The 121,028-nt window shown below is 35.7% G+C and overlaps 3 protein-coding genes across 6 annotated transcripts; 1 reads left to right on the plus strand and 2 right to left on the minus strand.

Annotated features, from left to right (window-relative positions):
• Window positions 1–832: 832 nt before the first annotated feature.
• Window positions 833–81,332, minus strand: LOC117420142 (scm-like with four MBT domains protein 2). 4 transcript variants are annotated; one of them, XM_034033696.3, is made up of 22 exons: window positions 81,227–81,332; window positions 73,466–73,623; window positions 70,214–70,308; window positions 65,809–66,049; window positions 64,163–64,183; window positions 50,161–50,249; window positions 49,700–49,943; window positions 45,926–46,023; window positions 38,649–38,750; window positions 37,902–38,049; window positions 34,667–34,749; window positions 33,055–33,181; window positions 28,608–28,721; window positions 19,710–19,752; window positions 19,016–19,083; window positions 17,558–17,697; window positions 11,717–11,826; window positions 10,015–10,190; window positions 6,913–7,082; window positions 5,465–5,728; window positions 4,822–4,950; window positions 833–3,160 (listed from the first exon to the last, which is right to left on the minus strand). In XM_034033696.3, the coding sequence occupies exons 2-22, from the start codon at window positions 73,584–73,586 to the stop codon at window positions 3,020–3,022; spliced, it is 2,724 nt and encodes a 907-aa protein (XP_033889587.2). In that variant the 5' UTR covers window positions 73,587–73,623; window positions 81,227–81,332; the 3' UTR covers window positions 833–3,019. The 4 variants fall into 4 exon arrangements, with proteins under 4 accessions (XP_033889587.2, XP_058841938.1, XP_058841936.1 ...); XM_058985955.1 differs by lacking the exon at window positions 81,227–81,332 and adding an exon at window positions 79,826–79,951; XM_058985953.1 differs by lacking the exon at window positions 81,227–81,332 and adding an exon at window positions 77,986–78,065.
• Window positions 81,333–87,930: 6,598 nt separating this feature from the next.
• On the plus strand, window positions 87,931–104,675 carry LOC117419513 (store-operated calcium entry regulator STIMATE-like). The gene is made up of 8 exons (XM_034032305.3): window positions 87,931–88,439; window positions 93,039–93,087; window positions 93,627–93,722; window positions 94,759–94,880; window positions 96,605–96,717; window positions 98,607–98,690; window positions 99,365–99,490; window positions 103,377–104,675. The coding sequence occupies exons 1-8, from the start codon at window positions 88,253–88,255 to the stop codon at window positions 103,491–103,493; spliced, it is 894 nt and encodes a 297-aa protein (XP_033888196.1). The 5' UTR covers window positions 87,931–88,252; the 3' UTR covers window positions 103,494–104,675.
• A 485-nt stretch (window positions 104,676–105,160) lies between these two features.
• On the minus strand, window positions 105,161–118,954 carry LOC117419788 (inter-alpha-trypsin inhibitor heavy chain H5-like). The gene is made up of 14 exons (XM_034032900.3): window positions 118,690–118,954; window positions 118,510–118,545; window positions 117,773–117,936; window positions 117,530–117,640; window positions 116,331–116,590; window positions 115,726–115,895; window positions 114,558–114,674; window positions 112,271–112,442; window positions 111,004–111,313; window positions 110,230–110,783; window positions 108,995–109,045; window positions 107,592–107,708; window positions 106,947–107,324; window positions 105,161–106,015 (listed from the first exon to the last, which is right to left on the minus strand). The coding sequence occupies exons 1-14, from the start codon at window positions 118,828–118,830 to the stop codon at window positions 105,717–105,719; spliced, it is 2,880 nt and encodes a 959-aa protein (XP_033888791.3). The 5' UTR covers window positions 118,831–118,954; the 3' UTR covers window positions 105,161–105,716.
• Between the last annotated feature and the right edge of the window lie 2,074 nt (window positions 118,955–121,028).

Consider the following 121,028-nt stretch of genomic DNA (forward strand, 5'->3'; position numbering starts at 1 on the left):
AGAGCTCATAAAAGTGCTAAGCTCAACCTGCACACATCTCAGTATTTTTCCATTTGGCACAATCCTGATGTTCTGATAGCAGGTCAACCATTTGAGTTTATCTCCTGGAGGCAAAAGGGTATTTCTCATCTAAACCACATTTTTGAGGTTTCTATCTTTGGAGAGGCTGCAGACAAGATTTGACCTTCATAAAAACATACTGTACTTTCAATATCTTCAAGTGAGGCAGACGTTAAAAGCTAAACTATCCACCAAACAATTGTGGCTTTTAAAATACAGGAGGGTTGAATGAATGTTTCTAACAATTTCTTTATTCAATGAAGGGGAGTTTGTTGCCCCCATTAATAAGAGAGATCTTAAATTGCCATATTATTCTATTTTTTGTTGTAAAATATGCAGGAATACTTTGTCAGTTTTGAGGAATCTTAAACTTATCCAATATAAGGTTGTTCATAGAGCACACCTTTCCAGCAGTACTGTACAGGAGATGCGGTTGAGATGAGATAGATAGTCCACATACTATGGTTCTGACCATTAATGAACACGTTTTGGAAGAAGGTATTAAGCACTCTGTCTTGTATCCTTGGCCGTAACATCCCTGCCTCACCTGCACTGTGTCTATATGGTGACCTTTCAAACGACCACAATTATTATTGCTATCCCGTACAATTGCTAAACAACTTTTTACTTAACTGCTCAAATAGATCTAACACATCAATTCCCCAATGGTTAAATATTATGTCAGAGCATGCATCTATGTTATAAAATTCATCATGGAATTCAACATAGTAAAAACAGTAATAACAAAAATCGAATTATTCATTTTATAGTCTTTATTTTCTCAATATGCCTTGCTTCCAACATGTACAAATGAGCATCATTTAAATTTAGCAAACATTTAAAATATAACTCTGAATATAGATTTTCATTTATTTACATGAAAACATATATACAGAAGGATGCCTTGAAAACAACGTAAATATTATTCAAATGTTCAACACTAGATAATGTATTAAGCCAAACATATAATACAAAACATAGGATAAAAGCAAAGCAAGGCAGAATAACATTTGTGGGTGACAGCAAATAACTTTAATTTAGCTTCTAATTCAAGCTATTAAACATATAGCTATTAAACGTAGTCCCTATATAAAATGATAGGTCTTTCTAAGGTCTGTCACACTTTGCTGTCATTCATTTATTTCCAGTCACCCATATGAACAATATGATCAGAGAGCAACACAGTTCACATGTAAATCTTATTTTTTTAAACAAAACATTTTTATACAATAATACAAAGCTGAATATTAAAGGTTTGGTCAAACTGAATGTAGGCAAACAATTAAACCATGCATGTGTACTTGTTAAAGATTGTTTTTCTCATCTAAAAGAATACATTTTTTGATGTTGTATGTCAAAGAAGTTCAATGTACCAATTACACAATGTATAAATACTGAAAGTATATATATATATAAAAAATGGAATGTGCAATTTGTATTCTACGTGTATACAAAACTATACATAAGCATTCAAAACGCTCAATCACAAATTTTTGTCAGCTTAATGAATGTTGCTTGAGAAAAAAAATCAACAAAAACCTTAAAAAATGTAAAAAATGGGACCTATTCATCAAAATTGAACTAACATTTTAAAAGGGCAACTTCAAGCCTAATTTGATAAATTAAATAGGCCTTGGTATTCATAAAACTTGTTCAGTTTTTTTTTATTTTTTATCTTGCTTTAAAATACAGCACTTCATAACTTTACATAATGTTTGCAAATACTCGTCTTGAACACCACTTTCAGTTTTTGCGACATTATAATACATATATCAACACACAATTAAAAGAAAGTGCACTCTCCTTTATCATTGAAATAAAACAAAAACTGGAGAAAAAAAACTATTGAAATGGAAAGAAACTAATTTCTGAAGTTCATTCATATATTTAGATTTTTTTTTCTTAAAATGAATATACATTTAGTTTTAAAAGGGTTTTCAATAATTTAAATACAAAAATGTACCAAGAGTAATCAACAATATCTGTTTATTTGACATAGCCTTAAATATAAGTGCAAAAGTAACATTTCAATTAAAAAAATGGAGTGGTTATTGTTTTTAAAAGGCCTAATTTTAACTCATTGAATAAAAATATTTAGACCATATGCCCAATTGTACTGTATGTTGGAAATGGTTTAAATCGTTCCAGTAAATCTAGGTGAATTCTTCTTATAGTGCGATTAAGACAGTAAACATACACAAATTGAGTGCAATTTCATAAAATTGCAGACTATACAACAAATTTATATTAAAACAAAATATTTGAAAAAAAAAAATGGTATAAAGTTCTATTATAAATAATCTTGGATAGTATTTACTTCATACAAAAATTAATCAAGCACTACCAAAACAAATTCTATTCTTAATAATGAATGGAATACACATCTATGGTATTTGGATTTTTGGGGAATTCCAAAATGTACTTTTTTAATAAAAGAACAAGACGTGGATCCACAAAAATCAGTAATTTACTAATCTTCACTGCTACAGTAGATGAATTTGAAAACAAAATGCAAAGGGAGTGGAGGTGTTCTGTGTTGTACGGCGTATGGCTTTTTTTATGTTGCTTCACACTGCACCATTCCCAACTGCATTAAAAATAAAAACCACATGTGCACTGAACTGATAGTGCAGCTAAACCACAGCCTAACTACGTTCTGCTAGTCTATGTAGTCATTCATTAGTTTCCCTGTAGTTCACCTGTAGTTGTATTTCAAATGGGATTAAAAGGACAAACAATGGTTTACAGCATTAGCAATAATCCTTCAAGCCCATCCATTTAACTGACAATCAGCAAAACTCCATAGTATAAAATGTCTAACAGAATGTGATCACTGTATCTGGCCTTATTTTTCACACACTTAGCAGCAACTTCAACGCAGTACGTACATATAGTCACTGCAAGCCATAAGATAAGTTCTATATACTTATTATCACCAGCAAAGGTCAAAGGTACAGAGTCAGTTAGCATATTGTGCATAGAACGCAACCTTCACTCTTTCAATCTGGTGACACAGCTTGATGGCTGGTCCGAGTTTAAGTTCCATGCATTCTTGCACTGTTGGAAGTGTCAGAAGGAGTAATGCCTGGCCATCAATATCCTGAAAAGAAAAAACAAAACAAAAACAAATTTAGTGCGAATCTGAAACTATTAGGTATAGCATATGATGAATGTTATTCATCATATGTTACAACAGAGAAATGTGAGGCAATATTGTCACATGACCCAAAACACTGGTGGAAACATGAGGATAGAATATATTTTTAGAAACTGTTGAATTATCATTGTGATTTGGTGGGTCGGTGCTACTGCTGTCTTGTAAGAGCTACCCTGGAGATTAGATATATATCTCAGTAGGATCTTATCTCGGTTAAAAAAATAAAGAATTGTTTATCTCTGGATCTTTGGCAGGAAACACCCTTGAAATGTTTCAATAGCAAATGTAGGGGGCTCTATCTATAACAGACTTAAAATATTATTATTATTATTATTATTATTTATTTCTTAGCAGACGCCCTTATCCAGGGCGACTTACAATCGCAAGCAAATACATTTCAAGTGTTACAATACAAGTAATACAATAAGAGCAAGAAATACAATAACTTTTTTCAAGTGTGACAAACCACAATTCAATAATACAGCAGATAATAGTGAAAGTTACATCAGGATATGATTAAATAGTGATATAAAATATGGATGTATCTTTTTGCATTTAATGCATTGTACTGCACTGACTTATGTATAACACTGCTCTATATAAAACATCCCGGGACACCTATGTTGAAATGATGATTAGCACTAATCTTCAACTACTATACTTAAAATAACATTAGGTAGTCCAGGATTAGTGCTAATTGGAGTCCAACCGAAAACTATATTGGTTAAATATGAGCTAGTGCTACAACTCCAATTACAACTAATGACTTCATACCAGACAAGAAATAACAAATGGCTACATTACAGAAATGTCTTGGAAACAGCCTACTCTCAAAAGCAAACTACAGTACCAATTCATTCTAAATGAACACATATTGCATTTATTTGTATTCCATAAAAAGGAACAATTTGTGAGTAAGTAGTCCAGCAAATGCCACAAATAAAATAGCAAAGCAGCACGCTTCATAAAGATAAGCAATTTACTGCAATTCTCACCACATTTCTTGGCATAGCAGCAGGAGTCAAGCAATTTATTGCAGTTCTTGACTGTTTCCTGAGTAGAAAATGAAGCTCCCAACACGAACAATAAGCAAGTTATTGCTTTTTCCCCCCTTTAGAACAACAAAAGGGTAGCAGCTACTTCTATAAAAGGTTATTGGCCAATAACATCAGTCGCCAAACTTGTCTGCTTGTATATATACAGAGCTGTGCTTGTAGTGGGTGCTTTGTGATATATGCCTATGGCATTCAGATTATTTTGGATGTCAAGAATGTTTTTTAAATGAATGGTATACCATATTAAGCAGAGCAAAGTAATGTTTTAAGAATCTCAATTAAGCAGCTAGGGGCAAGTTTCACAAATATTTTTTGACACCAAGCTGGGTGTTATCTAGCAAAAGTAGTACTTGTTCTACTTGTTTCAAAAACAATATTTTTAAGACCGAACAAAACAGTTTTGCAGAAATCAACTCAGCTAGCCTAAATCACATTTTCTTTTCTTTAAAATTGTTGTAGAACTGGTCCCTGGTTAGCAATTATAAACTGCTTTCTTGTGTCAAAACATGCTAATAAGACTATACAGTACATGGTAGTTTTTGCTAGTACCTGTTCTTCAAATATTTTGGTGAGGGGTGCACAATCGGTAGACTTAATAAACCTGACAACATCAGCTACAGTCCACTCCAGTGGGTTGCTGTTCAGAACCAGTTTGTCTTCATCTTCACGGTTTTCAACCTGTAAAACCAACACTTAAATTAATATCAAAACCAGATTTTAGCAATGTATTTAGCATAAGCATTATTTCTGCACAATAGAGAAGAATCAAATTAAATATAACATAGGCCCAAAGAGAAGTACCATAATACTGTGTTTCTAATAAATTGACATATAACTAAAAAAAAACAAAAAAACATTAACCAGTCTGTTTTTTTAACTGTGAAAATCTCTTTTGAATGTCAGCATTTATATTGGTTTCACAACTCTTGAAAAAAAAGACAGATTGAAAAGATTTAACCTTTGAGGCATACTGTAGACCTTTTATAAATGTGTGCTCAGGCACATTTCTTTCCCCCCATTAGCTGAGAATAAGCAGCGGAAACTGTAAGATTACTTTCTGACAATATACAGGACAGAAATGCACTGTTCAGTCCAAAAGTAACAACAAGTATGAGTTCTAGTATAGTACTCCAAAAGACATTTGCACTCCCCACACTACTGGTTTATCAGTGCATTGTGTATTTCCATTTACCTTTGCTGCAGAGCGCTTGGCAGGGTGGTATTTTATATCCTCAGTGTAGGACAGTGACCGGGTGGTTCTCTTACGCCGGGACCTCTCAATGCTTGTGGGTCTCGCAGTGTCTGTGTTCCTTCTTAAAGCTGCTGCTCTTCTGGGTCTTGTGGTCAGGACTTCCACTGAGGACGTGTCAGTCTGGTCTTCCCGCTGCTCTGAGCTAGTCTCCTCGCTCCCCGTGTCATCTTCAGGCCCATCCTGATCCTCGTCCTCCTCGCTGTCCTGTAACAGCAAGAAAAGAAAATCCTGCTGTTTAATAAACCCACTCAACAGGTGTATATACAGGGTACCTAACCGGAAACCTCTCAACTGACCTTGAAGAGTTCGTGGTCCACCCTCTACCTGGCCAATCCCTAATCTCCTATGTAACAGGGCCACAGTGTGATGGCTATTGGGAACTAAACAAGGAACCTTGAAGCACGATTTGGGACTCTTCTGTTTTGTCTTTATTTTTGTTGTTAGTTTCTAACCCAAGGGGTGTGAAGCTTTTATTTATTTTAGTTTGTAGTTACAATGATGAAAGCAGTAGCTGAAACACTGTCTACTTCACTTGTCCAGACACCTTGCTATGAGCTAGTTTTCTCAATCACCTATATAAAAGCATCTCTGCAATTCCAATTTTCTTTCTACTGTTCTCTAATATGGGCTGTTTTACATTCTTCTCACACTTCACACCTGTTTTCTAATATGTGTTATTTTATCGACGCTGTCTTGCAGCTGTGCTATTTTTGCTTGCCCTAATCTCACTCTAAAATAAAACACAATTTCCCCTCCACCTCTTCATTGTTTTTTTAATATGCCATCCTTTACATTTCTGCGGTTTTATATAATTTTTCACTTCTACCTACAACACCCCCCCAACTCCTCCACACACACTCACTTTCTGCTGATCTGTTATTTTATACGTCTCAGTGTTTCTCTTGCTGCAGTTAGCTTAACAAGAGAGTCAGATTGGATTTAGTTACACATTTCATAATTACTCACTGACTGAATTGAATTTATTAGGTTAAATACATCACTAATGAGACTGCAGTAGCTTTGATAGGAAAAGTGCTGATTGATGCATTAACTGGACTGCAGGATAAGTCAGTACTTGTGCAAATTAAGGAGTTAACACTTTGATTTCCATGCCCACAATCTAAGTAATATAAAATCTGACAGCTAGTTATATTTTGTATTACTAAAGATGCAAAGCTCAACAGAGTAAATGTCATCTGTAATAAAGTAATTGATGTGGCCAGTAAAAGGCCTGACTGATGGCCATATTTTCTACTGCTGTCTACTGCTCATAGTAACAGTGGTGAAACTAGTAAAGATACTGAAACTTGGTAACTTGCATCTAACAATTAACAGCAATAACACCACATCTTGTATTAAAATTGTACAGCAACAATTCTGTGCTTTACCTGTGGGGATGCAGCTGGCGTGTAGTCTACTGCCGAGGATCGTCTTTTCTTCTGGACAAAGATGGATTTGCGCTTCTTTCTACGCCTGGCAGGCTTTGTTAGGCTACTCTCTACACAGCTGTCACCAATTGTTGGTTTGATGACCTTTTTCTTCTTCCCATAGTAATATGCTAATAATATTGAGAAAATTAATCAAATATTAATCTACTGCATTCCATGAAGGCGTAATGTAAGGCCTAAAAACTAAAAACTCTGTGGCCTAGAGTATTTAATTGAGCTGGACATGGTTAAGCATGGTAAATGATGGCCATATCAGGGTTGACATTAGCTTGGTTTACATGCAATTTAGAAACTCCAAATTCTCTTTCCAGTGTCATGAGAATATGACATAGCACGCACATACCATGCACTTTCCTCACGCTATCGGAAATGCACAGTCACAACAGGGCAGGTAAATCGCCTTCAGCTGTGAAGATCTCGTTTGTGATGTAACCTTGCACAACCTTCCACTAAAATGCTGTACCAAGCAATTCTTCATTAACTGAGATCTGCCGACAGTAGCACTGGCAAGCTTCTTTGACCAAATAAGACTAAATGAGCACAGGATGGGAGCTTGAGGTTTAAGAGACCTCTTCATTCAGCATGTTTTTTTATTCATGATACCATTTATATAACATTTAAAATTATTGCCATTTGCAGATGACTCCTAAAATGATGGTGTTTTATAATTTAGTTGTTTTATAAACAAGGGTTTAAAAAATACTGCAGCTGCTACAAAAACACCACACAGCTAAAAAAAAATGCAGCCCTTTGGAATACAGACAGGTTTTTTTTATTTTTTATATAGTTTTATTTTATAGGTTTGGTGATCAGATAGCTAATTGCTTTAAGGTTGATATTTTTCAGTCCCTTAGATGTTCCACTTGTCTTCAGTAGCATCTATCATGTTTACCAAGAACAATAAAAAGTCATATTTGTATCCCAACATAAATATATTAAATTAACTTAGCTATATTAACTTAACTATATTATTGCTGCAGGCTACCGACCACAGCACCAGGCTAGAGCGGACTGTGTATAGAGTTGAAGTGAAAACTCTTGGAACTTAATTCATAAGGCAAAATCTCTTTTACAAGAAAAGCTTTGTGAAAAGAGAAAAAAAAAACCTTTTGGTTTTGTTGAATTTTTTCAAAGAGACAAATCTGGGGCTTAATATCAGCTTTGTACAAGACTTACAAAACGAACTTCCAGAAAGTTACAGAAATATCCAGGGTATCTAATGAGGAATCTGTGGAACTATAATACCGTTATACCCCAATAAAAAAAATACATAACAACATTCAACTGCAGAGAGCCTTGCACAGGTCCTGTGGAATTTGGATTCCGGTACTATTATTCTTATTATTATGATGAAGAATATAAATATATAAGTAGTTAAAAATGCTTAGTAAAAAATGCATGCGTAGTTCACAGCTCACAGGATGGCGAATAGCCGAGTGTGTTATTATTGTTTGTGATTTAAAATGTATTGTTTATTATTTAAAGAAAATGTTTATTTATTTTAGAACGGGTACCCCCGCCCCTGTGTAATTTGTATATTTTATAGGATGGAAAAGCCATATGTTTGTTATTATTTTGCAGCGTGGATGAGAAGCCCCATCCACATTAAAAACCTTGTGCAGAAGGTGACCATCTCCCGAGTTAATTAATTGTTGCTAATCGGGAGATGGTCACCTGTATAAAAACCCTGCAGTTTTCCCTGCTCGGGGTGGAGAGTAGGTGGGTGTTGAGAAGAGAAACGACAGCGAGTGGAGGAGAAATGAAAAAGAAAAGAAACAAAACTGAAAGTAAACTATTGGGTCACTGCAGGCGATTGCCCAGCCTGACCTAGGGTTTAGTCTTGTGATTTTGTTTGGTTAAAACTTTTGTTTTGTCAGTGGTTTTTTTGTTCAAACCTTTTATTTTTTGTCTTTCACCGGAGTACTTTGTCTGTGTATCTCAGTTCCTGCTTCTAGCCTGACGTCACCACATCAGGCAACCCTGTCACATCCACCTTAAATATATTTGTGTTTTGGTTTTGAAACTCACATTGCAAGCTGTAAACCCTATGAATATATACATGTACTCTTGAAGGTTGTTTTTGCTTCTCTCGCTTTTTTTAAAATACTAAATTATGCAGACTGCAGTTGCATTGCAGTGCTTCAACACAATCTGAAATCTTCTTGTAAACCCAGTTCAAGGAAGGTGAACGATATCAGTTGCGGTGCAAGGCCAAATTGGAACACTGACAGGAATATTTAAATAAACCCTCCCATATATTAATATTCATTAGACCGTTTGCATTTTGAAGGATAATTTCTCACCCTAAAAGAAAACTACATGTAAACCCAAATTGCTGAAAAGAGGTACTACCAAAACACATGGCAACAAAGTTAGCCTTATTCTTATTTGTGCATGTAAACCAAGCTACTGTTAAAACGTTATGATTACTTCTAAATATTTATTTATGGTTTCGTAACACATGATTAAATTGCATTCTAGATCACTGACATTACAACGGTAAAGTGTTTTTTGCAGCTTTATTCTTTTTTTAATAACGCTACACTTTAATGGCTTTCTGTGTAATTTATAACTCAAGGCAGTAAATTACATAGCCCCCCAATGTACATCATCTGAGTTTGGTACACTTAAATGTAAAACACCATAATTTAAGGAACATCATACACCATTTTAGAAGAATATCTGCTTGTTATAAATGAGGTGGACAGAATGAACAGGAAATACGATTCTATTTTGATAGGGTGTCTGCTGTATAGGAAGTGCATGTTATACAAGGTATATAACTTAAGGCAACTCAAGTCATTATACAAAGACTGTGCATCTAATTTAAAGAATTATTGTAAGCTCTGCCAAAAGCCAATCAGTTATTAACTTATATCCAATTAATCTATGCTGATTAAACATAGGTTTCAACTTGTAGGAAAAAAAACACACAAAAACTCAAACTGGAAAATAATTACTAAAACCAGAGCAGCATTCTAATCAAATGATGTAACCAACTGGCACAAACAGAGATGTGAAAAACGCTGTTTTAATACTTACTGTATTTGGTTTTGGTGTGAATGGAGCAGTTCTCGGGGCACTTGTCTGTGACCAAGGCAGGGCTAAACAAATTAGGACAGCACTGAAGCTTGAGGCAAACTTTCCTGCAGAATTCTGACACCTGGTCAGAGGTTCTCACAATCTTGATCGTTGATCTGTAAGTTTTCCCTTTGTATCTGATTTATTTAAAAACAGGAGTATCAATTACTGTATTGATCAACAGGTTTTTGAGCAATGTCTTAAGCATCCTGTTGGAGCAGTTCCGGAAAAAACAACAACAATGCATCCTCTTGTGTCAAAACAAAAGTGCATTCACTCACTGTGCCACGTCGTAGGACAGAAAGTACTGGGCTGTATTCAAATGTTTAACTCTCAAAAACAATGGATTAATGTTAGTCTATTTTAATGAACAGAATAACAGTTGATATTCACGTAGTTGACCAACTGTGTAGATTTATATGTTGTGGTAATGTAAGAAACAATTACACAAATAAATGCGGGCAAACACGGTATTAAAATCATCCGACTTTTTAGCTAACTGATATCGTTCACCTTTCTTTAACTGAGTTTACAAGAAGATTTCAGATTATGTTAAAGCACTGCTATGCAACTGCATTCTGCCTAATTTGGCCATCAAAAAAAAAAAAACTTCAATAGTACATGTATAAATTCATGGGGTTTACAGATTGCAATGTTTCAAAAAACTCAGACAGCGCTTTAGACAAATATATTTAAGGTGGATAAAACATTCACTGATACTACAATGTTTAGTTTGCTAAAAGTCAGATGATTGTAATACTGTATAGTTCATATAATGTAGCACACTACAGTTGTACATAGATGGTACTACAGCTTCCCACAATATACTGCTATTTGTTAAATGATAATACAGATTCACAGTTTTAATCTTACTAGATGTGACGATGGACAAGAAAACCTATGAAGAATGGCTGACATCTTGTACCAGAGGACTGCATGTAAAGTCGCTTTACAGTTTGTAATATTCACTTTACATATTCACATTATCCTGCTGTATTGCATCCAGTGCAGTCCAGGCATAACAGTAAACTAATACAAATAAGAAAAATCAGATGCTCTTGACATTTTTAGTAGGTGAGAAAAAATAATCCTCTAGAAGGGGATTATAGAAACCGAATACTAGTGTTTCCAAAGAGATTCCTAAATGCTGTCTTTTAATTCTGTGCATCCAAAGACATGTTTGTAATTAAGTTTTAAGAATGAAGCCTGCTGTTTGGTATTCTGTTTTAAACCAGCAGTTTCCCAAACTGTTGTGAAAAATTAGATATTAAATAAACAGGGGGGGAAAAAAATCATATTATTCTGCCTTTTATTGCTACTGTGGTATCATTCGGTGAGCGAGAATTGTAAAGGGTACTTTAGCTGAAACCTCCAGACAGAAGGGGTACATTTTCAAAAAAAGGTTGAAAACCCCTGGTTTAGATCATTAGAATAGAGGCATCGGATGACAGAATTTTGTTTCCGGACTGGTTGCATACTGCATTAGGTACTAAATAGAGATCTTTGTACTCCATTCTGGAAAATGTGGGTATCCAAACTGTAGTAACCTGTATTTAACTATACACAGATGGGCCAACTAGTCACATAATACCTTTAGTTACAATTAGTACCACTAATACATTTAGCTATTCAGATTTAACTTCAAAAGGTTGTAAAAACTCACTTGGCTTTTAATGTTTCTTCTTGAAAGTTCCCCTGTGGGTCTTCTACAAGTTGTAGTTCTCTCAGTACACGGCCTGGTTTATATGCAGCATTGATCAACATGCCGAGAACCTGGGAAATAAATAATACGATGAGTCCCTAAAACAAAACACCTGATATTATAGTATAGCGGTCTCTACCAACAAGCCCTTTCAATGTGAAAAGATAGTACCAGTACAAATAATGTAATGTCTGGTGTAATTCATATGCTGAATACAGACTTCGGAAATAAAAAACACCTTCAATTCTAACTGCATACAGTAATCCTGATGCTTACCTGCAGGTACACAAAACAGATTAAGTGAACCCAATTTAAAAATGTAAAAGCTGAAATTTCATGACAGCTCAGTATAATGAACGAGTGGATGCAATTTAACATACCTTTCAGAAAACAGACTGAAAATAAAAATAAATTAACAATTGTTTATTGCATTTGACAGAAGGCCATGCCCATAATGAAATGTAATACACTTTGGCCCAATAGAGCTCGATAGACGCCCCATGTGCTGCTGGCTGAGCTGTGATGTAATGACTATTGATTGATGACAGCTGTAGCCAGCGGGCTGGACAAGTGGCACTCTGGGCCACCTTCCCCCTGGACAAGGCGCTGGAAGGTGGAGGCAGGGGAGGAGGAGGACCGAACAAAGAGATGACAAGGAGGCGTAGGAGATAGGGCTATTTATAGAAAGTTTGATTACTTATGTGATTAGAGGGAGGATCCTACTTTCAGAAACACAACACAGTTTCCAATTAAACAACTGAGGCTATGAGTAATAGAGAATATAACATAAAAAACAAGACATATGGTATTGATGTCATGGGCGGGCGTGGCGATAGCAAACATATCTAGTTCATGCCACGAATGTTTACATTTACCATAAATAATATATTAATAAGATTTCTGCAGCAACCCTAACTCGTGTGATGGTACTTTGCGGTAACCTATTGTTTTATATGAAAACAGCATGCTTAGGAATAGAATGTAACTGCTGTGCAGTATGTCACAATGAAAAAAAAAAAGATCTGTTCACTAACTGTTCATGACCTAATGTAAGAATAGCTCATGGAAACTTAGCCACATGAGTGGTAGAATATATAATGTGAAAGATTTCACTAATTTTAAGGTTCGTAGCCCCTTAAAATCAGACCCAGACACAAGAATTTGAAGTTTTTAATGGCACTTCTATGCCATTTTATTGATTACAGAAATAAAAGACAATTGCAACAAAACAAAACAAAACCTAACTCTTTAGAGCGCTAACTAAACTTTTCGGGTAAATCCCTAACTATAAAACCGGACTGCTATACCGTTTACCGGAGTGAGGCTGTCACCACTATGACAGCCTCACTCCACAGACAGACTGGAGACTGCCCGAACAAACATTTCTCTTGGTTTAAATTGCAGGCAGGTGATAATTATTACCGATTGGAGCCAGGAGACTCTCATCCTGGCTCCCTCATGTTGCATTCTAGGGGATGTAGTCTTTTGTAACTCCTCCTGGACTATATTTTTTTCCTCCTCCTCCCCCCAGTCTGTCACTATATATATATATATATATATATATATATATATACACACACACACATTTTTGGCATATGCGCTATGCTTATGCCGATGCAATCCATCCTTTTTTAGAGCTTATAATACAATTAAAATTTAATATTGCTCTGGGGATCCTGATATTCCATAATAAAAAATGAACACACAGTGGGCATCTTAATATTCTCAGATTATATATAAGTGGTTTCAATTTAAGTATTTGCCTTGGGCTGATTCACTCCAGCAACTACACATCAAACCTAATGAACTTACAGTTATACAGTACAAAGTACATCATTCTGAATACTATAAAAAAAATGTTACGAATGAACTCCCTCAGAGCTACGCAGCAGTGATACCAAGAAACAAACAAACAAACAAAAAGAAAAAAAAAAAAACATTTTTATGTTTATATTTGAGTATTAGTTGTACAGTTAATTCGCAATTCAACCATATAAAAAAAAATAAAAAAAATAATCAAAGTTGTGATTGTAAAATGGCTACAGTTTTTCTAACATCAGCTGTCTGTAGCCCAGCAACTAAGTTTGGAAGGATTCGCTGTTTTTGAGACATGGTGTTATATAAATATAAAACATCTGGTTACCAGAACACAGTAACAATCGGACAGTTTTTATCAACGCCTTTACACCAAAATTTACAAAAAATGTTCACCATATTTATTTGTGAAAAGAAAATAATGACAGTAAATGTAGCACAACTAGTTAAATGCAACGTAGAAGGTCAATTTTATGACTGAGAGGTGTGGAACAGTTGTTGTTACCAGTTTTGTAAGACTAAGGGCTGGTTCATACTCCTGTCGCAGATGAATGCGATATGTCAGGCGTAGACAGCTATAAAAGCTCTGCAGCTTCACTATTTGCAGCTGTCGTTCATCCTTTAAATACAGACTGTATTCGCGTAATTTGAAAAATTGACATTTTAAGAGATGTGGTATTTTGTACCTCTTATACAAAAGGTTTTAAAAAAATCAAAAGCGACGTTGTTGGTACATCGTCTTCTCAACCAACTGAGGGAGAATTGTATGCATTAATTAGAGAGATGCGGGTATGTGAGAGATATTTTAGGTATGAAAGGCGAAAGGTTTGATGATCTGTTAAACAAATTGGGACCATTACTTCAATGCAAAAATACACATGCGATGCCAGTGACACCTGCAGAAAGACTTGCAGTTACACTGCACATAGCAACTGGCAATTCCCAGCAAAGTGTGGCCACAGGCTCTACATTCTCTCCAGGCCTTTTCTATTTTTTTTTCTTCTGAATAATACACACCAACGCTGTTTTTATTATTGTGGCATTTCTATATTCTTTAAGTGAGGGGTTATATAAATGTGGATGTTTATGAACTTCTTCTATTAAAAGTTCCTCGAAGTCTTGCACTATGATGGTTACCGGCGTACAACCATGCAGCAAATGTTGAGATTTTTCAACATCTTCCGACCCCATGCGATTTCAGGTCGCAGACACATGAAAAAAGGCTGTACGACTTTCAGAGATGAAAGTGAGAAGTAAAAAAAGTTGAAAAGTGGCAGGAATCTGGGATCCACTGCCGCGTTGGATTTTTTGCTCAGGAACACAAATTGAATGAAGTTAAGATTCAGATTACACCTGAAATTAGAATGTTTACCAAATAATAAGTGAACTTTAACTGCTGGCTTCACAAACCTAGAGATGCCAATACTTGAGAGTGAACAAAACAGCACCTGCCAAGCAAAATTAGGTAAATGTGTTTAAATTATTTTTTTTGACAAGTCAGGATGGTAAAATAGGGTCTGTGAAACTTGATGCAAGTATCCAGTCAAATAAAGTTGAGGTAAAATATATATTTAGTTTCAAGTGAAATCTATTTTTTTTTTACCTGTGCACAAGGGCTGAAATAAATGTTGTACAGCATGTCTTTTCTTTTAATGTTCTTGTTCCTTTGGATCGCAAATGCACCTTGTTTACATCAGAAAGTCACTCACTTTTAATTATTAAAGGTCAAAAAAGAAGCACCGTAAAACTTCAATTAAACGCCTCTGGCATTTATTTACAATATTTGCCAGCAGACCTGGCGCATATTGGAAACCATCGATTATTTAAGACCGGCGTTTATATTAGATCATTAGCTTCACATGCTTCATGCGGTCATTGAGAAGCCGCTAACACACAACATTGTAACTCAATTTAAACATTCCAGCAACTTGTTAAAAGGTTGTGTGTCAGTGGGAACTTGTACACCCTCAAGTATAAAGCGAAAGCATTATTAGTCTTTTTATATGCACTGGTTAACAAGGATACGGTATGCAAAACGTTGGAAAATAAAGAAAATGTATGAATTTGTATTTAAAAACGGAATTAGATCTACCATTGTTATTAATAATAATAATAATAATAATAATAATAATAATAATAATAATAATAATAATAATAATAATAACAGTTAAATCCACTAAGACAGCCCTGTAGATATCAGAACAATAATAATAATAATAATAATAATAATAATAATAATAATAATAATAACACAAACTTCTAAAATGTTTTTAAAAATGAACAATAAAAGCAATAAGTATCATTATCAAAAATAATTAATAATGATTTATTGTTTAATCTCAAACTTGTGCATTGTTAATAAACAAAACACGTGCGAATAAAAACAAACACTAATTGATTGTCATGTAAGTTTAATAAAAAAAAAATGTTTACACATTAAAAAGGGTCTGTGTACAACTTAAAAAAACCAAAAAAACCCTTAACATTCTGCAAAGTAGCAAAGTAATAGTCGTTTTCTAACACTAAAACCATTAGCTTACTAGAGGGAGTGACGACCAAAAAAAACACCTAAATCTACAAGCTAAACATGCAGATTGTCGTGGCTTAAATTATGTAAATCATAAAAAGCCGATTTCAAGAACAGATCTGAAGAGACTGTATACATCTAGAACTTATTGTGTAAGAGACATCATCTAGCGCAGTTTGTGCAGCCAGAACCGCTCAAGATGACATCTCTTATACAATAAGAGACACCATTCACACAACGTATTAACTTATACAGAGAATGTCTTTCCAACGCCTTGGAACCTCTTGATCCATAATCAGGGGTTCACATAACTGGTATGCAGGTACTCATGCGGACCAATAAAAAAATGCAGACTTAATTATTGTTGTATAAGACACAAGCGTACCGTCAGTATATTTTTAACAGGAAAGCATTAATAATGAAGGCAGAGACGGTGCTCATGGTTTGAAGGTGAGCTATATGTATATGCATGTATGCTGTTTTTTGTATATGCATGTGTGCTGTTTTTTGTATATGTATATCTATGTCCTATACAGCGCTCTGAAACCACTTGTGGTCTGTTGCGCTCTACAAAAAAATGTAAATAAAACAGAGAGTGGGGGTCTACAGGCTTTGTGATCAACCCCCCCCGTCACTGAACAGAAAAGAAATATAAATATATCTTAATTTTTCGCCAGCACCTTCCTTTCGTTACATTCTTTTCGCCATTTTCTGCAATGTGAACTGTAGAACTGCACCATAACTGTTTAATTCACAGTACTTTTTTGTGGACCAATGAAATAGCAACTTGCCAAGACAGCCGTCTGCAAGCAGCAATGGGGTACGTAATGTAAAAACAACCGCCTTAACTGTGCCTTAGTTTTTCCGGGTTTTTTTTGTTTTATGTATAAAAAAAGAAAATAAATATGAACCTCAACAACTGCCACAAATGTGTTAATAGCTTAAAGAAATGAAAGATTAAAAAAAAACAAAAAAAAACATCGGGTACATTTCTTTTCCCCCCGGATCTGCACTGATCACATCAATAGACCCGGGGGACTGAGTAAAAGCAGAAGAACGCCAATCAGCAGAGATTCTTCATTTCTGGACTTTCCCAAAACGACGCACGTTGCAAGAGTGTGGATGACATAATTCCGACCTGTTGCACAAGGTCGGAGACCCTTGACTCCGACCAGAAATGATGTCGGAATCCAAAGTATGAACCAGCCTTAATAATTAAAAAACCAAAAATTTGCAAAATGCATTGATAAATGTGGCCTAATGGGTGCTGTGCTTACTGTTTACAACATAAAATAAAATTCACAGAGCATAACATAATTCATATATTACAAAAACATATTTTACATACATTGAAGACAAATATGTATAATTTGAAAGTTTCCATTAAGACACCCTTTACTTTGAATTAATTTCACGTCATTCCTTAAATTCTAACTGCATATAGTCATCCTAATGCTTACCTCTTTGAGGACAAGAGTACATTTGCCCGGGCCTACTGACTGAGGCAGTTCTGCTATCCTCCCTTTGTTTAAATAGGGACCTGAGAAACATCGATGGTTGACAAAGATTTGGGAGCAGCAGTACTTCCCATTAGTGGTACCTGGGAAAATAAATGACCTATTAATGTTAACATTTGTGAAATTGGGGGGCGTGAACCAGGGCTTTGCTCCTTCCTAATTTCACCTCTCTATCACCATTAACTTCCTATTTAAATCCAGTCACAGCTCAACTCTTTCTCTTGTGTTTTGCTTTTTTCCTCCTCCTCACTTTTTCATATGCCGTGCCTCTGTGTCGGTCCACTCTGGGGGGATAGTGATTCTCACTTCCCCAACCTAGAGTTCCCATAACTCCACAGGTTCTTCGTGCGGTCAGAAGGGACCACCGGCCACACTTCTTTCACAGCTCATGCGCTATATATCATGCCTCATGAAAGAAGGCTCTGTCTTACTTCATCCTTTATCCTCCTGGGACATGGCCCTCTTAGTGCTCTTAGTGCTCGAGTCCCATAACTAACAATTATTTGTGTTCTTTCAGATTCTCTTTTCCTCCTTACGTCAAGGCTTCGTATAAGCCGTTCCGTCCTCTGAGGGTCGAACCCGGTCGCTAACTGGGACCCAGTCGCGAGGTCGAGCCTATAACAACTCTCTGAGAAGTCAGAGGACTCTGTTTTCAGGGGCCTGGAGGCCAATAGGGCCACTCGACTCCATAGGGAAGGTCTCTTGATTGGAGTCTGGCCCATCCTTTTCTCTCTCTCTCCCCTGCTCTAGAGTCTGAGCCTCGAATCCTAAGTTGCAAAACACTCCCTTCCTCTCGCAGCCCTGGTTCACGCCCCGTGAACTGACAACATTAAAGAAGAACAAAAATATGGCGTGTCTTAAGCATTAAAGGATTAAGGGTCTGTTTGCAGTAAGGCAACTGCAACAAACAGAAATTCGTTTAGCACCAAAACAGTATATAGCTAAATATATTCCTGAGAGTTAAAAAAATAATAATAATAGAATAATGATATGTATTGTCTAACACATAAATAGTTATTTTTCCCCACCCACATTGTACAGGCAAATAATAATCATTATTTCCCTGCAAGTGCATGTGTAATACTAAACATTTCGCTGTTCATGAGTCACACAATAAACCTGTTTCATTATTTTTTAAATAAGAATAGGTATAATTTATTACCTACAGTATAGGTTTTGAACACCAAGCAGCCCAAGTTATATGAATTCTGACAAATGTAACCTAGTATTTTTTTTTTTTTTTACATGCCACTTAATAGCCTAGCAGTTTGAGGACTGTACTGTTGTAAGTCCTTGTTCACTTCACTGAGAATTAATTGCATTTTCTGTCACTGAACACGTTATGTTTGTCCATATTTTATATATTAATAATTGCACACTTAAGTATACAGTTAAACTTACCAGTATCCAGTGGAGCATTGGGACAGATATTATGAGGTACATTCTCCACAGGCACGGAGATAAGCAATCTGTTGGAAGCAAAATATTTGAGATTCAGTTTGCTGTGGATTTTAACACAATAAAAGATAGAATAGATAGCTCAAACTTTATTGGGCTGAGAACAATGACAGTTGCTCTAATGGTCAGCTACAATCATTATTACAATACCAAAAGTAAACTCAGGACTTAACTTTTATTTACTGAAGCTTAGTTATCTATTGTAGGGATTACTCTATATGTCTGACACATTTTGTGGATAAAATATTTAGAATGGTTGTAATAGTGGGTAGGACCATGTATCTCCAGAGTGAAAGGTATGTTGAAGGTTTCTGTGATTTGGGCCACTGCAGGACTGCCATGTCACAGAACTACATACATTTGCATACATTGTAGAGCAGAGGCTTTACAGTTCCACTAACATTCTCTATTGTGTTGGCCAGTCAGTGTATTTCTACTTATAGTGTCTTTTCAAGAGTGCCTGGTTTATTTTTTATATAGTGCACTGTGAATAGAATGCTTCAGCGAAATGGAGTAGCATTATTTCATTGCTTTTTTGAAAGTGTAGTTTCTCAGGGAACAGTTTTTTTCTTCTACTGGTTTTCTTTTTTATTAAGTGGGCAGAAAATGGAAACATCAGATTAAACAATAAACGTACTGTTTTTCTGGCTGTACTACAGCAATCTTCTTCTGTGTCTGACCTGCAAAGCAAACGCAAAGATATGAATGCCTTCTATTACGTTGTTACCAAGGTAATAGAACACTGTTTTGCAAGAAATATATCCTTGTATTCTTCATGTTCATGCCAATATATTAGCAAAAATACATTCCTGTAATACACCTTCCTATCATAATGTTGTACTTTCTGAAGCTTTTATAAAAAATAAAAAATGAATTCGCTCGTTGAAGGCACAGTACTAAGGGAAAATGAAAATTCAAACAATGAGTGATGCAAACTCCAAAACAAGACTCATACCTATAGCACTTGATTTAAAAAAAATAAATAATAAAAAACAAACTTTATAACTAAACATATATGGCAATCCTTTAACAATAACTCCCCTCCAAAAACTTGCTCTGGAGAAATACGAGCCTCAAGCCCTGAATGGCGTTCTGTTGTTGAATAGCCCCAAGGTGACAACAGCATGCAAATGCTGTCCCCTCTGGTTAATACGGTGTCCTCCACGGGACAATATTGCCTTCAGCCTTCGGATTCCTTCTCAGAGACAATAGTTTTCCACTTTTTACTTCCTTTCATTTCCTTCATTAATGACGATGTTTATTACAAATGCTAGGAATAGGGTATTGGTTGCAAGAAGGAGCAGTTAAATTATTGTTCTGAGTTGTCTGCTGTTAGTTTTATATTTAGAATGATTTTATTTCTCTGAAGATTTTTCCTTTGCACTTCAAAATAGGGCCTCACATGGTTGAACTTTGGAAAAGGTGATACAGCTTCTGGTACAGCAAGGATTTCACAGATTCAGACTGATTCTGTCTGGATCAAGTCCAGCATTTAAAGCAAAACTCTCAGTTGATTTTCTCCAGTTTAGTCACCCCTACTAAACAACTTTACAATCTGCTTGAGGAGCGTTCTTGTTTGGCTAAATTCCTGCAGCAAATATAAAAGACTAGTGAATTTAAAAAAAAAAAAAACTTTAAGTTTTATTGTACCCTAGACATATAAGCAAAGTTGGCAAAACACTAAAGCCTTGCTTTGCTGCCAAGAAAAAAAAAAAAAAAAAGTCCTCCAGTAGTCTTGGGCAAAGATGTTGCTACATAACCAGAAATACCTATAATCTCTAAAATAATTGAAAAGGCACAGGCTTATTAGCCTAACCGTTGAATACATTTGAATTATTTTAAAAGCACTTCAGTAAATCTCCTGTACTTTATGAATTTATATAATCATAGCTGTTGGCTTATTAAGATACTGCCAAATGCTTATCTCTGCTGACTGAATTTATATTTATTATTTATGCTTACAACATAGCAGTAATACAAATGTGGCTATTATTAACAATATAAATACCATTATTACAATTACTGCTCTGAATAAACAGTTTTGGTGTATTTTATATCTGTTTCTCTCTAGTGTTTTACAATGTCACCAAGGCTGATGAATTACACCCTTATTATGAACAGCTTTAAATTTGTTAGAACAAAAACCGGGAAACGTAAGAGTAGTGTGTTTAGTTTGTCAGAAAACATTTCTTAAAGTATTTTTCCTTTCATAAGTCGAGTGGACCAACGGTTTTCAAAACATTTGTAGTTAGGACCCTCTTAAAGTGACTGTAGTGAAAAATGTAAAGAAAGAAAATTTAAATCTATATATTTTGTTTATTGTAAAACAGGAAATATATAAATAATAAAGCAAAAAGCCAGATTTTTCACAATGCAGCAACTCTCTGTCGTCATTACGTATTAGTTGGCCTGCTTGTGTTGCGGTCATTTCACAACTCTCCTGAAACTTGGAACTTCCTCTATCAGAATGAGTTGAAGAGAGCAAGTTTTTATAGCAGGGTTCTCCCAAGGCCTTTTCAGCTGTCGCCGCCCGGCTGAAAAAACCTGATCCGCCCGTCTTGCAGATTCTACTGTGCCTTTAACAATAAAGATTGATTGCGCTTCTAGCAGACTAGATCTGTTGCACGTTGCTGGGTGAAAAAAGAATCTTTGAACCACGTGACAGCTGTGTTATGTCTTGACACAACATTTAACCAATCAGAGAGTTGAAGGGGCGGGTTTTCTGTGTTAAGCACTTGAGAGGTTAAAACATTAAAATGACTGCTAAAAAATAACCAATTATTTTCAAAGCAAAAATAGTGACAATGAATGCAGGGAGTCAAAATAAGCCGGCTATAGGCGCAATCTACCCCAATACTATATTTGCACCGGTTACTTAATTAAAAAACTATTACGATTATTTTCGGGTATTATCATTCAGTCCATTTTTTGTCGTATTATTGTACTGTAAGATGATATATAGTACATAGGCACCAAAAAAAAAAACCTGTATTCTTTTTTTGTGATATCGTAACAATATGTACCCAGGTGCTTGTGAGAGATATTGGGGGTTCATATATAGAGGCTGTACGCCTTTAAGAAGAAAGGTGTGATGGGATATCAGCTGAACACTTGTCAACTGACATACAAATGCTTAAGTGCAGAGGTGCTGGATTATTACACTGCGGTTTCATGCAACAGTTATGATGGTGACCAAACGTGTGAGTACTGTTGTGTTAAAAAAATGTTAAAATGAACAGTTGAATTAAAAAAATGTAGAACAGCGAAAAACAAAAATAGACGTGCAGTATCAAAATGCCCTGAAACATAAAGAAAACAACTTAAATGAAGCAATAAGCTCAATAATTAAGATAAAAAGGAAGTGAAAAGGTTACCTTTTTTTTGTGAACTCCAATAACCCTACGTTATTTACCATAATAAAAAACAGTAATGAAAAAGAAAATGTAGAACATAAAAAAGCTCAACCAGATATAGTCAACGAAAAACAACACATTATTCAAATTCTTTGTCGTATTATATATTTAAGATAAGGCAAGTTTATTTTTCTGTTAAAAGTGCTTCCGGCTATAATGTTCTGCCGCCCCGGCTGTACATAATTCCTGGGGAGAACCCTGTATAGGATTGCGGTTTTCATAGGATTAACACCTATTAACACTTGAACACCAAGCAATATGTCCTCCAGCATCAGTGCTTTGCTATTGCTGGTGTTCACCAGCATTCAGTGCTGCACTCCTTCCACAGTGTATACACATACTGTAATAAGCTTTAAATAAAACCATTCACATTTTCAACTCTTTACAACTATGCAGTATGTAAAGAATGACTATCGCTACTTGTGTGAGAAATAGCTTAATTCAGATACTTTCATTTAAAAAAAAGGTGCTTTAATTATGCTGCATCTGGCAGTTCAGCTGGCTAATCAAAATCTAGCTTTGTCAAGATCGCAATCCTGTTATCGCAGTCATCCACTGATGGAAACAAACAGGACTGACTTCATATTGCTTTCAACAGTCCCAGTGGCAGATTGAATCATGGCATTAGTCCTTTGGTCAGATCACTGAACTAGACTGCTGTCCTCATGCTTAGATGAATTCAGTGTCATGGCTGAGCACACTCAGATCTGAGGATGCCAGAATAACTCATGAAATGGACAATTTAGCAAAAAAAAAGCAACAAAATATATCCAACCATTCTAAGATTAATACCTCCCATTGGAGCACGTTTTATCTTTGGAACATTCCCATTGGTATTTCCTGCCAGGATCTGATTATGAGTGATGGCAGTCAGTCTTCTTCTCATTAAATGACTAACATGCTGAAAGATAACCTCAGTGGTAAAAAACAAAAAAAACAAAACTGTAGACTGTAACCGCTACATACTTATTTTTAAAGCCCTCTAAAAAGAGAAATATAATTAAGGATACCTTCCTCATTAAGAAGATCATTTCACCGTGTAACAATTTTTTTTTGGTTCCTGGGTAGTGTTATTTCCTAATTGCTTATGCCTCAAAAGTATAGAAAATGGCTATTATTCCCCACAAACTTTGCTTTTGTGACCAGGACAGTGATATTTTGAAATTTACCTATTTTCCAGAACATTCCAGATAGATTCAGTGCTGAGTAAACTTGGAGTAACTTCTAGAACTTTCCAGTAATATAAATAGCAGTATAAATACAGAGGCCTTAAGCCCACCAGTTCAGTTTAGTTCCAGCTGGTTAAGTTGATACATATCTGCATTTTTCTGAGATGGCATCAAGAGGCTGCAAGCATCCGGCAGATGCATTTTGCTATGTCTGCGGCCAATTTATCAAGACAAGAGCGAAAAAGTACTCAGTGGAAGCATCTGCTAAGATGTGTGAGGCCTACAAGCCATATTTTGGCATGCCTGTCAGGGATCAAGACAAACCCTGGGCACCTCATTTCACCTGCGAGCACTGCAGAAAAACTCTGGAAGGTAAGATGGACAATTGTTGCTCAGAATTTTATGTTATAAAATTTGTTAAAATTTTTAAAATTGTAAAAGTTTTTAATTTTAAAATGTTTTACAATTTTCAATGTTATTGAAAAAATATATCATATATGAAAAATGTTGCGAGAATCTCTTACACATTAGTCATGGGTGAAATAAATGTATTTTTGTAGGATGGTACAGAGGGGAAAAGAGAGCCATGAAGTTCGCTATCCCAAGAATTTGGCGGGAACCCACTGACCACTCAAGCAACTGCTACTTCTGCATGGTGGACCCTTCCAAGCGGACCGAGTTCTCTGTGGGGAGGAACAACGTCAAGTGGGAGTCGGCAGCCTTCAAGTACCTTCAAGACTTCTTCCCTAAGCTTTCTGAGGCAAAGGTCAAAGCCGGTGTCTTCGTCGGACCACAGATAAAGAAGATCCTGGAGTGCAATGAATTCCCCAAGAAGCTCACTAGTAAGGAGAAAGCGACTTGGAACAGCTTTGTCGCAGTGGTTCGGGGCTTCCTGGGCAATCACAAGGCCGAAAACTATGTGGAACTGGTTGAGACTCTGGTGAAGAACTACGGCACAATGGGCTGTAGGATGTCCCTCAAAGTCCATATCCTTGATGCTCATCTTGATAAATTCAAGGAGAACATGGGAGCGTACTTGGAGGAGCAAGGCGAGCGCTTCCACCAGGATATACTGGACTTTGAACGCCGCTACCAAGGACAGTATAACGAGAACATGATGGGAGACTACATTTGGGGGCTGATTCGTGAAAGTGATTTACAGTATAATCGTAAATCTCGAAAAACTACTCACTTCTAAATCTTTTGTAGTCATTTTTGTATTACTTTAGTATAAATACATGTTAATTTGGATTCATATGTTGTTTTTTTCTGACTTTACGTGAACGAAAAGACACAAATTCGCCTGTTTTCTCATTGGAAATAGGTACATTTCAAAATATCACTGTCCTGGTCACAAAAGCAAAGTTTGTGGGGAATAATAGCCATTTTCTATACTTTTGAGGCATAAGCAATTAGGAAATAACACTTACTACCCAGGAACAAAAATTGTGTTACATAGTGTTTTCAATTAAGGGCTTTTATTTTTAACAAGATTCATATTTTTCTTCTTCTTGCATTAAAAATAGTGCTGGAATGAACACAGGATTTTCACGTTTGGATATTCGCTCATAATTTAAATATTCATTCGGATATTCGCTCATTTTCAAAAAGTAATAAAAGCCATTATATTGCTCAGAACGCAGGCAGAGACCGCATAGCAGCAGGGGCAGAGGGGCATGGCCTGTATGTGTGCCTGTGTTTTACAGCAAGACGTTACAGTAACACATCAAAGTAGAAATATATTTCACAGGCGAGAATATGTTGTGTAGGCCTTACTTTACCCCAGTGAATTAACTACAAAACAATGGATGCCAAATAGCAGTTCAAGTTAAACATTGTTTTGTTTATTCCTTAAATAAATAGTACTCAGTATCCCATATAGCACTGCACATGTCCCTGATATTAGAGCGACTCTGTATCAGAGCATCTTACCTGTTGACACTCAGCCAAGAATTTGGACAAGTAAACACATGCTCAAAAATCATGGTTTTAAGACCATGGATGAGGCCTGCAGGGTTTTTTATTGAGAACTATTCCGACATCTTTCCTGCTTTTGCAAAACTTGCAGCAATTGCAATTACAATACCTGTATCTTGTGTACCAGCAGAACAGGGTTTTAGCTGTCAGAACAGAGTGCAGACCAGCAAATGCTCTCGTTTATGAGGATCATCTAAAGCATGACAATTTCAATGGAACCTCCTGAGAATTATTAAGACTTTGATTTGGAAAGAGCAGAAGTCATTTTTTGACTTGGGTGCTAAAAGGAAAATTAAATAACTTTTAAACAGCAAAACTGTAAATAGTTATGATGTTGACAGCTACCCGCAGACACACTGGTATATGTTCAACAAAACTGATTTTTATGTCGGGATTGGAGGATTTTCAAAAGAAAACGTTTCATGGTAAGCTTGTCTTTATGTCTATTTCTACTACCATTATTTATACTGTGTACTGCTTTGCATGTTAACTTTGTTAATCTGAAATAGTTACATTGGAAAATAATATAACTATGTTGATGCAATATGCAGATGTTATGGTTGAAAACACAGATTTTGAAATGGTATGCTTTTTACAAATGCACATTTTTGAAGGCTAGCGTGAACTCTGACACATTTTACTTTTTTTTTTTTTTTAATCCTTGCCATTGCCATTTCTTCACAGTAAACAGTGGCCATAGACACATTTTCATAAAGTAGTAACATGAGGTGTATGTGTGCCTTATTGTAGCTGAACAAAACCAAACAAAAACTGAAATTCGACTTTAAACACTTCAAATAAAACAAAAAATGTGGAAATGGCATTGTAAAATGAAGGGGGAAAAGACTCGCCGTTTTGGTTCTCATTTATTACTTTCCACATAACAAAGTCGCAACAAAAAATATATACAATCTATATAAAAATCACTACACAGCATTAACAGCAAGTTGGGCACTGTTTAAGCGAGACATTTCAGAATGATGTCACGTTTTTCTGTCATGAGATTCTCATTCAACGCTTTTTTGACCCAGACAGCTTTCCATAGAGAGTACAATGCTTGCACACGCATAATCTGGTTTGTTTACTTTTTGCTGTCTAAAACTTTTAAATAGGGGCTCAAGAGCTGCTGTGTTGATCCTGTGTTGTTTTATATATATTAATCTCAAATATCACACAAAGCTCTTTTTCATTTGCCATTTTTGAAATTGTAGCGCGACTTTTGGCGAGGCGGTAAATAAGTGCAAGGTATTTCTGTAATTTCTAGTGAATACAAACATCTGAACTTTGTATCCGAATACACGTCAAAAAATATCTGTTTGAATATTCTGATATTTGTCCCAGCACTAATTTAAAATAAATATTATTAACTTTTATTTAAAAAAGGTGCTTTATTAATGCTGGCAGTTCAGCTGGCCAAACAGATTTCAGAAATTTGTGATAGATTGCAAAGTGTTTTAATGTATGAAGTTGTCCATATCTGGAGCACATACACCATTCATACAGATTTTTTTTATTTGATTTATTTGGTAATACAATGAAACCCAACAATAAGATTTATTATGGGTAGAAGTAAAAGGCATAGTATTTTGCCAAAAATAGCAGTAAATGGGTTTCCTAAAATGTTGAAATTACAGCTCTGGCAAAAAGTTTTGCAGCACCTACAATTTTAGGATTGAGACATAATTAAAAACAAACAAACAAACAAACAAACTATATGAACATAATTTAGATATTTTATTTAACATCAGGTAATAAAATAAACTGCAACACAATATCGCAAAAGTCTACCGGAAGCCATAACAGAAGTGTCAGTTTTTCATTAAGTATCTGGAAAACCACATAGTGGTATGTAATTCAATATGTTAATGTAACATTATTGAGCAGGTTTCATTGGACTTTATGAAGCAAAATGAGTTCATTCTATAGGGTGCTGCAAACCTTTTGGCCATAGCTGTACTTACTTAAGGCCTTCCTCCTCTCTGCTGAAGCACAGCATCCCCGTTTGTTTTTTCTTGTTGCAGCAGGCATCTGTTTTATATTAACGCAGACTCATTACAGATGTGTTCTGCAGATTTCAGCATGACACGTCCCATACTCATTATGTATGTGAAGCTGCTGTATCACCCTAACATGCTGACTGGAGGCTGATATTAGGAGTGGTATTTAAAGTAATATTAAGCCAGTGTACACAGATAAGTGTCAAATGTATACCATATCAAATAGGATAGCAGCATCAGCAGCAATTATTTTAAAGCAACAGCTTGCAATCATAGCTGCATAATTTGCACAAGTAATAATAATATTTTAAAAATGTTCCACAGTACATAACCTCCTGTTTCCTATATGTTTTAATAATCTTTTTTGGCTGTTTTGGAAATCAATTATACAATAAAAGAGCAAATATGCAGATTATGTATTTTCTAATCAAACATATATTTGTTCCATATGTGCTCAATTTTTACATAAAATGTGTTCATTCTTAAAATCAACATGTTGAACCAATAAATATATTAAACCTATGCCTTAAAAGATATACAATACCTTTGAGAACTGTTCAATACCTATTTTAAGGTCAGTGTCTGGTTGGGATGACAGGAAATGTACATGGGTATCTTTAAGGAAACAGCATCTTGTTTGCTCCTGTTTCTTTCACTTATTTGTGCACTGTGATGTGTGATGGGGATTAAGAAATTTTGCTACACTTTTTTCTAAAACATAACATTTTACTTAGAAAAAAAATGGAGAAAAGTTTGCACTGGGGCAAAAGCTCAGTAAATCTGACCTAGCGTTTACTTAATCAAACTGGGCCAGAAAATCATACAGACATATTCTGTTAAATATATTATTCTACTCTAGTGTTTGCAATGTTACACTATTCTACCATAACCGCAACTACTTTTTTGTAAGAAGCACAATAAAAAGCGTACTGTAAAATACATATTTTTTAAAATATGATTGTGGTGTCTCAGTACTTACAGACAACTCTGTGTGGGGGAGTAAGGTGATATCCATTCGCTTCACACCAGCCTACTGGGAAAATGTCCATGGACTCCACATCAACTATATACTCTGGAAATGGCTTCTTCAAACCTAGAGGTGAACACAAATATAACATTGCTGTTATTATTTATTTATTTGGCAGACACCTTTACCCAAGGCGGACATGTATCAATATGTAATTAGAATAACATTTCTGCAGGCATTTTATACACTTTTTCTTGAAATTCCAAGCACTGATCTAATTTTATGTTCTGACCCTCTTTAGAGGCTGCAAGTCTAACATCCTGGATTATACCCAGGGCTGTTTATAATCAAGCCTATAGTGCTAGCACTGTATTCTTAAAAGACATTTAATCAAGAACAATTGAAAAGGTTTTATTGTGAATTATGCCACTTATGTCCTTAAATCATATAAATAACATTAAATCTAAATGGAAAACAGATTTAACAAGATATGTCACATACCTATAATACATATCCTGTGTGGTCTACCGTAGTAATACAAACAGAAATTAAGAAAGGTTTAGACTTACAACGACGCTTAAATAAACTACAGCAGCTATTTAATGCTGCGAGGATCTCATGTCACATCACATGCTTAACCTAATTGGCATCTCTAATTGAGAGTGATGCCAAAACCAATGGGGTAGTCCTAATAAAGTGGCCAGACAGTGAATGGGTGAATGATCAGTGCTCAGATCTAAAGATTAATTTGTGTGTGCGTGTAACAATATGACAGTTAAAGTGATTTTTCAAACATGATAAGCAGTCTGGAAATCTCATGCTGTCATTTTTAGTTGTAGTATATTAATTCAAATAACACACATCACCAAAAAAAAAACAAAAAAAAAAAAACACTTTTCTAATGACAAATAGGGCTGTCAGGAGTTTCTCACAGCTGAACTGAAAATGTAAACATACCTCTCAGCAGCATTCTTTGGATAAACATAAATCTTTTGATTAAGTTGTGTATAACAAATCTAAACAATTCTGTGCATATTACAATGTTTCAGTTCAGGAGAGCAAATGAGTACATTTATTCAAGTTGTAGTCTTTATGACTTTAGGACATTTGGAACAGTATACATCTTACTGGAGGATCAATACATTGAGTATACAAGTATTTCCTATTATCATCATAATAAAACACATTGAAATGAATGTAAAAATCATATTAACCTCCAATACAATGACAACAGTGTTTGCTCAGTTCTAAATGGAGTTCTAAATAGAAGTGCCACTGGCAGTTAAAAAAAGGATTCTTCAAAGCTGTTAAAAAAGTGAGGAACATGTTTGTCATTTTATTGTCTGACTAGTTTGTAAATATGTGTAAAATCTTGCAAGCTGCAAGTTGAATGATGAGTCACTGTTACCAGAATTGTATTTGATTCAGGCTTTTAACAGTTCTCTCACCATACATACTTTTTCAGATTCAGTATAATGGGGATCTACAGTACAACATGAATACTGCCTTCTGATTGGTTGGATTATCAACAGAATTTGATGCAATTTTGCATAGCTATTTCTTTAAATCACCATGTCGATTATCAACAAGGAGTGTTTCTGTTTTGTTTGACGGCTATTGCAAGTATGACGGTATTAAAGTTTTTAAAGTTGCTCTGAATGTAAAGAGTGAATGTGTAGTTGAACAAAAGTTGAGGGTTTTGTAAGCTCCCTGTATACCTGTCAACTACAACAGTATTTCTCTTCTGACCACAAACTTCCTTCCTATGATTCACTTTGAAGTATGATTGGTATTCGAGTAGCAAGGGTATACTTTTGTGTGTCAAAGAATCAAAGGCAAAAGAAGAAACAACCTTAAAGGGCTTTAATATCTTTAAAAGGTATCTTAACCTTTTGCTGCTGAAGCGCTTTAAAATCGATTTTATATGATCAATGACCTTTCATGTCATATCTCGGCTGTCCATTCACCAATCTTGTTTCTTTTTTTTTGCATGGGTCATAACCATGACTACAGGCCATGTCTCTCTATAATTGGTTTGCGGCTAGGATGGGTGGGACGTATAATATTATAATTACAAGGATGTGTCACAGATGCCGCCATTTCAGCTGAGTTCACTGCTGATTCATATAGTTTTTCGTAAAATACCATGCATCGTAAAACCTTGTGTAGCTCTGCAACTCTACAAGAGATTTCATTTTTGGTTTCTAATTTGAAATCCTTGGAAAATTGCACAGCTCCTATATTCTCTAGATTTTTTTCTATATAACTTAGAAAGAGGTTGAAATAGGCAGTTTTTAAAAATGTTAGTTATTATTATACATGTTTCTATATTTTTTTGGGAGGCGTGGCTTATATGAAAAAAATATAATACGTTCCACAACAAAATACATTATATTATTGGAAACAGCTACTTAATGCCTTTATGTAGGTATATTGGGCTTTCGTTTCTGATTTAAGTTTGCCAAACTACAAGCGCTAAAACACAAAGTGATCATATTCATGCCCATATATGGACATTCTGCTAAGGCAGCAAAGGGTTAAACAACATATATGATGCTACATAAAGTACTTTGAAAATGAATCAATACATTGAACAGAAACATTGAACAATAAACTGAACATAAAACAGTACAGTGCTAATTTGTTATTTATCTCTATAACTTCCATATCAAGATGTGTGTACATTTGTGAATTACAATGTGGCATTGCATTTGTTTTGCAGTTAGGGGTTAAGAACCCAGTAAATAGGGATGGGGTGAGAGGATAGAAACATGTCTGCTTCCCTTCTTCTCCTGTTGTCTTCTGTGCCAAGAATGAGAATAATTAAAGTAAGATTTCCCAGTGCTGTTGATAACAAACTTACATAGACCAGCACCATAACTAAAATAGGAAATGTCACTTACTAGAAAGTCAGATGTTAAATAAAGTCAGATGACACTGCGTTGCCTTTAATGCCACAATGTCATGCATGATACGAGGTGTCATTCAGAAAATCATTGTAAGGAAGAACTACATTAGACTTGCTACTGACATTAAAACAGCCTTTACATTTAAAATAATGTTGTTGAAGCTGACACCCTGGGATCCTTCAAGAAGCTGCTTGATGAGATTCTGGGATCAATAAGCTACTAACAACCAAACGAGCAAGATGGGACGAATGGCCTCCTCTTGTTTGTAAACTTTCTTAAGTTCTCAAAATCCTGAATTCGCATTGTATCCAAGATGAATTCTAAATTAACTTGTTTCTTTCAATAAATGTTTTAAAATACTCAAGAATCTCAGCTGGGTATTGCTTAGGTATTGTTCTCAAGTCTTCACCATTTTTCCTTCTCATAATCACTCTTCAATAACTCCTGTACATGCACCTGGGACCTTGAACCCTATTTAGCGTAATTTACAAGCACAAAGGCACATTTTCTAATAGGAATAAAAACACTTTAATGTTTTTAAACTACTCTGAGAAATGATTTGTTGTTTGTATACTGTTAAAAGTGTTTGTTTTTTTTTCCTTTAAGAAAATGTGTCCTTGCCCCTTTGGTATTTCTAGAGGACTGAGATTTTCTGTAGAATCTCTTATTTTTGCGAGGTGCTGGTGGGGGATTTTTTTTTTTTTCAGTTAACCAAAAAATAGATGTTTAATTAATTTTAACAGCTACAAAATGATAATGACGTACCAAAAAGCCTGGTGCATAAAAAAGTTGCAGATTTGTGATGTAATGTTCCACAGAGCAGTTGCTGTGACCTCAACCTTATTCTCTTTAGGTTGAAAACAGGACATGGGCGGCTATGATTGATGACATAGCAAATCCCCACCCACTGTGAAGGAGGATTGCTGCAATGTGGTGACCAGGAGGTGGAGGTTAGCTAGCAGTAGGTGAGGGATATAGAGATGCACAGACTGGGGTTCAGACCAGCCTTATCAGCAATAATGTCTGATACAGGCTTATCAATAGCAGTATGTAAAACAATGAGGAGAATGGAACTTTCTGCACAGATTAGTATGATATCAATACTGTTTTAATTGCTTTGTCTCTTTCTGAGGTATTTTGTGTGCTCATGCCGATGGGGACAGTAACTACTGCGCACGGAGTTAGACTAGACCCACTCCTGGGTTTCTTGCCTCATCAATGAGACTTTCTCAGGAGGCAATATCTTATCCATCACTGTGAAAAGCCTCCAAAGAATTGTCTTTTTAGGGCTGCCTCCTTATGTTTTTTTTTTTTTTATAGCTTATAACGTATAAAACAACAACAACAATAAAAAAATCTTATTTGTATCACTAAACTCATGTCTAGTTTTAACGCAGGTACTATGAATGGGGATGGCCCCGGGCCAAGAAAGTTGGTAAATAAATGAAACGTTGTTGCTGTCTTCAAGGGACCGCTTCAGGAATATAAGACTAAAATGGCACTTTAATGTATGTATTTACTCTTTCCAGTGGATGACTGAGACTAGTTACCTTCTAGATGGAGCCACATCAACCTTCCTTTCACTTTAATGATCGTCGCCACACATATTTCTGCTGGATTCATTGGGTTGACAGCCTCCAGCTTCATGTTTTTGGAAAACCCCCGACTCAGTGATGTCTGCAAAAGCAAAATGCAGACTGAGTACCTACGTCCTACAAAGGAACAGTACTGAAGAAATCAGGGCATAACCTACAGCTAAACTCATATAAAGATTTAGATTTTTAATGTCCTGGTACTATAAGAAATTACTTCCATGATATGTTGCTCTGTCACAATCTAGAATTTGAAACAAGCATGGCATATACACTGCAATAAAGGTAAGATTTACTAAATGAATGTATGCCACTAGATTTTTAATCCGAGCAAACACATAATTCAATGGTTCAATATTAACTTCTTTTAATCCCGTTTTTTTTGTCACTCTGCCATCCCATACAAGTTATACCATGTTTTAGATTTTTATATACATTCAATACTCGTCTAGACAGATTTGGACCTTCCACTGATCCCCCTGTGACACAATAACAAAGTAATTGCTAATGCCTGGCTAAATGATTAAAGCCAGCATGTTAACAGGTGTTGTGATCTTAAGTATTTCTTATTAGAACAGAACATATTTCAAAGCTATTCCTGTTATTTCAGTGCACTATATTTTGCAACTCCTCTAAATATCAATGATTACAGGAAAAAAAAGGTAATTTCATTCAATTAAGATATAGGAGATATACTTTAGTCCATGTAACTACTGTTTAAGAAATTCAAACCTAATCTACCTATTAGACTATAATGAAAATATAATATGCTTTTCAGAAACCACAAGCTAAATTACAATATAATGCCTTACATCTTCCAGTACAATTAACATCTACAATTAAAACTATTACTGATGTGCGTGTTAATGCCTGCTGCATTCCAACTTGATAATATAGGCATCTTTTAATAGAATAGTCGATTAAGTAGGCAAACCATAAAAGCTGTTACACTAGCTCTTTCTATCTCCTATACCACTGCTATATGCTCTTTCCCAGATAACAATAGCAGATTTAATGCACTTGTATTTTTCCATTGTGAAAATAAAAAGTCTAAAACAATCATTATTCAAAAACGAAATCTCAACAGCCAAAAAGCCCTATGAAAGCACTGAGCTGCACTACTTCTTTCACACAGAGGGGATCTCTTCCAAATGCAGCTTGCTGCCTTGGCCATTAATGACTTTTTGTGTCTTGCCTGAGGGTGATCTATAAAAGAGCAATTCTCAGACAGAAAGTCAGTGCTTCTCCTTAATCTACTTTATAAAATCAATCCTCTTTCTAGCTGAGATTGGTAAGAACAAATCCTGTAGGACACCAGGAGAAAAGTATCAAATTCCTTGGTGTTTTGTAAAGGTATAATATAAATTAATACGTCAAGCGTATGGTGTCTTATTAGTATCTTGTGTAGTTCTGGCTGCTCAAACTGTGCAAAATAATGTCTACTATATTATAATAAGACACACCCTACACATGACATATTAACTTATATAAATCGCGAAAATAAATACTGTACTCATGAATTTCAATTAAAAATAAAAGGGAAACAATTATTCATATCAATGTATCTTACATTTCTAAAGCAAAGATGAGGTGCTGCCTCTGTCCCACATTGCTTCAGGTAGTCTGCCCAATCAAAATCCTGGCTGAGGTAACCTGCAAAATATAAAACAGGCATGATTTTAGGAAATTAACTGGGTACTAATGAGGGTAAGTCCTTTCTGTATTCACAAGCCAGGTATGGTACAGGTAGCTGCAGTTTCAGTTTATCAATATGAGCAAACTGGTAAAGTGATATTGTGGACACCAATTATTTACAGATGGAATCAAACCTGATGGCCTAGATGAAAGCCCTGCAAATCCGCAGATGTCTGCTTTATATCTGCAGATGCGCATGCAGGTGTATTGTTTTACATCTTTGCGGATCGGATGCAGATATAATTATTAACATTCGGCTGATATAAGTTCAGCTTGTGTTTATCTTGCCTTGTCAAGCCATCAGTTTCCTTTCCCACTGCAAGCCCAGAGCACAAACAGTGAGTATAAACATGAGACAACATTGTCAGCTGATACGGTCACCTGTTTGCACTTTCCTTAGTTACCTGTTGCTTCTGCATGAAAACATTTTCAATTCAAACTCTGTTTTTGAATATGTAGAACCAAATGTACAAGAAATTAGACAAGGATGAATACAGCATAAAGGAAAATGAGAAAGGTAAGTCATCAATCTGGAAAACATTGCCAATGAAAACAGACACACTGTGTCTCATGCAAGAAAGTCTGTGCTTTCAGTAGCCATAAAACAGGTACATCAAACTTATTAAAACATAAATGTGAAACAGAATTGGGATCACGGTAGGCATAGGCTATAGGCGGCTGTCTTTTGTTGCTGTAGCTCAGCTTTGTGACTACCGAAAGTATTATTGACTTGAGAGGCTTATTTTTTTGTAACGTAAAATGTTATTTGTTCTGATGAATGTCACTGTTCTTTATTGCGCTGTTGTCTAAAATGGTCAGGTTAAAAAAAGGGACCTCAGATGTCTTCCTGATATAAATGGAAGTTAATTACCTGTGTTCGTAAATTATGTTAAAATTATTAATAATCTATAGTTACTAATATAGTGAAATAACTGCAATAAAACACGTACAAAATTGCAGCTAGGCTATCCAAATTTACCTTTTTTTTTGTTTTTTGCATACACACGCAGGCAAACTGGCCACACACTCATAAAAGAGAGAAAGAAAGAACAAAGTGACAGACCCAATCATCCACGTGTGCTCCGTGACAGCAGGCAGCTCAATGCGCACGCTGCTGAACAGACAACACACACACACTCCCAATATTCCCCTCAATCCCAAAATCTGCAGGCTGTTCATAAAGACTTTCCAATAAAATGAAAGGAACATTCCTGAGTGTGTGACTGTTCTTCAAATTGAATTATATATATTAACACGGTATTCACCTCAAATAGATGGAAAATTGAGTGCGTGAGTCTTCTTAAAGACTATCCGCACACACACAGAGACACACCTCCTGAGAGGCACACTGATAGGGGCAGTGGCTGCTGCTGCTGCTGACTAACAGCAGAGGTGGAGATAGCTCACTCCTTTTTGTGTTCATTGTTCCTCATTCAAACATATGTGCGGATCGGATAAAGTTAAAGTCTCGTGGATGCGAATCTGACACGCATACAATTCTTTGTATCCACGCAGGGCTTTAACTAGATGATCACTGCCAGTCAACTGAAGCAGTAATTATTTAGGCAACAAATGAACATGTTAGCGCTCGACACGGGTAGAAAGTCCGGAGCCGGGTACCCGTCATGAAAAATACCCAGGTACCCGGATCTTTTTCAGGTAATGATTAAAAAAAATAAAAAATCATATTTATTAATGTTTTAAGTGCATGATACATATTTAAATACTATATAGTACACATACATTTAGTCCCTTCAGATGTGTAGACTTGTGTAACCTTTTTCAGTACTGGAAACATCGAAATAATAATAATAATAATAATAATAATAATAATAATAATAATAATAATAATGATAATAATAATAAACATCATTTAAATACAGTTATTAATGTTAAATGCACTTCATGCCGCAGGATTCTTTGTGACATATATTGCCCATATTCCACTGTTGTTGTTGCTGTTGTTGTTAACATGGCTGTTATGTTCAGTTTTAAAACTAATGCAGTAGTACAGCACCGCTATTACTTAATGGACTGTCGCAACAGCTACCGTAAATTGAGCCAGCGGGGTTTTGACGGCAGTCGCAAAAGAGTTAGTGGGACATGTGCGTCTGTTTGGTTATAACAAGAAAGTGCCGTTCCTGATCACTAAATTCTGTCTTGTGAATACATAACAATGGCATCCAAGCAAAGCATTGCATGGAATTTTTTTTTTACCAAGCAGGAGAAAATGGAATTTGCAAACTCTGCCAAGGAAATGTTTAATTCAAAGGAGGAAGCACACTTACTTAATTATTTACAATTATTTTATTTACATTGCATTTCTTTGCGTATTTATTTTTAAATAAAGGCTACGTATTTTATCTTTTTGGTAAGAAACTGTATCTGCACAATAACTGTAGATAAAGCATTCCGTATTGGAAGCCACATGGTTATTATTAATGGATCACAGAGTTATCACTGACATAAACTAACACAATGTTGTTATGTTGTTTTCTTTCCAATTTAGTTCCTGAGAATAATAGTCACTGCAGTTATTATTATTGAGGTGTACTTGCAGCTCGCTGTGTTATTGTTTTCTGTAAAACATTGATATCCTGTCAGTTAAGAAAATGCTTAATGCAAAGCTTGTTTTAATGCTGTCTTTATTACGCCCATGTCAACTTTTTTGCTTTTTGTTAAGTATATGGAAAACTACAAAGTGGTATGTAATTCAATATGTTAATGTAACATTATTCAGCAGGTTTCATTTGACTTCATGAAGCAAAATTAGTTAATTCTAGGTCATGCAAAACTTTTGGTCATAGCTATATACTGTTGATATTTTTTTTAATAAAAAAATATTTTTTTGACTTTATTTCCCCAGATCAGATTAAAATGTTTCACATTACATAAAACAATTCTAGCTAAAATCTGGTTTTCAATGCCTACACTGGAATAAAAGTTTATTATAGATGAATAATGTATCTCACTCTAGCTGCTCTAAATCTTACAGGAAGCAAACTCTTATTTAAGATTTTTATCTTTGCTTGCAAAAGCATGAAAGTCAATGCTGTATGATACTTCAGCTATAAAGTAGTTTAGTGAGGGCTGCTTTCTCTGTGACAAACCTTTGGGGCGTGTGAGGTTAACCCCGTTTTTAAGGCACCACTCTACAGGAAGGATCCCGGGGGATTCAGCATGGCAGAGCAGTGAACTGGGTGTAGGATCTCCTGCCAGATCATCGATGGTCACATGGAAATATTGATCATTATAAACCTAGAACGAGAGGTCATTCTCATATATATAAATGCATTCACTTCCAAAGAGCTAATATCAGGGGTATGCATGAAATACGTATGCATATGTTTGGGTAACATTTAGTAGATTTTTGTATTTTTTTTTTTTCAATTTTAAAAGGACAAGAATCAGCATAGGTTAAGACTATTTAGTTTGTTTTCTTGATCTAAACTGCAATCACTGTACTTACATACTCTCAACTTCAAATGTAAACCTAAAAAAAGCAATTTGTAACACATTTTTCACCATGTTTCATACTAGTGAACAAGTTAATTGAATTGGGCCTTGTGTTGCAAATGGAAAGAAATATGTGCTTCACAAAAGGCATAACAGCTTTTAGTAGGGCTTTGTCAATTCCTGGGATTAAATGTACTGTACTGTAATATCATAACATGTCAGTTTTCTGTTCAACAAAATAAGCACTCTGTCATCCAAACATGGTGGATGTTGTGGCTATCTTCCTATAACGTCCTGGTATTTGTATTCCATATTTTATTAATTTGTAAACAAAGATGATCCTGTTAATGAGACGCACAGTACATCTCAGGGTTGGAAAACTTAACAGCTGTAATACTTGCCTTGGTCACTGTCGCTGGGCTGATACAAAAGGGCCCCTGAGAGTCCAACATCTCTAACTTCAACCCAACCGAGAACAAATGGTTTTGCAGGTCTGCGTGGTCCTGGGTAACAAGACATTAGAAAAACTGTAATGAACCAGAACCAGATAAGCAGAAGGATAAGCACATAAGTAAAACACACGAAGGCCAATCAAGATCTATAAAGATTCACTGAACTTAAAACACTGAAAAAAGTATTTAGTATTAATGTCTGATGCAGTTGCCAGTTACAGCAAGATGCCCGAGTGCAATTAGGTGTTCCAGGTCAATAGCTTTTAAAACAAACACAAGGGCCAGGATTCAATCAAAATTATGGCAGCACCATATCTAGCATAAAGTATAGATTTAAGAAGCCATAAACTTTGATATATTCCATCGCAGGGTCAGTTATCTGCAGAGAATGACCGTTTCAGGGGCTATAAATGCTGTTATAAACTGAAAAAAAAAAAAATGTCAAAAACTGTTTTAAGGTTATATTTTGAACTGGATTTCTTCAGGCTGCTTGAGATTTTGCTTGAGGGCTCTACAGTCTAGAACAGTTTAACAAATATCAAAGCTTATTTCATTCAGAAAAAGCAGACTATATTCATTGAAAAAGTCACAAGTGAAATCTTTACATGCAGACCAACTACTGTATTCACAAATATAGAAAATAGGCGAGCCAAAGTTGCATAGTATAAAAATTAGCAACCTTTTGTTATGAATTTTACAATTTGCGAATAACATTTTTCTTAAAAACAATCTTTAAATCACCTATTACAAGTAAGGTTACGATTTTGGCACAGTCATTTTTTTTTTTTTTTTCTTTTTTTTTTTTTTAAATTTAGTCGTTGCCAATTAGTTTTTATTATTTTCTCCCCAATTTGAAATGCCCAATTATTTTTAGGCTCAGCTCACTGCTACCACCCCTGCGCTGACTCGAGAGGGGCGAAGATGAACACACGCTGTCCTCTGAAGCGTGTGCCGTCAGCCGCCCGCTTCTTTACACTCTGCAGACTCACCGTGCAGCCGCCTCAGAGCTACAGCGTCGGAGGACAACGCAACTCTGGGCAGCTTACAGGCAAGCCCGCAGGCGCCCGGCCAGTCTACAGGGGTCGCTGGTGCGCGGTGAGCCGAGGACACCCTGGCCGACCTAACCCTCCCTCCCCCCAGACGACGCTCAGCCAATTGAGCGCTGCCCCCTGGGAGCTCCCGTCCACGGTCGGCTGTGGAATAGCCTGGACTCGAACCGGCGAGTCCTGCATCCTGCACTCTAGCGAGTGCTTTTACTGGATGCGCCACTCGGGAGCCCCCACACGGTCATTTTTAGTACATTTCATAGGTGATTTGCTGAAAAAAAAAAAAATAATTCATGGAAAGGTCACCAAATAATGTAGTTTTAGCTACATCAACATACACAAGAGCTTTTAAATAGTACATCAAAAACAATAATAGAAAGACTATTGCTTTTCACTACTGACAAGTTTAAATGTTACTTTAGAGTACAAAACCTAGTTAATACTGTACTATGGCTTTCCAACCGGCCGCGTAGTGAAACAGACTGCGTCTGAAATGAACTGTGTTCCTATTTCTCTGTGCGTGTCCAGTGTAAATGTACTTATTTAACCTATATATATATTAAAAAAATGTGAACAACAATATATAAACATCAGCATGTCAGATTATTGTTTTTATTACCGTGTTCAAAATTAAACTGTATATATTTTTTTCTTCAATAAGAACGAGATGTTTAAATTGGTTGTTTAAATTGGTACCCTACAGAGCACTGCCCACGTTACATATGTTACACATATATATATATATATATATATAAAGAATTGCAAGATCAAAGCACACAGACAGACACCATGTCTAAGAAACAGGGCCAGTGGATCAGAAAAAAAAGACTAAAAAACAGATTAACATTATCTACAGTTTGCAGGAAATAAGAAAAGATGTTCTACAGCAAAATGTAAGAATTAATATTTTTTGAAGATGCAAGCCCACTTTGTTTCAAAAATTAAATTAACAAGCGCTGTATGTATGTGAAGATCACAACCAAGAGTTTACAGAAACATCCGATCTGTGTTCATTTACATGCTTGCTCGCTCAGCTGTAAAATAGAAATCTCATTTGCTGACCTATACATAGCTACACGTAAATGCTGCGTGCATACACAACCACACAATTTACAGATACTCGCAGATTTGTATTTTCAGTGCATGACATACTGCATTTTTAAAGGAAATAAAGGAAGTGCCTAACCAAATGTGTTTTTACATCCATTCCCAAGATTTCACGGACTTCTGTTCAAATTCACGATTTTCACGATTTCCATGACCTCCGTGACAAAATCGTAGCCTTAATTATAAGCAATGCTTTGTTCTGTTTAAGTACAGTATTATGTTTTACTGTGTAACAGGATTAATATCTTTAACATATTTCAATTGAATGCCCCAATTAATTTGCATAATTGGTAAGAATGGGTTCAACTGAAGTGTAAAGGCAGCTTTTAATTAGTATTAGCCCTGGACTGACATGATTGTGATCAGCCATCTAATTGCTTTATTTACACCATTTTGCTACATTACTGTGTTGTTTTTTTGATGAATTGCAGGGTCTGCTCAATAACCCTTCAGATGTGGTGTCATATCACATACATTATGTTGTGCAGTATCATGAAATCCATACCCGTCTTTGTTGTAAATTGTCTTCGGTGTCACAAAGTTTGTGGTGATTTTATTCCACACTACCTAGCCTAGTGTTCATGCAAAAAAATATTAATAATATTAACAACAATTCTAAAACCTAGGAACTTTTATATTTCCTTTGTGTTGGCTCAAAGCTTTCATTATGTGACTGACATTTATAAATGGCAGAACAAAAATGTAGTTTAAAAATTCCCAAATAGTTTTATGCACTGTGGACTAAGTCCTAGCTCACTGGTTATTCATTTTAAGGTCTGCCTGCTTCTAACAACATTTATGTTTCTTCTTTATACTTTAAACATGTTACTTACTTCTGTTATTAAATGTTTGTAGCAACTAGAACTAAATAGGTATTTAAAGCCAACAGTATTAGCCCCTTATCCTTTCAAGTTCAAACCTTTGTCCAAATGTACATTAGATCAGTATATTAAGAAAAGGCTTCTGAGGAGGGGGCCTTGGGTTTTACTTTTTAATGCTGCCGCTTCCAAAGGAGAAAAAAAAAAAACTGTTATTCTCACTACTCTATTTTACAATAGCCTGGATACATATTTGAGAATATCTGTGAAAGTAACAACAGCCTTGAGTTATTTTCTGCACTACACATTTGTTTTCCATGAGTAGGCACCAACATCAGCTGTACCATACCCTGTTATGCATGGATAGATCAGTCACTGACAGATGTGATGACACTATGCACCTACATTACTGTGATTTTCTATTACCATTACCACATGATTTTTTTTTTTATTGGACAGCAACAAAAAGAGTCATAGAAAACAGATACCAAATGTGATTGGCACTATCTGAAAGCATGCATTGATATGGATATTGGCCAGTGCTTTAAACAATGTTGGACAGTGCTTGAAACAATATGACAAGTTGGGGGGGTCGACTAATACACGAGCAAACATATGAACCGATCTATAATTATAGTAAAAGCCTATATTTACTGATTGTGATGACCGGCGGTAGCATGAACTCTATGGAGGAGCATAATAATAATAATAATAATAATAACAACAACAACGTTACCTTTTCTATTGTGTGACCCCCGCAGCATAGTGCTTCTGTGGGAAACAGCAGCACCTCCATTGTTGTGGGCAAATCCTTGTTGCCCTCTTTGCCAGAGCAAACGCTGCTAATTTCTCTCAAATCAAAATACAAGCATCTCAAGATTTGGTGAAAACGATTCTGTGACATTGTCTGTATATATAAAAAAAATAATCCCAGGCTTGTTTACACCCAGGAGCTGTCACGTAAAACACAGACACAGTTTCACTGAATTACAGCCAGACCACACCACTCTCCACATTCCATTGAAATGCACACTTCCATGGTAGAAGTGCTTATAAAATTGTTATTTTTGCAAATCTGCCACTCAAATGGGGGGGGGGGGGGGACGACGACGACGGACTTCTACAATGGAGTGGTTTAAAAACAAGAACCTGAATGTCTTAGAATGGCCCAGTCAAAGCCCAGACCTCAATCCGATTGAGAATCTGTGGCAAGACTTGAAAATTGCTGTTCACCAACGGTCCCCATCCAACTTGACAGAGCTTGAGCAATTTTGCCAAGAAAAACAGGCAAAAATTGCAGGATCCAGATGTGCAAAGCTGGTAGAGACTTACCCAAAAAGACTCACAGCTGTAATTGCTGCCAAAGGTGCTTCTACCAAGTATTGACTCAGGGGGGTGAATACTTATGCAACCAACAAATGTCTTTTTTTTTTGTTTAATTAACTTTTGTGTCACAATAAAAAATATTTTGCACCTTCAAAGTGTTAAGTATGTTGTGTAAATCAAATGGTAAAAATCCCAATTAAATCCATTTTAATTCCAGGTTGTAACACTACAAAATATGGAAAAGTCCAAGAGGGGTGAATACTTATGCAAGGCACTGTAGTTGATGTAGCTGTTACAGTGTATAAATACAATTATATTTATCACTGTCAGATTGCCAAGACCATAAATATCCTCTGTCAAAACAGGGTCCTTTATAACCGTTAAATATTCAGCAAACATCACACATGCAATTGCAGTGTAAACAGAAAAAAAGCAAACAGTAGTAGGCACAGCATAAAGCAGGGCTGTATAACTTATTAACTGCTCTAAATAATTCCCTGACATCACTCATTCTGAGAATCATACAGCAGCAGAGCGGAGGAAGATTGAATTCTGCATATACTGCAGAATCCACCTAAGTGATGAGTTTATAGAACGTGTATAGAGAATTTATTTTAATCAATCAATTTAATTTTAAACATGTAGTATAGAATATATTTACTTTATGGATGTTATCTAATCACAATTGGTACAATATAAATACACTGCTATCTGACTACTGGTTGACTGTACAATTAAGGGCAGCAGTGTGGAGTAGTGGTTAGAGCTCTGGACTCTTGACCGGAGGGTCGTGGGTTCAATCCCAGGTGGGGGACACTGCTGCTGTACCCTTGAGCAAGGTACTTTACCTAGATTGCTCCAGTAAAAACCCAACTGTATAAATGGGTAATTGTGTGAAAAAAATGATGTAATTGTGTGTAAATATAATGTGATATCTTGTAACAATTGTAAGTCGCCCTGGATAAGGGCGTCTGCTACGAAATAAATAATAATAAAAAATAATAATAATAATATCTGTAGAGCTGGGAAGGTGTTCAAGGAAGTAAACACCTGCTAAGAGGATAAAGACCTGTGTTGTTGTTCTTCTGAATTATACTAAACCAGCCCAAAAGATATAGCAATTATGTTTCTTATCATACCTTTAAAAGGTAGTTTTTGTTTCACAGAGGAGAAGGAGGGGATATATTTATTTGAAACAAATACATCTGAATAGTTGCTAAATCCAGGTATGTTAAAATGTCCTAAATGTTTTCCAAGTTTGTTTCCCTGCATTAACATGAGTTGTTCAGTACACTTTGGCACTCCAATAATATTATTAGAATGTCAGCACTTTCTTCACCCTTTCTTCACTTAAAAGATGGGTGGTCAGAAAGCACTCTGGCAGCAATAGAAAATAACACTTATCATCCTTTTTGGCATAAGATAAGGCAAGGCACTAAACCTGTCAAGTGTTTTATTGCTATTGCAGACCTTTGTTAGGCTCTGTAAAAAATAGGAATACAAGAATACAGCCCTACCACTGGGCAAGTGGCAAGTGATGTTAAAAAATATCTTAGAAAACAGCAGTCACAGATACTGTAATCTGACTGGTCAATCGCACGCGCTAAATGACTCACTTTTTTCAAAAACACAAACCGTGGAGCCTCATCGCCATAAATCATCCCGTCTCTCTCTCACACACTATGCTCTCCGCACACACAAACTAAACATCTTACTCAAGAAGTATCAATGTTGAAAGCAGGTTTATAAAAGCATTATTGTGCTCCAGGGTGGTGTGATGGGCTGAGCTATCACAAGGCTAGGGGTACCACAATACCCCCAGCCATTGTGATATCTCAGCATATCACACCCCTATGTTGTACCACAATGCTTAATTGTCAAATTATGTATTACTACAGAGAAACCCAATAAAGTTTATTATGCACAATGTAGTAGATCTATTTTACAGAGCTAAATATAAGCAGTCAGTAGAATATGATCTAGAAAATCACATATTTACAGGTGAACCAAAGCATGCTGAATTGTTAAATTGTTTGTGTTCTTTGAATGCTTTCAGAAATTTTGTAAATTTGTTGCTCATTTGAAATGTATCAACACCAATTTCATCGTGTCTCAGGTGCAATTTGCCTGCAATATCAAGTTAACGCATGTAAGAGTATTTGACACAGGCGACACATGAATCAGTTGTGTTTAAAGGCGTTAAGATCTTCTCATGGTGGTAATCATTAATCCCAGTCTGACTGAGTTTATTACATTGTAGAACTGGCACGATAGACTCAAAATATATGGAATAGGTTTTTGTAATATAGCATATTAATATGAAATTAATATGGTTATTAAAGAGATCCACAAACAGGTACTGTGTATCAGATTTTTGCAACACTAAAACTTCACTTGGGTTGACATTTTTTATACACCTTCATAATGATGGGGGAATGAAAATGAACACAATTACAGATTTGTTGTAATAAAACATTTCTTCAAAACCTACCCACTAGCTGGCGAAGATACATTGTATTCAACATTTATTACACATTATTAGCTTTAATACTATTATTTGCATTCACCCTGAGAATCTTTGCTTCACTCTTTTAGGATATATGCAAACATAGCAAATATAATCCTATTGATAAATTGCTACAACCTGGTATCTTTGCAATAGGTTTCTTGGTCTGCTTGGAGGTAGGCCATTGGAGCAAGTTTAAGTGACGCTACCTCTTTTATTGAGCAGGGCCACCAACTGACTGAAAATTAACTGTTTGTGTGTATGACTCGGCTGACTGACTTTTACCCAAGCACCATTGCTAGTAAAATCAATCAAAATTCAAAAAGACATACTGACAAAAACAGAACGGCTAACCAAAAGGGGTAGACTTCAAAATAAATAGCCTTTACTCAGCGAAACACAGAAAAAAACTTGAGCTCCAACCTTGAACACCTCCAGTGGGAGAGGATTCTTTGCTGCTTCAGTGAGTGCTCTCTCCAGGGTATCTTTCCAGTCGGTAGCTGCTCTTAAACCCCGGATCTCTGAGGTAAATAGAAAATATACATCAGAATAAAAATGTGGAAATGAATGCAGATATATAATTACACTCCATTCACACTATTTAAAAAATGCAGTGTAAGGGCGCTTTACAGTATTTCAATTATATATACTTTCCATTCCATGAGTTAAGTTCCCAGGTATGTGTTGTCAAGTGTATTTCACCCTAGGCATTAAGTTAACCATAATACGTCATAATGACTATATTAAAATAAAAAGTAAGTCTTGTTAGTCATCCCCAACACAGTACAGTCCTCTGTAGACACAGACAGCGGTACAGCAGTTCTGAGTTTCTGATATAAACAGAGGAAAAGAAACACAACAAAAAATAATTGAGGTCCTAGTGTACACTGTAAAGACAACTATTTGACCTGTGCCCCAAAAATTTCGAATAGATTTTTTTCCTATTCAGAAATGTTTCATAGATAACATCATCATGTCAGTATGAGTTCATTTCTCTGGTGAATGAATAGATTCCATTCCAAAACCACCACCAGTATTCCAAATAGTGGGTAGTAAGTTGCATTATTTCAGCAGATGGATTTATAAATCTTAAACTATATAGAAAATGCTGCCAGCAAGATAGTAAATGCTCTTATTCCATTTTTTTTTAGAAAAACAAATAAGCAAGGTGTCACATTTCTCAGCCCAAAAGCCACAGCCTCTATTTTCAATACATTCTTCTGCATTACAACTTTTCACAAATGCATTTCATTGCCCTTTTTAATCTTAATATTACCCAGCTGACTGCTTCCCCATCATACTGCGGATTACAGATGCTCAGACAAACACACACACACACACACACACACACACACACACACACTGTACTACCACTTCTCATTTGGGGATAGGAAGTTTGCTGGAGGCTATACAATATAATTCCATGAAAAACAACAACTCTCCTATTGAACAAAACATCTGTAAAACTGCTGAAGATACAAAAACAAAACTTGTCCTGTAGTCATTGTTAGCATGGCAGTCATTCACTTAGCTAAACCCATTGTACTGATGCACAAAACACCCAAAACACTTGGAATACATCACTCCCACCCGCCAATATAAACTGAACAAACTGAAACAATAACACCAGTCTCAATCAGACTTTTTTTTTTGTTTTCATTCCATGTTTGGTAGGTCAGACTTACGTTAAGAGAAAAACTGTACTGTAAATGATGCAGGTATCTGTAGATTGCTTGTACACAGTACTTAGCAGTCAGCCACGTCAACCTTATAATATGCATAGTAATCCGACAGTACTTCACACACTTCAATTGTACCTTCTTTCCTTTGCTGTCTTCTACAACTAAATCCTTATGGTCATGGGCATATTCTTTTGGGGGTTTTGTGTGTTAAAACATTTTTTATATATTTCAACACAATTTGCAATTCTTTTTTTTATTATTAAAATTTAGTCGTTGCCAATTATTTTTTATTATTTTCTCCCCAATTTGGAATGGCCAATTGTTTTTAGGCTCAGCTCACCGCTACCACCCCTGCACTGACTCGGGAGGGCGAAGACGAACACACGCTGTCCTCCGAAGCGTGTGCCATCAGCCGACTGCTTTTTTTCACACTGCGGACTCACCATGCAGCCACCCAAGAGCTACAGCGTCGGAGGACAACGCAGCTCTCGGGCAGCTTAAAGGCAAGCCCACAGGCGCCCGGCCAGACTACAGGGGTCGCTGGTGCGCGGTGAGCCGAGGACACCCTGGCCGACCTAACCCTCCCTCCCCCCGGGCGGCACTCGGCCAATTGAGCGCCACCCCCTGGAAGCTCTCGTCCTCGGTCAGCAAAGGAATAGCCTGGACTCGAACTCGCGACGTCCAGACTATAGGGCACATCCTGCACTCCACGTGGAGCGCCTTTACTGGATGCGCCACTCGGGAGCCCCACAATTTGCAATTTTGTTTTAAATTCCACGAGCATGTAAATATATCCTATGGAACTGTAATATAGCTTTAAATCTTGTAAGCATGTTACAATCCTCAAATAGAAATGCAGAAAATTGCTGCCACGCAGTAGTTGGGTGGATTTAAAGAATTTAGAACGAATCAATACGAGATACAAGTCAGGAAAGGGGTCAAGTCAACGTGAACTGAGTAACCATTTCCAGTGTTCTTCCGGTGTTTATTGGATATGCACAGATTTAATTTTATTTGTATCGGTGGTGTTTTATAGTTTTTTATCGGTTAAAAATGAAAATCAGAAGCCCTACTTATAAAGGTCTGATTACACTGGTAGCAGAAAGCAGTAAACCGTGCGGCAAAAAAAATAGAATCTATAGTTTTGAATGGGTGCAATTACACTGAGTGCGGAACGGAAAAGTGGCACGGCAGAAAACCGCGAGGGATAGAAACCAGAGCGATTGAAAATACCGCTCGGCAAATCTCCATCTAGACCAATCAACTGAAGTGTTGTTGTGTGACGTTATCTGCACTATGTACAGTGAGAGACGGCGAACAAAGACTGATTTTCGAGGTGCAAAAATGCCCTCAACTGTATGATACGTCCCGTCCAGAATATAAGGATATGCTAAAGAAGCAAGACACCTGGTACACCATAGCGGCCAAACTGGCTATTTGAATTTGCATTTGAAGAGCAACAGAAAACACACACTCTAGTGTACTGTAAGCCCATAGACCTCCAAGAAAAACACTTCAAAGTTTAAAAACAACAAAAAAAAAATGATGGGATTCTTAATGTTTATTATTATTATTATTATTATTATTATTTATTTCTTAGCAGACGCCCTTATCCAGGGCGACTTACAATTGTTAGAAGATATCACATTATACATTATTTTACATTATACAGATATCACATTATTTTTACATACAATTACCCATTTATACAGTTGGGTTTTTACTGGAGCAATCTAGGTAAAGTACCTTGCTCAAGGGTACAACAGCAGTGTCCCCCACTGGGGATTGAACCCACAACCCTCCAGTCAAGAGTCCAGAGCCCTAACCACTACTCCACACTGCTGCCCCATAAAAAAAAATGATGGGATTCTTAATGTTTATTAATATTATTATTATTATTTATTCCCCATAATATAAATATAAAGGTCACTGGAGAATGCTACACTGGTGAAACTGCAGGTTTTTTTTTTTTTTTGTTTTTTTTAAATAAAGACACATACGCAAATATATTTAATCATTATTTCTTGACATCCTTCATCAATTATTCATTTTTTCTCAACATTAACATGTGATAATAAATTGACATATACTGCAAGGTCTCCCGTTGCCAGTGTAATATGAAAAAGCGCACCGTTTACCGCTTACCGCTCCCAGTGTAATCAGACCTTAATTAATTGTTACGTGATATTTCTTTTTTCCTTAATTTTCAATTCAAAGGTTCCCATACATACTTTAGCCCTTGCTAAATGCTGTGCTCGTGAAATTACATCTCATTCAAGATGCTGACACACTGAATTAGTTTTTAAACAACGTGAGAAGCATCAAGCAGGGTCACAGTTGCAAGCACGCTGCATACCAGCAAGAATTCCTCTTACACACCTGCATTATCTTATTTTAACAAGTGGGGACGAGTTCATGTAAAAAAGTCTGTTCTGACTAATACGCTGCTTAAAATGTATGATGTTTAACATAAATAACTCTTTAAGATAAACATAACACCAGTCTAGAACTTTACCTGTAGGAGGTTCCATGCTGTATCTGTTCTCCAGACACCAACCCACAGGACGAAGCCTGAAGTCCAGGTAAAACAGCCACTTGTCGTGTGTGTCACAGTCCAGTCCAAAGTAGCGGAGCCGCAGTCTACCGCCAATATTTTCTATCACCCTGACTATCCAGTACTGGAAGGGATTCTGGGAATCCTGTAGTTCTACCAATGAATCAAGCATGATGAGATCAACAGTGTTCTTTCCTCGAAGAGGCTAGGAGGAGACAACAGAATGCAATTATTTAAGTGTTTTCTTTCAGTTGTACGCACTTTTTTGAAGATGCAACTGTTACTGTACAGGAAAATGTAAATTTACACTAGAATGTCTATTCAAATATAGAATTACAGAATGCCCTGGTATCTGGTCATTTATTCTAAGTTTTTAAATGCTGACAAGTTAGAACCCCCCTAAAATACAAACTATTACTCACCCCTTCCAGCAAATTTGCAGGTGCTGTTCGGGAACCAGTCAGCTCTTGAATAAGAAACTCTGTCCAGTCTGTGTATTTCTCTTTTATTGCTTTAAAAAAAAGAGCAAAACATGAATAAAACTGCAATGCAATGTTGTTTTTTACTATGGGGCAATGCTAACACAAAGAAGCTATAATGGCTACGTGTCACTGGTAGCACAATGGTAAAATGTTCAGCTTATTTTGACATACCCATTGTATTTCAATGGATTGAACCAATACACACTGGTAATCAACTTTATTACCATGATACAGTATTAGTACTATTGTTCCAATTGTTTTTCTGTTACCATTGCAGTGGTCTGATGGTTCTGTTTGGGTAGCCTAGTGCTAATACAGTACACCCTGGAATTATAATGGTAATTACCTTACTGAGCCCATTACGGTTTACCAAAGGGGCCAGCAGTCTCAAACAATGGGAGAAGAAAACAAGCATGTCAGGGACATTCATCCCCACCCCGCTATCAGTACCATGAAAAGGTAGATCATCTAGAGCATATGCACATGCAAAAATTTAAGTTAAACATACAGACAGGCAGATGCCTTGTATTATTATGTTTGCAGATGGTACTACGTTATATAGAACAACTATCAATCCAGTAACAGATACATGATATTAATCTTGTTTATGACTGGTTTGGAATGAATTATTTGAAACCGATCATTTCCAAAACTCTCTCGATAGGGGACCCCCATTTGAGAGAGTTGCTCCTCGGAGTTTGGGTATCTGATGGCGTGCTCTGGACACACCATGTTGATTATGTCTGTTGGAAAGCCCGGAGAGTAATGGGGTTTATTTTTTGTTCCTTTAGAGAGGCCCCTTCAAATGTTGTTTTACATCTTTACAAGAGGTTAGTAAGACCTATTTTAGTAGAACTCTTTTGTCTCGGACACATTCCAAAAATACAATACTAAGAAGCTTGAGTCTGTGCAAAAATATGCTAGGGTTGCATTGAATGACTGAAATTAGGATTCCTACTTACAAAAGCCACTAAGTGGCTGGAGGTCCTATTTTACTCTTGCTCACTTCTGAAAGATTTTGCATTCACTGTGTTCCACCTTTGTGTCAATCTGTGCTCCTAAAAGATCTGGGTTGAGAGGTCTCTACAGTGATGCTCTGACAATCTTCGGTTGTGTTGCTATTCTTTCTTTGGCACAGCCTTGCGGTTATGGAATGTCTTTCCCAATTTCAGTGTCATTTCCAAGCCTTTCTGGGTTTAAATTTGCTGTTTAGCATCATCTGTGCTTGAGATTAACTTGGTGTAATGAAAGTAATTGTTTGGAATTATTTTATTGCTCTTATATTTTATTGAGTATTTAGGTCTCTCTTTGTGTAGTATTGCTCACACTATTGAGATGTACCTGTGCTGCCCCTGTGAATAAACTAAACTAAACTAGACAGCTGTAAAATGTATTGTGACAACGGGACAGAGACAAACATACAGGAGGCATCCAAACGCCCCCCAGGTTTTGATACTCTTAATAACTGGATAAGCATTGTCTACTAAATGACAGACTGTGTATAAGCAGAGATTGTGAAACACTCAATAGCTTGCTAGTCTCAGTTTTCACTAGGACAAGTAGAACTCTAAAGTGTGAGATAATACAACAGGCAAAACATACTATTAAAATAATATTATTAAAGAAATAATATGATATGCTCTATTTAAAATAACTTCATCTTTTTGTTTCTAACTGAAAGATCCTGGTTGCAGTGCTGACAAATAATAAGAGCAGGCATGCCGCTGTGTTTTCAGTTCAAGTAGTTATGTTCTAAGTTGTTGGGTTTCAATTCACTCTTCTGGGACCTCTTCAGTAACATGCTTATATTACACAGAAAGCCTATGTATAACCTTAATATTGTAGCTTTATTGCTAGTTTCATACAGTTAAATCGATTTGACTCTGATTTGAAAATTTGCCTCTGTACTAGCTTCAAAATAGGGTTTGAAAACTAGAATTTAAACTATTTAAACTTACAAAATATAATTTTGGCAATTAACTACAGTATATCTACATTTAAGTATATATATATATATATATATATATATATATATATATATATATATATATATATATATATAAAAGAAATACAACCTGTGTACTGTATCTTAACATCAGTTCCTGTGGTACAGTCACTACTATGTTGTTGTTACTATGTTATTAATATGCATTACATATATATATATATATATATATATATATATATATATATATATATATATATATACACAATGGGGATTGATTTTATTCTTATTACAGGGGCGGTAAAACCTGACTGACATGTATCTGGGTAACGGATATCCGAGTGCTGACTGAATTCAGGGCACATTTGGGACTAGTGCTCAGAAAAAAAAAGTAAATACAAATAAAAAAAAATATATTAAATGAAGCAGAAAAAGTCAACTGCCCTGATATTGTTAACTAGCTACTCAAAAGTCAACTGAAAGGCACATTTACACAACACTATGACTGAACTGAAAAGCAAATAAAAAATCTAATCCAGCAGGTTAATGTGTCATCGTACAAACCATTAAAAACCCTTGTTTCTCATTTGAGTTCTATACTGATCATTTATTTAATCTCCTCCCAAAACACTGTCCTGGCTTCTTAATCACGTAATATTATAGTGATTTATAATTCATTGTACATGAGGAATCTTGATTTGATTTGATTCACTGCAGATAACCTACTGAGAACAACAGGATAATGAAATATTCACACAGGAAAAAATGATTTACTCCCTACTGTTACGAAACACATACATAACGCTGCCAACAGACTGTAGCATTCCAGTAAAATAGCAGGTAAACTGTATAGAAACCACTATACATCATTATTGAGCAGGACTAGTACCTTTTGAAACTTGCTAGTCCTTATGTGAAGTGCCTAAATTGGAATCAACAACAACAGTTGGGGTCCCTAAAAATAGGCTTAGATTTTATTTTGCTAAAAAATAAACACTGTTATGAATTTAGATTTAGATTTTTTTTTATTTTTTAACAAAGCACCTTTGTAAACGCTCATACAGACCGATCAATCACCTGTTTGCACCTCGTTACTGAGCGACTACTGTACTGTCTGCTGAGAAACTGACACTGACAGCACCAGACGGGATGACAGAGAAAATATTATCTCAGCTGTGTCACCTTGCCGACCATAAAGCTCCACCAGAAACTGACACCGATGACACAAGTAAAATGTTTATTTTATTGTACATTACATGTGATGCTATTTACAAAAATGGTGGCTGGCTATGAATTACTATCTACAATAATTAATGTACTCACGTACACATGCAGCCTTCATTAAAGTCCCAATTTAAAGACAGTACGTTTCACTGTAGCCCTCGGGATGAAATTGTTAGGTACCCTTTTTTTTTCTTTTTTTTTAATTAGCCGTGGGAGAAAAATGCTTCAGCAAGTACAGTAGAATCTGCCAGAACTGACGGACGCTGAATCTACTACAGATACTAATGAGAGCATAACAAATACAAAAGAAAAACGAGGGAAACGTAGATCTTTTCAAGAAAGCTGGGAGACTTTGTATAAATGGATTTTATATTTTTAAACGCTGCAATAACAGTTGTGCTTGTGAAGCATCCACTCTATATATTGACAGAACAGGTGATTTATTTGCACTGTGCGGGACCTTATTTTCCCCCATTGGTGCTTGAGCCCCGGAGCGCTCAGAATCACCGTCTGTGCACCTGTTATCAGTGATTAAAGCCTGGTTTTCAAACTACCCAGTACTGTATTGGTATAATAAAAGTGTGTTTTAAAAAAGTAATTTCAGCTTCCAATCACTTAAAATATGCTGACGATAATGTAAACAACACCAAGCTACAGACAGCGAGTCCCAAGCTTTAAACGTGTTACTGTTTACAGATAAGAACTCAAGTTTATTATGAATATATTGTGTTATTATGTTTTAAGCAACATTCTATGATAATGTTCATTATGGTAATTGTTTATTTATTAGTTTTAAAATGCTTAGTAAAACATGGCCTATTGTTTGATCTCGTTAGTATAACCGGCCCCCTTTGCTAATGACATCTTCAATCAGGGTCGTAACCCAGTATAAATCAACACATTTTTGTAAAATGACTTTACACTTACTTCAAAAGATGCAACATGTTTCAGTAAATTCAAACGATAAACTTCACATCCAGCGCATGAAGCAGAACACAAACGTAAAACGTCATTAAGTGGGGTTGGAATAGCAGGGGAGATGAAGGGAGAACTAACTAACTAACAGATAGATAGACAAATCTATGGTCACCTAAATGACTACCGGAAAACTTCAAATAGTTGCCTGCCTGTCTTCAATACATGCTGGGTCTGCTTGTAAATAAACACCAAGTCTATTAAACACTGTGTCTGTCATTGCCATTGAAGCTGAGGAAGATGAGGAGGAGCTTGAGCATAGTGAATAATAAGCGCTAATAAGTGAAAGTGATGGAAGTGACAAATAATAAATAATACTAGAACACGTAATTTAAGGTAGGCCTACATGTAATGCATATTTGTTTAATGCAGTTATTACGTTATTAAAAGTTTTGATAATTTTAAGCATGCTGAAAGTAGGCCAGATACAAACCTCTTGGTGTATTTTAATGTGTTTTGTTGTATAAACAACTTTAGAGATTAAACAACAAATAATTTTTGATATGTAACACAATTTTTGTTCCTTGGTAGTAAGTGTTATTTCCTAATTGCTTATGCCTCAAAAGTATAGAAAATGGCTATTATTCCCCACAAACTTTGCTTTTGTGACCAGGACAGTGATATTTTATATCCGATTTTCTCTGTTGGGGTTTGGTTTCCTTCACCAGCCTGCCTTGCTCCCTCGTATTACCTGAACTACAGAAGCAACTAAGGCTGGAACTTGGAACAAACACATTTGCGTTTTGAAGCAGTACTGTACAAGGCTACATCAAAACACACGCAACTGGCTTGCTATCTCTTTGGCAAAAACAGTGCACAACATAAAGCTGCTTACGACTTTCCATATTAAATAATTCAACTTTTCATATTTTTTTCCAATAAACTGCTGCCAACATAAACAAATGAGTCCATTATAGTGTGATAATCTATTTACGAGCCACTGCTCCAGATCCAATGTGTCTTGATTAATTGAGTGAGTCCTAACATGGTTATCCTAATCATCCAGAACATCCATATTACGGTGGGTATGTCACATTAACCCTGCTAACTGGAAAATGTCCTTCTCTAAAAACAATTGCTGAAAGAAAACAATACAATAATTACTTATCAGATCACTTGTTAAAATAGTCAGCATTGACTCAATATATGTATACCTTTTTTGTTGTTGTACAGTCAGCATTATAAACAGGAGGGACAGTCTGGTTTGAGGTAAAGTCAAGTAGACAAACTCCATGAAGGGCCGGTACTGAGCTGGCACACCAACTTATCTAAATAAACCCAATGGGATTTTTTGTAACAAATGGATATTTACAGAGCAAGTACCAAAACTTTTTAAGTAAATAACAGATTTTGTTAAGGTTTAATAGATTTGCTTGAATGATTAGTTGCGATATGTCAGCTTAATAATATTCCTGAGGAATTATCTTACTTAAATACCAAAGTGTCTGTCAGGGCTTGATGTTACAGGTAGCCTACCGGTACACAAAAGACGATTCTGTTTATCTATAATGAAAACACACAGGCCAACGGATTCTAGAATAATTATCATTATGCAAAAAAATTATTAAAATAATACAGGCGTTATAAAATGCAATTTTAAAAAATATACATATATATTCTAGAATATATCCATTGTATTTGTATTTGCTCATTATTAAATACAAAAAATATTTTTTACAAAGAAATGGAATACAATAATTACTGTAATGATTAATTATAATTTCTGATTATTAGTGCCAATGATAACATTAGTCTCTTCATTCAGCCCCTATACATATGTATTAATTGTAGCCCATGGCCTCCAACGGGTTTGATTGGTTGCAACTCACTTCCTAATAGCTTGTAGCCACTTAAAAAACTAAACTGACATAAAAGGACAATACAATCGACTGTTTAGAAGTCCGAAATATATGCCTTTCTAGCCAAACTATTTGGGATTTAAGTACATCTGGCAAATCTATAAACCCTGCGGATTCTTACAAACATTTCTTTTACAGGCAATTGTTAATTAAAAGATGCCTTTTCCTCATATAACATCAGACTTCTAAGAATAGTTTCATAATTATGCGAATAAGCACTTAATTAGATCCATTTGGTCTACTCGTTATACAGTTCAAAATTTCATTAAAATGCAATTTTGTTAGTGATAAATTAAATTTTTTATTTTTTTTACTTCTGAATACCCACAACAACCTACTGAAATTACTAAATCAGGTAAACCCATACGTTTGCAATCAAGATACATGAGGTGCGTGCTTGCGTTGGGTCCCTGGCATGTTGTGAAGATGGGCTCTCACACTGCAGGTGCAAAATTTTTCTTTTGTTTCTAAAACCTGTGTGGATGTTTGCACTGTGATCAAAACACTTTGTTTCATTGAATGGAGTTCCCTTCTCATAAATTCAGCCAGTTTTAAGCCCAGATTTAGATTACTAAAATGTTTCCATAGTGTCTATATGGGGATGCAATGCTTTCCCTATGGACGTGCCGCTGTTTTCATATCTCACCACTGCTGGGGCTTGTTTTGTCTGGTTTGATTTCCCTGTTTCGCAAACAGCTGGTGGTTGGTCACGGTTTGGGGTACTGATTGCATTATGCACCTATTTACAGGTGCAAAGCCATTTTACAGTAGCATCCGTAAGTAGAGGCACAAGGCTTTTACACATGGCAGCTACATGGACTCATTAGTTAATACAGAACATATATCATATGAATCAGTACTGGCAGATAGTTAAAACTGTCTACCAGATACCCCAGGGCTTTGTTGTTTTGGTCCTTTTTCCATTTTTCACAATGCAGTTTGCAAATGCATGCGGTTTGTTTCTAGTCTGTGAACCGGATGCTTACAATATCTTGGTATCTTGAAAGATGGCCTCTATTAATGTATTGCTCCGGTTTTTAATAGCATGTTTTAGATTCTTATATATTGCCGTGGAAGAAAGCATGGGAACTGGGGGAGCATGTATTTAATTAATACATTTGTTGAATGCTTACTGTAGGAGAATAGTGCAGTATTCAGTTACGAGTTCAGTCCAGTTTGGCTTGGATTTAGGTGACCAGATTTCTATCAGAGCGTCAGTTTCTCGCACTGTCCATGTAGTTTAGGGTTACTAGTTTTCCAAGTGAAACTCTGAAGCTGTTAAAATAATAGTATATAATAACAAATATAAATTAAACATTGGGTGTATTTATTGAAGAGCATAACAATATTTTCTTTCTACTGTCATCTAGTCAAAACATGTTAAATGTACAACAAGACAGATTAATAAAATAGAACAGCGATTACAATTTAAACATAATAGACACATAATAAGAATGATTAAACAAATAATCCATAAGATTGTATATTTTATTTTTGAATGTTGCTAACACAGCCTAATAAATTACTCTGTTATTAACTTACTGAGCACACTGATGCAGTTTTGTACTTATAAAAAAAAAAAAAATGGATACAATTGCAAAACCGGCACGGTTTAACAATTTTACTGTTTTCAACCAAACAAAAAAAGAAGGCTGAAAACTGTGACAATCCCAGTTTTCCCGGGATGTCTGGTAACCCTGATGTAACCCGAACGGTACAGAGTGCGAACCAAGGCTTTTTGGTTTAAACAAAAACTCATATTGTTAAAAGCACTACTCTATGTCCAAACTCTACGTTAAAGAGGTTCTTTGATTTTCTGTAAGACAAGCTTACAAGAAGCCTTTATTTCTGCCTAAGCTAATGTTTATTAATAATTGCTGTAGACATTGCAAATGGCAACTTGATACTGTTTATGTGCTGTATGTGTATTATTTATTTTCTTCAATGTACTACACGTGTTACAATTTTGCACATAGTTTCCAAGGCTCCAGTTTAGAAAATGCTTTATAAGTAGATCTACAAATGTTTGTTGTATCATAAATCCTCTCCCTCTCATTACAGGAGATCATGCGTGACCTAAGCTATTAAACCTCACTCTAACCTCAAAAGTCTCCTATGAACCACGACTTGTACTCTATCCAATTAACTTCCACATTGATTCTGAGTTAAGAGCCAATGCCTCAAACTGAATTTGCATCAGTGTTGCATACTTGAATATGTGTTTTTCTTCACATTAATTTAATCTTCCCATGGCTACAATCCAAGGTAGTGTGAATAGGGTGTAATTAACATGTTTTAACAGGTTTCATTATTTTTTAATTAATACCGAGCAGCTTAAAACAAGTTAAACAGAATTACCCAGCAAACCAGAGAATCAACATACCCAACCTAAACGCATGGAGACAAAACCTTTGGACACTAAGAGGAAGTTTAACAGGAAAACAAAGCTGTGTATTTCTGTTTCATCTTTGAATTTTAATAGATTAAAAAAAATATATATATACTGTATATTGTTTGATAATTTGCTATGAAGGGAGTGATTCTGTTCCAATATTTCAATATGACAGACAATCTGTCATGACACTAGGTGTTTTCATTTGTTCAAGTTACTGTAATATTTGCCAGTCTACCTAAAAAAAAATCAATCAAGGCTTACAACAAAATATCAGAAGCTTAAAGGTTTGCAAATGATGGCTCAGCATCCAGTGTGGGCTAATCTGCAAAGCCCACAATTCCTCTAATTAATTCCCTCGATGTTAAACATTTGCAGCAGGTGTGTTAATTGAACCAAGCTGTTCCCAATTTAAATAATGGTATTTAAGAACGGATGGTGCAGAACAAACAGGACCATGTTTTATTTTTCCCCCCTTCACAATATTCTTAATGTGTTCTTACAAAAGGATTTCAAGGAAACCCCTTTTTGAAGACAAGAAAATGAGAGCCTTATGTTGTAAATGCATGATTTATTAAGAGAAACAACACCTGAACGATTCCATAGCTGAGACATTACAACAGTCCGCATTATAACATGCAAACCATTTACCGTAACCATTTTTCAAGGTCTTTTGTTATGTTTTGTAAATCTGTTATTGTAGATTTTTTCACGTTGTGTCATTGTGTCATTTTCAGTAAGTATTCATGGATGAGAATCTTCCCTTTTTATATCCCTGTGTATGTAATATCAATGTCTAAATTAGTTCAGTTTGAGTCTATCCCTCAAACAAGTACAGAATAATGAATAGCATTGTTTAAATGGTCTTGTACACGCATCCCCGAAAGAACGCAGACAGCAGCTTTAAAAAGACCTTTCAAATTCAGCATTGTAATTCATGGGATTTGGGGTTTTTGTTGCAAACATAAACGTTCATGATGCACTATGGTTTTATACAAATGTTTTCTACAGTGGACTGAATTATAACAACATGAATTCTGAGAAATTACTGCATTCTTTTCAATCATCTACACATAAGAACTCAGTTGGCTAACCATAACTTTTTTTTTTTTTATTCAAGTGGCTTTCAAAGAACTTCTTTATGTTTTAGTATAAAATTGAACATGACGGTGGCATACTGCTGCTTTAATCTCCAAGAATGAGTATGTTTCCATTTCATGAAGCAGTACTCAGAACTGATGACTAATAACCCAGTGCTGAGCACAGAAGGTCAACGAATGACAATCAAATGCAGCATACAGCTGGCTGGATTTTGTTTAGCTGTCAGACCCAGCAGGTTATTAAGATGATGTTGTATTTAGTTTTTACATTTCAGTTAATCTCTTCTGGTACAGTATTGGTGATTTCAGTACAATTCATACCCTTCCTCCATCAGCGCAACTGTCCTATTTTAATGAGAAAAAAAAATATGTATACAGCATGTGTTTGTGTGTGTTTACAGATTCGAGAATAAATTGCTGCCCTCTTGCCTTCGAAAGACAATACAGAAATAAATAATTTTAAGATTTTGGAATATATACATAATGAGTTGCAACTTTCTTAAAAACACAGCAAAAACTATCAGGTCATATATAGTATGTTTACAGGTGTGGGAGATGGCCTCTTATGGTCTAATTCTGCTTGCATCACGACCAGGAGAAGAAGTGTAGTGGAATGATCATAGAATGCAAGACAGACACAAGAGAGACTGTCCTACTACAGTACATGTATAAACAGAATCACACCTTTTAAACAAACAAAAACCTAAAAATAAGTTATCATTATAATTGTATGCATAAACCAGTATGTACAATATGTTCCCTTATAGATGACCAGTGTCTTTTTACAAAACCAGCACTGTAATAGCATAAGTTGACATTAACCAATCTGAAGCACACTGTAATTAAGCAGCTATGTTTATTTCCACGGCTGTCAGACTAAGGCATTGTGATAGCCATCCAGTTTTACCAAATTAAAAGACTGAAAGCACATGCATGTGAAAGTGTTACAGAACCTGTGTGAAAAGGGGAAAGGCTGTAAGAGTTACAACTGGATAAGACAATATGAAAAGAAAAATCTGACATCTGAATGAGATTGAAATTAATTTATTTCCTTACATGACAAAACTAGGTGTAAATGTTAGGTTTAAAAAAAAAAATGTGTGAAAATCTAAAAATCAATAACATAATAAACAAAAAACGTGTATCACTATATCTTGTTTAACAGATGGTGGATTAATATTTAAGCTTAAAATAAAAGCTATTTCAGTATTTTTATGTGCAGCGTAACATTTCCCTCTACAGTAAATAAGCATGCAAATATTACATGGTGTGTCAGATATTTACTGGATGGAACATTGCTTTACAAATGTCACAAACAAGATGTTCCAGTAAAGGACTGCAAAGTGTTCTGCAGGCAAACGTGTAATTCTAATGTATTATTCATCATCTGAATATTAAAGAATGTGTCTTTATGTTGTAGTGCAAAAAGTGTGCTCTTCACAATTAGCCATATAGGTAGCAATCAGTTATTATTAGTTTATTGTACCAGTGAAATTCACTGTAAACAGTTGGTATAATGTCAATCTATTTGGCCTCTGCAAACAATTGTTGTAGTAGACCTTTAGTTTGGTTACAAAATGTTGCTTAATTTGGCATATTGTTGGTTGGGAAGAAAAAAATAATTACCAATCAGGTTATGCCATGAAAAGCTGACACAAATTGTGTAATATGTTCATGTATTTTCTATTTACTGGAAAGCATTTTATTTTGTCATTGATATATCATCAAGCACAAACAAATATAAAAACTAAAGTCAAACATTATACTCACTTAAGGCTTAAAGGCTTAAAGTACTTTTATGTTGACAACTGTAAATCACCCATATCTCAAATTACTTATCTTCAAATTATTACTCATCTTCAGCAAACTGTCTTCAGCTATTAACTTTTGTGCTATGGTCTAAATTGACAGACATACTGTCAATGCTCCATTATAAACATAAACAGTAGTGGAATTTAGCACAGAAACATTATTGCTTAACTTCTGAATGTATGATTGGCCTTTGCAGTTGCTTAGCACCGACTGCTGCTTTTGAAAAAATAATTAGAAAAGCACAGATCAGAGGAATTCATTTGGGCTAGAGAGATGATTTTATCTATTTAAAAAGCTCTGAACAGTATCTTGAGAGATGTTATGTATGAAGCTTACTCTCAAGGACAAGCAGAGTTCGACAGTCATCCATTCAATATGACTAAACAATCATAAAGCCATTTATGAAAAAGAAGGAGCAGCTTTATTACTGTTTAATAGATATCAGCCAACGGTATTCTGTATTTGGACTTTTTTTTTTATTGCAGACCACAAGTTGACATTTCACACTGCCACCCTTTGACTTTCTTTTTCCTATTTTTCTCCAGTTTTTAACTTGTTTTGTCAGATGTGAGTCACCCATTTGATCTTTGTGAAGAATATACTGGCACCAAGGTGGGGTTTTCACACTTTGTTCTTATACAGTATTATCCACAACTTCATACGCTCATTTACAAGATAAAAGAAACTTGAACATAATGCAAATGTTAGTGTGGTTTTTGGTGTATTTACTGCATGTATTGTTAAAAAAAATTGATTTGCATTTTAAATAATTTCTTGATATGTTTAATGGACACTGTGTTACAGAAATCTGACAGATGTAAAAAATATCAATCATTAAAGAACAAACTCTGCTGGTCTGATGTTAGGATCTGGGGCGAGAAACAAAGAAAGAAAACTAACGGTGAATTAAAGAGCACAACTGTTTCTTTCACACATTATCCAAAAGGTACAGCAGCTCAAGCACAACGCTAAATGATACATCAAAAGGATCCACTAAACAAGACCCCTTTATAACACAACACTGCCGCATTTCTACACTGAAATATACAACAGAGAAGTAAGAAGCCATGATAAACATAATGCAAAGTGTAAACTTTCACCTGTGTTATATTTTGAATAGACATATGAGAGGCAACAGGATCATCATAAAAGGCTTCTATGGTTTGTGCCTGAAATGGTTTTGTGCGTTTACCTGCTTAATATAAGCTCATCATCAAGATAACATGAAAAACAGCAGGATGCAGCATTGTCACAGGACATCTCCAGTTAGCATCCTTCAAATCATTTAGAATGTTTTGTTATGAAACTTGATGAACTTGATCAATGATTTGATATGTGTTAATGCTGTTTCGACAGTGCTTCGTGTGGGCGGCTTGATATTGTTATTTATAACGTTCTAAGACACGTGTGTATTCACCGACTCTTTTTCATATGCTATCATGAAGGTGTGTTGCATTGAGATCTTCAGTCATAAAAGTAGGCTAAGTAGATTTGTTTAATAATACTTCATGTCAATAAAAGTCTGGTAATATGCTGGTATTTGCTGATTTTGCTAAACCTAACCTTCCCAGCTTGCATAACAAACAGTATGATTTGGGGCACAACTCTATGAAATATACGGGTAACTGCTCACTCAGTATTATGTATGCAGTTAAACTTGTATCCTCCACCTGTATAGAAGGATCACCTTTCTATACAATCCCTGTTTATATTATTCCCTATGTTAGTCACCTGTATACAAATACCACTTGTTTGTAAAGACTATGATTCAATGGTCTCTTGAGCAGTCATTATAAGCATATGTTTTAATACATTTCATATTATACATTCAACATTTTCAGAATATTTTTTCTTACATTTCTAAATATCATATTATGTGTGTTCTATATCATTCTCTACTGATTTTTTCAGCAATCATTATTTACCAGGCATACTAACTAATGTTCTTTTTCAAACAGTGTTTCTGAAAATGTATTTTCTTAAGACAGTCTAAGAAGAGATCACTTGAGCTGTACAAAAGTAATTTTAGCACCTCTGCAACTGTGATTTTCCATTTACTAACTCACAGTGGGACAGAAAATACTTCACTGAATTTTTGTCCAATTATTATTTTCCCCCTGACTTTCTCCCGATCTGGAATGCCTAATCACTTTTCCCCTCCCTTTGTAGTCCCCAGCCCTACTTCGTACAGCCAGGATACGAACCTGCGCTGTACGACTCACCCTGCGCATCATGCAGCTGCGCTGCTACCAGCTGAACCACTCGGGGACCCTCACTTTTGCAACAAAAAACAACAACATACATAATTGGTTATTAAGCAGGTAAAATATAGATGGTATTGATTGCTACAAAACCAGTAACAAACAACAGAACGGAGTACAGCCCTATTACCTTCCAAGTTGCTTGTTACAGCATCATTTCTGGTTCTCCAAAAAAAGGTGCAAAATGAAAAGTTAAAGACCTTGATAAATTTGCCTAGCTGCTGAAAACCCAACTCGAAATTCGGTGCATATTCTTTCATCAAGCAACAGTTTTGTGAGGGGAAATGGATCCAATGAAGCAAAAAAGCATTTTTTTTTTAACAAAGCAGACATGACATAAATAGTTTAAAAAAGAGACTGATTTTACTGCTTACCTTTTCTCAGGTAACAGTTCTCTGAGAAATAAAAAGAAACAGAAATCACTGTAATAAATGCAAGCTGGGATGGTTGTTTATTTAAACGTATACAGTGTGTGTATATATGTATACCTTTTCAATGGCAGGTGTACCTGCCATTGAAAGATCATGTCAGTTGGAATGCTGAGGGTTAATATTTCAAAGAAGTTTAAAAAGTAGAGCCCTGTTATTGTATAACTTGAGTAAATACAGTTTGCTAAATTTTATTCAGAAATAAAGTTTGGACTTACTGCAGCCAAGTCATAAATAATACAATCTTAACTATCTTAACACTGAAAATATCATTTGAGCTAAACTGAAAATGCTAATTTTAATAATGCTTGGCCACTCACGATTTATTTCTGTCTATTTATATAATGCACAAAGAAACATCTGCTTAAACCACCTGCTTAATGACAAACACTGTCAGTGATCTACAGAATAGGTAGAACCTACGGAGCACTGCAGATAGCTTAAACTGCCAGTGTATTTGACACTCTAGTCCCACTTACATCACTTCATTTGCAGGCGTTAAGTAAAAGTGCTTGAGTCTCTTTTTTAGACAGGAACAACTAATTTCATATCACACATACTGTAAATCAACAAACCCTGACTTAATGATAACATTACAGCACAGCTTGTTTAAACCTGGATAGCAATTTTGAAGAAACTCCCTAAAAAAAAAAAAAAAAGTTCAGTAGATTCTCGCTAATCCAAACTACTTAAGACCAGACCATGTTCACAACAATGGTTTGTTCAGAGTACAGTAGAGTGTTTAGTATCCAGAACAGAAATTACTGTGTTCCCAATAAGCACGTTTCATAACTGACAGCAGTGTGCTTTTAAAGCAGTCAAAGCTAGGTGCTTTCAGTAGTTTTTTGGTCTTGAAATGTGTCCTTCCTACTTTCAGGGTCAGTTATTGAGAAAATCAGCGAACAAGACTGCTTACACATACAGCCCATTAGTCCAGTTACTTGACTTTGTACTACTGCTCATAATCTGTTAAAAAGGCCTTACATAGGCTTTGTTTTTTTTTGTTTTTTTGATGCTCTCACAATTTATATTTTATCACAAAACAAACCTTAAGAAAAATGTATAAAAAGAAAATCTTCAAATACTGTGGTTTAGTTCATAGGTCTGTTTGGAATGTCCGGGTTCAAATTAGCAACAGTCTGCTGTCGAGTAAACCTGTGTAGAAGCCTATCAAAACCCATAAATCCTATACAAAACTCAATACCCTGTACTCTGTAAAGCATCTGCAATAAGTGACATAAAAATATTTTTTTGGAAAACGTGAAATATTATAACCCTAACAAACTCTTATTTATTTTCTGGGAATATTTTACACTATATATCCAAGAAGTCACTGCCAAGATTTCCTCATTAGAACATTTAACAACATTTACCCCTGTTGCTTAATTGTGACCCCTTGGCCAATTATTTTGACTAATAAAAAAAAATACCCTTCTCAAAGTTGAACAGCAAGCCCCGGACAGCCAACTATAGACCTGTGTACCCAGAAATCAGTCTGCCCCAGCATGCGATGAAAGCAGCAGATTAGTCTATCCTTGCTAACTTGGTTTGTTAGTTAGTTTTCACTTCTAGGTCTGTAGCTAGTGCCTTACCTTCAGGTGGCATCAGGACCTTGTTATTCTGTGCGCACCAGCCCACCGGGTGCAGATCTGCCGTCATGACATCGCACCAGAAGTCTGCTTTGCGATCCTCCCCATAGCCGCTGAAGCGCAGGAGCAGCAGCTGTCTACAAGTGGTTATGATAGTCGCTACCCAGTAAGTGTCAGGGTTGCTTTTATTAGCCACCTCCAGCTTCATCCCAGGCTGGAAACTGCTCTGGAGGCTGATTTCAACCTGAAAGGAAACAGAATAAAATGAATAAACTCATACAGAACCATGCTTTTTAGTCTAAATTGTTTTACCCCAGTCATCAAATGAAATTATCAGAAAACACTTTTTTTTCCAATAGACCAAAAGGTGTTATATTCCTTATTAAAGCATAGAAAAGTGTATTAAAAGCAAATCATAGCAAAGCACAGGCAAGCATAGTAAATCACAGATAAGTATGGTTAATTACTGTAATAAAAACATGGCAGAGCACGGTAAACACATGGTGAGATATAAGCATGGCAAAAGCGTTGTAAACTGCAATATCACTGTGTAAAAATAAAGTGTTATACTTTTATAAGGGATCAGATTCAAAGTAATGAAGCTTCCACTGTGCATGTCACATTTCAACACTATAACGCAAATCATTCATAAAGATTTAAGGCCACTTATTTTAACATAGTGCCTTTCTTTAACTTCTATCTGGCAAAAATGAAACAACAGCAAAGGCAGCACTTGTGGGCCAAGACGCTGCTGTGCTCAGGGTTATTCATTAAATACACACTTTCAATAACAAAACAAACAAAACAGCACGAGGGCCAAAATAAACAAACGCTAGAAACACAACATAAAACAAATACTGTGCTAGTACAGCGATCCGGTAGGTAGCAGTTACTTTCTGTATTTCAGGCATATATCTCTCAAAACACTGCCTCCGTTTCTCTCTCCTGTTCCTTCTCCCTGAACACACTCTCCACCCTGAACAACAAAAGCTGCAGGTTTTTATCCCTGTGACCGTCTCCGAATTAACACTAAATTATTCAATTCTGAGATGGTCACGTTCTACATGAGTTTACCGGGAAGGGGCTTTTACCAAACAATAACAAAGAAAAACGTTGTATTTTTACAACAATATGGTTTCAATAATAATACAACACAAATACAAAATAATACATACACACACGGGTGGGGTATACCCTGGCCATGCTTGTAGTGGCAATGCTGACAGCGGCCATGCTGGCTCCTCTAGCAAAGGCAAGTCTGTCAGCTGAAAAGTTGTAGTAGTTTTTTTAAATATATATCTAGGCTTGCTACTAGGGGTGAGACCGAATAGTCGAACATTCGACTATTCGATAACGATGGCACCTATCGACAAGTGAATCCAACATTCGAAAGCTAAAAAAAAAAAAAAAAAAATGCATATATTGATTTTATTTTAAAGGCTGTACTGCTGATTGGCTCTCTATGTAGCGGTAATGAAGATTGACTGGAGGGTGGGATTTGTTATTTCTTGTCTGTGATTGGCTAAACTAGAACGTACCTCGGCTAACGATGGCTTACTCACAGAAAAGTTCGGCATGGAAATACTCTGACAAAGTAAATGAAAACACTGTTAAGTGTAAAATATGTGCAGTGCAATTAAACTACCACAAATCTACAACTGGTATGTTAACCCACCTAAAAGACAAACACCGTTCTGTGACGCTAGCAACGACAGAAAAGAAAAGAGGACCGCAACAAACCGCCATTGCATCCTTTGCGGTGAGGCCTCGTCAGTGTGACAACGTCGTACGTGCTGAAAAACATCAGCCCTTATTGCTAATATGGTGGTAAAGGACATGCTTCCCATACGTTTTGTTGAAGGTGAGGGAGTTGATGAAATTTGTGGAACCTGAATACACAATCCATGCACGAAAAATCCTGCACTAAAACAATTACCACTCGACTCGAAAAAAATGGATGCCGATTCCGCAGCGTCTGTCCGCAGAAACTTGTCAAAGGCTGAGGAGGTGGTGATTACTACAGATGCGTGGACTGCACCGAATACCGAGTCGTACGTCATAATAACCTGTCATTTCATTGAGGATTGGGAAATGAAAAACGTAGTTCTACAGACTCGCGCCACGCCAGAGAGGCATACAGCAGAGAATCTCGCAAATGTGTTAAACACCGCTGTAGACCATTCGGGTTTAACTAGGGGGGAAATCACTGCCTGTGTTCACGACAATGCCAGCAACATCACCTTCGGAGTTTGTTGAATGGGACTCGAATTTGTGCTTTGCACACACTCTGCAGCTCGCCATCAACGATGGATTTAAACTTGGTGCCATACATAATGTAGTCGGTGCGGCCAGCCGTCTTGTGTCGCATTTTCATCACAGTGCAATAGCTACTGAGGCTCTGAAGTTGAAACAAAAACAAACAACTCTGCCTGAGCACCGTCTGCTGCAGTATTGCCGGACCTGATGGACATGCTGATTTTTTTAAACAAGAATAAGTGAACATGATGATAATAATGGACATTGCTAGCCTAACTATTCCTAAAGTTTTAGTTAGGATTTTTTTTGCTTCCATGGAAGGCTAGTGCGTTAATGCCACTCAGGCCTTTTTGTTCATTCATTTATTTATTAATATTATTAAGCTAGCTACATACATAGCAAGCTGTTGCCTATACAGGCTATTTATTTTTTATTCACTGGAACTCGAACGCACAGGTATGTTTCCGATTTGATTTAACGTAGACCGGTAGTCTGCATGCTGTGTGTGGTTTGAAAACGTAGGAAAAGTAAATCGTTTAGTTAAGTGGATTGTATAAATTAGCTAGCTAGATAGTCTAATGCATTTTGTATTTCGCTGTTATGACCGGAAAACATTATTGCCACAAGGATGCTAATGTTAAGGCGTTTGCCTCGCAGCTCACATTGCTAAACTATTATTGAATGAAAATTAAATTAATAATTGAATAAAAATTATACTTTTTTTTTTTTAATTGTCACAACCTTTATAGTTCATTTGAAATTGTAATTAACGGAAAAGCTTGTGACAATATCGGTAAAAAAAATAACACTTGCTTGCAAAATACGAGAGTCTCACACGAGAGTTGACGGTATGCTTATGTTATTGCTGCTGTTATGGCATTTCTGTATGTTTCCTAATAGGAAGGTATTTTTTACATAGCCTAATGTTTATTTAACAAAGTTAGCTAAGTATTTTAAAATAAAGTTCAGAATTTATTGCAATTGTAATAATTGTCACTTTGCATTATTTCGCATTTAATGTACGTCTCATTTTGAATGGGAGGCGGGGGGGGGGGGCGACTATTCGATTAGTCGACCTCAACAGCTGTGGAATTATCGATAGTCAAAATATTTGTCGTGCACATCCCTACTTGCTACTTTTCGATATTAATCGGTAAAGCTCGTTAAACGTCAAATTCCCCAAAAATATGAGTTAGACTGAAATAAATTTATATAGGATAAACATCGGTAAAACCACTCGCTATGTTTTTTTATTTTCTTACAAAAAATATTCATTTAGAAATCATCTCTAGTTTGTGTAGTTTTTATACTTGCTGTCTGTCCTGTCTCTGTTCCGCTCTGAATAGCTAGGGGTCGCTGTCAGTCATCTCAGTGGTCTGTTAGTACTGTAGTTTCACTGTTGCTTTCACCCTGTTCTGACATCGCTGACTGAAGCAGCGCTAGAATGCTCTCATTTGTTTAAGACTGTCAATCATAAAGACCTGCACCGACTGTGCACTTTCATTTGCCAGCTACAGCACCTGTTATTCAAAGCGCCTACTTTGAAATTAGTGGGTTAAGGTGTAGGTAAGTTTTTGTTATAGGTATACGATGACAGTTACCAGTTTGATTTGAAAATGGTGCGCAAGAGGAAAACACTTAATGAATATTGTGCACAATACCGACTGACAGCTGAAGTCTCCGCGGTAGGACTAAGCGGGCCTGTCTGCCTTGGCTCAAGTGACTCTGATTCCAGCTGTGCTGAAGCAAGTGCAAGTTAGTTCTGTTTAACTATCTAATGTTTTGTTCTGTGCATATTTTTACTTATAAATCTATGCTATAAAAGTCTGTGTATGCTGCGTTTTCTACGGTTTATTTGAGAACATTTTTAAATTTGTGTAGGATCTTTATCTTTACAAGGTATATAAAGATCGAAAAAAAAAAAAATTCGATTAGTAGCAAGCCTGTATATAACATAACTATTGGAGAGCTTCTCGTGATTGGTTACAAACATTCTAAATAGTTCATATTAAGCATGTAAATGGAACATTATTAAAATTTAAGAAATTAAGCAAATCTAACACACCTAGTTTACTTGCCATTGACATTTATTAATTGTCTCAGGTCACTGGTCCTTGTCAGTATCAGATGTCAAATTAGGAACTGCACTCACATGTTTAAATGATGTGTGGGGAGCAGCACTGCCACTGGTTTCTTCTAAATATTCATCCCAATTAAAATCAATATCCTCTTCTACCGAATCTCCATCTGTGAAATATTAAAGATAGATATCACAATAATAATTACAGATAAAAAGGGCAAGCTTCAACAGCTTAGCACATTCTATTTTTTAAAGAAAGGTTGAATATTGGTATACATTCACATTTTTTCCCATACTTTTCCTGTAGTGGAATGGTATGTCATGCTGTATTTGAAGTAATATGGTAAAACTAAGAGAAGAACATATAAAGTGTCAATCAAAGCAGAAATGAACAAATCAGAGCTAACAGATTGCGCTACGATTATTATTTTTTTATTGGGGGGGGGGGGGGGGGGATGTTGCAAGCCAACTGAATGTGATTTTGCAAGTTGTATTTGGTTGTACAGAATAGTGGTGAAAAAAGTAACTTCTGCAAGGCTCTCGTTTCCCTCTGTATTGTGCACATTCTTTTTTTGTGCATGACAGTTCAGTGTGAGAGGTAATGGCTGGACGTTTTAGTTACACAGTGTTCAGAAATTAGGATTCAAGAGTTATGTTTTTGTGCACGTTGTACTGGTTTTACTCAAAAGTGATTCCTGTTCAGGTGTTTATGAATGGGAATAATAAGACATGCACTTCTTTCTTGTTTGATGACCAAGAAAAATAACTAAATTTCTAAAATGTTCAATTATATAAAGGTACCTAATTCAAAGGTTTGATAAAAACGTCTGTTTAGTTTTGGCAATTTATTTTATTTACTAAAATTAAAGTGTTTAAAAAAAAATTATTTTCACTCCGTGCTTATTCTATGTGATTTCCATCTTTCACAATATTTATTAAAATGAATAATGGACAGTTTAGATAAGGTTTATTTATAGTGTTACAGGTTTAAACATATAACATGTTTTTAATTTGACATTTTCCCAAGGAGTGCTAGTGGGCCGCAGTGCCTCATGCAGCTGAACAGGTGGGCCTCGGGTAAAAAAGTTTGGGAACCCCTGCTTTAATTGTTGCAGAAAACCCTCTCATATATTTATTCTGCAGTGAAAAGGAATAATAAACCTCAATTAAAATCAGAACTCCTTAAACTTCCCCTATTATTACCATATAGTGGATATTGCTCTTAATTTAAACAACAGTAAAAAAAAAAAAAAAATTTGTGTTCATCTCCAGTGACGAGGCTGTACTTGGAAATAACATATCTCACCATAATCAAGACATTAAAGGCAGTCTTTGTTGTCTAGTATGTAGACATGTAAACGAGTCACCAAGTATTTTTATGTTTTGAAGAAAACAAACACCATGTTAACATAAGTTAAAGTTAATATAGTAGCATGCTGTTTGTTTAAATTAACTGAAAAGCGCATGTGCTTCTAATTAGACAAAAATCATTTTCTGCTTGTACTGTATATATTTAGAGAAATATGGTCCAGTTATCATCCTTGCTGTGACTGCTGTGAATAGAGTGTCTATTAAAATAACACGTTCAGAAAACAAAGATTATTTTTCTGCATTTCCAGGGATTTCTTTTTATAAGAAACCTCTCTTGGAGTCCATCCCAGTGTGAATAATCACCTAATGGGTCACTGTTACTGAGGCTGAAAGCACAAACTGGGAAAGAAGAACTGAAACTGTAAATCTGCGTGCATCATTGGCTTTTGATATCAGGTTTTCCTCAGAGAATGATCAGGGCTTTTACATGAGCTTCACATCACATTTAGCAATTTGTAAAATGATTCATGCAACTTGAGTGGGACAAAACGAAAGCACAATTTTATAGCTGATTGGGCCTGTATCATAAATAAGCAAATTGCTTTGAGCCAAGGTTTACACAGCAAGTCATCGGCTATCATGGGATTTTCGCCTGTGAATTCTATTCTTTTAGCTCCAACCACTAAGCTACACTGCATTGCACTTCTGCATATAAGGAGGCTCAGCTCATTCTCAAAAGATCACAGCCAATATCAGCACAGGTTACTTTTTTAAAATAGTCTGAGCTAGTTACTTGGGAAAAAAGGAAAAAAATATTTGAAACCTCACTGACTGGAACGTGGTGTCCTGTTTGTTCACAAAGCTATTTTATGTCTTTTGTGATATAGTAAATTAACTGATGAGGGTCTCCTTAACCACACTCAAGAACAGTTTCATGCATACAAAATATTTACTACTTAATCAAAAAGCTTTGGATATTTGTGAATGGGGACTGATATCCCCGATTACTGCATTTATGATTGGTTTAACAGAATGCTAATCTTGGACTACCTTGCCTCACATTAGGAAGTCCAAAAACACTGCAAATCGGGTCTGTGAAGTCTGAACCCGTAACGGCAGTGTATCACACAACACTGCCTGTTACACTCTTCCCTCCTTTAACATGGCCGCAGCCAATCTACTAGATCACAATCATGGCACCAATGTAACAGGGCAGAAGGTGGCCGCGAACCGGCGACCCCACACACCGCAAGCGAGTGTCATAAACACAATGCAAAAGAGCCAGGCTCATCTGCATTTACGGTTCTAGAGCTTTTAACCTACTCATCTCACCGATAGGGGACAGAATCCATACAGGCAGTGTACCACAAAACACTGCCTGTTACACATGTTTGTAAAAAGCAGCAGATACAGTATTAACGTGTTTGTAAATAACACTAGTTTTGTCAAAACTTCCATAAATTAACTTATAATGACAGTGTGACATAATGCATTATGTAAATAAAAGGTTTTCAGTAAGAAAATATTATGCAAAAAAAAACAAAAAAAACATCAATCCTAAACATGTCATGATGTGAACAGCTGCACTTTTCTAGCAGGGCCTCTGGCTACAGTATTGATCACTTTTCTGACTATAACTAGAACCTGTGAACTAATGAACTAACCTGTGAATAACAATGTAATAATTATCTAATATTGACAACACAGTGGACAGTACAATTTTAGTACAAGAGTAGAAGTTTAGCTTTTACTGTAGTTATACATACATTTCTTATGTTAGAAAAATACAGCTTTCTCAGTTTACAAAGATCTAATCTGTAAGAAAGATGTACCTGACCTTACTGATCTCTAGTATAACACAGCATGGGATTAAACTGGTGGTTAAAAAAGTACCAAATAACAAAAAACTGTGATCAAGCACAACCCACACGGATATGTGCAAAGAAGGGAACTTGCCATATCAGGGCATCACAGAGTAGATGTAAGTACAGAATACAGAACGAGGGCTCCCACCTGAGTCAATCTGTTCTCCACCTCCATTTGCTGGAATGCAAGACCACTCTACTGATGGCATTGCACGTTCCTGCATGTTCTCTGCAATCATGGGTAAAACTTCTGACGAGACCTCTCCCATTTTCTTTCAGTTCATGACTTTCTTTCCCCTTGGTTATCTAAAACAAAATTATGAAAACAGTTACTGAATTGTGCTGTTCCGAAACAGAAGTGGAATGAAATCCAAACAAAAGTGCAGAATATTGAACCAATAGCTTTCACTTCCAAGTTCAAAGGTCATTTTGAGACAGCAAACTTCATTCTGTTCTTGTTTGTCACATGGCAACAGTGAGCTAGTAAATGGAAAATCTGTATCACAGTTTTCAGAGGACAGAATCAGCTTCACACCCACATGGGTCACTTTACCAACCACCTTACTTGGGCTAGTAGTCAGCATCACAAAACAACCACATAATTCAGCAAACTAAGGTCAACAATTGTATGGGCAAGGAGACTGTACAGCACTGTAGCTGTGCTTCCTCATCCCTAAGAAGATGGTTCCTCCAGGGCAGACATACTGTAGGGCATGACTGGTAAGCAGTGTGGGCATGTTCTGCTCTGTGGAAAGTCTCCTGTATTGCCAAGCCAGCACCTCATATTCAAACTAAGCCTGAACAGTCAGCTTCATATCATCCACTACCACTAATAAAAGGGAATGGATTGCAGTAAGTGTCTTTAGGGCTTATTTGCTTATTTAATCTCTAGAAACATTTTGTTAAAGGTGTTCAAGAAAATAGAAAAAATAATAACAATCAACATTAATATTTTTTTTCCCACATATTTAAATAAGAAAGTAAAAACAAAATGGTCAGTCTAAAAGAAAATTATACCAGAGAGATTGTGAAAGTAAAGTTCTTTACATAGATGATTTTTTTTGTTTGTTTTTGCTAGCATCATTTTATGATCTATATCTTTGTTTTTATTAATAAATCAAATTGTACATTTAAGCCTAACTAGTGGGTTTAATTAAATCTAAATTATGTGCATCCCCTTAACTAAGGCAGCATAAATGTTAACATTAAAACAGAAATTTACAATGCCGCCCAATTGCTTGGTATTAAAACAAAAATTCACGGCACCGCCCAAAGGGAATTTTGCGGCTTCTCTAATGCAGCTTTATTGGGGGGGGGGTCTGTATCGGTATAATTTTGGGGTCCCAACCCAATCCTTAATGAAAATAATGGTGTGATACCCTCTACAATCCGAAAGCTGACGATTTAAGGAATCCAGCATGATTTGTAAGTCTTGTCTGTCTAAAACCAATGTAAACCTTATTGTGCAGTCTGGCATCTAGTCCCATGATTTTTTTTTTCTAAGTTTATAATCAAGTACATTGTAGGGATGTGCTTTTAGTAAATTTTTATTAATGTTTAAATGCTAAGCAGGTGTCAGCATTTAAACCATATCTACATACACACTCACTCTTCATATTACATTCTGATGTATACTGCCAGCCCTGGTTAGTATTTTCTAAGCAAAGAAACCCTAAATAAGCAAATAACGTTTTAACACTGCAGACTCAACTACAAAGTAAAAAAAAAAAAAAAAAAAAAAAAAACAGGTACACACCTGAAATTAGGGTTGTCACTCGATTCAATTTGTTTTATTTTTAATAAAGGTAATGATCTTATAGCGGCTGTAATACTAAAAAATCAATAGAATCTAAAAAAAAAATAAACCCAATGGGTATCTATCTGGTCTTTTTAAAAGCATTTGCATTATTATGTTTATCATAGTAAATGTCTCTCTTTGTATTTGTACTGTACTGTTGAGAAGTACCTCTGCTGGTCCTGTGGGCACAAAGTGAATAAACTAAACCAAACTAAACCTTTTTTTTGGGAGATTATATTCAAAGAACAAAACAAAAACAACAATAATAATAATAAAAAAAACACATCTTACATATGTTACAGAATCAGAATGCACAGATTCCAGTACATTGTTATAGTAACTCTGTTCAGGGATCGGTGCCACAAATGGGAAATCCTTTTAAATATCCCCTTCTGTTGACAAATTACATAGATATCAAGGATATTTTTGTTGTTTTTTAAACAAATGATTTGCGTAAAAGTATACTGGTAAATTAAAGCCTATACATGTTATTAACACTTATGCGTTCTCTGAATTAATATTGAAAATACTGAATCCTGTCATACGTATTCACAGGGATGCAAGGGCTAAATAAATGTTTATTATGGATGTTTGCATCCACAGTAATTTCTGAATGTTTTCATTTCAAATGGTGAAGCATTGAACTCCTGTTTTTGTGGTACGGCAAATTTGTTTTGGCATAATTATTTACATACCACGGTTTTCTCGTCCAGTTCCTCAAAATAATTCCAAATGTGGCTTTACCTCATTCATTTGTTTAAAGATGCCATTTTTAAAATTTAAAATATATAAGAAACTTCAGAAAAAAACGCTTGTCATTAACTTTATTAACCTGTGGCCTTGATACCATGCCACACCCACTACAGCACGAACAGAGTGCACCAATGAAGCTCCAGATCGACTGAGAATAAAACCCGCCCCAGTGTCAATCTTTCTGTTGTACCAATTAGAAAAACTACTTGGAGGCAATTGTCAAACCCCTTCCTTTTTATAATATCTGCACTTACTGTGGCATCACAGCAGTCGGATACGTGATGGACTACTCTATATGATGACACATTACTAAAATGAATACATTAAAAATATGCGTTTGGTGAAATTTGTCATGTGACCTGTTATACATCTAGCATATTATTCTAGGGGGAGCAGTGTGGAGTAGTGGTTAGGGCTCTGGACTCTTGACCGGAGGGTTGAGGGTTCAATCCCCGGTCTGGGACACTGCTGTTGTACCCTTTTGAGCAAGGTTTACCTAGATTGCTCCAGTAAAAACCCAACTGTATAAATGGGTAATTGTATGTAAAAAAAAAATAAATAATGTGATATCTTGTAACAATTGTAAGTCGCCCTGGATAAGGGCGTCTGCTAAGAAAATAAATAATAATAATAATAATAATAAATAAATAATAATTATTCAGTGTTTAACCACTTCTTTAGAGTTTATACGTTTAAAATCCCCATCCCTAGTACATTGCATAAATACACACATGCCCCGTGGGAATGATGCATCTTACTATTTTGTATTATTATTTATGGCTGTAGCCAACATGTAGAATAAAACACACACTTAATGCATTCAAAGATTTGTTTTTAATTCAATGTTCAGTCATATTATTGTATAAGTAAAAAATTCAAATAAATAAATACAAGTGTTATAGTACTTCAAAAGACAAAAAATAAAAATAAAAAATGTGAATTAAACCATTTGTAACCATTTAAACCTCAATAGTCATCAAAACTCCAAGCACATCTCTGCATATGCATTTTAATAAAACGTGTCAAGCCACTAGCTAACCTGTCAAAAACAGCTAAGGGTGATTGTAGTTAATTTCCTGATATATGTGAAAATAGCAATCCATAACATATAACTTTTTATCTGCGTTTCTTTGTAGTACAGTATAATCATCGGCCTACAAGTTAAACTACGATGAGATAAAGACGTTTTCTTTTTAAGTTGCTACAACTTGAACTCCTCTCATTATTGACCGTCATTACATTTCACGATGCCAACGTGATCTAAGGGATATGCATTACTTATTACTAACGCCGACTTTCCAAGCAAAATAAAAAACTCAATTTAATTAAACCTGAAGTGGAACCAATAACGTATTGTGCAGACAATGTGGAGGAGACATTTCCCAGTGGCTCCAATTTGCAGTGGTAGAGGGAATCACCTTGGTTGCCGTCGCGTGCAAGTTCTTTCCGTACCGCTTCTAATTTGTTTGATTTTTGTTTTTTTATTACGATTTCTTCCCAGTATGCAGCTCGATTGTCTCTCTGAAAATAGTCTCAATTCCATTTTCTGACTATGTCCCGTCTATACACCGGGAATTAATATAATATGATGAGAAAGCAAAATATGAGTAAATACTTTCGGTTGAAAAACTAAAAAGAATATTGCTGGACTCACTCAGCCAGCAATATACTGCACATGATGAACCCGTCCAGTGTGGATACTGCCAACATGCTTGGTTTTTATTATTTTTGTTTACAGTTTCGAAATTAACCTACAGTCATAAATACAACTTTTAAACTCGCTGGTTCATTGAGCCTGTGGAACCGCACTTTGCATAAAACTGTTTTTTGGAAGAGGTGCATTTGCAAAACTGAAGAAAACAGACTGATTATTCACAAAAAATAAATAAATAACTACGCTGTATGTGTTTGTTTTGTTGTTTGTCATTCAATATAAACTGTATATTTGTACTTTAAATTGCTAATATGAGTATTTCCCGCCTAATTTATATTGATTTCTTCCTAGTTCTAAAATTCAAAACATTGTAATTTATTAAATACGTTTTATTGTTATAAATTATATATATATAGAAACGCCCCGTATTCAATGTACCTGAATTCATTAATGTAAAACTTACCGTAATACATGAATGCCTGTCTCAATCTAGGGACCTAATGATCCAGACTTGTCCGTGACTCACGATGACACGCATTCCAGCCAATGTCTATGCGTACGATTGGTGACGACATTACTTGAACGACCCTTGTAATGCATTGCGGCTGTTCATAATTCCACTATCCAACGCAAACTGAGAATCCAACCCTGTTTAAGGTTCAGGTAAATCATAAGAGAAATGTACAGAGAACCTGGGTCGACCTGTTTTATAATTATTATTTGGTTCAGGAAGTTATACTAATAGAAAAGAAAATGAAAAACTAATACAAAATAGTAGTTTATGTGTCACTTAAAATGTGTTTAATCACAACCTAATTTAACGTTTTTATGATCATTTGATAATCCTGTTTCTAAATCCAGGGTGTGAAGTGTACGAACAATATTTGAAAAAAAAAAGTCAAGACAACCACATTAAAGGCTATTTTGGAAGATTTAAATATGCTGAATTGGTTCTTTTGGTTATACCAATTATCTTTCCGATATCTATCTATCTATCTATCTATCTATCTATCTATATATATGAGAAGATACAGAATACTACTAAACACGTCACCTGTCACCTCTGTTAAATACATCAAATATATAAATTGCATGTCGTCATTTGCTTCTACTTCTGAGTGGAGTGCACTTCTCCAGCTGTAGAGAATCCCTTAACTTAAGTTCATTTCTCACCGGTCACTTTTTAATGAGGTTTTAAAAACTCGGGTCAAGGTTACAATCCCCGCTGTAAACAAAACTCATGAATGTGCAAATGACAGCCGAAGATACAACATGAATAAATCAGATTAGGCCTACAGCCTTCCATCGATTTTTTTTATTTTTATTTTTTTTACCTCAGCTATGAGCTTCCTTCAGCCAGAAATATACCCAGTCTCAAAGGCTTCCAGCTGTTTCTCAATAGCTCATTAAACAAACTGACGTGAATTTGGGATAGGTTCACGTTCATAAGGCTGTATTTTTACAATAAAACAATCAGTGTTTTAATGTAGTTATTTGAAACTGTAAAGTAAACTGTAAATCGATATAGACTATTTAATATTCATTAAATATTATACAAACTATAAACAGATGACAATATGCTTGAGGGAAGTCCTGTTCACGATACAAATTAGACCCAACCATCAAAAAAATAAATAAATAAAATGCTCTTAGTGTTGATTCTTAAAAGAAAAAAAAAACAAAAAACTTTAAAATAACGCATCTTGTCCATAAAACCACAAACATTTTCCCAGGAATGTTGTAAAATAAAGCAGTCGTATTCCCCATGATACTGAAATGTACTGTCATGTACACTAAGAAAAAAACGAATTATACTCACCAACATCCTTCTGACTGCTATGGAACGAAACTCCATATACCATCACCCTCTATTAATATAGAGCTTCAGCCCAACCCCCCCCCCCCCCCCCCCCCCCGTCAGTTTTACAGCTCTTCACTTCCTTATTTTGTGAATACTGTAATCGGAATTGCTTATTGCTTAGCACGTATCTCACATTCAAAAGCAAATACATCATAATGCATTCATGAGATATAATAATAATAATAATAATACTGATATCAATAATAATCTGTGCGCTATTTTTAAACGCGTTATCATTTGATTGAAATATCTTACAGCCGTTAAATATTCTCATTGTTTACTGCGTAAAACACACTCGGGCATTTGCAGATCCAAATGTACTGTTTTAACTACAATGCTTTAATTTGACGTGAAACCGACAAGCTGTTACAATGCTAAACTGTACATCATGATTATTCGTTTCCCTTTCGCTGCGTTTCCCTTTCTCCTCGCCTTAACTTACCTTTGTTTGTGCAGCGATCTAGAGCTGTACTATTTCTAAAATGTCCGAGAAGTATCGCTAAAGTAATATTTGTTATCACCTTCTATTTAAAAGTCAGGACATCATCTGCAAACGGACACCGAGAATATGTCTAGTTTTATCACTGAACTGTCACCCAGTGTGCAGGTTGCGCTTCTGAGTGCAGGCTACAGACCATAAGCCCTTTGCCGCCCACAAATATTACATGCTGAATTGAAATTCATCCAATTTCTCATCAAGACGATTATGTCAACCGATTCTGTAAGCCAACGTATACCAAACGTAGTAGAGTTATATCTGAAATATTATAATAATGCATCATAAACATGTTATATGCATATATATATATAGAATGTAATGGAAACTACAAAATCAACAGATAACTGGCCGTTTGCAATGAGAAGAGGATGCAAATTAAACATAGCCATCAACCGCCCCCCCCCCCCCTCAGCTATAAAGTTGTTCATCATCATCGTGTATTTACTTTATGTGCTTTGTTACAAATACACTGCTTGCACTTGCCTCTTGTATATCTCAACATATTCAACGCCCATTTATTGTAAATGACAATAAAATCTATCAGACACATGTGTTTTGGTACTCTGCCAAAGTACTTAACAGACTTAAAAGTCTTACAGTGGAAAAAACTCGGACAAGATTGCAACACTTTCATTTTGCATTTAATTCAATAGAGCTGCTCCGGTTATAACAAAAGAAGTCTTAATCGAACAGGTAAGTCTCACGATTTTATTTTTTCCCTATTCAAAGAATATATTTTCAGTTTAAAAACATCTTAACCCGCCATGTTGAAAAATACAAGGTAGCCAATATTCTCTGTGCAGTTACGAATACAAAAAAAAAAAAAGCATTTCTTTTTTATTGAATAAGATCCTTAAAATAAGATTTGACCGAAGCTTTAAAATAAACACCAGTGCAAATATAGACTAGGACTAAACACGAAATGAGGTCACGCGAGCTTGCCAGCGAAAGGGACATAAATAACAGGCTATCACTTTCAAAATGATAGAATCTGCGTTTAATTGAAAAGAAAAAAAAAAAGATTTCATCAAAATGTGCATATAAGCGTTAAAATTATTTAAAAAGATGATTTAACCAATTTTCTAAATCGAACACAATTAAAGTTAAAGGCATCGTCCAAAGATTTCATGTATAAACGCGAAAGCGATAAATACACATAGGAAAACACTTTGCACAACTTGCCTCTTGTTATTTCTGCTTTTAGAAGAAAAACAGCTTCAGATCTGCTTAACATTTTAACCAGGAAAAAGCTTTCCTAATGGTAGAATCAATGAGAAAACGACAAGTCTGATTACATCTGGGCTCCGGCTACCAAAAGAAATAGTCACTGGTCACCTGCCTTACCTGTATGAAGTTTTTTTCAGCGTCTTAAATTGCAACCCCCCTTGATCTGTCGAAGAAGGCAAGCGAGCGGTGTCTCTTCTCAGCGAGACTCGTTCCAATATGGCATCCTCCCACTGCGCATGTCTGAAAATCTTCAGATTATTTTCCAGCCAACTCCTTCATTGACCTTTACAGCAGTTGCAAAATTTTCTTAGCCAATTATAAATAGAATGACGAATCCTCCACCCCCATTTTGGAAAACAATTCTGAATAAAAGAAAATGTTTTCGTCGCAATCAATTATTTCACCAGACACATTTCATTAGCTGCGTGAACGTTTATGCCCAAAGCGAGTTCAGTGGTTTTAGAAGCCCTATAGACCTAATTTGTGTACTTTTAGCAAACAGTCATGGTTACTGCATCTTTTGACGAAATCTATAGCTTACCTTAACTTAATTTTTCTGTTTGCTTATTTTAAAATAATAGTTTATATTAACATTTATTCTCAGATTTTCGACACATTTAGCATTTAAAATGTCAAAGGGTCATCATGAACAGACTGTCAGGTCTGAATCTCCACGATGGAAAAATAAACACTACACCCAACAATTATCATGTGCTTCTAGTGTCATTATATGTTAAAGGTTGATAATAATAATAATAATAATAATAATAATAATAATAATAATAATAATAATAACACATTTGCTTGGTTTTAGATTCATATCTAGAGTTCGCAAAATGGTAGCTTCTGTGGTTTGCTTCAGAATACAGTAAATGTATTAATAGTGAAAGTTCCTAAACGGTTCTGCAGACGATCCATTTGTAAGTTACTGAGCGTGTGAATGTATTGCTTCCAAAACGAATGATTTATGAATGTATTTATTTTTTTATTTCAATATGAATATTAATTTTCTTTACGTTTATGGTAAATATAATTATTCTTAATTTAGCTCTATATTATACTCCATAGTATACTTTAACCTGAACATGAACCAAAGAAAGAGCATGTCATTTATTAATGTAGGCTATAAACTCCCATAACCATGACACATTTATTTTAGCCTATAATACACATGCTCATCATAATCCAAAGTCATTATGTTTGCACGTAGTCATGGCATTTCTAATTTTGTTATCAGTGTATTTAATGTGTAAAAACGTTATAAATAAAAAGTATGAGGTATGACAGAATGGTGAATCTTGCTCGTTTTGATTATACATGCTAAAATTAAATGCTTATTTTTGCATATTATGAAATCATTTTCACATTTAATGCTTGTAATGGTGCTTGTAAATGTTTATTTTTGTATATAATTACATATAATTCAAGGTATATATTTCATCTTCGACACATACGTAGGTTATATTGGCTAACGGAATAATACAGAACATAGTGTACGTTTAACAAGTTAACCGCGTTAATCTCAATGAAGTAGTATTAATTAAACTGTGGATCTATGGGACAAGCTCTCATCTCTAATGCAATACTGACATCTAATGGTAGCTAATATGTAAAACATTTGGCTTGTTGATGTAATCAAATTAATTACGGTATAGTGGACACCTACGTTTTCAGATGGTATTCATTTTAATAACCGTTTTGATACAGGGATTGTTGTTTCAGGCACATGTATCTGATTTCATAACATAGTCTATGCTAAAAATAGAGCTGTGATATCCAGCAAAAGTGACTTCAAAGTTGCATTGCCCCACAATCATGTTCAAGTTTATAGTAAAATTGCTTTTTCACTCTGCTCATGCTACATTTATTTAAAAGCTAGTATCCTTAATTAACATGCAGTGGAACAGTGGGAGGGGGGGGGGGGGGGGTTACAACACTTTAAAGTAGCCCTCACCTCCTTTCTTTGCAGGAGGAGTCCCAGTTATTGAGTTACTGATCCACTTAACAAAAGCTCTTAATGAAACTTTGGGACAGGTGACTGACAACAAATCTTTAACAGAGAGCAATCACCCTGGGACTTGAATCCCTGCAGGCCTACACAGAGGAGAGCTAGCATTGTGCAAAGCTTAGAAACTTAGAAACATATTAGAAATGAAAAGATGAGCTCAAGCATGCTAACTGGTACTAGCACTAATTAAGAGTAGACAATGGATTTCAAAACCTTTGTAATTTCACCTTTAAATGAAAGCATGACAAACACATCAGTGTCTCCACAACCAGGTCCCCTGTCTCCTGGCATCTTCATACGCAACAGTGTTTGTTGTTCTCTGATTAAAATTACATTTAAAATAAACCGTGCTGCCGATTATTAACCTACTTGTTGTTTTTTGTTTGTTTGTTTGTTTGTTTTTTTGCTCCTTTTGAAAATCATTAAATTATGTGGATATCTATGATAACAACTTGTAATGTGTTGCAAATAATACATATATTAAAAATAGTAAGAAGCTGCAAGTAACACTTAAATTTATTGTTTACATTTCCCTCACTATGTTATTATTTTATGGTAGTTGGAATCGCTGTGGTGGTTCTGGGTTCTGTTTTTTTTTTTTCCAATACAGAGTTATCATTGTCTCTACATCTCAGTTGTCTCTACATCTCGTAAACTGGCTTTGCTTTGCAAAGCAAATTATTCCAATCAAATCATGTGACAATGTAAACTTTCAACTGCCATTTTGAAAAAAAATGAAGATCAAGAACCATAACTACTCAGAATGAACACAAACATCACACAATAGTAAGGGGATTTTTTTTATTTAATTTGAAGCTGTTCATTTTTACAAAATCAGAGCAAAAAAATAAAATAAAAAGTAATACAGTACAACTAAAGAGCCTTGTTGTTTGTTTCACATTTAGTTACCACATGAGAAACAGATTTATATATGTATTACACATAAACAAAATAGCATGTTTCTCACTTAAATATCCTTTGGTAATAACAATGCCTGTCATGTCACTTGGTATATAGATTGTATAACAGCTGAAATGTCTATCAACATCTCCACTGAAGAGCATGACATGGAAGAGAAAGGAGGCTCAGAATGTCCAAGCAAGATAGATATGGTTGATAGATAAACAGTGGACCCACGGAGTGTATATTTAATTGTCTCTAATTTTAGAAATTGCATTATATCCCTAATCCAATGGACAAATATTGGTGGGCAGCAGTGTGAAGTAGTGATTAGGGCTCTGGATTGACCGGAGGGTCATGGGTTCAATCCCAGGTGGGGGACACTGCTGCTGTACCCTTGAGCAAGGTACTTTACCTAGATTGCTCCAGTAAAAACCCAACTGTATAAATGGGTAATTGTATGTAAAAATAATGTGATAACTTGTAACAATTGTAAGTCGCCCTGAATAAGGGCGTTGGCTAAGAAATAAATAATACAGTAATATAAGGCGTCTGGCTAGGAGAGTAGCAAAAGCCAGGCAGTTGGATTGTATCTTGGACATGGAGATGTCATCTGGTGAAACACCAAAAAGAGCAATGAGTGATGTAACATACATTTTAAGTTGTGCAATGTGAGAACATATCTAAAATATAGAAGACCAGAAAGGAACCAACCTAGGACACGATCAAAACATATGTATGAGAGAGGCAGGAGCCTGCTTGCTCCTGTCACAAGTCGGGTCCAAATCCGGAAAGATTTGTGCTAGCTTAACCTTAGACATATGGATACAGTGTATCATTTTAATTTGTATAAGCCCCTGTCTGGCACATACTGGAGTGCACCCGAGATAGAATGGCCTCCCACTGGTCATCTTGTAGAACTAAGCCCAAATCCTGTTTCCATGGAGTTTTTAATATAGACAAGGATGGACAGTGTAGAAGAAAGATAGTGGAATAAATCTGGGATATCAGTCCCGTTATTGGATAGAAGTTCAAGTATAACATCTGTGTCAGTTTTAGAAGCATGTTAAGGGAATTGGGGGAATTGGTTGCGTATGAAGTGCCTGATTTGTAGATATTGAAAGATGTGGGATTGGGGTAAGTTAAACGTATTCGCAAGCTGCTCAAATGACATAAAAAATGTTGTCTTTGTAAAGGTTCCTAATGGTTGCGATACACTTCTGTGTCAAATACGGAATGCCCGATCTTCAAGAGAGGGAGGGAACAGGTGGTTAGCATCAACAGGGGAGAGTACAGAGAGCGAAGTTTCTGGTAATTTCTTGTATAAATTCTAGGTCTTAGGTACAGTCACTTTGATAATTTCTCCATTGTTTTATTTATTTATTTATTTACATTTTTGTATAATAGGGCTATGAAACAGATGGTTTGGAGTTCCCTCTAATCTCTAAAGAGAGCTTCTACAAATCAATACAGGAGGAGATTATTCTCATGTGATTTGCAGGCAGCTGTTTAAACTATAGGCCACAGCAGGTAAACGGAATACAATATTAGCTATTTGTAATTATGTCAATTTGATTTTTTTAAAATCCCTTAATTTAATTATGATTTCCAAATAAAAAATACGATACATTTGCTCGTGTGTTTCAGGCAAAGGTACAGATGGAAAACCATCAACTAAAAAGAAATACAGATTCAGTGAGCATTTGAAAATATTAAACAGATGTTTGGTGAACAGTTGGATATGTGCATCTCAAGAAATTGACAAGGGAGATAAAATTATATTTATGGACAACAGTGAAGTTGTTTTGTTGAAGCAATTAACATTAAAGGTCAAAAGAAAAAACGATTCAAAGATAGAAAGAAGAGATTCAAAACATTTGTCAAAACATTTGTCCACTTGACTTAGTTTAATTTAGCGTTACCACAGAGTTTATGACGAAGGGAGTGTAAAAGTGTGGGTTTGGTTGAAACAATACTTTTTTGTTCAAAGAAGAGCTGGTAAATGCAATTAAGATATTTAAAGAAACAAGGCCGTTAAGTGTGGGAGTAGGTGATCTCTTTGAAAAAGCATGTTAGGCTTTGTGTAAAGAATAACAAACCACAAACCGGGGGCATGATACAACCTCTGTTTTCCTGTAACATGAAATACACAAGCTTTTTAAAAAAGAGAGGTATTTAATAAAATAAAAGTAGGAGCTGTTATTCTTTTTACTATACATTTCTCTGTTACAGGTGATATTGGTTGAAATATGTACAGAGTACAGTTTTTTCTACAGCCCCTTGCTAAAACAGCCTGAACACTAAGAAAATGGTAAACAGGAAATAGATAATCTGTACAGAGGTACTGTGCAGTCCTCTTGTTTTTATACTGGTACATGTCCTAATTAAATAGCTGTGTTACTCTGATCAGATTGAACTTTGTATCTAATTACTAAATACAAATAAAATAAAAAAAACAACTGCAGTAGAAGCCATTCTTTTTGACTGTCTAGTACTTTCGAGGTCATTTCACCTGGAGAGTGAAATTGTCCCCCTCTACACTGGATTATTTCCTGTCTATAACCATTCAGCTGCTTCCCCTGTTGACTGACATGCTGTTAGTCAGTAACATGCTTACTGACACTGCTGAGGTGGAATGACCTGGGAGCATATGTGCAAACAGTTAACCTAACCAATAATTTCCTAGAATCCAAAGTAGTACCAAGTACCATGTTTTAATATTAAAATACCTGCGTGCTATAGCATGTGTTTCAACTGCACATTTGAGACATGTGTAGTTAATGGAAATGCAAAATTGCTAAGAAAATGTTTATTATTTTGTTAGCTACAATTATTTTAGGTCATGTAATATATGTAATTGATGTAGTAAAAAAAAAATGGACAGTCCATTAATAATATTTCTCTGAATTTGTAATCCCTTTTGGGGGAAAGGCTGCTGCTAGTTTTGTGAGTGCACTCCCTGAACAGTTATGTGGGCACTATGATTATTCTCTTGTGACAAAGTGACAAAACATGACAAAACGTAACCAATTCAATCAAGCCAGTTCGTCTTGCATACATTATTCAAACATTTTTTAAGGTTAAACTCTGAGCGGGGTTTTATGAAGAAATCATTTCTAAGATAGTCTTTAGGTTATCAGTCATATGACATTTAAACGTTTAAACATATGCAATAAGATGACTTGTAATTTTATTTATAAACCAGTTTGCTTTATTCCAAACTGCCTACTCATAATTCAGTAGGAAAACCAACATTTGAGGCCAGATTTACATAGCCTCTTCTCCTGTGCAAAGTTGGTAGTATTTTTAAACTATACCGTCAATGTACATGAAGATGGAACAATTTTAGTAATTTATTTTGTATACAGTTTCACAATGGTAAGTCATTGTATTAGACTAATGGCAAGACCTGTTTTTTGTTGATATGGGGAATCTGAACACAAATGTTTTCCATCAGTCCGCTACTGTGATGGCCAACTCAATTTAACAAGAAGGATGAGCCAGGGGACACCCTAGCCATACTAGTTTTGTACCATTGCACCATGTAACAAAAAGCTTTGGAAACTTGCAGGTGGCTTCCCAATTGTTAATTCCGTAACTAATTATATATACAGTTTCACAAAAATAAATAAATAAATAAATATATAATCAAGGCACAAAGTACACCTTAAAGTCTTATAACCATATATATGTCTTATTTTTAAATACAAAATACACCTTTTAATATTCCCCAACAAGAACACTAGATTAACTTTTTTTGCTCAAAAATGTCAAAACGAAATTAAACCACACTATGGTAGTTTTTTTTATGGTTCTTCATTAAGATTTCTAATCTTATACGCAGCTGTTTTTAGGCTACACCATAAACACGACCACCAAAACACGACCTCGAACAAAGAATTAAAGCAAGCAAGCTGAGCATTTCACATCTGTTCTGTGTGATTTTTGGTAACAGGAGATGACGTCAGAAATTCAGCGTGTTGCTAATTAAAACAAAGACAGTGGATGCCACCCAGCCTGCTTTTATCAGTGTTTTAGGAAATTGTTAGTCGGATTTGTTGAGGTAATCTGAATTCCTAATGTAATGTGACCACTGCAAGACAGGAAATAAATAGTTTGTTCTGTCTTTTCACGGGGGCTCTGCAGCTTGCAACTTTCTTCTGACGCTACGCAACTGTAGCGGTGCTTCCTTTGTTACTTGCATAGGTCTGTGAGATTAGATAGCTTCATGTACGATGGCTGTTTATAATTTTAAAGATCTGTTTCTAGTCAGAAGAATGTTTGATAGCAGCTTGCTTGTCGTTTCCACAAACAATGCGACCAACGCCAAGCCTCATGGATGCAATAACGGGGCCCTCATGGACAGATTCGGGGTTCTTATCCAGGGTCTACTAGCAATTGTTGCCTTCAGCACTTTGATGTGTAAGTATGAAAGAAACAAAGACAAACACGTTTCGCGATATTCACGGCTGTCGTTTAATTTAAATGAATGTTATGTGTTTTATGATATTGTTTTATTCCTGTGTTTTTGTTGAGTGGATATTGTCAATTAACTTGTATTGTTTGTGGCGTTCATTGTTTACATCTAGTGCTGCTATAAACAATGCAGGACCACGTGGTATGCACAGGACTGCGTTGTTGTGAATGTGAAATGTGAAAACCTGGAATTTGTGATGACCCAGTAGTATTAACAATTGTTTAAAATTCAAAATAAACTAGTAAGTTTAGATATGCAATGATACTTGGTGACACATTGCGTTAGGAGGTGGCTAGAAAAGATCGTAGATATAGGCATAACGCCAAGACCCCTTTTCCAATAATTGCCAGGGTTAATACTACTAGGTAGGTTAATAACTGGGCTAGAAACGCAGCGTTTCCCAGACAGAAATTGGCTGTTAAAAAAAAAAAAAAACAACAACATTTTGACAATAAGTAATAATAATAAAAAAACACATTTATCCTAACAATACTTTTATATTATCAGGGGTGACCAATCATGCTCCTGGAGTGCCATTCCAATCAGTTATTACAAACAGTAAATAGTTAGAACCTGTAAAACGGTTAATTGATACAAAAAGGCTTCAGAAAATACCTCCAATGCCTTTATGGAATGTAGAAATAACACCAAAAAATAAATACAGGAAGGTATTCAGGAACTACAGTATTGTATTGATTACTTTGAGGTATTTTTGGTATTCACTTGGAATCCCCCACAATCTTTTCATGACATAGAATACAGTACTAGTTTTGGGAAAGCAATCAGGAACCATGCAGTACAAATGCATACCAGTGCTGCTGCTAATAAAAAAGCTATCTTGCTGTTGCTCCTGCAGTAAGTGGAGTGGTCAGTGGCTGACCAAATCCATGACCCTTAAAGAATCTCAGTGATCAAAGTGCTCAACTGCATTAATTATCACAGCAGACCCAACAAGCAGTTGAACAGTGATGAGGTGGTGTCCAGTAGGAATGGAAACAATACTCCTTTCTATAGCAGTATGATCCACTCTGCATTTTCATCCATAACTTCAAAGGTTTTTAATGTAGAAAAACATTTAGGCTGGTACCCAGTACACCGGTAAAGGCACCAGCCACAATGCTTGTTTTAGTAGACTGTGCTGGAATGTGTCACATTTTTTAATGTATGAAAGTGACATCGATTGGTGCACAACTGATGATGCAGTGGCATAAAAGGGATAACAACTTGAGGCAATGTAAGCAAACTGGAACTCCAACAAATCCAGTTTTCAGTCACATAAAGGGTAACTGTAAGAAGCTAGCGAGAAATCACATGTACAGTAAAACATTGCTTATGATTTTGGGAAATTCGTGTATGTATTTTTTTTTTTATATAAGAATCAGGGAACTTCAGTTTTTTCTGGGGAAATGCTGTTTTTTTTCCCCAAACAAATCCTTTGTGTTTTTGAAACCTGTAATCTTTGTGGAAGTGCAGTGCTAAATGCATACAATGACTGAGTACAGCAATTGCATATACTATATTTAATTGGGTACAGTGGAACGACAGAAATCTGTTGTATAATGTGGTAATTGGTGTGTAGCCACACAGTGTGACCAGCTGACTTTTATCTTATTTTCAATGATGTTACCTTTTTCAAATGCTCACAGTCATCACATGGTTTAGAAAGAAAATCTTTCAATATCTTCATTATTTTTACAGTAAATAAAAAATGTTATTACAGGATGCCTTTCATTTTAATTAATTTCTAAAAGACTTGTGAACATAAGGCAATACTTTTGCTCTGTAACACGCCTGGCTTTTTTGTACAATGCTTAAACCTTTGCTGGCAAGCTCCACTATAGGTACTGTGTTTGCATCCCAATCTCAGTATATGCCTGTCCTGTCAATCCCCATGTTGGTATTTTGTTTGTGTTTATTTATGTGTTTTATTTTTTGTTTTATTTTTAAAAAATAGCAGTTCCCTTTTGATTTCTTGACTGTCAAAGTGAAATGAAAATTGTGTATGTATGTTTAGGAACTTCCAGCACTTCTTTGGTTGCCACCAGGGCTTGTTGCTATGGTGTTTATTCCACATTGAACTACTAATTACTTCTGTATGTTGGTGGGCTTTTGTCTTTAATTATTCAACAGTTTTATTGAGTCCATAAGTGGGATTTACACAGGCTCAAATAGCTCTTTTTTAAGTATAATGAGGCATGACAGACTGGATACAACATGGCAACACTCCATTAACTTGCTGCTCCTCGTTAGTCCCTATATTGTGGGGAATTATTACTGGACTCTGCCACTGTTGATACACAGCATGTTGTTTCCCATTAGAAGGGAAATAATGCAGATCATTGTAATTGTATTAGTATGGTTTCATAGGGTAGGTCTTGTTATCACCAGAAGATGTAATCAATTCTGTATTTATGAAATACACACAGTATAGGTCTCAGTATATGCAGGCAAAAAAAAGGTTAATGTTGATCAGACACAAGTGCTATTTTATTAATATTTAAAACTTGTTTGTATTTTTATGTACAGTAGATGCCGGTTATTAGCAAACCTGATAAAGACAACTTTCGGTTATTAACATTTTCCCCAGGAACCAATCCCGTCCCATAGACTTTAATGTTAATGGAATTCTGATATTGGCAACCTCACGCCGCTTATTGACAACTTTATTACTAGTTGCCAGAGCTACAGAGCGCACTTGCATGATTTATGCACATACTTCATATAGCTTTTATAACACACTGACTTTGCAACTGCGTATTTCTATAAATACACTTGAACACGGGGGCTTTTCGCATATTGGCAACTTTTAGTTAATGACAACTTTTTGCTGAGAACCGAGAGGTTATTAATAAGCAGCATCTACTGTGTGTGTGTGTTATATATAATTGCTAAATACATACAGTATCAGGTATTAATATAGTACAACAATTTGGGCAACATTGGGGGAAAAAAAAAAAAAAAAAAAAAAACTGGTAGACTACAATTAAGTTTGTATATTCCTGAGGCTTGCTGTTTTAAAACCAGTTGTAGAAGTTCCTTTTCACATGGTAGATTCCTTTTGACATTGTCCTCTGTCTGAACTTATTTAAATGGCCTTTATGCTTCTGGAATAAAATACCTTTTTTAATGGGTCTATAATCTAGACCAGGGCTTCTCAAACTCGGTCCTGGGGACCGCCTGTGGCTGCTGGTTTTCATTCCAACCGAGCTCTCAATTACTTAACTAGACCCTTAATTGAACTGATCATTTGCTTAATTAGGCCTTTTTAGTTGTTTTCAGCTCTTGAACAGTTGCATATTTCAAGTTAGCTATAACATTTGTTAAATGACTTGAACTGCAACTGTTTAAGAGCTGAAAACAAGTAAAAAGGTCTAATTAAGCGAATTTAGTTCAATTAAAGGTCTAGTTAAGTAATTGAGGGCTCGGTTGGAATGAAAACCAGCAGCCACGGGGTCTCCAGGACCGAGTTTGAGAAGCCCTGATCTAGACTATCGTAGGTAATCCATGAGATGGCGACCTCTGGAAAGTTACTGATTAAAGAGAAGACAAATATTGAACTAGCTTGAAGGTTACAAAGCAAGACTGATGAAATCATTATGCACAACTACTGGTTTACGTTTGAGTGAGATTGCTTTTATGGTTCTGGGATTTGTTGAAAAACAGATTTTATAGATGCATGTTTCTGTAATTAGTGCTACATTATTAGCTACAATCCATTACAGGGCACAAACTATATTAAGACACATGTGATTTCCATATTGAATGCACTTCAGCGTCATAAACTTATATTAGTGCATAATTGGAGCTCGCATTGAGGTAGAAAAATAAAGGAGCTCTGGTAAAGGCTATATAATGAAGCATTAGTACAGGTAAACAAACAGCACAGTCAATTTAATCTATAATTGAATAGGGCTATATTATTATGTTCAAGTATAAATAAAATCTGCTGTGGTGGGCTACTGAGTAAATAGTTATACAATTACCCAGTAGCCATGTATTAAATTATAACATTTTTTTATAAGTACAGTATTTTTGAAGGAAAATGTAAAAAGTAAAACCTCCAGCTTCATAAGGTCTGTTAGTGACCTGGTGAAATGAGAAGATCCTCGAGTAAGAATCTTACATGCTGATTTACCTACTGTATGTGGATAGAATTCTGGTAACTTTCCCTAAAAGCATTAAAAATGGCTTTTATTTGAAAACATGCAATTACTCTTTTCACACCCCAGATGGCGCCAAGATGTGCTCATTAGAACTGAAGGTACCCCTTTTCAAAAATGATCTAGCCCTTCCCTGATCAATGAAAGATCTCACCAAGTGTTTTAGAACTTGGGACGTAGGCCTACTGTTTGTGAAATAATATTTATTTATTTATTCATTTATTTTATTCCCATACAGTATTTTACATTTAAATCCAGGGTAATATGAAATTGAATGTGATAAAAAAAAAGCCTATATTTATCAGTTTATGTAAAAAAATGCAGTCACATTCTCTACATAAAATCAGAAGATATTGATGTCATTGCAATTTTATTTCCTTTCAGTAAAAAGGTTCAGAGAACCCAAAGGGGAGAGACGGCCATGGAGAATTTGGTAAGTACAGTATTTCAGTCACCATTAACAAACTTTGACAGATTGTTAAACTGTGGCGATAGTTAAAAGTAAAGACATGCAAAGGAAGACATGATAAAGATTTGTATAACAAATGGTTAACTGAAGTTATTGAAAAGCTCCCTGTATGAACTACAGAATCTGTGATTGAATCAAATCCACCCAACTGCTGTTTCAACTATGATACTATAAATGGCACAGGCAGTAGCAGACCAAGAAATTCACATGGGTAGCTCTACACGGTTTCCATGGGGACTTCATAGCAGCAAGTGAAGAACACAAGACATTCAATCATTGCTAATACACCCATGTGCTGAAAAGGGTTATTTCAATTATTCTCAACACCTCTGTATTACGAGTTTTGGACAGTTTTATTAGAGTAGACCTATACAACAGGAAAGTATGGTCTATAAAGAAGAACACCTGTGACACTTTTTTTTTTTCAAAATGTTTCTTGAATGTGAAAAATAATCAAATTTTAACATCAGTGTTTTTAAAATTAAATATTTGTTTCTTCTCAGGTTTTACGACACTTCTAAGCAGGCTATTGGTGCCCTTTTTATCCACTTTGCAAACGTGTTCCTGTCAAACCTCACTGAGGAGGATCCGTGTTCACTGTAAGTGTATTCACAGAGGGTGAGGTCTCACTGGTTAAAGTGCAGATGTGGTAAAAACACATGGTATGGAGACTATTACAGTACTGGGATTTATGGAGGCACCCGTCCAGCAGACTTTGTCATTATATTTTTACATATACATTATACAGCTATGGCCAAATGTTTTGCATGACCTAAAAGTTTAGGATTGAATCAATAAAAAAATTCATAACTGCAGAATTATATTGTAAAAGTCTACCTGGAAGCCATAGTAGTAGTAGTACAGTATTTCATATTGAATTTTAAAATGCCACATTGTTTTTATTTGTCAGTGTTACGTTAAGTACTATGGGGAAACTGCAAAGCGGTATGTAATTTCAGTATGTTAACGTAACATTATTCAGCAGGTTTCATTCGACTCCATGAAGCAGTTAGTTCATTCTATGGGGTAATGCAAATCTTTTGGCTGTAGCTGTACAGTTGATGTATGTCTTGGTGATTTATTTTTTTATGATTCTGATAACTCCAGTTTTTGATTTACAGACACTGTTTTTTTATTTCAAATATTTGACTGCTTGAAATGTATTTTCTGGTGAAAATGACTGTTTGAAAAAATTCTCATGCAAAGATAACCAATGCATGAATGAGGTCTACAATAAATAACACACATTCAACTGTACAGAGTAGCATTTGTCCTTTCTTTAAATTTCTTTAAATACTAAGAGATTTTTGACAGCAACATAGTACAAATTATGTTTGTTTTCCTGCCAATGCCAAATTTAAGAATATTTGAACATTCAATTAAATTTAATAAAAATAAAGTTCACCCCAGTGCTATTTACAGTTGACAAATGTACTTAATTTAATTAAACATGGAGACAGTTTCTAAAGGTTAAGTTTAACCACCAGCTGTAAAGAAAAAAAACAAAAAAAACAAAATATATATATATATATATATAATGTATGTATGTATTATATAGATAGATAGATATTCTACATAATATTACTGTTTTATTATATGTTTATCTGTTGAATGTTTTGACTGCTTTACTTCCAGATACTTGATGAACTTCCTGCTGGATGCTACTCTGGGGATGCTGCTGATCTGGGCTGGAGTGAAAGCTATCTCCTGTGTCGTGGAGTATAAGCAGTTCACACTGCTAACCTTCGGAGAATATGGTAAGGGGTAAATACCTTTGTTTTTAGATAAAGTAATGAACATAGTGTGAAGTGTATCAAGAAACAGTCTGTAATCAGCTGTGTGACATGTTCAGTGTTTTACATGGACCACCAGAGGGCACTGTGTGGTAAAAGTCAATTGGACATTACAGTATATACAGCTATAACCAAAAGTTTTGTATCACCTAAAATTGACTGACTGGTAAGGCGTTATTTTAAAACTATTTCTCACCTTTAGTTTGTACAGTAGTGAGAGGAATGCTGTCATTATATTATATTGCTTTAATTGGACATGGCCGTCATTATGAACATGACATGACAATAAGATTTAAGCAGGTCTGTACAAGTTTAAACTGAATGTCTACTTTAGTACAAGATTGCCTCCACTGCTGAAATATCTGGAAGTAGCAGTGATGGTAGTATGGTTTTGCACTAGCTTCCATTTTTAAAATTGCCTGCCAGTTGTCTCTGTGATGGATCAGTAGGGCAGGTAAATTAAAAATCAAAACCAGGGGTGTAAAAACACACAAATGGCTAGGAATTTGTAGTCCTTTCATTATTTGGAATTATTGTGGAATAGAGAGCAAAGAGACTGGTCCTAAATGTGGAGCCTCGAGGCCAAACCTTTGATTTCAAAATGATGGAAACAAAAAGAAAGCCTTCATCCCAGGATTCTTCCCTAAATACCAGTGACATCACTAGCACAACATCGTTTCCAAACCCAAAAGGTAGTAATCATCTTATAAACACAGTGATCTGATTTGTACAATGCTACTTCTTTGATCTACAACCAAACACACCCTCCTAAGTAACTGTTTAGCTGTGAATGTGTCAAGGATGAGATTGCATAGTTGGTTGTTTGTTTGGGACCACCTGAAGAACAGAACAGTATCAACTCTTCAAATCAATTATCACCACAAGTACCTTGATTTTAAATGACAACGTAATCTCCTTTCACAATGCCTGATGGTAGAATTATTTCTAATAAAAAAAATAAATTAATATCTCTGGAAAGCGGTCAATATTCTGAGGTGTCTATTTCCTGCAGTAAAGTTTGTGAATTCTCAAAGTTGTGAGGAAATGCTGACTGTCAGTAAGAAATGTTTAAATGGTCAGAACAAGAAGCAACACTTGTTACAAATGATTTTTCCTATAATTCGTTTGAGAAATGTCTAGAAATTACATATTTTCATTGGGGTATGTAAACCTTTGAGTACAACTGTGTGTGTGTATACACACACACACACACACACACTATATATATATATATATATATATATATATATATATATATATATATATTACACATATATATATATATATACACACACACACACACACAGTTGTACTCAAAGGTTTACATACCCCAATGAAAATATGGAATTTAGACATTTCTCAAATAAATTTATATATATATATATATATATATATATATATATATATATATATATATATATATATATATATATATATAAATTATTATGGTAACTAATTAATTAGGATCAATATATAAATAAGGATGTACCTTCAAACCATGGCTGTGATGTCTTTTGATGTTAGCTAGTTAACACAGTAACCAGTATTTTATAGACTGATGAAGATCTTTCAGCAAATTGTAGTACACACTTTGCCTGCTGTATTCCACAACATATCACAGAGAAACCCAATTGATTATATCTGTGAATATACTCACTCACATCTGAGCATCTGTATTAATTCAACAGGTGACCCTCCCCAGGCAGCCGCATGGATTGGACAGTGTGCTCTGTACATGCTTATCATGGTCTTTGAGAAAACTGTGATAAGTCTTGTTCTTCTTATTCCTGGTTGGACCAAGGTAAGTAAGGGCGATAGCCTTTTGATGTTTACTACTTTCAAAAATGTATTTTGTTAATGGGAGCAGGTACAGTTAGTTAAAACTGTAGAATAATGCTAAACAAATAAATACTTAAGTATTGACAAAGGTATGGATGACATGTTTTGGATATATGTTTGATGTGATGAGCACCCCATTTATCATACATTGTTGATTAGAAAATTGACTGCTACAAATCCAGTCCCAAAGAACAAGCTTGAGATAAAAATATCTCAAGCTTGGGCAGCAAAAAGGGCAGCAGTGTGGGCAGCAGTGTGGAGTAGTGGTTAGGGCTCTGGACTCTTGACCGGAGGGTTGTGGGTTCAATCCCCAGTGGGGGACACTGCTGTTGTACCCTTGAGCAAGGTACTTTACCTAGATTGCTCCAGTAAAAACCCAGCTGTATAAATGGGTAATTGTATGTAAAAATAATGTGATATCTGTATAATGTGAAATAATGTATAATGTGATATCTTGTAACAATTGTAAGTCGCCCTGGATAAGGGCGTCTGCTAAGAAATGAATAATAATAATAATAATAATAATAATAATAATAATAATAATTAAAAAAATAAATAAATAATAAATAAACTTCTGTAGAATAGCGTGTTGGAGATAAGCATGTTACGTACTTAGGGAATGCGTGAAAATGTAGAGCATTTCTGTGCTTTAGAGGCCTAAACGTAACCCCCCATTGCTGACAGACGTATATTCACATGTGGAATGAGACAATCCTTTTTTCAAGAGACCAGCACGTAGGAGTAAAAGTTAACCTTTGCAGTAAAAATCTTTGAAAACTCACCCTTTGCAGAATGATATGGTGGATATCAAAACTAACTAAAATATTTAACACAGATGCATACAGATATCTTACATATTGATGTTGAGAGGTTTTATCAAATCATAAGGAAAATGAATGCCTCTTCACTACTTGTAGCATTTTAAATGACAAACCAGCCCCAACGATTTTCTGGAAATGTTGCCTCCAGGCTAGCTAATTGAATACTACAATACTTTGCTACATTTTATTTTTCTCTGTTTAGATTATATTTTTAGTGTTTACAAACATGTATCCAGCATTGGCCTGACCTGTATTTTTAATGTTATACTTTACAAAAATATGTTGACCGTAAGTTGAGAGATGGAAATTATTAAAATAAATTAATAAAAATGTATAAGGTTAATGAGAAGTTAGAAACCTAGTTAAATAAGACATTGTGTGCCTGAATTGTCTTGTTTCACTTTACAGGGCTGATCCTTTTATGGCCATTTTTGCCATGTGAAATGTTTTGGACAGAGACATATATACAACAGATATACTTTCGTATGTAAACTGGCTGCAAACAATGAGTATGATACTGAAATATTGGTAGTGATTTTCACATGGAGCGTGTAGTGACCTAATAACTTATTTGACCATAACTGAAAAGTTATGTGCCAGCTGGCCCATTGCATGACACAGTATTCCTCAGTATAAAGTGTTTTATCAACAGATGTTGATATGTCTTTGAAAGATATACCAGCATAAGGCTTTTCCCTACATAAATGGCACGACAGACACTTCTCAAATTCGCAGCTTCAAATATACAGTAACTTTCTTGACTTTTTTTTTTAAACATGTACTGCTAATATTGGTCAATAAAAGCTTAAGGATATTTGCATCCAACAGAATACTGTCATCTTTTAAATCTACTTGTTTTTTAATGAAAAGGAAACTAAATAGAAGCCCTAAACTGTTATTGCAGTTAGAATGTCCCTAATACCTTATCATAAGCCTGACAGAGAAGAGGTTTTAGCTATGTGCCCTCAGTGTCTGGAGGTCTTTGTTTTGTGACAAAGCCAATAACCAACACATTTCTTCTGTCTTCCAGCTTCAAGACGTTTTGTTGGATTCTATCCCAAATCCACAGCTGGAGTTGGTGCTGGTGATGCTGATTGTGCCTTTCATAGTCAACGTGAGTAAAGGTATTAATGCCTTCAGGACAGTGTTAGTCCCGGTAGCTGTACAATAGGGATTGGACAATCTGTCCCAAATGAACCTTCACAAGCACTCAACCACTGCCTTTCTTATATAGGTGTCTTCATTACAGGATTCATGGAAATACAGGTACAACAGAGAAAGGTGCAATATATATGTGTGTTTATAAAAATATATGTGTGTGTTTATAAAAATATATGTGTGTGTTTTTGAAAAATAAATCAATTGAACTTTTTTACATTTTAAAGTAGGCAGTAAATATCAACATGAAAAGGGGTAAGATAAGGAATTTGGCATGGTAAAAGTTCAAAAGAAGATGCCAGTTAAAGGCAGTTCATTTCAATCGATCAATGAACACAACGTAACGGTCAAGTGGCTTTCACTGTATTTGACAAAGGGATAAAATAGCAATCACTACTGTCTTTTCTGCTACTATTGTGTAGTTGTATAAATGGGAAGGAAAATGCAATTAGTCAAACCTAAATATGAATTGTTTTTCATTTCCCCGAACAGCTTAATGACTACAATAGCTTATATATGCTGTCTTCCAGAAGTCTGAAAACAAGTTAATTATGTTACTGTGTACAGGGTTTATAAGAGCACAGATATATATTTAATATATCTATCTTTTTTTTTTCCATTTTGTTCTAGGCAATTATGTTTTGGGTTGTGGACAGCTTGCTAATGCGAAAATATAAAAACAAGACGACCCCAGAGAGTCCAGAAAGCAGTAAATCTGTAGAGGTTTCAACAAGGATAGTCGATGAAGAGTCACAGGTGAGAGTCTGACCAACTACCCGGGAAACTCTGCTATTCAAAACGATCCCTGAAGTGTTTGTTCTGTCTGGTTACCGTAACAGCAGTCTTTTTGAATCTGAGTTTAACTTAGAGAAACAGGGCTTGTCTTGGGTTATTCCAAGCCAAAAACTGAAATTAATATGTATGTTGTGTTGCTGTGGTTTTTTTCTGAATCTTGCTGGTTCTCTTCCTAAGTATTGAATTATTATGGAAGTTTAAGCCAAGTACGGTATTTTTATTTTCTAAAACTAAAATCCATAAAGTGTGTATTCTTTTGAAATAACCTATGCCTGAACCTGTCAACACAAAGTAGCTGTATAACCTTTAACATTTTTTTAAATCATTAACTTGTGTAAACTAAATGAATGCTATTTGTTTGAACTGTGACTGCAAGACTGTATAGTACATACATTATAGTTCAAATCAGTATCTATAGGCCATGGTCATGGCAGCAAGGCAAAGTGCAAAAAAAAAAATATTCTGCAATAATATCTTTCCTTGGTAGATCAAAGTGATTTGGCCTAAGATTTGTAAGGACACCACATTTGATAATGCACTGAACGCCGAAGCATCTCAGTTTGACATTACTTGTTTTGGTTTGTGTTTCTGGTCTGACGTCCCCCCTACAAAGCCTTCCTATTCACAGCACAGTGGAATTCCTTGTAAGGAGTGGGTTATGTTGTAGGGTTTGTGTTATGAGAATCTTGTGGTGCTGTCATGGTACTATTGGTCTCATGAGTCACAACCTTCACCTTCTGTACTTAATCAAGTATACAAGTAATCACACTGTCAACATAACTGCTTCACTATAACGCTTCAGATCTCATGAGATGTCTTGCTAAAATAGACCATTTTACTGGGCCATGAAATCTTCTCAGGCTCTGTGCACACAATTTCTTGTGGGGCATGTCTAACGACACTAAACCACAATACAGTACGACATTTGCTCTGTGCGTCACAAAATGAATCAAAACAAAAATAATACATTACAAAGATAACTAATATTTAATATCTGTACAATGTTGCTTTTTTAGTGTTAACACTTTTCTCATGAGTTGTGTTTTAAGTTAAGGATAATAATGCAAAATTACTTTATGGGTGTGTTTTTACAGTACAACAACAACAATTCAGTATTGTAGTACAAACATAATTCCTAATAATTCTTTCACTACAGTCCACTGAGCAAAGGAGCTTGTTTTTCCAGTCCCTTGGCAAGTCCAGTGGATTTAATGATTCTTTTCACACCTGTTATGTTAATCTAGAGCTACATGAAATGCATGCTTTTGCATTTGCGTCCAGCACAGGAAATGGCTTTTCCAGGCTGCAAACTTCTATCTGATGGACTCTTGACCTGACGGAGACGGATGTTTAACTACTGAGGCCAAGAAAGATCCATTGTCTCTACCATTATAGGGAATGTTTCCTCTGGAACATGACCCTAAATAAATTAGGCTGTGTGAAATTATTTTATTCCGTATCATTGTTTGAAGGTGGGGGAATTCCTCTCCGTTGTAGTAATGGAAACTCTTGGTGATTGATTTAGCTTGTTTTTATTGCAGTAGGTTTACAATAGTAGTTCTAAGAGCTACAACAGACTGATCCCAGCATTTCTTGGCTTCATTTGCAATGTGCACGGTAGCACAAATATCTCTTCCAAAACACAAGGAAGTTTGGGATTGGCCTGGTTTTAAAGTAATCTATGTGTGTATACATATTTTCTTAAGTCTACATTCATCGTATGAATAAAAAATAATTTTATGTTGAAGATTCAAAGCTCTAACCCCTTATTCACATTGCATGATGACTGTAAATGAGTTGGAGATGAGAATAATGATATATAAAATATAATTGAAGTGGATAATTTTTAAATATATCTATATCCTATTGAAACTGGATAAGGAGATTTTTTAGCAGACATGATTTGAGTTTTGTAACTTGGGGGTATAAGAACTGTCTGTCAGTTTTTATCAGCTGCAACACGATTTATTGAGATTATTAGAGTCCAGGAATATATGAAGTGTATTTTACACTTTCATTTTTAAATGACAGTACATGTGGTGGATGATCTCCTTTCTAATACCTATATATTTTGTATTTATATAAACCACTTTTTTTTTTTTTTAATAGAAATATGGCGATCTTGGTGGTTGGGTGTTTTTAATTACATCATGTTTTCTATTTAGATTATTACTCTGAAGGCATTAGCTATTATGACGACGTGCAATGTAAATGGGGTAAATAGTGGGTTCATTCTCTTGCTGCATGCCTATCCTCCTCCGTCCTGGAGAGTTTCCAAAGACTAATAAATCATTTCATTTATTCAGAGGAATACAAGTGACATTTAAAACTTATTTTCATGCGGTGGCATTTTTGTGTGACACTAGTAGGGGTTAAGTTCAGTTCATTTTAGGTCATTTCCAAGTGAAATAATCGGTAAATTCACTTCAGAAGTTTTTACACATGGAAATAAGTGTTGGTGCTGCTTAGGGCTTTGGATAATGGATTTTACAGCCACTGTGCTGTAACACAAGAAGTATGTGGTTGATTCCACTGATTCAGAGCCACTGATGTTGATTTCATTAGTTTTGATGTACAGTGTTTTAAAATGTATTAAAATTAATGACATGCTCAGATAAGGCCTGAAGTTTTGCCCAATGTTAATGTAGGCACAAAAAGCTAATATTGGCCTGAACATGCTCTAAATAAAAATATTGCCTTGTTTAATCTTATATAACATTTAATTTACAGGCTTTCAAACCCTATTCATTATCTGTGTGATAGTCAAGATACAGTTATTTACTGTGTGAAAAAGGACCTAAAATGGTGCTGTATACTTTCATCACTGTGACAACCAAACTTTGACTGATGGTAGACAACACTGCATGCCAATAATAAAGGGGGGGGGGGGGGGTTGTCCAGTTAGTATTGAACTGCAGTCCAATCGGTGTAATATCCTCCCTAAAGTGTATCAATAAATACATTTCTTTGAGTAAATAGTGTGATTCATAAACAGTGCACCACCATTTACATTTTTTTGGGTTTGACTGCAGTGAAGAATAATTTACTTTTATAAACTTACTTTTTTGTGTTGGTTTAGGCTCTTGGATATATAGTAACATGATCACCCATTTGGGTCTTCATAGTTGTTTCTGAAATGTAAACATTATTTTTATTTTTATTGTTTAGACTTAAAATAGCCAATGCCTTTTTTAGATGTACACGCCATCAGTCATATTTACCACATCAGACACAATCGCTGTCTGAAAGGTTTAGGTCTTTTCCGTTTTGGTGTCTCTCGTCACCAATAGCTGATTATTTCTTGAAGGTTAAATGAGACTCCTAACCTCCTCATTTATCCTTTGGAAGCTGTAATGAGAAGTTTTGATGTTTCCTTTTAAGATGCATTTAACTGTTTTAAGGGATTTGTTTTTAAATACAAATGGAGATTTTTTTTATTTTTTATAAAGAACTTTGTTTTCTAATCTTAGACGTATGACCATGGAGATTACAATATGCAGTCTTAGCATAGTAATGTGGGAAATTTAAGTGCAATCAAGCTTTCTTTTATCAGAAGCTTAATTTCTACCTTTTCATGCAACTCAAGCCTTACTTTACTAAATCTGCTATATTTTTGGCATACAAAATATAATTCCATACTTTTTATTGTATAATGGCAATTCTTTTTAGTTGTACAAGTTATTCTACAGTGTAGTTATTTTTTATTTTATTTTTTTGTTAGCAGTCATGTTATAGGTATTGAACTCTTGATCTGCATGCTGTAATACATAACCATAAACCGTTTTAAGTATTTTTTACAAATGAATTGGACTATGAAATGACATTTTTATCTCTTCCCTTGTTGTAGGTGCTTTTGGCTGCTGAAAATGACACTGACCCATCAGAGAGTGAACACGACGGAGACTCCATACAAGATCCCTGCAAGATACAGATAATGGACTCTTCTTACTCTCAACAAGTGTAGATGCAGTTCCCTCAGGCAAGGAGAGAACAGCCTTTTGAATGCTGTTTCAACACTCCCATCGTAACTAATGTCCCACTTCATTCACTGACATTATACATAAGCTTAAGTATACATTTTGTTGTTGACTGTGAAGAACATATAATATTAAACATGGGTATTCCATGTTCTGAGAAACAACTTTATGTAAAACTTAAGTCTGTATCTTGCATAGCATTCTTTAAATTTCTGAAATATACTGTGAATTCAGTCTAGACAGGTGACTTATTTTTCAGATGCAGACCGTGAACCTTTTCTACTATGACTTTATGACTTGAACCTGAAAACTTTGCACCACTGACCAATATTTTAGTTTATTTTTTTTAATTTAGGATTATATATTTACAGGCTTGTCCATGGTCAGTGAAGTTACCGATTCAGTGCCATTTAAGGACCAAAACCATATCCAATAAATTCTAAAATAACAATATAGCATGTGCCATTATTGGTCTTTGTTTCATGCCTAAATACACAGTATAGTCTCACTGTTGGTTTTATGCAGGTTGACAGTACAATTTTCATTGGTGTTCTCTGCCGTAGAGATCTGAAGTTAGCTCCAAGTGCCAATTGTTTAAGTAATAACAGGTTGAAATGGGAGTCTTTACCTGAATATTAACAAACGAAAAGAATACTTTGTGTTTCAGCTATTGAAAGCCAAAGCACTGGAACACTTCTCAAAAGATTTTGTACATTCTTGTTCATTTTCTATTAAATAACTGTATTTTGTTGCAATAAAAAATAATGAATCTATTTTTTTAACCTTTTCATAAACTGAAAACATCTGTTACATTTTGTTGATTGAGAGTATTGAGTAAATAAAGTTTAAATTTACCTCCTTTACTGTAAAGCTCAATAATTTGAGTTTTCATCACAGACACACCACAACAAACTATCTATTCAGCATTACAGTGTTAATGTTATCTATAGTGACCACAATCAAATTACATTTTTGTGTACACATGTATTTTTAGATTGCTGTTATTGGAAACATTATGGAAAATGCATTTCGAACTGTTATTTTGATTTTAAAAAAAAAAAGTTATGTATAGTGGGGTTTTTTTTGTGTGTTATTCCTCAAGTGCCAGTTCTTTATGATGGATTACACTGAAACTGAAACTGATAATAAAAGTCAGCATTGTGAAATAACCTTTGTCTTTGTTTGTTTTGACTGCATTCTAGTAATTGAGCATCCCATGTGAGAGTGTGCATGATTCGATTGCCCGTGTTTCTGTGACCACACCAATATGGCTGACAGCAGTTCTGCTAGTGCAGGGGTGCACAATTCCGGTCCTATAGGTCCGGAGTGCTCCTGAACTTTGTTCCACACATACATGAAGTTAATTAACTTTTCAGGTCTATTAATTGTTAATTGTTTAATGATACCTATAATAAACCTGTTCATCCCTGTCCTACAATTTTATCTGTAAAACAGCTGAATGGCTTTGTTTTAAACTTTACCAATCATATAAAGGTGTTTTGTTTAGTTTCTTGAGAGAGATTTGATAGATTAAAATCATGATACAACCGAAAGGCTTAGTATGAGGTGCATTGCTCTGTAACAAAGCAGCAAATGAAGCATCAATGATTTTCATATTAAAAAAAAAAAAAAAACTATTATAAAAATGGTTTATTAAAGGCAATTTGTATAGGTTAATATCAAGTATATACAGACTTGTTTACAGTGCGACACTTTGATCCCATGTACCAACTTCCATTGAAACATTAGTGGCTTATCTTAACCCTATTTTGAATCAAGCAAAATAAAACTGGTATCAGATTTTGGTTTGATCTATGAAAACAAATATATAGTTTTTATTTGACAGTGCAAATCACATCTGTGGAAAATAGTACTGTACAATATTTGTTACCCTGGTTAACCTTGTTTACATGGTACATTTCATGAATTGGTCATTGTAGTTGCTAGTAAGTTGCTCTTTATTAAGCTGTAAAGAACGTGAGACTGCAAGAGAGGATAGATAAATGAGAAGAAGAAGACTGCACAATGCATTAGATAAAGCAACAGTTCCCCTTTAAGTATTTCAAGACATGCATTTCAAGCACAGCATCTAATAGAATTGATTAATATCAACAGTAATAACCAGCAGCTCTTAAAGAGTTCCTGTATCTGCTGCAGTCTCAGGGTTTTTACGGGGACATGCAGATGATGCACCAGGCAAGCCATTAAAGTTAATTGGACGTGTTGGATCCGGTTGCGGTGTCAAAGAGGTGTGATACAACATAGTCCTGATACACCCCATCGATGAGCTTGGCTGCGTTGTTTTTCACAAACCAGCAGTCTACCTGGTGTCTGCCACTGTGTATCTTTCTCTGCTTCTTCACTGCAGGCACCAGCCTGTCCTTCAGCTTCAGGGCTGTGCTGGGACTCTGGGGCTCCTGGTTTGATTTAGTCCCATTCAACAGGCTCTTGTGAATGGTCACATTTACAGGCATCTCAGTGATGCTGACTTCCTGATACAAGAACTGGCCTGAAAGTAAACTGAAAGGATTAGTATTCATATTTCTATAACACTTTTTTCATTTTAAAAGTTGACGTCCTACTAACAGTGTCAATTGCTGTTGTTTCAGTAACCCATTCAACAAATGGTACCCCTGTGAAACTTTCTGTATAACAAAAACACATACACCCTTTTTCATGGTAAAAGCTACTAAAAACATGTGTATAACAGGAACCCACTCAGATAAACTGAAGTTCAGAGTAGTGTCATGTCTCAACAGTGTTTTACTGGGACAGTTTTTTTTAACTCACATCGCAATTCAAGTCTGTTCTGTAAAAGGTACTCTAGTGCATAGGGATGTGAGTTACAAAACGGAACTGGCCCAAACTGTCACATGATCAACCTAGTCCAGTGGTCCTCAAAGCTGTGCCCGTGAGACCATAGTGTTGTGCCCTCGACTGCAGCTGACATAATCTGGAGTACTGCAATATTGATGTATTCGGACTGGGAGCGGAACTGAAGTCATTACAACATACTTAGTCTGTGCTCTCAAGGTCATGCCCTCGACAATTTAGAGAAATAAACAAATATGCCCATGTCCAAAGAAATTTGTGGACTACTGACCAAGTCATAGACCATTTGAGACTGAAGTACTGATTGTAATGCAACATGTTTCATAGATAGAATCATAAAGATGTGCAGAAGTGTGAATACATCAAGCTGAATTGACCTTCTAGTGCAGAGCATGAGCCAGGGCTGCACTGTGCAGTACCTTTGATCTTTACCGACTACATTGCATTGTTGGAATTTGGCCAGAGGACCAAACATAAAACACCATCAATTTAGCACACTTTAATACTGAAAATACACATTTTACAATGTCATATACATGGGAGATTATATTTAGTCTTCCTGTTTGCTTTTAGGATCAGAACGGTATGGAATGCAAAATATGACTTACCTAAGAGTCCATGTGAATCACTGGACAAGCCTTTGCTGCTGGAGATGTAAAATCCCAGGTGGTCTCTTTGGTATGGGGCTGGATTCTTATAGTGATGGACTAGGATTACGAAACTGACAGATCCCTGCACTGTCACAGTAATGTTGGATTTCCCTACGATTGACACTGCCAAGCCATCCCTCTCCACGGCTGACGTCTTATCACATGGAAGGACCATCCTGTCCTTGCTGTCCAAGATGACTTTGCGAGGGGTGATTTCAATGTATGACCGCTGTGGCTTGCTGACCATGATTGTGATGGTGCTGAAGTAAGTCCGCTGTTTTTTGTGACTGTTGACAGGTGCTGGAGCTCCAATCAACTTCCCGTTTACTGTGACACCTTCAAAAATAGATACAAATAGAGGGGATTATGCAGAGGATATAAACTATAAGGTGGTAAAGAAAACACAGTATGCAAAGTTCAATTCCTAAAAGAAACCAACAATGCTTGAATTCCAATTCCTTCTTTTTTTAGCTAAAATGTTTTAATGTTTTGTGCTGGTCTGTCTAGACTTTTAAGCTAGACGAACGAGCACAAAACAGGAGTACAAGTTTGGTTTCAGATAATAATGGTATTTAAACTTGCTGTAATTATTACAATGCTTACCAGAGTTTTTATGATCTGATACAAGCCTGAGAACATCTCCTGGCTCTCCATTGATGTTAAAACATACTGCCATCTTGCTCAAGGGGAAATCAACAACAAAGTGAGGGTCTCCGTCAGCTGAAGGATGAGGACAATTAACCAGTTAATTACAGGCTATAAATGCATTACTACACAGTACAGAGTATCTCCTGGTCCTGGGAAGATAAGTCTTTAAAACATACATTACCTAAGAGGTGCCTTATAATTAAAAAAACAAAAAAACACTGTTTTCAAGTAGTGTCATGTGATTTGTCTGTGATTTGTGCTTGGTAATTCAACCGAGTGTTGAACAAACTATTACTACAACAAATGCTACTACTACTGTTTCAAGTACAGACACATAAACAACAAAAAACAGGATGGAAAACAATAAGCATTTTCAAGTTTTTCTTGGCCCTAATTTGAAAACAGAATATGTATTCATATGTAAAGGCTTTCTGTGGTGATGTCAGTATAATTATGAGTTGAAGTATAGACCAACTAGCGTTTGAAAATGGAATGGTTGTCAAATATTAACAAAACTTTGGATAGGGATAAATCCCTACCAAACAACTTTACGAATTCAAGCTATTGTGTTTTTCCTTTTTGAATTGTCAAGTTACTGTGTTTTTCCTTTTTGAATTGTCAGGTTACTGTGTTTTTCCTTTTTGAATTGTCAGGTTACTGTGTCTTTCCTTTTTGAATTGTCAGGTTACTGTGTCTTTCCTTTTTGAATTGTCAAGCTATTGTGTTTTTCCTTTTTGAATTGTCAAGTGATTGTGTTTTTCCTTTTCGCATTGTAAAGATATTGTGTTTTTCCATGGGACCCCTCATTTAAAGACTGCTATTTAATGAAATGCTTTTTGAGTAGCGGATTGAACCAGAGTTCATTGCCCTTGTGTACATGTATGTATTCCTTTAACCATGAATGCTAGCAACATACTTTTCTGCCAAGGCTATCATGAAAAAGTAGATTATCATTACCTACCTGTACAGTATGCACACATAAACATGAATGTGTGACGTAATCACAGACTGACAGGCATCTACATCCCCTGAACTTGTTCTAATGCATTTCAAAAATGTTCCTCACATTCTGGTTGTGGATCTCTAGATAGTAAAATGCAAAAATGTGCTTACAGGCGCCACTACTATACCCATCTTCAGGGATATACATTTTCAGTGCAGATAGTAAAACCTCAAGTAAAGGACTAAATTACTAGGCATTCAGTGTTTTGAGTTACGTAGTACAACACATATAAACTGAAGGAAATGAATAGCCTGAATAAAAGCACAAAAACACAGATGACACTTTTCTGTAGCTGGCAGTTAGTTCAAACCTCCTGAAACAACACTTGATAAAGGATACTGTATCTGAATCTTACCTGATGTTTTTGAAATAATAATTTTTTTTTCAGGCTTCTTCACAGAAACATCTAGGAATTAAAAAGAATATATATATCGTAGCAGGGGTTTATAAGAGCACAGAGAAGGAGGAAGAGGCCCATGCATTGTTCATCCTATGGGACAATGTGAGTTTTCATTGTGCACTGAGATCGTGGGAGTAGTTTGATGTACATAATAATTGTTTATTAATTAACTACATTATTTAAATATATAATAAAACTAGCGACAATGAATAATGACAAAGATATTTAAAGTTTAGCAGACAGTCTTTTTGTGTTGTGATCATTTTTATTTTGTTTTGTTTTTATTTTATTTTGGTTGAAGAGGTGAATGCAACTATTTGAGTTTGATGTGTTGACGTGAGTGTTACATTTTGTAAGGTTTGTGAATACATTTTAAATGTATACTTCATTTTTCAATTGCCATGGCAAGTTACCATGGCACTGCATTCTCATTTTTGAACATATTGTAAGGATGGTCATTTTAAAAATGACATAATTATACAAAACCAGCCTGACCAGCTTATCCTGCAGTCATTTATAGTACCAACATGCAAACTTCTTACTGCTTTGTTTCCATCTGCCACTGGAACTGTTGAACAAATCAATCTCTTAACCACAATGCAAACGAGCTGGGCGTGTCTGCATTGGTGGTTTTAGAGCTTTTAACCTCATCTCATCTCACCGACAGGGGGCTGGACAGAATCTGTAACGGCAGTGTATCACACAACACTGCCCGTTACAACAACTCAATCTGAGGTCGTATTCAGACTGCTTTCACTTCCATCAGCAGGGAAGAATTCAAGATCACATGATGCTGTTCCACCTGATATGAAACCTTATCACAAAAATGTACTGTGACACAAACAAAGACAGACTATGTCACTGCATCATTTTCATATGGATATTTGTTTGTAATATCACTTCCTCCTTGACAGGGACCAGAATAGGACATGTTATCAGTCTGTATTCCAAAGTCACACTGCAAGTTCAAACTACATTGAAAACCAACTAGAAATATAAGGGATTGATTTCGCTTTTTTAACTCAATCTTAGTGACAGATGGAAAAACAAGTGATCCCTGATACACAAGACGATGATGATGGTGTCATAATTTCTTCTTTGTAATAATAATAATAATAATAATAATAATAATAATAATAATAATAATAATAATAATAATAATGTTCTGTATACGTGTATCATTGTTTTACCTGGTTGTTTTGTGTTCCTGTGTAAACTCTGTGGTTTTTCTCCGTGCTCTTCATCCAACAGATCAGCATCATCATCTCTGGGCTTGTCCATTTGTATGTCAGGCTGCTCTATCACCATTGAGGTAACAGGTGTAACAAAGTTGTATGTCAGAGAGAGATTCTTAGCCTGGTCTGAAAGGGTCTCCCGCTCCCTGCTGGACTCACTCCTGAGCCGAGACTGAAGAAGCTCCTTAACACTTAGGTATCCCCACAGCCTTTCAATGTAATCCTTTTCTGTAGTTGTATTCACCAAGCTGTTGATATTTTTCTCTACTCCTTTGGCTTTCTCTTGCAGAGGTACGTCCGTCTCCAGCATGATGCTTTTGTCACTGTTGCTGGCTTTCACCTGGACATGTAAAGAGCCTGTGCTCTGACCTGATAGTTTGCCTGCGATCACAATTTCTGAGCCGTTAAAATAATTGGTAAAGAGTTTCTGGGTTACATGTTCGACAGTGTCTTCTGTGTAATCGATATGGATGTCCGACAGGAGTGGAGTACCGATTTCATCATAAAACCTGCAGCATAATGAACTTGCATTAATCTTTCTGGTTAAATAACCAATTGTATTTAAATAGGTGCTTAGATCTAGCACTACTTATATCACATACTGAGAACATATCAACAACTTTTTTTTTTTTTTTGCTCACGAAAAAATAGCTTTAATGTTTCAGCCTTTTTATTAGCTTTATGATATTTCAGGTTAGGAAGGTACATCAGCCTGAACAAGATACAAACCCTTTAAGCATTGTTCTGGCGTCTGCGTCTTCGTAGATCCTCCGCATCATGCCACAGTTTTCCAGCGCCATGCGTTCCAGCAGCCTGTAGTCGACGTCATTGCCGATTCCAATGCTGAAGAGGCAGGACTGCTCCTGAACCGCTTCCTTGGTGTTGCTCAGGATGTTGGAGGACTGGGTCTCCCCCACCGTGGGCCGCCCGTCAGTCAGGAAAATGATCAGGGAGACGCTCCCCTGAGTCCTTCTGTGACTGGCCTTGTAGTCACTTAGTAACACAGCTCCTGTTTGGATGCCTCCATTTATATTAGTGCCTAGAAACACAAGAGGATAACCTTTCACATGTAATAAATACAGAACTGAGCGATTTTATCCTTCGTTAAAATAAAAAGGAGGACCAATTTATGAAAGACAAACAAAATGGAAACAGGTCATAGGTGTGACATAAACACTCACACACCATTTTAACTGTTTGGTTTGCAACACATTTTCCCCACCTGTTCCCCAATATGTTCCATTTATATAACTGTATTAAATAAACTACAGTATTTTATCTTTATCCAATACTGCATTATAAAGGTAAGCTGGCTATAATTTTGCCTTAGACACAAGTCTGCTGCATTGAGAAAAATATCTTACTACAAATCCCCAACACCCTTAAAATGTATTGTTCTACAAACCAACTGAAATAAGTTATGACAGCTCCACACACCTTTAGGAAATGAATTGTAACATTTAGGCTCTGAAGGTCAGGTCTTGTGCCAATGGTAAAGCTGTGATAACCTCAAATGCCTCAATAGCACAACATTCTCTTTTTGTTTTCGCTTGGGTTAAGACCATGCCACTATAAGTTTCCTTGTTGTGTTCCAATTAATAGGGCTCTACAGGAGCACTCCACTGACAAGCAATTCTGTGGAGTCAGATAGGATCCTTTTATTTGTAACTCATGGAGTGAGTGGGAAGCAGGAACTAAGTACTTCCATCAAACTTATAATATTGTGGAAAGATAAATGGGCTTCACCACAGTCTGGAAAACAAAAAGATACTCTGGGGAAAAAAAGTCTTGAAGATACTTATGAGAATGTGCTTATGCTAATGAAAAGTAAGAACATGTATTTAAAACCTTGGTTAATACACGCTATGCCCTGTATGAAAAATAAATGTTTATCTGCTTATGTAATCTCAACCTGATTACAAGGCTTACATGTTCTACAACCTTTTACCAAGCTCAATGCATTTTCTGGTAACTATGGAAACAGTTCATTCTCTACCTCCGCTGGGGCTGAGGAGGTAGATGAATTTCTTAGCGTCCCGGATGTTATCTGGGGTAACAGGTACCAACTTTCCCTGCTGCCAGACTTTGATGCGGTTCGAAAAGCTGACGATGTTGAAGTGATCCTCAGGTCGGAGGTCCTTGAGAATGGTGAAGAGGGCTTCTTTAGTCTACAGGAAACCACAGCAAAAAGTTAAAACTCTGGTACATATTTTTAATGAAGTATCAAATTGTTTTTTGATTATTTTTTACTTTGTTATAAATAAAGGAAATATCAAAATTCCTGGCTCAACTGCAACAATTTCAGTAAGCTATTCTTAGTAAATTCAAAAGAGGACAAGGAGCATTAGTAATGTAACCTTTGTCCCTTTAGTTGAAGCTTGTTAAGAAATATTTAAGCTTGTTTACGTTTCCAGGCTCTCAGTCTGAGGAAAACTTTTTTATGAAGAACATGACTGGTACCTTTTATCAGCATTTAAAAAAAAATAATGGTGGGATTTAAATGAAGGAATATTAATCGGAAATGTTAATATACAGGAAAATGGTAAACTTAGTAATGTTTGACAGTGAACATTGATTGTTTTCTTTCCTAGTAGAATTATACAGTTAAAACAACAAAACTGCGTTTTTCACTGAACATTAAATAGCTCAGCACAAGCTCCCAAGATCTGAAATATACTTGTTTTACTCAAGAATGCACTAGTTTAATCAAATATTTCAAAATTGCAGTAACCATGTGTTTCTGTAACATCTGTTTGAATCGCAGTTTTCAGAAACATTTACAAGCGTATTAAGCTCTTTTTTTAGTCTTTCAGTAGGAAGGCAGGGTCAGGATTTGCAATTCTGTTTCCACATTTACTTAAAATTCACCAGTCTGTTCCAGCTATTGGCTTTCTCCTTTGTATTGTACCTGTTTGTATCACATGGCTTTTCCAAGTGTACTTTTCATGCTTAATGTCATTGTTGTTAAAAGGTCAACATTTTTACAGATTTTCACCCCAACTTTTTTCCACCCTCCAGGGGATATGGTGAAAAGCTTTATGTATGACGCAGTAACCCAATGCTGGCTTGCCACAGCTTATTAGGACTCCTTTGTTTAACAACCATGCCCTGCTATGCTACAAAGTCCCATACATGCTGCAAACAACATGCCAACTGTTTCTTTGGATTTGAAAAGAAGTAGAAACCCTGGAAACAAAACTCTTTTTAACAGCAAGTTGGCTATCACAAATTTGTTTTTGTAATCGGTCAGCTGTTTACTGGCTGTCGGAAATCTACGACAGACAATGTGTTTCATTTTGCTCTGAGATTCCTATTGGATTTTCTCATTCAATGCATAATGAGCATGTGAAGTGCCACTGCTGGAGCACCGGAGGTGAAAGAAGTCATATTATTGTAATCGTGCTCCAGTTGGTGGGTGAGCTGAATTTTACTTTCAAGCTCTCTAAGTAATGTGAAAAAACAACTTGTCTCTTTACAAATAATTAGCTAGCAATGCTTTACAAGAAAGCAGCAAAAGAGCTCATTCTTGTGAAACGACAATAAGATACAGTTAGAGGAAATTGGGTGGGGAGATTCGTGGGCACTTTGATCTCTACTATCAGGTAATTAACTGCATGTGTGTGTGCATGTGTTTATGTCTGTGTGTGCATCTGTGCATGTGTTTATTGTTACACAATCCCAGCTAAAGTCCTTAAACAAAAGGAATTGTTGTGATTAGTTTGTAAGAGAAAGAACACTTCAAATGACACAATTTATACTTTTCCTTTCCTTTCTTTGAACAAAATTATATATATATTATGTATTGCTAATGTTTTTCAACAGATAATATGAATAAAAAATAATAAACATTATGTTTTATTTAGATTATGTTTTATTTATATCAGTATCTAAACTAACCACATTATTACCCCCGCAGGTGAACAGGGGGTATGGGAAATTGGCAGGATTTATACTTTTGTACAGTGGCTAAGATGCTCACTTTAGGGGTCCCTGAGTGGCTCATCCAGTTAAAGTGCTGCCACTGGGAGCCCAGGATGTCACACAGCTTGGACAGCAACAGTTTAGGCTTGTGAGATCGAGGGACGCTCACACGCCCTCAGAATGTCTGTGCTGTGTGAGGACTGCGGTGAGGAGAAAAACCATTGGACATTCCAAATTGGGGGAAAATAAATACAAATAATAATTGGTCACTCTAAAATAAAATAAAAATAAAAAAGATGCTTACTTTCACATTAGTGTAAGGACACTTCTGAAAACCTACAAACTTGAAAGATCAGACTCACCTGCCTGATTTTAGTTCCGACCATGGAAGCACTGGTGTCTATCACAAAAACAACATTCTTGGGAACAGCAGGCAGGTCTTTTGGTGCAAAGTAGTGCACAAAGTACCCATTTAAAACCTAAAAGAAATGTTAGGAATGTAGTTTATACTGCTTTTTTATCAACAGACTTGTGTGAACCAAAGAAAACATTATTTCATGTAAACTACAAATCACAAAAACGTTGATTTGTGTTTGAGCTGTCTCAGAATAATTTAAATTTATATTTTACCTCACTATTTCTGCACATACATTTCATACACAATTAGAACATTTTATTATGGGATGAAGAACAGTTTAATTTGCCAGGTTGCTTGGCAACATTACAATCCTTAACCACCTGGGTAAGCCCTTCAAAAAGTTGGCATTTTACAGCTAATCTGCTTTATACATGGTAGCTACATAGACTTTTATTTTTAAGCATTATTTAATTGCACACTAAGTTGCTAGTGTGCATTTACAATGGGTCCTTGGATCAACTTTCAAACAATTAAAGGCATTAGTACAAGAATGCTGTATAAACACACAGAAAATCCATTAACAAAATAAAAAGCAGTTTCAGCTTAAAATGCAGCAAGACTTTATGTAAGCTGGGCAGCTACTGCTTGATGTCCACCCAGGGCAAGGCAGAGACCATAAAACCTAAACTTAAATCCAGCAGGAGAATTAACCCACGGTGCTTCCTTAGGCTTCATTTTCTTCAGGACCAAATCAGCCCACTCAGAATCATTCTGTTGCTCATTGTGAAGATTGAAATGTTGCAGAAAAGGTTTGAATGACAAACAAGTCAGATTTATACCCTTAATTAATTAATAATGATTTATTTCTTAGCAGACGCCCTTATCCAGGGCGACTTACAATTGTTACAAGATATCACATTATACATTATTTCACATTATACAGATATCACATTATTTTTACATACAATTACCCATTTATACAGTTGGGTTTTTACTGGAGCAATCTAGGTAAAGTACCTTGCTCAAGGGTACAACAGCAGTGTCCCCCACTGGGGATTGAACCCACAACCCTCTGGTCAAGAGTCCAGAGCCCTAACCACTACTCCACACTGCTGCCCCGTAATATGTTCTTTCTTAGTGGACATTAGGCAAGGCTTCAATAAAGAGTTTACCTGAATATCTCCTATCCCCAGCTCTCTTTCCACATCGTATCGAACGACAAAGTCACCAAGCATGCCATTCCGTGCTATCCTTGCTTGCTGCATGATGTTGGGGCTGAAGGTTACTTTGCATGTGGTCTTGGTCCGGTTGACAACAGTAGATAGAGGAGCTTCTGGTTTACCTGTAAATAAAGAAAAAACCTGTGAGAAAACATGTGGTGTACAGCGCAATTGGTGGCTGGACAAATTGGATACTGAGCCAAAGCAGCTTATCTGAAACTGATCAAAAGAAATGTAAGGAGACTGCTAATGTGGCCACCAAAGAGGTCAATTACTGCAACCTTGTAGAGAAATGTGAACTTTTGACCTTCTGCACCTACCAGGTGGACCAGCTCTCTCGTCTTCATTATGAGAATTTTATTAACCTTTTACAATTCTCCTCATGACACGAATTGCTGGAAAGTTACTGGTCCAAACTACAGAGAAACAGACATAAAACTAACATTACACAGGATTAGGATTTCCATAAAATAAGTGTCCTGCACTGTGGTGAACTGTATTCAACTGATACATGTACACCCATCAATATGTACCATAAATAAGGGATTCCTTCTTACTGTTAGGATTAGCTGTATTTGCACTGCTGGATGTCCTCCCGTTCCTCAGTTGAGGGGTTTCGAGGTAGGTTATCTCAGAATGCTCCACGATGTTCACCTCTACTGACAGCTTGCTGACCAGTTGCTGGGGGCGCACACTGGTCACATGTTCATATTTTCCCAGACGCCTCTGCAATAACTCCTCGTAGGCCAGTAGGAAGGTTGCCTTGTTCTTTCCAGGGATGCTGGCAGCAATCTGAAATGTTTCCATCTCACTTTCACTGCATGTGAAAAAAAAACACATTCTTAGAGTCTAAAGGCTTTGAAAGATTAAATCAATTTTTTTTTTCAAAGCATATTTCATGTATCGCTAAGGATATACACTAAAGCCAACAGTATTCATCTAAAATGGCATCTCACTACGGGCTTGAGGGGGGTAGTTTAGCTTTGCTTGAACTTTCAGAGAGACAAGACAATAAATTCAAAGACTGGTGCTGTTTTAAACTGAACCCTGTCCTCTGGAAATCTCTTTACAGACCTGGAATAGAACGTGTAAACTATATGCCCCTTCTTACAACTCTATGCAACCAAAAAATGAATTAATACTGGTTCCAGGGTGGAAACATTTACTAGCAGTTTTATACATTCTGTATTTTAGCCACAGTGTGCAGGTGACACACTCAGGTTTTCTTCTTAAACACTCTAAATCTAAAATCTAGAATGCCTAAAAGCTCAAAGTTTCAATGCAAACAATTGTACAAACTGATTGATGGCCACTGGACAAGTGCTTTGTTTCCAAGCTTGTATCCTATTACCTCGTCACACCAGCAGGGGTTAAAAGTATCTGTAACAGCTCTCACAAAAGATTACTGTGGTATACACAGGTAAAAGCACAGTAAAAGTAATGTGAAGGCACACAGACACCACTAAGAATTAACTATGAAATTCTTTCTTCTTGGTTTCAGTTTACATGAATCCATATTTGTTACTGTCTGCATAGATGTACTGTTGAAGGCACAAAACTAAACCTAGTTTCCTTTGAGTGTTACTCTTGCAAGCTTAAACATCTTCCTATAAAAAAGATTTTCACTTAGATTCTTGAGCATCTTATTTTTTTGTATTGGGTCATTTTACAAAAACTACTAATAACTGTTTGTTTTTTTATCGTTGGTAAGAAAAGAAAACCGATTTCCACTAAAATAAAAGTATTTGGTTCTCACATATTGCCTGCTTTGGCACCATTCCCCGGTTTCTTAGCCTCTTTCTTTTTGCCCTTGAGCTTTTTCTCCTTCTCCCTCACCTCACTGGGATAAACTCGTCCACCAATGATCCTGAAATAACAGAAAGAAAACAGTTAGTATTTCAACTCACATGGATGTAGACACCCTTTTAAGTCTTCAAATTGCACTTGGAGGAAAGAACTTGGTAAACCTTTCCCATTGTGGTTCCTGTATACTACTCACATTGTGAAGTTTGAGATGTAGGCTGCGGCTGGGATTTGGATCTGAAAAACACCTTCCTTGGCAGCAGATACTCTGTTGATCATGGTGCAGGAAACAGCAGTGAATGCATATCGAGAAATAATGGTGGTTTTCACTTTGAAATCTATTATGTGAGGCTTGCTTTCCTACAAGAATAAAACAACACGTTTTAAGACAGTGGCACATTACAGTTTTCATTGTATATGTTGATTCTTGTATACCATGCAAATGGTGAATTTCAGTCTGGATTTAAGTATTTATTGTTTTCAACTTTGCCAACATTAAGACAGCCAACTAGTTCAAACAACTACAATGGACTTACTAAAACTAATTAAAAAAAAACTGCACCCAATCATAAAGAAATCTACATGAAAAGAGAAGGGTATTATGAGGACTCAGGTTTGGTATTGTTAATTGTAGACAAATCAATCTGTGGTTAATTATGTATTCATTGTTTTGGTTTAAAGTTCAAAGATGACTGTATTTTTGTAACATGCAGTAAAAAGTATGATTAAAAAAAAAGACATGATACAGCACCGTATATCAGACATTATATTCAATTTCCTTTAACATTGTCAAACAGAAAACAATACATTGCACTGCTGCAATGTAGTTACCACACAGAATATAAAACCGCATGATACCTCAAGTCAGTAAAATGACCTTGAATGAATAAACATCACTGCAATTCACGCATTGTATTATTTACTGCTACTTACCAGTTTGTTAACTTGCCGTGGAACTCGGTGTCCAACCTTTTATAACACAAAAACGACACAAAATATTAGTTCCTATAAACAAACACATGTTGTTCATGCTAAGTTACACACACTTCCCCAAGATGCAAATATCGATCAATGAGGGTATTAGAAAATAAATAAATAAATAAATAAACTCACAGACTCTGGTTCCAGGTCGCTCAAAATCTCATCAATATTATCATCAAATTCTAGATTCGCATACTCTTCACCCAAGACTGAGGGGTATAAACAGAATAACAAAATAATGGTAATCATCGTGTGGACAAAAAACATTACCATATATTTAATAAAGAAAAACAAAAATTACAAAATCTCGACAAAGAAAAGAGATCGAAAAGCAGACATGTAAATGGTTGAACAGGAGTCGTGGTGTATGGGTGTAATGTGAAATAAGTCCCAGAATAAATAAGTCTTTCAAGTGTCCGCCCACTAGTAGTTTAAGTGCCGGGTATAAAACTTAGAGAAGTACAAGCCACTTGCGACACTGAAAAAACCATTTCACACCCCGTGTACTCAATAGATAACCAATAGTATGAAGTTTGGGTTAGTGTGAATTGCTTATGGGATCACTTTCAGAAGTGCTTTTTATTTTATTTTTAGAAACTTAATGATACCCGTTTACATAGTGGCTTTTATTAACGGGCGTTCCCCCCTTCCTACTAGATGTGGATGTTTTCTGTGCCCCTTTCCATGTCAACGTTAGGCTGCACTATTGTTCCTAAATAAATTACCTTTATTTTATTTGATAATGCTAAAGGTGGGCTGTCATGGTGAAAGCATAACACGAGTAGTAATGGAGAGTAACTAAAAACATTTTGAAAGCATGCTGAAGCACAGTCAAGTAAGGATTACACATACTTATGTAAAGCACAATAAAATTCAGCTATGTTAAACCGTTAAGTGCATACCATAAGCATTAGAAGTGCACTGCAAAATTACCGTGCAAATACATCAGGATACGCTTTTTTTGTTAGGGGTTTTATCCGCACCTGTATATTAATTGTCTGTTGGGGGGGGGAAGAGACTCACAGACTGTCCCATGTAAAGAGTACCGTAATTTGTTAAACATCTTTATGGTAACCCCTAAATAATACACAACTTTAACTCACTCAGATAATGATATTTCCATAATTCACTCTTAAGTACAAGTGAATACTGTGGCGAACATCTTTTGAAGCATAGCGCCAATACCGTTGTACAAAATAACCGGGCTCCACTGCAGGTGCAGATATCGGGCTTATGTCTTCATGTTAAGATTGCGTCACCTACCAACCCTGACCCCTACCCCCTACCCCCGTGCACGCTACACTCTCCCCTGCCAGCCTCAAGTCCGCACTCGGACTTGCTCACCATGCTACAGGCTTCCATGTGCATGTCGGGGTACCTGCATCCCACTCCTCACGCCAATGTGGCAAACCTTGGTTCCCGCAAGCAGGGGCTTATCACAGGGGGAGGTCAGACGCGAACCCGGGAACTCCCACTTTGAAGCATAGCACCAATACCGCTGTACAAAACAGCCGAGCTCCCTTGCAGGACCAGATATTGGGCTTATGTCTTCATGTTTTGATTGCGTCACCTACCAGCCCTGACCCCTACTCCCGTGCATGCTGCAGCACTGTTTGTGTGATTGTGTTAACCTTCTCCCTAACTCTAAACACCGCTACACATTCTGGTGGCAAACGCCCAGCATCAACTCAAGTACTGGACATTTCAACAACAAATGTCGGCCACTGTTTCATGCACAGAGTGACGCCTAGTGGTGGCACCTAATATTGCAGTTGGTTAAACACGGGAAACATACTGTGTATTGGTACACTGGATTGATTGGACAGTTCAGATTAAAGCGTTTAACATGTAACAAGAAGATACTTTTCTACAACATTTATTTTAAAATGAGAAAACAATTCAAACCTTTATCTTATTTTAATTGTTCACTAAGAGGCTTATCCCAGGGCAGCTGATGCACAATATTCCACTGGACCACACCAATCAATCAATCAATCAATCAATCAATCAATCAATCAATCAATGTTTATTTTATATAGCGCCTTTCATAGTAGACCACCATCACAAAGCACTTTACAAGACAGTAAAAAAAAAAAGCATAATACATTAAATACAGTGAAAAACAATTCATAATACATTAAATACAGTGAAAAACAATTCATAATACATTAAATACAAGGCTAGGGTGTGAAAATAATTCAAACTCTCTATTGAGATCAGTTCTTTCAATACCCTTATAAAAGTTTAGCACAGTATTTTTGTACGGTAGTTTTTGCAGTTTAACATGCTTTTCCTAAGGTTATGCTATGCATTTACCATAAATTAAACTGGTTTGCAATGTTTATTAATATGCTTTACAGAGGCTCTGATTCTATAGAACAAATTAAATCTGTACTTAAAACACACTTGTTTTTCTTGGCTCTTGGTAATTAACTGTTTTTTAGTATAACTTATAATGGATATTTCACATG

Source organism: Acipenser ruthenus, chromosome 14 (genome assembly GCF_902713425.1).
Source record: "Acipenser ruthenus chromosome 14, fAciRut3.2 maternal haplotype, whole genome shotgun sequence".
Taxonomy (NCBI): domain Eukaryota; kingdom Metazoa; phylum Chordata; class Actinopteri; order Acipenseriformes; family Acipenseridae; genus Acipenser; species Acipenser ruthenus.

Coding starts and splice junctions, on each gene's coding strand:
- LOC117420142 (XM_034033696.3), bottom strand. CDS start 73,586: ATGGGAGAGGTCTCGTCAGAAGTTTTACCCATGATTGCAGAGAACATG. Junction 66,050..70,213: donor CCCACACATCATTTAAACAT/GTGAGTGCAGTT, acceptor GTTTCCTTTCAG/GTTGAAATCAGCCTCCAGAG. Junction 17,698..19,015: donor CAATGCTCCACTGGATACTG/GTAAGTTTAACT, acceptor TTATTTTCCCAG/GTACCACTAATGGGAAGTAC.
- LOC117419513 (XM_034032305.3), top strand. CDS start 88,253: ATGGCTGTTTATAATTTTAAAGATCTGTTTCTAGTCAGAAGAATGTTT. Junction 98,691..99,364: donor TTGTGCCTTTCATAGTCAAC/GTGAGTAAAGGT, acceptor ATTTTGTTCTAG/GCAATTATGTTTTGGGTTGT. Junction 99,491..103,376: donor TAGTCGATGAAGAGTCACAG/GTGAGAGTCTGA, acceptor CCCTTGTTGTAG/GTGCTTTTGGCTGCTGAAAA.
- LOC117419788 (XM_034032900.3), bottom strand. CDS start 118,830: ATGGTAATGTTTTTTGTCCACACGATGATTACCATTATTTTGTTATTC. Junction 114,675..115,725: donor TGGGGATAGGAGATATTCAG/GTAAACTCTTTA, acceptor CATTTCTTTTAG/GTTTTAAATGGGTACTTTGT. Junction 109,046..110,229: donor CAGGAACACAAAACAACCAG/GTAAAACAATGA, acceptor TTTAATTCCTAG/ATGTTTCTGTGAAGAAGCCT.